The sequence below is a fragment of the Durio zibethinus genome, chromosome 21 (genome assembly GCF_047325235.1).
Source record: "Durio zibethinus cultivar Kanyao isolate XHJ-2024 chromosome 21, ASM4732523v1, whole genome shotgun sequence".
NCBI lineage: Eukaryota > Viridiplantae > Streptophyta > Magnoliopsida > Malvales > Malvaceae > Durio > Durio zibethinus.
This window is the reverse complement of record NC_143182.1, coordinates 11,980,493-12,124,671: the sequence shown is the minus strand read 5'-3', so window position 1 is coordinate 12,124,671 and position 144,179 is coordinate 11,980,493. Positions and strand designations below refer to the sequence as shown.

Genomic DNA, 144,179 nt, shown 5'->3' with positions numbered 1-144,179 from the left:
TTATTTTTCCCTTCGTTCCAGCCATGATCAACCTTAAACAAACTCATTCACGTAAGAACTCCGTGTACGTTTGCTGTCTCTTTTTTTCCTACTCCCATCCCTAGCACAAGTGGAGTGCACTTGTGAAACTGAAGATGAATATCGCAATAAGCCTCTCTCTAGTGCTCAAATATAACATGTTTACCTGTGACCGATTTAAAATTTTGTGGGAAACGTATATTTTAATTAAAATATATATAATGTTTTTAATGAATTTATCAATTTTATTAATAGAAAATATATTCAAAATAAGATTTTGAAAATAATTAAAAATTTTTAAATTTAAAAGAGTCCATAAATATCGTAATTATATATGCGAATCCGTCTCTAATGACTGCCATAAGGGCTATTCTTGTAACAAAGGATAGAATAGAACTAATTCTAAATGTAGGATAAATGGAATAAGTTGGTAACAATATAATCTTGAATAAAATCCTCTCCATCAAACATTAAAGAAGTAATTCTCAACATTTAATGTTAATTCAATCTTAACCTATCAACTAAGTATTAACTTAAATTGCATATATATGGATTAGACTTTTGAAAATTATATGTTTTACAAAACTTAAGTGCGAATATCCTTTTTAACTAAATTTACATAAAAGTTAAAAGGTTAAAAATAAATTAAAAATTAAAAAATATATTTGTACAAAAGAATCTTGGAATGAAGACAATAAATAAAAATTGATGCGTTAAAAATAGATAAAAAAAAATTTTACAAAGAAGATTATAATCTAAAAATAAAAAAATATATAAATATTAAAATTTAAACTTAAAACTGTTAACTTTTAAAAACAATTATATAAATTAAATAAATTAAAATTTTGTTTTAAAAAATATTTAATTTTAAGGGGATGCTTGATTCGTAAAATTTTAAATTCTTGAGAAATGTGTGAACCCTGATAAAGTATGAATTTCTGGTAAGAGATGATTCTTAATGGCATTGGATTGTTAGATTCTTATGTTTTGTTGGAGAAAAAAATTAAATTATTTAATCATGTAATTTAATTATAATGTTATTTATTATATAGAAAACATAACAATTTGTCAATAAAAATAATCAACAAATATTACGTTTCTATGAAACGTAGTATTCAAGTGTCCAATTATAAAAAAAAAATTATTAATCATCAATTATTAAGTTGATTTCATGAAGTAATTGATTATACACATATTTTAAAAAATTATAATAAATGATTATTGCTTTTAGTTTTTTTTGCTTTTAACTTTAAAAAAAGCCCCAATCGATTATTTTCAAAAAATTCCAATAAATAATTACTGTATTTAACTTAAAAAATGCATTATTTGAATATTTTAAATAACTTACAATAATCAATTATTATGTTTATTTTCAAAAAAACATAATAACTAAATTTATTATATGTTTTAAAAAAAATTATAATGTACAATTACTCCTTTTTGTTTCAAATAAACATAATAATTGATTATTTTAAAAATTACAAAAAACAATTACTATATTTAATTTTTTAAAATGCAGTATTTAATTATTTTAAATAAATTATAATAATCAATTATTGTATTTATTTTAAAAAAACGTAATAATTAAGCTTTTTACATATTTTAAAAAATTTATAATAAATAATTCTTATTTTTAACTTCATTAAAATGCAGTAATTGATTATACTTTGGAAATTTACATTTAAAATGCATGTAAAAAAGTTGTCATGTTCTCGCAGCACAAAGTTGGAAAAGTTGACACCGAGTCAACTTTAGGCTTACCGTGCTACCATTTTCAATGAATATGGGCTGAAAAGATGGATGAAAATAAAGATTCTTCTTTGCCAAGGAAAGCAATGACGGCGATGAGGATCTTGAAATGATTTCGTGATAATTACAAAGCAGAAACCTCTCCCACAAAGCATCAGAATCTGCAACTGATCTCAAGGCAGGGGAAACCAAGACTGATCGACATGCGTCTTGATACGAACTCAATCATATGTTAAAAAATTACATATTGTGTTCCTGTTAAAAATGCAATAAATAATAATTACCATTATATTTTAAAGTTTGCAAATGTAATATTTGAGTGATAAAATTAAAAAAAAATGCTACTCAAATATTACATTAATTTTTCAACAAACACAATATTTATGCTATTTGTTCTTAATATAATGTTTGTAAAAAAATTAAATTAAATTTTTTACATACATTGATTTTTAAAAAAATAAAATAATACAAATATATTTTTTATACAAGTCAATTTGAAACAAAAATAATTTTTTTTCCAAATTTTAAAAAATCACAGAAAAATAAATTTTTAGATACCATTAAAAATTTAAGCTTGTTCTAAAAATTAAATACCAATGAATTAAATATCAAATTCACATTTTCACAAATATAAATTTCAAAAAAATCTCAAATTTTTCTTAATCAAATTAATTCTAATTATTAAAACAACCTATTTCCCTTTTTTTTTTTCCTCAAAAATAAAATAAGGTGAGACAATAATTAAAAAAACCGTAATGTACATTAAAATTTTCATGGTATGTTGTACATGATATCGTCGATAAAACGACATAAGCTGGAATGAGAAGATCCACCCTCTACCACAGCTTTCCTACTTCTTTGGCTCATCTCTTTCACCCTCTTCCGAACATCACTATCCTGCTCCATCAACCACCTGATTCCTCTCTCTATCTTCTCCGCCTTGACAATTTCAGCCTCATCACTCCCAGAAGCCCCTTTCCTATAATCCATTTTGATCTCCACCGCTAATCCCAAATCCCTCACCAACGCAAACGCGTTTAGCTGCTGCTCCGCGTAAAGAGGCCACGTGGCGATCGGTACTCCGAACCATATACTCTCCAGCGTTGAATTCCAACCGCAGTGCGACACGAACCCTCCGGTCGCGGGGTGGCCCAAGATGGCCACTTGCGGGGCCCATCCAATGATCTTACCAATCCCAGCCGTCCGATCTACGAACCCTTTTGGCAACACCTCTGCCACGTTCTCGTAATCAGTCGGCCTTGCCATCATACCCTTTTCTGGGTCTGGGGGTTGGCGTAGGGACCATAAGAATCGCTGCCCACTCTGCTCCAGCGCGCGGGCGATCTCTTTCACCTGATCCCCATTGAAGCTCCCCATGCTCCCGAAGCAAAGGAACACCACCGACGAAGGAGGTTGTTCGTCGAGCCATTTCATGATTGTACTAGAATCCCGATGGACCCCACTTGCGCTCTCGAAATTCAATATTGGTCCCACTGGGTAGACGGGTGGAAGTCTACCGTCAGAAAGGGAGTCGACCGCATGAGATTCAAACTCCGAAAATGTATTTACCATTATACCCTTGACTTCTCTAATCCATCTGGCCAAGTCATGGCACAAAGTAAAAGTTTAAGGGCTGAACATCACAGTGGGAAAGAATTTAGTAGAAACCAAGTTGACATAGGAAGGTATGGCGAACTCAGTGTCCGAGTCTTTTAACTCCATGATGTTAACATTTTGCTCATCATAAAGAGCTTGCATAAAAAATTGGAAGCCAAGAAAAGCTGCACCCGACGTGTAAAACACATAGCTAGGAACGCCGAACTCGTTAGCCAAATCTACAAAAGGAGTAAAAAACATGTCGAGAACGAACCCGGCGAGTCGGGCCGAGTTGGAGGACTGAACTATGTTGTTGACGGCCTCTTTTACGAGAAGTCTATGTGTTTTAACTAAAGAACGCATTAACTTAGGGGGAGTAACGTCTTTGTCTGGTTCAGGTAGAGGGAGGCTAATGAATTTGATGTGGCTGGTTATATTGGCAGTAAGAGAGTCGACGTAGGCGTTGATTGTTGCGTCGTAGGATGGCTTGATGACGAGTACGGTGATGGAGAGGTTGGAATTGAGATTCACTAAAAGCTTAGTCGCTTCAACTGCAGATACCAAATGGCCCATTCCAGGCGTTGGGATGAACACCAGCTCTGCTTTCTTCATCATTCGAGCAGAAAAGAAGAGTGATCTCACAGGGCAACAGCGACGAAGAAGATGAAGATAGATAAATAAATTGTAGTCTTGGTTTTTTATTAGGCTGATGTGGTTTTGAAGGCTCAAAAAGGCTAGGGGTTTAGTGAGAAGTAAACGAGTGGGCCATGGGGTGTGATGTCATTGCATTGCTGGGGTTTTGGACGTATTCAATACCCAATCTGCTCGTGTGTGCTAGAAACAGACAAGACAGGCTTTACATGTCTGGCACTTTCCGAGTTCAGACAAACAAGTCCATGCTTATATTTCGTGAGTGCGAAAATTGTCTGGAAGTGGTTTAAAAATAAGATGGAATCATACCTGCGTAAACCTGTCCATGGCCGGACCAGGTCTAGTCGGCCATTCAAAACTTCTGTTCAGATCCGTCCGGTTCACAAGGTAAAAAAATCTCGAATTTTTATTATATTTAAATATATTTTAAAAGTAAATAAAAATAAATTTTATTTATGATATTAAATTTTGAGTCAAGTCAAATTTAGTTTAGACGTCAGATTCAGGAACAGATATAAGAGGCTATAATTGGTTCTAATTTAGGCTGTTGTCAAGGTAGAAAGTGAATCCACGGAGTAACAGAGGCGGCAGCTACTGGATCAATGTAGTTATTTGCAATGCTATCACCACTCAAAAGTTTTGTTTAGTAGGAAGAACCAAATATATATATATATACGAAGTTTAAGTAATAAAATGAAAATTTTATTATAAATTTTAGTCATTAAATTAATAAATTTTTTATTCTCACGTCTTTTCATTTTTCAAATGAAACGAAGTAGGAAGATGGCTTCATGATAAGGATTTTTATGAAATGGAAATTCCATGGTTGGAATCAGGTGACCACTGACCAAGCAAGCCAGATGCAGAGATGAAAACCAACTCCGCTCTCTTCATTTCATCTGATTATAATAGCAGACGTTGCTTTTCTGTTATCCTCTGCTTTTTTCTTTCAATAAAGGAAAAATATAACGTAACCAAGAAAAACTTTTAAGTGGGTATTTGGTTAGGAAAACGTAAGGTTTTTGTTCCAAATCTTGTTTTAGATAATATGATTTTTTTAAGTTTAAATAAAAATTTTTCTTGCCTCGGTATTTTTACATTTTTAACAGTATCAAAAAAGGAAAAGTAAAAAAGAATAAAAAAAACCATCATCTCTTATAAGTTTTTTAAGATTTATGGGAGAAAGTTTTTTTTTTAATTTTTAATTGCATAATTACATATTCTAATTATATTATATTTTTTAATCTCCTTAAATTATAAATGAAATATGATTTTTGTTATTTATTTCATTTTATAAAATAAAATTTTTTTTGTATAATAAAATAAAGTTTTTTTTATATGTTAAATAAATAAATAATTTACATGTTAAATAAATACAAAAATAATTCATAGGTTACATAAATAAATAATTTATTTATTTTAAAATAAAAGCTATAAAAATTAAAATGTAAATAATAAAATTTTTAAAATTTTTAAACAATTAAAATAAAGATGACATTTAGTAAACGTCATCATTAGGTAATAAATTATGTTTACTCAAAATAAACTTTGTCTATATCTTTTTTATATTTTTTAAACAAATATGCATTTTCTATATGGATTCTCTTTTGTTTTTTAATACTTACGTAAACATTGTCTATTAGTCTTGATGTTTATTCAATGTTGTCTATTACGATAATGGATTACGTTCACTTAAAGTAAACTTAATCTATATATTTTTAAAATTTTTTATATGAATCAGTGTTCTCAATCTAGGTTCTTCTTCTTTTTTTTTTATTTATAATGATTTTCAACTTTTTTAAGTACATTGATATATAATTCTGAACAAAAATGTTTAGGATGGCAATAAATAATATATAAATTAATATCTATTATTATTTGATTTATTTATGTTAGATTTAAATAGTAATAAGTGGATAATTGATAGATTCGGATAAAAAATTTATTATTCGTGATAGATTTTGAGTGAATATAGATAGTATTTTTTGAATATCTAATATTTGAATCCGTTTAAATTTTAATAAATAATAATTGATATTTTAAATTCATATTCAAATTTATTATTCATTTTCATATATAAAATATAAAAAATTTTATATTTGTAGAAGGTTTTGAATCTTTAAAAAAATTATTTATTATTAATTAAAAGTGAATTTGAATTTTAAATCAAATTCTTGTTTATTTTATATTTTGATAAAAAATTTAAATAAATGAATATTTTAACAGATTTAAATATTTAAATAAATAGCACTTATTTAAATAGATTTGAATTTAGATTGTAATATTAAAATTTAAATAGATATTTTAAAAAATTTAAATATTATAAATATTAAAAAATTAAAATATAAATATCTCAAAAATAGTGGATATTTACTCCGTTCTCATTCTTAGAAATGTTTAAAAGCCATATTTGGAGCAATGATTTAATAAATTGAAGGTAATAAAAAAAATAAAGTACAAAATCGAATGAAAGAAAGAGATTACCTCGTTAACAAAGAATACTTGTTGATCTTTAACATGAATTTAAAGATGTTTACTTGAGGATATATAGTTTATATCATTTTTGTTTTTTATTTAACATATAATTTTTTATTTATTTAATAATTTGACATATAAATTATTTATTCATTTAACATATAATTTTATTTTCATAATTTACGTGTCATGTATTATTCACATGACATCAAATAAAAATATAATTAAAAATAATATAATAAAAAAGTTATTAAATAATTTTACACTTTTCAATTAATTTATCGTGAAACAAACACATAAATTTAACTTTATCCAAGAATCTATCAAGTAAAATAATAAGAAGTAAAATCATTTTCTCTTAAAAAATGTTAGATTCCGATAAGCAAATTCCCTTTTTAGATTTTGGGGCAAAAAGAAGAGAAGAAAAACAAATCTCTTCTTTATGTGCTATCTCCTGTGTTCTCAGATCTTCATTTATACTTATAAGCTAGGTGAACAGAGTCCCTGAAGACTAATAACGGTACAGTAAAATGCCATGGCTCTAAACTGTGGTGTCTCTGCATAAGACAAACAATAGCTATGTCATGCTATCTCAATGCATAAACCAGAGGAATTTTGATTGTTGATGCAGGAAAGTCTTATCATTAGTGAGAAACATCCATAACAGTATAGTGATGCATTATTCTGCCATAGCTTTGGGACTTTCATATTGACTATAATTCTCACCCCAAACAAAATTTTATTGTTTCCACTGTTGGCAATGGTTGCAAAATTATTAAGCAGAGAACTTAAATCTGTTGGACTCATTGTTGCTTTTCCCAGATGTAGCCTTTAAATTAACTGAAAATGAATGATTAGACCAGACATAAAGCAGCTTTGGGAAACTTAAGAATCAAAAGGCATTGCGCTGTGTAATTGTTCTTCATCAAGATAAGAAATTGCGATTAGCTATTAATAGAGCTTATTTCTAGAGGAAATGCTCAGTGCAGCGATAACCTTATTGCATTAATTATACTTGGGAGTTTTTAACGGTCCAGATCATATGTGGACCGTTTTGGACAGATGGGTTGAGCCGATCTTATTAATTTCATTTTTATACTAATCTATATTCTAGTTATACAAAAAAAATATGCTTAAAGGTAATTTTTTATATCGAATTTGATATCAATAAATATCGATCATTTTAATTAATTTTAATTGATTTGGATTGATTTTGATAGACTAATTTGTTTTAATCGATATATGAATATGAAATATATTTTATAATTTTTAACTTATATTTTACTGTTTAATTATTTTTAACTTAATAAAATGAAACTAATGAACAAAATAACCTTTAAAAATTAAGCTTTTCTATTTTTTACTACAACTTATTTCTTCTACACTCTATTTTTATATCGAATTTGATATTAATAAATATCGATTATTTTAATTATTTTTAATTGATTTGGATTGATTTTGGTAGACTAATTTGTTTTAATCGATATATGAATATGAAATATATTTTATAATTTTTAACTTATATTTTACTGATTAACTATTTTTAACTTAATAAAATGAAACTAATGGACAAAATAACTTTTAAAAGTTAAGTTTTTCTATTTTTTACTGCAACTTATTTATTCTACACTCTATTTTTTTCAAATCAAAATTTATAAGTTTTTTTTTGCACATTGCTTTCCCTAACATATGATTTGTACTCTAACCATTTTAACAACATGCTTCTAGATCTAGTGTATAAATGTTTCTGCTATGTACATTTGTTCAAAATACTGCATCATTCTAAACAACATGATGACAAGTGTACTACAAAAGAAAGAAAAGGCAATGTCTTTTAAGTTTAAGACTAGTTTTATTTTGTGAAATAATGTACTGTCTATGTAAGAGAACCCGCATAGCTATTATCTATCTTGTTCAAGCATTATAAATGTGCTTTAGAGTTCGTTACATGGTTTCACTATCACCCAGCATAATTAATTGTATAAACAAAAGAAAAATTTTATTGTTTCATTCTAAAATCATAAAAGGTACTTCTCATACTCTGAAAATGAAGAATGCATATTCCATGTGCGGTATTGATGAGTAGAAGATTTAGTTACCTCTTGGATCTGGCATAACCATTTCCACACATCCCTTTACCGGAATCTTTTCCCTCTTCTATTTAAATAGAAAACAACGGAATTGCAGCTGATGTTCTCGGTTAAATCTTGATTTAAAGGTTAGAACTTGCTGCCTGTGCAAATCTGGACGATGGGATCCTGAGAACAGAGTAGAACTAATAAGTCCTAGAAGTGAAAGGGTGAAGTTTTATTGACAATGTGCACATTAGGTGCTACCTATGAAAGTTTTGCAACATCTCATTGAGAGATCTATAGTTATGCAGAAGGGCAAGAACATAGAGCTACTAATTTTACAGCCCTAAATAAATTACTAAATCGTTAATCCTGTTGATGTTGAAAAATTCAGATTTAAAATTTTAACTTCGACCAACATTTATGTCTTTAGACCCCAATTAATCCAAGAACTCTAAACCGTAATGCTTAATCCACTATGACCCCGTGTAGATGGGTTCATATATTGTGCATGAAAGGATAAATGAATACTTGTTTGCTGGAAGCCTTATCCAGCTCCAGCCTGCATAACAGATTGATCTTATACTGGGAAATCCACTACCTGCAAAAGGAGTTTGGCGTTTCTACGTCATCCTACATTTTCTTAATCATACCAACTTAATTGGTTCCTTCAGTAAGGGAAATTCCTCATTTACAGTCACAGGCGTCTACATGCCTAAAACTGTATTTAACTTGTTAAATATTCTCCTGCCACATACGTTGAGCTCTCCTAAGATTATTCAGTCTTCTTAATTCAACTCTATTCCCATCCAGCTCAATTATGCATAATACCTCAACCTTGAAGTCGAACAATTCAAAATTTTGAGAAGGGAAGAGGGGGGGGGGGGGTGGGGAGATTTTTATCTGCCTTTTTTTGGGGAAAACACTGTATCACTAAAACCCAAAAAAACTAACGAGTGAACCAGTATGTAACATACAAAAGAAGCACCCCGTTGCTGTTGTTCGGTGAGACGGAAAGAGTTGCATAGAAGTAAAGTAAGATGAGTATTAGAAAGAAAGTCGTCTGATTTTTACCAGCTTGGTTTTTATTTTTCCTTTTCTTCTGGGGGGGGAGGGGGGGGCGAGGGGGGTGGTTTTGGTGGGTGTCTTAAGAAGAGTTAAGTTTATCCTGTTTAAACCTAAACAATTAAGATTTCATTTTCATGATTTGACCAGCTTAAAATCTAAACCAATTCACACTCCAGTGCTCAAGTCCAACACCATGTCAAGGGATTCTGCCAGCAGAGACTGACAACCTGCACAAACAAACAGATACTAACTTGCTTCAAAAATCTTAGCCAGATATCAACAAAGCTCCAAATTTTAAATTAGACAGAAAGATCTTAAAATGTGTAAGATCCTTAAAACATACCCAAGCCACTTGCCTGTATCTAGAGCAAAATATCTTCATCTCCCATTTGTAGCCCCAAGGTGATATCATAACCCGCAAGTTACCCTCGTCACTAATCAATTCAGAAATCCCAAGGAAAAAGGAATTCTGCAAAGGATTTATAATAATCAACATCTTTCATCACCTTGCACAGTCCTTTTAACAATTCATATATCTCATCAGATTGGGGGTGTTCTTGATCATTAGAAGCAAAATAGTTTACACAACCTGCAACCTGAATCCAACTATGTCATTTCTTTCCTCTCTCTGGCAACATTTTCCCAGTTCCCTTCCTCTGCATATATATTTGAGAGCAAAACGTGACAGCCTGTCATGCAATTTCCTGTATCCATTTGAAGCAACTTCTTCGCCACAACTTGACCCAAGTCAGATTTTTGGTGAAGTTTGCAAGCAGCAAGAAGTGATCCCCAAATCTCCAAGGAATTACCCTCTTCTCCTAATTTTCCAACAAACTCATAGGCTTCAACCACCCTTCCAACCCTCCCTAGCATGTCAGCAACACACAGTAATGCTCAGTTGAGGTTTGGATGTTAAACTCTCTCTCCATTGACTTAAATAGATGAAGGCCCTCATCAACCAATCCGGTATAACCACAAGCTAACAAGACTGCAACAAAGGTACTGCCATCAGGCTGAATGCTAGATGCCTGCATTGAGCGAAACAAAGAGAGTGCCCTCTCACCCATTCCATGTTGACCATAACCCAATATCACGGTGGTGTACGTGACAGAACTTTTCTCAGGGACATTAAAAAACATGTTTTCAGCAAGTTTAAGAGCACCAGATTTGGAATACATGTCAACTAAAGCAGTGCCTACAAAGGCATTTGCATCCAACAAATTACGAACAGAAAATCCATGAAGTTGCTTACCTAAATCTATACTTCCCATTAGACTACAAGCTGGGAGAACTGATACCAGTGTCACAGCATTGGGCATTACATTTTGCCGAAGCATTTGTCTAAACACAACAATTGCTTCTTCAATCAGGCCATTCTGTGCAAGACCAGCAATCATAGCATTCCACGTGGCTTGATCTCTATTGCTAGAATTGCTTTTTTCAAAAAGTAGCTGTGAATTCCTAATCAAGCCAGATTTAGCATACATGTCTATAATGTAACTGTCCATCCCCTCAAATTGAATGCCATGCCTAAGAAGATAAGCAGGGTCTGCTTTCCAGTTTCCTGGTTTCTAAGATTTGATGCTGCTGAAAGGAGAGAAGTTACAGTCACAGTATCAACCAAAAAGCCTTGCTTCTGCATCTCATATACAAGTAACAACCCTTCCTCATCCAACCCATTTTGTACAAAAGCAGAAACCATGGTATTCCAAGAAATTACATCTCTTTCAGGCATCTTATCAAATACTTCGAATGATGTGTGGATTGAATTGCACCTGGAATACATAACAAGTAGTGCATTGGCTACGATAACTGGCAATTTGCTTAACTTCTTACTTATATAGGCATGTAGCTGCTGCGCCAAGTACAACTGCTGCAACTGCGAAACAGCACTTAATACAGAAAGAAAAGTGACATCATCAAAAACAGTTTCCGATTCCATAGCTTGAAGAAAAAGCTTAATTCCTTCAACTGGAGAATTGTTTGGAAGATACCCTCCAATCATAGTGCTCCAAATCTCTATATTTCTCTCCGAGCAACAGTAAAAAATCTTCCCAGAAAAATCAAGGCAACCAAGCTCTGCAAACACGAAAATCGCCGAATTAACAACAAACAAGTCATCAACACAGTCACTACCCAACTTGAGAAGCATCCCATAAAGAACTTCAGCATTATTATAATCCTCTAAACCGGATAAAGCTGGGAAAATATTAACAAAACTGACTGCACTAAGTCTTATCCCCGTTTTCATCATATTCCTAAACACCACAACTGCTTCCAAATATCTCTCTGTCTTTACATACTACGAAATCATAGTATTCCATGCAACCACATCTCTCTTACGCATCATATTAAATACTTTACATACCAAATGATCGCGACAAATGTGTCATTGCTGCAATGTTGTTTTTTATGAGTGGGTTTGGTAAGTACTTTAACACGAACGTAGAAGATATTTTGATTGTTAATTTTTTATTAAAATATTTGATACTTATTTAATTTAATTTTTGTGTAAATCCACCCTTATACTAGAGGGTTAAGAAACAAACATTTCATTCATTTGGATGATTTTGTCACAATTTTTAGATCAAACAGAGCAGTTGATCAAAAAGTTGAAACAGTAGCTGATGCAGTTGAATCATTTAATATTAATAAGAATGTTGACTTTGGCTATCATGAAAATGATCCCAACACTAATCATGAGGATAAAGAAGTTGAAGGTTCAACTTGTATAGCAATTCTAGCTATGACTAGGATGTTATGAGGCAAGAAGCGTTCTCAAAGCAAGATGGATTAACTTATTTGATCAAGTAAATAGGCAATATCAATGTTACATATTGTGAGGCAACAAACAAAATCAAAAGCATTTCATTTATTTTCAAGAAAGAAGCCAAAAGTAATAATATGCAAATGTCACTTTTCAATGAAATAATGCAACTAAATGGTTTCTCTCGAGATGAAATATTTTATGCTGGTGAGTATATCTCGAGGGATACTTATAAAATTTATTTATTTTTTGCACTACCACATGAATATAGAAATAATTACATAAGAAAGCAATTGTATAAACGTAATGCTTATTGACCATCATTTGACTTTTCTCTTCTATGACACAGATATATGATTTGTATTCTTAACAACAATCATAATGTTTTGTATTGTTAAGTTATATATTTTCAGTTATGGATATGGTTAACAGCTTTAATATTATAATCATAGATTGTAATGTATCATATTAATTTTGTAATTATAATTACATTGTCATTTTGTAATTACATTCTTAATGATTTGATTTGTTTCAATATTATAATTACATTGGCATTTTGTAATTAAACTTACATAAATTATAAATGAATATTTGTTGATTTGTATAAATAAAACAAATTTGGACTCATGTAAATGATACAATTTAGACTTCTTTATGTGATATTATAAATGCAATGTGTTTATTTGTATAAATAGAACAAATTTGGACTTGTGTAAATGATACAATTTAGACTTCGTTATATGATACAATGCACCACTTGTATAAATTAAACAATTTTGAATTGTATTATTGAAAAAATATGGTATCATATAAAGTATAATGAATTGGAGTTCTATACATTAATTTACAAATTTACATAAGCCAAAATATGGAAATGATTCAATGTCCCCAGTTTTCATTGTGCAAATCTGGATACGTAGTCACACCATTCATGATAGAATTCATCAATTTTCTCTTACGTGAATTGTTCCTTTTGAGTCCACTTCAAAAAAAAAAAATGAATGAATGTTAATCAATTTGCATTTCATAATTATGGTAAATAGAAATAGGTATATGTAGTTTAAAATTATATTAACCTTGTTGGTGTTCTTATAAGATCATTAATAACGATCTTTTTTATGAAATAGATGACATAATATGCACATTCTATCGTTCCTTGTTGACAAGGAAACTACAAATCATTATTGGGTAGTCAAAGTGTTTTTAAACTCTAAACAATTAAAGAAAATAATATAAATAAACTTACTGGAAATGTAAGCCATTTTAACTTTTTTTTTTGTCACAGATAGTCAATCTCTTGAAACAACACAATGAAACTTGTAAATATAAATTATACTAATAAACAAACTGTAAACATAACATAAATTATTTTACATAACAAAGATGAATATCTCTTTATTATATTAACAAGCTTGGGTGATGGTTTCGACCTTTTTTTTTTTTAGTTGAAAAGGTAAACCATAAATATTGCATACTCAATGACAACCAACTACTGCCAATAACTTTTGCAAATCATAGTATCGATTCCAATATTAGAATATAATGCTTGTAACAATTATAAAATCCGTATATTAAACATGATCAACTAATTAACAAAGTAAACAATGAACACATACGTAGGATCATAAGGTACCACAAAGTATTAGAACTTTTTTGTTATTGCAGATGCCAACGCATTTGCACGAGCATGTATAGAGCCAACACCACTATTGATATGATTTGGATAAATAAATCTATAACATCAGTCATTTCAAATATATGTACATGAGGCTACATGATAAAAAAGAAATAATTAACTTACCATTATACACGATATATGAAAATATATTCATATATATTTAAATGAATATATAAATTAACTTCATGTATGCCGATATTTTAGTAACTAAAATTTTCATCATCTTACAAAATCTAAAAATCTTATCCTACCTAATCTAAGTCATCGAAGGATAATCAAATAGTCCATCATCGAGATCGATGTTTATGACCAATCCACCTAGTAAATGCTGACACGTATAATTGGATAGTACATGCATATTAGATTTTTCAAGTAGATTTAGGATCATTTTTGGCTGAAAAACCTATTACGTATAAATATAAATTATTTTCATATAAAATCAACTCACAAAAATCAAATAATCAAATGACAAAAGTTTAGAACTTATATTACTAGAAAAGAAGATTGGTTAAAAGTTTCATCCATGAATTCATTTTCAACATTATCAGTAAATGATTGACCCATCATGTTAGTTTGCATTGCTGCCAATTGTACCTCTAATTTAGCAATTCGTTTATTTTGTTGCCTATTATGGATAAATATTCAGCAGATTTGAAGGTGCAGGGTTTAGGTTGAGTTTTAAAATAATTTGTTGGAGAAACAAAGCTCTCAATCCCCTAACACAACCAGGTCTATTTTTTAAATCGAAAGATAATGTCATCACATCTTCACCACCACCAATTTGAATTTCACTATATGTGAATCTCATAGCAATATCTTTCTAAAACATATGCAAACATAAATAAATACAACATATTAACATGCATAAATGGTAAAGTAGCAAATGACCTATAAATATGATATGAACTTACAATCTTCTTAATCATTTGTTCAATTGTTTTATCCTCATACATTTCAATTTTTGACAAACGTGTTTTTTTCCTAACATCTCGTCTTGGTATTTTGTTGCGTGAGCTGGATGTTTCCTAAAATCCTATAGATATATAAGTTGACAACTTCAAAATAAAATGAATTTCAAAATCCTAAAACCGTGTGTATAATAATTGATAAAAAATACTTACAAGTTCATACTTAACATTTAGATACCCTTTATGTGATGCTTGATGGTTATACTATTTTTAGGCACTGTATTTTCTGTTGGGCTTCTTTTATTTTTTGTAAGAAAAAAAATTAATGACAAATGAATAAACATCTCAACTTTAATAATGTATTATAAAAACAAAAGAAAATTGTTATGCATAAACTGCATTCATTTGATAGATAAGCTGAAACAAACTTTGTCCCATCACTGATAATATCTTATATATGTGACTAAGGTATAAACCAACAGTTTAACATTGTTAACATAAGGTAAAATATATTTGTTGTCAATCTGTTTTTAAAGTTTTTAAATTTTAGCCTAGTAGATTGCAAAACAACCTTATTATATTCAACTGTGACATCAAAGCATTCTTATAAAGAATAAATTAAAACATATGAATAATGGAGCGTAATTGGATTCCATAAACAATAGACATAAATGATCAATAAGTTTTAATTTGATTATTATAACTTATCACAATTGAATCTCATATATAGTCCTTTGAATCTGTTAGAATGTTTCTCCAACTGTTGTAGTTAATGGATATTGTTTCTTGGATGAGACATCTAATATGGCTAGCGATTTTTAATGCACCACTTAACACAGGTTGCCCATCCACATTGAACTCAACATGTATTTTTTTTTCGGTTGCTTCAAGTAAATTAGAACATCCCCTAATTTTTCTTTTTTTTGAAGATGATGTGTCAACTAAATATTCTTCTTTATGTTCGGTAGAGATAGACATGTGTTCTTCAAATGCTATAATATCAACTAATCTATACAAATATATATGGAATGAAATAATCTTGTCAAACAATTTTTTTTTATTATTTAGTTAAAGAAATTAAGACTATACACACCAAAAAGGAGCATAACATAAGTGTACAAAAGAAAAAGCCTATCTTGAATTTCTAATTCCTAAACCATTTTCCCTAATGTAATTAACCAATTATTATTAAATTTTTTATATTGTACGTTATTTCTTCAATATTTTTTATTTATTGAACTCTCAAGATTCGGTAATGTTCAACATATGATCAAAGTTTACATTAGCATAAAAAATCACAAGGCATTGTTCAACATTGTTCACTAAAGTAATATGAATTCAAAAGGCATGAAAAATCACAAGAGATCAAAAATTCACTAGGCAAATAAAATCACGTTAGTATAAAAAATCACAGGACATTGCTCGACATTGTTCACAAGGGCATAAAAATTTACAAGGTATAAAAAATAAAGAATACAAATTCACAAGGCAAAAAAAAAAAAAAAATCACATTAGCATAAAAAATCACAAGGCATTGTTCAGCATTGTTCACAAAAGCATAAAAAATTCACAAGGCATAAAAAATCACAAGAGAATAAAAATTCATAAGGTAAAAAAATCACATTAGCATAAAAAAATACACAGCATTGTTCACGAAAGCATAAACGCAAAAAACACAACACAAGACACCAATAATGAAAGCAAAAAAAAAGACATTTTTACCTCAATCGACGATAAGGGAACAACAGTGGTGACAACAACAACAATGGCTAGAAAACGGTAAGGATTAGAAGCCAAGAGTTTTGGGGTTTGGGGTTTATCATGTGTGGTACCAAAAATCAAAGTTAGGTTGTTTTAATGGTTCTATTGGATTTTATACATAAAGCACAAATATTGCATTTTTTGAAAGCTAAATGTAGTATTTGAGTACTATTTTTGTTTAATGTCAAATATGACTTTTTTATAATTTTTTACTCGAAGATTGCGTTTCTAGGATTTGAAACATAGTAATTATGGATTTTTTTGTGAAATTTTTTTAATACAACAACGATGTTTTTTATGAATAAAACATTGTAGTTTTTAGGATTTGAAATACAATATTTGTGGGTTTTTTTGGTTTTTTTAATATAATAACAACATTTTTCATGATCAAAATATTGTCATTTCAAGGATTTTAAACGTAGTATTTGTGGATTATTGTTTTGTGAAAATTTTTTATACAATAATGAGGTTTTTCATAAATAAAATATTGAAGTTTCTAGGATTTAAAATGCAATATTTGTGGATTATCTTTTTATGATTTTTTTAATACAACGACGATATTTTTTATTAATAAACATCATCGTTTTTAGGATTTAAAATGCAATATTTATGAATTTTTTTGTAGCATTTTTGAAATACAATGACGACATTTTTCATGAATTTTTTATTGTCTTTATATCAACAATCATATTTTTATATTTATAAACATAGTATTTGATTAAAAATTATATTTTTATTAATATTTGACTTCGTATTATTTTAATCAAATATCGTAAATATTGTTTATATTTAATAAAAATATTGTATTTATTATAAAGTGAAAGATATTACAATTAAAATATTTTATTAAATAATCTGAGTTTTTTTCATTAAAAACAGACAATTTCATATCATAAAAAATTATCTTTTCTTAAAAATTTATATTTTTTTAAAAGTTATTTTTTCTTTCAAAATTTAAGATTTTACATACCATTCCTCAAAATTACTTCTTATTATATGATAGACTTGATGTGAGACTTAACACATCTATATCGTACGACATATTGGATTACGGTCTGTTCATAAAAAAATCTGTCTTAATAGTGTTGTGAAGAGCGGCATTACGGGCTTAGAGCACTAAGGATAATATTATTGGTACATTTATGACGGGATTTTATCTTAATTTCTAGATGAGCCTTAACCATTGGAAGGAGTAGCACCAGTCGCATCTTAACCGAAAACATCTCTGGTTTTAAAACCTGTTCCTATTGGCTATTTCAAATTTCGGGCATGGAAACTTCGTGTCCTTATCCGCGTTTAATTATATTGACCTGAAGTTGTAAGATGAAATGGGGTAATAGTTTTGAAGTCAACTAGCTTGTTCATTTCATCGATCAATTCATGATTCCCCACAACTATTGTTTTACATTCAGAAGCCTTAAAATTTTGGTCTATCACTGACCTACTTTTGAAACAGTTCAGTGCTTCCAGCCCCTCCACAAACTTACGCGTGGAAGTGCAATTTGTGGCGAGGAAATTTCCCTTGCGTGTTCGCTCTGGCCAGTACGTACAAGTCTTCAGCCTTCAGCAATTGACTTAACTTTACACGAGTCAAGGCGCTGTAATTGCCACGACTTTGGCAGACATGAATGACGTTTTCTTAACAGAATTGGCTGAGGATCAGCTTCGACAACTCAGTGGTCATTAATTCCCTAGTTCAAGAATCCCAGGCCCTTTAAGATGATCATAGGACTTAAAACGAAATTTGTCTCAATTGAACGCTAATCCTGAGTTTCTTTTCGCTGGAGATGTGCTCTTCAGACTTGTAAGAAACGGATGGCTCAAACCTATAGCCGGACATGGATTCTTTAATGTCCACTAAAGTTTCATCAAGTCCGTATACCAACTAGCAGTACCCACACGATACCTTTTAAAATTGTTCAATTTTTGGTTATATAACCTTCAGTGAATCAAACAAGGAACTTCTCATTTTTAAATGGTAGACTGCTGATGTTTGACAGAAAATCTACCTATGTTATTAAAGCATTATTTTTATTGGAATCTGGTAAATTGCTTATTGACCATAACCTTTTGGAAGGCCAAAGTCCAAAATGGAATTGATTTATTGCTAAATTCTCTGGAATAAGACACTGAAATATGGCGAAATATAAGCACGAGAAATACTTTACGCCAAACTATCCAGCAAATGCTCTTCACTGGGAATTTTTGTTGTTTCCTAGGTTCGGACAAGGAGCGAAACAAAAGATATTATTGATACTGTCCGTGTGAAGCAGACAATTGTATTCATAAAGGTTCCAAAGATTCATCTTATTAAAATTTTCTACTTGAAGTCTAAGAAAAGAAAGAACAGACGTTCTGGTCTGGGGATGTTTTTGAGCACTTTGCCGTTGAGGATGAGCTGGTTTTAAGTCCAATTAAGAAAAGATCCGAGCAATATAGCAAATAAAAATGGGTCAGTCTAGTGTTTATATAGTCTACAATGAAAATAATGAAGATTTAACCATTCAGTTTTATGCCTTGCAGTTGTGACAACAAAGTTATCTGTCTTCATATTCCAAGTTGATTGCTGGAAAATTACATTCCAAGGTGACAACCTCACTTCAAGAAACTTGGGCTCGTGATATTTATGTTAAACATCCCATTTGAGTTGTTCATTTTCATTCAATTTAAATAGGAAAAGGTCACAGAAATTTTTTAGCATTTTTATCTTAAGAGAATTTATCAGAAAAAGAGAATAGGTGTTCCTCACAGACGGGTTATCCTGTGAATATGGTTAAACCCATACTTTCATTGTTTTTTAACCTGATGAATCTCCTAGCGTTATGGTAATGGAAAAAGTTCGAAGCTGTAGAGTAAAACATGGGAAATTTTTGTATTATTCTTTTGTTGGATCAAATGTGATCAATTTTCATAGTACCAATAGTTTCTGGATTTAGCGCTTTCGATAATAGGAAAATCGAAAACCACCTCCTTTAAGTAATTTCCAGGCAACTGTACACGTTCTCCATTTTTGCTATGGGATAATCGATTAGAAGCAATATTTTTCATCTCTTTTCCTTTACTCTTGTTTTTGTGTTTAGTGTTAGTGTTAGAAAAAATAAATAAGAGAATAGAAATAATGGAAAAGAATTTTGATTCTAAGGTGTGAAAAATATTTTTTTAAAGGTAACTATGTTTTTATAATATAACAAAACCTTAAATTCTCTAATTAGAAATCGTGAAAATTGATATATTAAAAGATTTATTTATAATAAATAAAAAAATATAAATTTTTATTTGAATGGTTATGATCTTTTATATAATTATGACATTCATAAATAATAATATATTTATATTCAAATAATAATAATCATTTGTTATATAATAATTATTTTTGTTCAAACATAATGATTTAAAATATGTATAAAATTAATAAAAATTTAATTTTATCTATTAATAATTAAATAGTTTTATCCAATATGGAGTACATTACATTCTAAACTACCAATAATCCTTAACTAGTTAGAAATATTAGTTCTTAATCTTTAACTTTTAATATAAATAAATATTATAAATACAAGAAAGTATTTCTCAACTTAAACCTTCAATTAACGTATATATATTAAAATTTTAATGAAGTTGGTGTCTGCAGGTTAAACCTTCACTGCTAGTGTTAGAATTGAATATATAACAAATATAATACTTATTTATTCTTTTGTCAGAAATTTATAATCTCTTTAGCACTATTATAGCCATTTACTTATTTTATTCATAAAACATTTATAAGAGAGACTTCAATTCTTCTTATTAAAACGGCACTACTTTTATGTTTATATAGATAAAGTTTTTATTATATTTTTATTTCTTAAACATTTAAATAATAAATTTCATTAAGAGTATAAAAATCATCCTCTCCACATACTAAATCACACTAGTTTTTAAAATTTGAATGGATTTTACTTGTACTTAATAGACATATGACAATAATTTATTTTTACCCATTAAACTTTGTAATCAAAGATTACTAATTCAAAGTTAGGTTCCTATTATTGGTGCCTAATAGTAAAGGTTTAAGTCATTCTACTTGTAGTACTACTAACCAAATATCTTAGAATTCAATTTTCTTTTATTGTAATTATCCCATTTAAGATTGAATGTCTAATATAACCATTTTAGGCTAATATGTCCCAACTTTTTATTTTACATATTATTTATATACTCTAGACATTATTGTCTCGTTCTTGTTCTTTTAAAAAATAGATGATATTCATTATGGCCACAACTCTATACTCATTAATATAAAATTTCAACCATTTTATTTTTATACTTTTATCTATTTTAAGACAATTATTCTTCTAGTAAAGTTAGATAAATTGAATGGATAAGCCCAACCATTTTAATCTCTTTAAGATATATAAAGATTTTTTTTTATGATTTTATTTAAGTAAGTATACTAAACTTATCAACTTGTATAATTTGCTTATAAAATTATATTAAAATCTTACAACACTGTAGTAGCAATTTTATTTCTTTTGACTTTTATCACATTTTTCATGTGCAAATATACATTCTTTTATTAAGAAATGTCTCATTTAATTATCAAGATATCATTTATGCTTAATTAAGTTATCATTTTATTTATCTTTTCACTATTTAGTGACTTTTTTTTAAGTAAGAGGCCTCCAAACTCACTCTTAATTAAAGATAATTAGCAAACATTGTATATGTTAATATTTTCTTCTCATCAAAGTTCTTAAACTTTTTTTTAAACTCAATATTAGAGTATACATTAATAAAAATGATGTCAAATATAATCACTCTCAATATTTTTAGTATACTCATTTTTTTTATAGTCTCTTTTTGAAACTTTCATATCAACTCATGGAAACCTATGAATCTATTTCATCATGGACATCATTCAACAATTTATCACGATGAGAAAAACCATGTCCATCACCCAAATGGATAAAATAGTATTCATTTTGCTATTTTATTTTTTTTATATTCACAAAAACTTTTATTTACTCATGGCTTTCGAAGTAGATATAATTTAATACTTTTACTATATCTTAAAACTAAAATCATGAGATGTAGATCATTTATACAAGCCATAATTATTATCAAATAAAATTAAACAAATATCATTTTTATGCAAAGACCACAAAGAATAACTATTTGTGTATTATTTATAAATAAATAATTTTCAAACTTATCAAAATTACTATTCATTTAAGAGTCATACCACATTCTTTATAGATAATTCATTTAGTGATCAATTTCAAGGATTAAAACTATTATAAGCGAACATCATTATCAAATCCACGCATTTAGGGTCCATGACTAGTATGCCATATATCCTTACAATTATTTATAATCTCTATTTGCATTAAAACAAACTTTATTTAAATTGTTTTAATTGCAAATCATGTTATCTTCTTCTTAGCATTCCAAAATAAAACTTTTCAAATCCATAATAAGACATTTGCAGATTTCCTTCAAATTATCAATAATTAGCAATAACCTTTAATTTTATTAATGATGTGCCTTTTCCATTTAAACTTGAAGATCACATTTTACCCAATTTGTTGGCTAAACTTTTGGTTTGAAATAATAACATAAAACTTCACAAATAAATCGTGCCAATATATTCACCCTATTAATTTCATACTATTACTAGCTACAATTTTAAAAAATCCATTCCAGTGAAACTTTTGGAATGCACAATTAATAAATTTCAAAAGCCCAAGTAATATGAAAAACAATCATGAAATTAGATTCATGCTACATAATCAAACAATGAATTAATGACATATTGACTTTGAATAACAATTAAATAAAAACTTATCTAATATCACAATATAGAATTATTTCTCTTTGTCCATAATTATTTCAAGAATTTGGATTTCACTTATGCATTTCTAAATTTCTTTCTCTTGCATCTCCATAAATATGAAATATACAAATTTTTGCATAATTGTCTTTAAATTATTAGTAAAAATAATAAATAATAATAATAAAACAATTTTAGCTTTGAAGTGTGAAAAATATTTTTTTTAAAGGTAATTATACCTCTAAAATACAACAAAATCTCAAACTCTTCAATTAAAAATAATGAAAATAATTATATTGAAAGATCTATTTATAATAAATGAACAAATGTAAACTTTTATTCAAATGATTATGATTTTTTGTGTAATCATAATCTTCATAAATAAGAATCTATATATATTTAAATAGTTATGATAATTTGTAATATAATAATTATTTTTATTTAAAAATAATTATTTAAAATATAAATAAAATTAATTCAAAAATTAATTTTATTTATCAATAATTAAATTTTTTTATTCAAATGTATCACAATTTAACTATCACTAATTAATGTGCATGAAGGAAAGGTTTTGAGTTGAAAAGTAACACGCTAAATAAAAGAGCACAAGGAAACAGGGACTAGTTCAGACTGTAGCTTCCTTGGGTACGTGAGAGTGAGAGAGAAGTAACAGAGAGGGAGAAAGGCAATAAAAATTTTGGAGTTAAACAGGACTTGGTGAGACGGAAGTTGACTTTAACGGAAAATAAAAAAGTCTATTTTTTTTAAAGGACACAAGAAAAAAAAATCCGCATGCGAAGTCTTTGTCTGCATTCAATTCGATTAAATTTCATTATACCGAGCCGAATTACCAAATATTTGTAGAAACAACTCTTTGTATAACCAACTAAAATATTTTTGGTCAGCAACAGAATTACAAAAACAATTCCATTTCAACTTAATTATGCACACCCCTACTTGACATGTTTTATACTTTCCATATCCAGTTGGGTCTAAATTGAGGAGGGGAACTAGGAAAGGAAAGCAAAAGCCATCTTCGGTTCAGCCTAATTTTGTTTGTTCAATGCATTTTAACGAAGCTTTAGGCTAAGAGCACCCCATTGGTCCACTTTCTACCTCCTAAGCAATTGGTAACGTAAAATATATTAAAAATCAGTTACTTCAATGATGTTGAAATTTGATTCGTAATTAAAAAAATTTGATTAGTTACAACTCTTTTAGAATTGTTTTTGGAGTTTAAGTGATTTTTTTTTTTGTAGTTTAGGTCAATGTAGCAAATTCATGTAGACGATAATTATTGTTACGACGGTTCCTAGATTCAAGGCCAACATTCTGAAATGGTTTTCAAAAGCCTATGCAAGCATCGAAGGTTCTATCTTGTGATGTCCAATAGTCCTTAGTACGTTGGGAAGAAGCTAATTAAGCCGCAGACGAAAAATTTCTTTTGATGAAGACAATTATCTGAAGTGATATGGAAAAGGCTACAGATTATAATTAAAGCATTTTACAAATTACAAATTATAACTTTGCATGATGGATTCGCTCTGCAGAGCTTTTTCCTTGGACAACGTAGGTGTATTTTTCTCTCCAGTTGAAGCCAAATTAGAGGGCTATGGAAATGTTGTTGGGTTAAACCGTTTTTGGGTTAAGCCCTTAACCTTTTCAAGAGCGGCCAGGGGCAATGTTAATGTATCTTTCAATTTTGAGCCATTATTGAAAGAAAAAAATTACAACTTTGATCTAAGGGTAAAGATTCGTGCTGTTTTAACATACATGTGAACACCCTGCCAAAGACGAAGTGGAAGAAGTTAGCAAGAGCACCCTGCCACGGTCAACAAATATATCCAACTATCACATGGGAGAAAATGAGTCTACCTGAAAGAGCTGGCATTAAGCCTAGGATTGATGAAGGACCACAAAAAAAGAGTAAGGATTCAGGACCAGACCATGACAGGATTGATCTTATATTGAGGGAGGCTGGTTACCAGCCCCGTCGGGAATAATGAAAACACCTGCTTAGAACTGCCGTAGGCTTAGAAACCTGCGGGCAGTTCGGTAATTTCATAGGTCAGTGAAGAAGAAAGATCCCAACGCAGTGTTCCTTAGTGAAACACTGTTGCGTATTACAGAATTGGATAAAATACAAAGAAAATGTAGAATGGGTTCTCTTTTCAGAGTAGAACCTGAGGGGATAAGTGGCGTTTAGGAATGATGTGAAGGGAGGGATATGATCTTAAGTTGCATAGCTTTTCGAAGAATCATATCGATATAGAATTCACCGATAGGGAGATCAAAAAATGGAGGATCACAGGTTTTTATGGAGAACCAAAACCCATATGAGACATCGAACATGGCAGTTAGTGAAACAACTAGCTAGTGAGTCTTCTTTACAGTGGTTATATCTTGGTGATTTTAATGAAATTCTTTGGGATGCAGAGAAGGTAGGGGGATGCATGAGGGCTGAAAGCTTAATGGATGCATTCGGTAAAACTCTAATTGAAACAGGACTTAAGATCTCGATTTTGAGGGGGTGTTGTATATTTGGGAACGAGGAATGGATGCAGAGTCAATGATATGAGAACGGCTTGATTGAGTCTTGAGGGCTATGCAGTGGATAAGTTTATTTCCTGAGTATACAGTGATGAATATGGTTAGTCCAGTCTCGAATTATAATCCAATACTTATGGACACTGCGAAGAAAACGACGCTTCCATTTTGAAGCTTCTTGAGCAAGAGACAAAGACTGTAGTTGTATATATTCAAGAATGCATGAAGGAGCGTAGGGATGGCAGTCTTAGCGAGAAACTGGAAAGCATGAGAAAATGACTTGAGTTGAGGGATAGGTCCTCGAACAGGGTGTTGCACCGTACAGTAAAGGCTTTATCAAGAATGTACGAAAATATTAAGTGCACAAGTCAAGATGCAGACACGATCATGGAAGCATGGGCCCTACAAGAAAAACTTAATGAAGTAGTACAATGAGAGGAAATTTATTAGGCCCAGCAATCACGGATTTCACTGCTTAAGGAGGGCGACAAAAATACATAAATTTTTCGTTCTTAATCTTCGGCCAGGAAAAGGATTAACGTTATCCGTGTACTTGAAGATGAGGAAGGCACACGGTTTGAGGACGAGGCCTAAATAAAAAGCCCCAGGCCAGATGGTATGCCTGCACTTTTCTACTAGAAATACTGGAGTATTATAGGTTAGGATGTCGTTAATTTGTGTTTGTCATGTCCGAACAGTGGAGGGAGTATTGCGGAGATTAATAACACGTATTGTTAGAAAAAATAAATTAAAAAAAGGAATAATAGAGAAAAGTTTTGATTTTGAGGCATAAAAAATAATTTATTAAAGATAATTATACTTTCGAAATATAATAAAATCTTAAATTTTACAATCAAAAATAATAAAAATAATTATATTAAAAAATTTATTAATAATGAATAAACAGTCATAAATTTATATTCAAATGGTTATGATATTCTGTATAATTATGATCTTTATGAATAATAATCTATTTATATTCAAATAGTTATAACTATTTGTTATATGATAATTTTTTTATTCAAATATAATTATTTAAAATATGAATAAAATTAATACAAAAATTAATTTTATTTATAAATAATTAAATCTTTTATATCTAATGTGAGATACATTACATTCTAAATCACTAACAATCTTCCACTAGTTTGAAATGTTGGTACTTAATTTTTACCTTTTACACAAATAAATATTATGAATATAAGAAGGTATCTCTTAATTTAAACCTTTAATTAGTAGATATATTTTAGAATTTAAACGAAGTTGATGGTATCTCCATATTAAACCTCAACTATTAGTGTTAAAATTGAAGATATAATACATATAATACTTATTTATTCTTCTATCAGAAATTTATAACCGTTTTTAGCACTATTATGTCATGTGCTTATCCTATTCATAAAACATTTATAAGAGAGACCTCAATTCTTCTTATTGAAGCGGCACCACTTCTATATTTATATAAGTAGAGTTTCTATTATGTTTCTATTGCTTTAGACATTTAAAACTTCATTAAGAGTATAAAAACCCATCCTCTCCAGACAATGGATCACACTAATTTCTAAAATTTGAATTAATTTTACTAGTGTTTAAAAGACACATAACAATAATTTATTTTTACCCATTAAACTTTGTAATTAGAAGTTACTAATTCAAAGTTGGATTCCCATTATTAGTGTCTAATAGTAAGGGTTTAAATCCATTCTACTTGTAGTACTACTAACCAAATATTTTGAAATTCAATTTTCTTTTATGAAATTTAGTCCCACTTAAGATTGAATCTTTAATATAATCACTTCAGGCTAATATATCTAAACTTTTCATTTTGCATATCATTTATATGTTCCAGACATTATTGTCTCATTCTTATCATTTTAAGAAATAGTTGGTTTTGGTTGTGGTTACATCTCTATATGTATTAATTCCAACCATTTTATTTTCATACTTTTATACATTTTTAATACAATTATACTTCTAATACAATTAGATTAACTCAATGAATAAACGAAATAATTTTAGTCCTTTTAAGATTTTTAAAGACCTTTTTATGATTTTAATAATTGTTTAAACTTATTAGCTTGTATAATTTGCTCATAAAATTATATTAAAATCTTACAACACTATGGTGGTAATTTTTATTTCTTTTGATTTTTATCACCCCCATTATATGCAAGTATGCATTCTTTTATTAAAAAATATCTCATTCAATTATCAAGATATCATACATACTTAATTAAGTTGTCATTTCATTTATCTTTTCACTATTTAGTGATTTTTTTTAAGTAGAAGCTATCCAAATTCACGTTTAGTGAAAGATAATTAGCTGAAATCTTAATATTTTAATAAAAATCCTAAAACTTTTATATTTTAACTCAATATAAGAGTTTACATCAATAAGTAGATTTCAAATATAATAATGCTTCCATAGTCTTCTTTTAAGACTTTTATGTCAATTCATAAATATTTATATAAATTTATTTCATTATGGATACTATTAATAATTTTTTATTACCATGAACAAAACCATTTTAATCACCAAAATAGATCAAATAGCATTCTTTTTGCTATTATAAAAGCTTTCAAATTCACAAGATTTTTGAATCACTTATGACTTCCAAAGTAAATATACTTTGAAAATTTCACTATATTACAACTTGGGCAGAAAGAGTTCCTACGTCTCTCAGTTAAGTTAGGGGTGCATTTGGAGGAGCTTTCAAATTTAGAAATGCACCCTGCATGGCAACACAGTCCACAGCACTCAAGTAAACTAGAATTTCATAAGCTGTCTATGCAATAGCTATAGACATCTTTTTCCAAAGGAACTATAGTAAGGATATTGTCCATGTACCTCCATAGATAAATTGTTGGGAGACGTTGGTGTGGTGAAGTTTCTCTGCGGTGTCTTTGAACATGATAATCTTGGAGGAGACTGTTCATAAGTAGGTAAAAATGAGCCATACCCACCGAATGTTCTTTACATTTTATAGAGGCAGAATTTTGGTAACATTTGCTCCCAACATTGTCCCCATGGTCAAGCAAAGCAAAGCATTCTTATGGGAATTTACGACACTCTATTCCCAACCCTTTTCAACTGAACTACTCTGCTTAACCTACTTCTTTTTCTAGCCACTAGTTCTATTCCTTCCGAATATTGACTCCAAAGAATCGTCCTTTGCAGAGTCAGAGGAAAATAACCTACCTCTTAATGCATTCTGATTACCTTCCACAGAAACATCACATGCCCTTGCAGTGGCTTCTATAGAGTCAGCAACATTCACTGAATTAGATATAGCTGTCTTCTAAAACTGCCAGTAAGAGGAATGCTACTATTTACAGCATCATCGTTCCGTGGACTATCCCCTATGGTCGATGCAAGCTTTTTTGGATATAAGGTCTTTATGGGAGATGAAGAAACGGATTCAACTGGTGAACCCCTTGCTTCTTCAAAGTTTGCTCTGGCTTTACGAGAACCAAAAATCATTGAAGAGCTATAAGTTGCTGCCATCAAAATTTGTCCAGTTCTAGAATCTTTTCTCGATGAATCAAGGCCATCCAAAGGTTTTTTTTAGATGAAGACTCTTCTTGAGTTTACTTGGTTGTTGGTTTCTACCAATACTTTTGACTTCTTCAATGGCACCAATAGAATCATCCATACTTTTCCTGTTTGATGTACCATCACCATCATATCTATGGGGCTGCTTTCTTCAATCTTTGAAACTCGTGACTTCTTTTCATTCCTATATCTACTCTCACTACTTTCTTCTTTCATAAAAATATCATGCCCATTTTGACTGTCCTGCCTATCCTCTAATTTCTTTTTCTTCACAGAAGCCCTTTTATCACATATTCTCATGTCTAATAACCCACCATCTGATGAGGTCTCAGTTTGATCCACAAGTTTCTTTACACTAACTGCTGATTCTTCTTTCATATCATGCTTTACATCCCCAGAATTAGAGCACTCATTATAATTCTGCACAGTTCTTCCATTTGCTTGAGTTAGCAAGCCAATGCTTGAACTAAAACCCACCCTTCTGGGGTCCAAGTTAGAACTGTAATGCTTATCAGTATTGTATATAACTTCTTTTTTGGTTTCCTTTGAACCTTCATATGCATATAGACCAGACTCCGTCTTGTTTTTCTTTTTGTTTTTTGCTTGCTTGGTTACACCACCAATTGAATGTTTTTTTTTTCTGTTCGAAAGTGGATTTATTCTTGAGATTTGATTCAACAGGGAACTGGGTCATGTCACTTAAGCTCCTATTTTTCAAATATTCCTGCTGTAATTTTATTTTAGTGTTTGACATCTGTCTCAGGCCATTGCTACCAGCCTTCTGCACTTCCTTCAGGCCATGTTTCTTCTTCCCTCTAATATGTGAGGCCTGAGAACTGAAACTAGAGTTGTTCTGATCAAGATGCTGAAGATGAGCAGAAGTAACTAATGATGTAGTTCCATTTGCATGATTTTGAGTTATTTTGATTTTCAGCAACTAGAACCTGGTATAATGCATTGAGAGCTTTTCTTGTCTCATCCTCACCAATGTCACTCCGGTTCATTCTAGGCAGCCAGTTAAGCATGCTACACAACCACTTCTCAGGGAGTTGTTCTGGTCTAGTATCAAAAGGCAAAAGTAGCCACTTGTGACAACGATCACACTGAACCCAATTTTCTTGTATAACTACAGAAGCAGTTGCTTCTGGTGCTGGTGCTACTGTCTGAGAGGCAAGTATCTTATCATTGATGTGAGGAACCATACCTGGAGCATCCACTCCCAACAGCTGGTTATCAACTGTTCTACCACTAAATGTTTCCTTCAATTTATCCAAATAGCCACTCTGCTCCGTCTCAAAATTCATTGGACCAGAATTTTTTTTATTCTAAACATGCCTCATTGACAGCTCCATTTGGTCATGTTTTTGTTCGGATTTTGTTTCCAATGCATCTCTATGATTATCTCGGACCTTATTAATATCCTTTTGCAACTTATGAATCTTTTTTTTTTTTAGAAGAAAAACCCTAACTAGAACCAGTCGCATCTTTAGGTGTTGCACCCACATCGAGTCTCAAACTTTCTTTCATCGAATCAGCAATTAGTCCAGTATTTTTGATACCTTTGGACTTCTTTTTGCCCTCAAACAATGTCTTTTCCTTCTTGGAGGGAATATTTGTTTTATTCTGTACACGAAATGTAGCTATTTGCCTAACTTTTTTATTTTTTTTGAATCTTCTTTAAGTGAAATATGAATTTTTCATAATTACTTTTAAATTATTAAAAAAATAAATAAAAGAAAAAAATTTTAGCTTTAAGGCATGAAAAACGCTTTCTTAAAAGCAATTATATCTTTAAGATACAATAAAGCCTCAAATTTTTTAATAAAAAATAATAAAAATAGTTGTATTTAAAGATTTATTTATAATAAATAAACAAACATAAATTTTTATTCAAATGGTTATGATTTTTTGTATAATTATAACTTTTATGAATAATAATTTATTTATATTCAAATAATTATAATCATTTGTTATATAATAATTATTTTTATTCAAACATAATTACTTAAAATATGAATAAAATTAATATAAAAATTAATTTTATTCATAAATAATTAAATCTTTCTATCTAATGTGAGATGCAATATATTCTAAATTATCAACATATAAATCACTCATATTCCTAAAGTGAAAAACCCAAGGAGTATTACTAGCTATAAGCCTATCAGCCTTTGTAATGTGGTGTATAAAATTATATCCATAACATTGGCTAATAGGCTTAAAAAGTTTTGCTTTACTGTGTGAGTGAAAACCAAAGTGCCTTCATGCCTAGGCGATTGATCACTGATAATGCACTCATCGCATATGAACGCCTCTACAAACTTAGGCATAAACGGTCAGGTAGAGAGGGTTTTGTAGCTATCAAACTTGATATGAGTATTGCGTATGATTCCGTGGAATGGATATTTCTTGATGCTATTATAAGGAAATTGGGTTTTCACAATTAGTGGGTGTCTCTAATAATGAAATGTGTTACTTAGGTCTCTTTCTCTATAATTGTGAATGGTGATATCGCAGACAGGTTTTATCCTGAGCGAAGCCTAAGGCAAGGCGACCTTCTATCACCATATTAATTTATTTCTGTTGTGTACCAAAGGATTTCTTACAATGCTGACGAATTACCAAAGGGAAAGGCTGATTAATTGGGGGTGTATGCCAGTAATAATGGGCCCAGAATCAACCACTTGTTTTTCACAGATGATAGCCTTCTATTTATTAAAGCTAATTAGGGCGAATGCGAACGAGTGAGGAACTTGTTACAGAGGTATGAATGTGGTTCAGGCCAACAAGTTAATCTCGAAAAGACCTTATTATTCTTCGGCAGCAATACTGGGGAGGCATGTAGGGAGGACGTAAAACAAAGGCTTACGATTCAAGTAACAAGCAGTCTAGAAAAATATTTGGGACTACCTATACTGGTGGGTAAGAACTGTTACGTCTGAAGCAATAATCACAACAATACAGAAGTAATAGACAACAATCAATGATCAAATAAGCAGAAAAAATAGAGAGAAAAAAACCACGAGCCACCAAAAAAATTTTCACTATCAAATAATAGTTATACAAAGTTCTTCTTTAGCTAAAACTAGAGCTAATCAATAACTAGAGAAACAATTAAAGAAATCTCACTAAATAAGTGACTTAACAAATACACCATGAATTTGTTCCTAGAGAGCTTCAAACCCGATCTTCACCGTTCAGAATGTAGAACTCTGAATCATAAACCGCCTGACAAGGTTCCAACTCAATCGGACTACGGATCGACTTCCGTTCAACTAACTCTCCCTTCTTCTTTTTCTCTCTCTGTTTTTCCTAACTTTTCTTCTTTCTCTGCTTGGTTTTCGATATACACTTAAAACAATCCCACCTCTTTTTTATTAAGTAGCTAGGGCTCTGTGTAAAATAAAAAAATAAGGCCCATGACCTTTACTTGGTCCAAAACCACTTACATGGGATTGAACCAATTTTTCTAACAAGAACAAGAAGAGAGCTTTCAGAAATATCAAGAACAAGATTCGGTCAAAGATAGGTGTATGGAGTAATCGAATGCTATCATATGGGGGGAAGGAAATTTTCATCAAGACAATTCTTCAAGCTATCCCATCATGTGCAGTGGGATGTTTTTTCTTCCCAAAAAGCGTATGCCAGGAGCTTAATAGTTTGATTAGTAATTATTGGTGGAGATCAAATAGGGAGGGGAAGGGATTGCATTGGTTGGAATGGAGGAAAATGTGCCGCAGCAAGGGTGTGGGAGGGATTGGGTTCAGAGAGTTTGAACTTTTTAATCGAGCCCTTCTGGCTAAACAGGCATGGAGACTGCAAATGAATAATGAGTCTTTGGCATAGAAAGTTAAAAGCGCAAAGTACTTTCCAAACAAGTCCTATTTGGAAGCTACAATTGGCCTCTGCCTGTCCTACATGTGGAAAAGCATATGGTAAGTTTAAGAAGTGTTGAAAGCTGGTGTGGTTTGGAGGGTAGGAAATAGAGGAAGATTAAATTATGGGAAGATAGATGGTTACCTGTAAATAGAACAGTAAGTTCAAGCATTGGAGTTCACAGTTTAGTGGACAGAGTTGAATTGGTGGCTGATTTGATTGATCATGGCACAGGAAGGTGGGATAAATATGTTATTCATAAAACCTTTTCTGGGAAAAAAACGGAGCTAATATGTGCTATCCCATTAAGCAGTGGCCAACATGAGGCCACTTTCACCTGGAGCCTAGAGAGAAATGGAACATTCACGGTTAGAAGTGCCTACCGTTTTCTATGTGCAGGAATGGGGGTGGTAGGAGACCAAAGGGAAGAACCATGCAGTGGAAAGGAAAAGATTTTCTGGAAAAACTTGTAGGGGACAAAAACCCCAAACAAAGTCTGGATCTTCGATTGGAAACTAAATAATGGTTTTCTACCAGTCTTCAACAACCTAAGAAGAAGACACAATGACGTTGACCCAGTATGCAGGAGATATGGGAAAGAGGACGAAACGGTTATCCATGCGATATGGGAGTGTGAGCAAGCTAAAGCAGTATAGGATTGTACCTTAATGCCAGATAAATGGAAAGCTGTGGACCAAGGAAATCAAAGAGGATAGCTGAAAAGAATAACGGGAAAGGATGATGTAGAGAGTTTGGAAATGGGATTGGTGGTTTGCTGGTCAATTTGGCATAGCAGAAATATGAAAGTCAAGTCTGGGAAAAATGTGCATCAGCAGAGGTGGCAGATTTTGTAAAAAACTACTTGGAGGAATACAAGCAAATAAATGCACAAGTAGTGGAACAAGGCCAGCTGGAAGATACTCGATGGCAAACCCCTCCCTATGGATTTGTTAAAATTAACTTTGATGGAAGTCTCAAACCGTAGAGAGCTGGAGGAGCTATTGGTGTGGTAATAAGGGACCATGCTGGTTACTGCTTTGGTGCCACTACAAAGAAGCGAGAGGATGTGCGGGATACCACAGTGGTAGAAGCTCTTACAACCTTCCAAGCTTTCAAACTAGCAATTGACAAGGGGTTTAATCAAGCAATCATTGAAGGGGATTGTTTCCTAGTGATCAATAGTACAATGATAAGAAGAGGGACCTATCTCCTATAGGAAACCTGGTAGCAGATGCCCGGGAGATTAAAGCCAGTATGGAATCATTGAAGGTGGTCCACGTACGGAGAAAGGCAAATGAAGCTGCGCATCTTTTAGCAAGAGGTGCTTTGAAACTGGAAATACCATGTGTTGGTTTGGGGAATGCCCACCGCGTATTCAAGATGTAATCGCAGCTGAATGTATTGGTCTTTCTTGAATGAAAATTTATTCTTCTTCAAAAAAAATATAAAAGGAAAGGAAAAAATTACTCATTTGGCACCATCAGTGGCTAGTCCAGTGTTATTAGAGAACACATCAATCATTTGACTTGCCCAACACTGACCGACCTCTTGACTTGAATTGTGATAAAATTACATTAGAATTCTCACCCGATAGTTTTTATGTCTACATCCTTTCTAAGAAAACTTGAATGTAGGAAACGATTACTTTATATTAATATATATTTTTATTTGAATTATATCACATTATCATATTATTAAAATTAATAAATTATTTATTATATATTATATGTGATAATTAAACAGTTAATATTTTATTTCAATTGACTTATGATATAATACGTAAAAATTTATTTTTTTTAATAATATAATTACATAAAATGATTTAAAGAAAATAAACACATATTACCATGAAATAATCATTTTATTTAATTTTTCCTATTGTTTCAACACTCTAGCTCATGACCTTTCATACATTAAAATAAGAATAGTAATAATAATTTATTATGTATAAAATAAAAAGTATATTTTTAATTCTTAAGTTAGGGATCCCATTCAAATTAACCTAAATATATTGAAAGATAAGCTAATTGTTTCTTCAAAATTTCGCAAAGTCACCAGCAAACTCTCTTTATCAATCCCAACCTCCTCAAATAATATAACCGAACCTTCGCTTTGTAGCTTTCACCACAAAGGCCTACATCATTCAGCAATCACTAAACTTTACCCAGTCACCTATACAATAATACAAGCAATGGTTTTTGGTTTTTCCCTTCGTTCCAGCCATGATCAACCTTAAACAAACTCATTCACGTAAGAACTCCGTGTACGCTTGCTGTCTCTTTTTTTCCTACTCCCATGCCTAGCACAAGTGGAGTGCACTTGTGAACCTGAAGATGAATATCGTAGTGAGCCTCTCTCTAGTGCTCAAATATAACATGTTTACCTGTGACCGATTTAAAAACTGTGGGAAATGTATATTTTAATTAAAATATATATAATGTTTTTAATGAATTTATCAATTTTATTAATAGAAAATATATTCAAAATAAGATTTTGAAAATAATTAAAATTTTTTATATTTTTTAAATTTAAAAGAGTCTATAAATATCGTAATTATATATGTGAATCCGTCTCTACTGATTGCTATAAGGGCTATTCTTGTAACAAAGGATAGAATAGAACTAATTCTAAATGTAGGATAAATGGAATAAGTTGGTATCAACATAATCTTGAATAAAATCCTCTCCATCAAACATTAAAGAAGTAATTCTCAACATTTAATGTTGATTCAATCTTAACCTATCAACTAAGTATTAACTCAAATTGCATATATATTGATTAGATTTTTTAAAATTATATGTTTTACAAAACTTAAGCTCGAATATCCTTTTAGATAAATTTACATAAAAGTTAAAAGGTTAAAAATAAATTAAAAATTAAAAAATATATTTATACAAAAGAATCTTGGAATGAAGACGGTAAATAAAAATTGATGTGTTAAAAATATATAATTTTTTTTTTTACAAATAAGATTATAATCTAAAAATAAAAAAATTATAAATATTAAAATTTAAACTTAAAATTGTTAACTTTTAAAAATAATTATATGAATTAAATAAATTAAATTTTTATTTTAAAAAATATTTAACTTTAAGGGGGCATTTGATTCGTAAAATTTTAAATTCTTGAGAAATGTGTGAACCCTGATAAAGTATGGATTTCTGGTAAGAAATGATTCTTAATGGCATAAGATTGTTAGATTCTTATGTTTTGTTGGGGAAAAAATTAAATTACTTAATCATGTATTTTAATTATAATGTTCTTTGCCATATAACAAACATAACAATTTGTCAATAAAAATAATCAACAAATATTACGTTTTAAATCATAGAAACGTAGTATTCAAGTGTCCAATTATAAAAAAAATTATTAATCATCAATTATTATGTTGATTTCATGAAGTAATTGATTATACACATATTTTAAAAAATTATAATAAATAATTACTGCTTTTAACTTTAAAAAAAACACCAATCGATTATTTTCAAAAAATTCCAATAAATAATTACTGTATTTAACTTAAAAAATGCATTATTTGAATATTTTAAATAACTTACAATAATCAATTATTGTGTTTATTTTCAAAAAAACATAATAATTAAATTTTTTATATGTTTTAAAAAAATTATAATGTACAATTACTCCTTTTTGTTTCAAATAAACATAATAATTGATTATTTTAAAAATTACAAAAAGCAATTACTATATTTAATTTTTTAAAATGTAATATTTAATTATTTTAAATAAATTATAATAATCAATTATTGTATTTATTTTAAAAAAAACGTAATAATTAAGCTTTTTACATATTTTAAAAAATTTATAATAAATAATTCCTATTTTTAACTTCATTAAAATGCAGTAATTGATTATACTTTGGAAATTTACATTTAAAATACATGTAAAAATGTTGTCATGTTCTCGCAGCACAAAGTTGGAAAAGTTGACACCGAGTCAACTTTAGGCTTACCGTGCTACCATTTTCAATGAAAATGGGCTGAAAAGAGGGATGAAAATAAAGATTCTTCTTTGCCAAGGAAAGCAATGACGGCGATGAGGATCTTGAAATGATTTCGTGATAATTACAAAGCAGAAACCTCTCCCACAAAGCATCAGAATCTGCAACTGATCTCAAGGCAGGGGAAACCAAGACTGATCGACATGGGTCTTGATACGAACTCAATCATATGTTAAAAAATTACATATTGTGTTTCTGTTAAAAATGCAATAAATAATAATTACCATTATATTTTAAAGCTTGCAAATGCAATATTTTAGTGATAAAATTAAAAAAAAATGCTACTCAAATATTACATTAATTTTTCAACAAACACAATATTTATGCTATTTGTTCTTAATATAATGTTTGTAAAAAAATTAAATTAAATTTTTTACATACATTGATTTTTTAAAAAATAAAATAATACAAATATATTTTTTATACAAGTCAATTTGAAACAAAAATAATTTTTTTTCCAAATTTAAAAAAATCACAGAAAAATGAATTTTTAGATACCATTAAAAATATAAGCTTGTTCTAAAAATTAAATACTAACGAACTAAATATGAAAATCACATTTTCACAAATATAAATTTCAAAAAAATCTCAAATTTTCCTTAATCAAATTAATTCTAATTATTAAAACAACTTATTTCCCTTTTTTTTTTTCCTCAAAAATAAAATAAGGTGAGACAATAATTAAAAAAACAGTAATGTACATTAAAATTTTCATGGTATGTTGTACATGATATCGTCGATAAAACGACATAAGCTGGAATGAGAAGATCCACCCTCTACCACAGCTTTCCTACTCCTTTGGCTCATCTCTTTCACCCTCTTCCGAACATCACTATCCTGCTCCATCAACCACCTGATTCCTCTCTCTATCTTCTCCGCCTTGACAATTTCAGCCTCATCACTCCCAGAAGCCCCTTTCCTATAATCCATTTTGATCTCCACCGCTAATCCCAAATCCCTCACCAACGCAAACGCGTTTAGCTGCTGCTCCGCGTAAAGAGGCCACGTGGCGATCGGTACTCCGAACCATATACTCTCCAGCGTTGAATTCCAACCGCAGTGCGACACGAACCCTCCGGTCGCGGGGTGGCCCAAGATGGCCATTTGCGGGGCCCATCCAATGATCTTACCAATCCCAGCCGTCCGATCTACGAACCCTTTTGGCAACACCTCTGCCACGTTCTCGTAATCAGTCGGCCTTGCCATCATACCCTTTTCTGGGTCTGGGGGTTGGCGTAGGGACCATAAGAATCGCTGCCCACTCTGCTCCAGCGCGCGGGCGATCTCTTTCACCTGATCCCCATTGAAGCTCCCCATGCTCCCGAAGCAAAGGAACACCACCGACGAAGGAGGTTGTTCGTCGAGCCATTTCATGATTGTACTAGAATCCCGATGGACCCCACTTGCGCTCTCGAAATTCAATATTGGTCCCACTGGGTAGACTGGTGGAAGTCTACCGTCAGAAAGGGAGTCGACCGCATGAGATTCAAACTCTGAAAATGTATTTACCATTATACCCTTGACTTCTCTAATCCATCTGGCCAAGTCATGGCACAAAGTAAAAGTTTCAGGGCTGAACATCACAGTGGGAAAGAATTTAGTAGAAACCAAGTTGACATAGGAAGGTATGGCGAACTCAGTGTCCGAGTCTTTTAACTCCATGATGTTAACATTTTGCTCATCATAAAGAGCTTGCATAAAAAATTGGAAGCCAAGAAAAGCTGCACCCGACGTGTAAAACACATAGCTAGGAACGCCGAACTCGTTAGCCAAATCTACAAAAGGAGTAAAAAACATGTCGAGAACGAACCCGGCGAGTCGGGGTGAGTTGGAGGACTGAACTATGTTGTTGACGGCCTCTTTTACGAGAAGTCTATGTGTTTTAACTAAAGAACGCATTAACTTAGGGGGAGTAACGTCTTTGTCTGGTTCAGGTAGAGGGAGGCTAATGAATTTGATGTGGCTGGTTATATTGGCAGTAAGAGAGTCGACGTAGGCGTTGATTGTTGCGTCGTAGGATGGCTTGATGACGAGTACGGTGATGGAGAGGTTGGAATTGAGATTCACTAAAAGCTTAGTCGCTTCAACTGCAGATACCAAATGGCCCATTCCAGGCGTTGGGATGAACACCAGCTCTGCTTTCTTCATCATTCGAGCAGAAAAGAAGAGTGATCTCACAGGGCAACAGCGACGAAGAAGATGAAGATAGATAAATAAATGGTAGTCTTGGTTTTTGATTGGGCTGATGTGGTTTTCAAGGCTCAAAAAGGCTGGGGGTTTAGTGAGAAGTAAACGAGTGGACCATGGGGTGTGATGTCATTGCATTGCTGGGGTTTTGGACGTATTCAATACCCAATCTGCTCGTGTGTGAATTTAAATTTTAAATCAAATTCTTGTTTTTTTTTATATTTTGATAAAAAATTTAAATAAATGAATATTTTAACAGATTTAAATATTTAAATGAATAGTACTTATTTAAATAGATTTGAATTTAGATTGTAATATTAAAATTTACATAGATATTTAAAAAATTCAAATATTATAAATATTATAAATATTAAAATATAAATATCTCAAAAATAGTGGATATTTTCTCCGTTCTCATTCTTAGAAATGTTTAAAAACCATATTTGGAGCAATGATTTAATAAATTGAAGGTAATAAAAACATTAAAGTACAAAATCGAATGAAAGAAAGAGATTACCTCGTTAACAAAGAATACTTGTTGATCTTTAACATGAATTTAAAGATGTTTACTTGAGGATATATAGTTTATATTATTTTTATTTTTTATTTAACATATAAATTTTTTATTTATTTAATAATTTAACATATAAATTATTTATTCATTTAACATATAATTTATTTTCATAATTTATATGTCACGTATTATTCACATGACATTAAATAAAAATATAATTAAAAACAATATAATAAAAAAAGTTATTAAATAATTTTACACTTCTCAATCAATTTATCGTGAAACAAACACATAAATTTAACTTTATCCAGAATCTATCAAGTAAAATAATGAGGAGTAAAATCATTTTCTCTTAAAAAATGTTAGATTCTGATAAGCAAATTCCCTTTTTAGATTTTGGGGCAAAAAGAAGAGAAGAAAAACAAATCTCTTCTTTATGTGCTATCTCCTGTGTTCTGCACATGTTCTCAGATCTTCATTTATACTTATAAGCTAGGTGAACAGAGTCCCTGAAGACTAATAACGTTACAGTAAAATGCCATGGCTCTAAACTGTGGTGTCTCTTCATAAGACAAACAATAGCTATGTCATCCTATCTCAATGCATAAACCAGAGGAATTTTGATTGTTGATGCAGGAAAGTCTTATCATTAGTGAGAAACATCCATAACAGTATAGTGATGCATTATTCTGCCATAGCTTTGGAACTTTCATATTGACTATAATTCTCACCCCAAACAAAATTTTATTGTTTCCACTGTTGGCAATGGTTGCAAAATTATGAAGCAGAGAACTTAAATCTGTTGGACTCATTGTTGCTTTTCCCAGATGTAGCCTTTAAATTAACTGAAAATGAATGATTAGACCAGACATAAAGCAGCTTTGGGAAACTTAGGTATCAAAAGGCATTGCGCTGTGTAATTGTTCTACATCAAGATAAGAAATTGCTATTAGCTATTAATAGAGCTTATTTCTAGAGGAAATGCTCAGTGCCCCGATAACCTTATTGCATTAATTATACTTGGGGGTTTTTAACGGTCCAGATCATATGTGGACCGTTTTGGACAGATGGGTTGAGCCGATCTGTGCTTTATAGTATACAGTCTTAAAAGATTATGAACTGGTTCATGATTCAAAATTTTTAAAATGGACTCTGTATGGATGGTCTCTGCTCCTAGCTTCAGGACCGCTTACCCAAATCATACACATCATTAATTATACCGACGCCAAGAACATCGCAGGATTTTGATTCAGTTCTAGAAAAGGCATCCTCAAATAGAGTTAAAAAAAAACCGCTTGCCAACCTATTTGAGGGCTTGGCCTGCTGTGGCACACAACGTTTCAAAATCTGCTTTGTGCAAGTGGGGATTGGATATTTCCATGTTGTCTTCAAGTTTGCATTCTGTATTACTTATTGCAAACTGTCAATTACTACAAAGAATTAAAGTGGGATAGGCCATATGCTGTGCTGCAACTCCAGATATAAACAAATCATGCAAGTAGTTAGATGATAACACTACAAGAAAAACTTTCTAAAAATTGAAAAAAAGAACCCATGTTTTCAAAATGATGTCAACTTAAAATAACAAAATTTGAAACTTAGGCTTTGATTGCAAAAGTAAAAGTAGTTGTGGCACAACTGTCAAGTTATAGTCATTGAAGAAGCCTTTGGTTAAAAAATCATATTCTTCATGTGTATTGATGCATTTTTAACAGATTTATATACAGGAAAAAGCTTTTCATGAAGTATCTCCAGAAAACACTTCACAACAAATAAAATTTGGAAAACAAGAAACAGAACAAATTTTTTTTTGCACATTGCTTTCCCTAACATATGATTTGTACTCTAACCATTTTAACAACATGCTTCTAGATCTAGTGTATAAATGTTTCTGCTATGTACATTTGTTCAAAATACTGCATCATTCTAAACAACATAATGACAAGTGTACTACAAAAGAAAGAAAAGGCAATGTCTTTTAAGTTTAGACTAGTTTTATTTTGTGAAATAATGTACTATCTATGTAAGAGAACCCGCATAGCTATTATCTATCTTGTTCAAGCATTATAAATGTGCTTTAGAGTTCGTTACATGGTTTCACTATCATCCAGCATAATTAATTGTATAAACAAAACAAAAATTTTATTGTTTCATTCTAAAATCATAAAAGGTATTTGTCATAATCTGAAAATGAAGAATGCATATTCCATGTGCGGTATTGATGAGTAAAAGATTTAGTTACCTCTTGGATCTGGCATAACCATTTCCACACATCCCTTTACCGGAATCTTTTCCCTCTTCTATTTAAATAGAAAACAACGGAATTGCAGCTGATGTTCTCGGTTAAATCTTGATTTAAAGGTTAGAACTTGTTACCTGTGCAAATCTGGACGATGGGATCCTGAGAACAGAGTAGAACTAATAAGTCCTAGAAGTGAAAGGGTGAAGTTTTATTGACAATGTGCACATTAGGTGCTACCTATGAAAGTTTTGCAACATCTCTTTGAGAGATCTATTGTTATGCAGAAGGGCAAGAACATAGAGCTACTAATTTTACAGCCCTAAATAAATTACTAAATCGTTAATCCTGTTGATGTTGAAAAATTCAGATTTAAAATTTTAACTTCGACCAACATTTATGTCTTTAGACCCCAATTAATCCAAGAACTCTAAACCGTAATGCTTAATCCACTATAACCCACTGTAGATGGGTTCATATATTGTGCATGAAAGGATAAATGAATACTTGTTTGCTGGAAGCCTTATCCAGCTCCAGCCTGCACAGCAGATTGATCTTATACTGGGAAATCCACTACCTGCAAAAGGAGTTTGGCGTTTCTACGTCATCCTACATTTTCTTCATCATACGAACTTAATTGATTCCTTCAGTAAGGGAAATTCCTCATTTACAGTCACAGGCGTCTACATGCCTAAAACTGTATTTAACTTGTTAAATATTCTCCTGCCACATACGTTGAGCTCTCCGAAGATTATTCAGTCTTCTTAATTCAACTCTATTCCCATCCAGCACAATTATGCATAATACCTCAACCTTGAAGTTGAAAAATTCAAAATTTTGAGAAGGGAAGAGGGAAGGGGGGTGGGGAGATTTTTATCTGCCTTTTTTTGGGGAAAACACTGTATCACTAAAACCCAAAAAGACTAACAAGTGAACCAGTATGTAACATATAAAGAAGCACCCGTTGCTGTTGTTCGGTGAGACGGAAAGAGTTGCATAAAAGTAAAGTAAGTGAGTATTAGAAAGAAAGTCGTCTTATTTTTACCAGCTTGGTTTTTATTTTTCCTTCTTTTCTGGGGGGGGGGGGGGGGGGGGGGGGCGGCGAGGGGGGTGGTTTTGGTGGGTGTCTTAAGAAGAGTTGAGTTTATCCTGTTATAAACCTAAACAATTAAGATTTCATTTTCATGATTTGACCAGCTTAAAATCTAAACCAACTCACACTCCAATGCTCAAGTCAAACACCATGTCAAGGGATTCTGCCAGCAGAGACTGACAACCTGCACAAACAAACAGATACTAACTTGCTTCAAAAATCTTAGCCAGATATCAACAAAGCTCCAAATTTTAAATTAGACAGAAAGATCTTAAAATATGTAAGATCCTTAAAACATACCCAAATGAAGTAGCCATACAAAAGCCAAGCCACTTGCCTGTATCTAGAGCAAAATATCTTCATCTCCCATTCGTAGCCCCAAGGTGATATCATAACCCGCAAGTCACCCTCGTCACTAATCAATTCAGAAATCCCAAGGAAACAGGAATTCTGCAAAGGATTTATAATAATCAACATCTTTCATCACCTTGCACAGTCCTTCTAACAATTCATATATCTCATCAGATTGGGGGTGTTCTTGATCATTAGAAGCAAAATAGTTTACACAACCTGCAACCTGAATCCCACTACGTCATTTCTTTCCTCAATCTGGCAACATTTTCCCAGTTCCCTTCCTCTGCATATATATTTGAGAGCAAAACGTGACAGCCTGTCATGCTATTTCCTGTATCCATTTGAAGCAACTTCTTCGCCACAACTTGACCCAAGTCAAATTTTTGGTGAAGTTTGCAAGCTGCAAGAAGTGATCCCCAAATCTCCAAGGAATTACCCTCTTCTCCTAATTTTTCAACAAACTCATAGGCTTCAACCACCCTTCCAAACTTCCCTAGCACGTCAGCAACACACAGTAATGCTTAGTTGAGGTTTGGATGTTAAACTCTCTCTCCATTGACTAAATAGATGAAGGCCCTCATCAACCAATCCGGTATAACCACAAGCTGACAAGACTGCAACAAAGGTACTGCCATCAGGCTGAATGCTAGATGCCTGCATTGAGCGAAACAAAGAGAGTGCCCTCTCACCCATTCCATGTTGACCATAACCGAATATCACGGTGGTGTACGTGACAGAACTTTTCTCAGGGACATTAAAAAACATGTTTTCAGCAAGTTTAAGAGCACCAGATTTGGAATACATGCCAACTAAAGCAGTGCCTACAAAGACATTTGCATCCAACAAATTACGAACAGAAAATCCATGAAGTTGCTTACCTAAATCTATACTTCCCATTAGACTACAAGCTGGGAGAACTGATACCAGTGTCACAGCATTGGGCATTACATTTTGCCGAAGCATTTGTCTAAACACAACAATTGCTTCTTCAATCAGGCCATTCTGTGCAAGACCAGCAATCATAACATTCCACGTGGCTTGATCTCTATTGCTAGAATTGCTTTTTTCAAAAAGAAGCTGTGAATTCCTAATCAAGCCAGATTTAGCATACATGTCTATAATGTAACTGTCCATCCCCTCAAATTGAATGCCATGCCTAAAAAGATAAGCATGGGTCTGCTTTCCAGTTTCCTGGTTTCTAAGATTTGATGCTGCTGAAAGGAGAGAAGTTACAGTCACAGTATCAACCAAAAAGCCTTGCTTCTGCATCTCATATACAAGTAACAACCCTTCCTCATCCAACCCATTTTGTACAAAAGCAGAAACCATGGTATTCCAAGAAATTACATCTCTTTCAGGCATCTTATCAAATACTTCGAATGATGTGTGGATTGAATTGCACCCGGAATAGATAACAAGTAGTGCATTGGCTACGATGACTGGCAATTTGCATAACTTCTTACTTATATAGGCATGTAGCTGCTGCGCCAAGTACAACTGCTGCAACTGCGAAACTGCACTTAATACAGAAAGAAAAGTGACATCATCAAAAACAGTTTCCGATTCCATAGCTTGAAGAAAAAGCTTAATTCCTTCAACTGGAGAATTGTTTGGAAGATACCCTCCAATCATAGTGCTCCAAATCTCTATATTTCTCTCCGAGCAACAGTCAAAAATCTTCCCAGAAAAATCAAGGCAACCAAGCTCTGCAAACATGAAAATCGCCGAATTAACAACAAACAAGTCATCAACACAGTCACTACCCAACTTGAGAAGCATCCCATAAAGAACTTCAGCATTATTATAATCCTCTAAACCGGATAAAGCTGGGAAAACATTAATAAAACTGACTGCACTAAGTCTTATCTCCGTTTTCATCATATTCCTAAACACCACAACTGCTTCCAAATATCTCTCTGTCTTTACATGCTACGAAATCATAGTATTCCATGCAACCACATCTCTCTTACGCATCATATTAAATACTTTACATACCAAATGATCGGGACAAATGTGTCATTGCTGCAATGTTGTTTTTTATGAGTGGGTTTGGTAAGTACTTTAACACAAACGTAGAAGATATTTTGATTGTTAATTTTTTATTAAAATATTTTATACTTATTTAATTTAATTTTTGTGTAGATTCACCATTATACTAGAGGGTTAAGAAACAAACATTTCATTCACTTGGATGATTTTGTCACAATTTTTAGATCCGACAAAGCAATTGATCAAAAAATTGAAATAGTAACTGATGCTTGAATCATTTAATACTAATAAAAATGTTGACTTTGGCTATCATGAGAATGATTCCAACACTAATCATGAGAATAAAGAAGTCGAAGGTTCAACTTGTATGGTAATCTAACTATGACTAGGACGTTGTGAGGCAAGAAACGTTCTAAAAGCGAGATGGATTAGATTATTTGATCAAGCAAATAGGCAATATCAATGTTACATATTGTGAGGCAACAAACGAAGTCAAAAGCATTTCATTTATTTTCAAAAAAGAAGCCAAGAGTAATAATAGGCAAATGTCATTTTTCAATGAAATAATGTAATTAGATGGTTTTTCTCGAGATAAAATATTTTATGCTGGTGAGTATATCTCGAGAGATACTTATAAAATTTATTTATTTTTCGTATTATCACATGAATATAGAAATAATTATATACGAAAACAATTGTATAAACGTAATGCTTATTGACCATCATTAACCTTTTCTCCTCTATGACACAGATATATGATTTATATTCTTAACAACAATCATAATGTTTTGTATTGTTAAGTTATATATTTTTAGTTATAGATATGGTTAACAGCTTTAATATTATAATCATAGATTGTAATGTATCATATTAGTTTTGTAATTATAATTACATTGTCATTTTGTAATTACATTCTTAATGATTTGATTTGTTTCAATATTATAATTACATTGGCATTTTGTAATTAAACTTACATAAATTATAAATGAAAATTTGTTGGTTTGTATAAATAAAACAAATTTGGACTTGTGTAAATGATACAATTTAGACTTCTTTATGTGATATTATAAATGCAATGTGTTTATTTGTATAAATAGAACAAATTTGGACTTGTGTAAATGATACAATTTAGACTTCGTTATATGATACAATGCACCACTTGTATAAATTAAACAATTTTGAATTGTATTATTGAAAAAATATGGTATCATATGAAGTACAATGAATTGGAGTTCTATACATTAATTTACAAATTTACATAAGCCAAAATATGAAAATGATTCAATGTCTTCAGTCTTCAGTGTGCAAATTTGGATACGTAGTCACACCATTCATGATAGACTTCATCAATTTTCTTTTACGTGAATTGTTCCTTTTGAGTCCACTTCAAAAAAAAAAAAAAGAATGAATGTTAATCAATTTGCATTTCATAATTATGGTAAATAGAAATAGGTATCTGTAGTTTAAAATTATATCAACCTTGTTGGTGTTCTTATAAGATCATTAATAACAATCTTTTTTATGAAATAGATGACATAATATGCACATTCTATCGTTCCTTGTTGACAAGGAAACTACAAATCATTATTGGGTAGTCAAAGTGTTTTTAAACTCTAAACAATTAAAGAAAATAATATAAATAAACTTACTGGAAATGTAAGCCATTTAACTTTTTTTTTTGTCACAAATAGTCAATCTCTTGAAACAACACAATGGAACTTGTAAATATAAATTATACTAATAAATAAACTGTAAACATAACATAAATTATTTTACATAATAAAGTTGAATATCTCTTTATTATATTAACAAGCTCGGGTGATGGCTTCGACCTTTTTCTTTTTGAGTTGAAAAGGTAAACCATAAATATTGCATACTCAATGACAACCAACTACCAATAACTTTTACAAATCATAGTATCGATTCCAATATTAGAATATAATGCTTGTAACAATTATAAAATTCGTATATCAAACATGATCAACTAGTTAACAAAGTAAACAATGAACACATACATAGGATTTTAAGGTGCCATAAAGTATTAGAACTCTTTTTTTATTGCAGATGTCAACGCATTTGCACGAGCATGTATAGAGCCAACACCATTATTGATATGATTTGGATCAATAAATCTATAACTATCAGTCATTTCAAATATATGTAAATGAGGCTACATGATAAAAAAGAAATAATTAACTTACCTTTATACATAATATATGAAAATATATTCATATATATATTTAAATGAATATATAAATTAACTTCATGTTCACCGATATTTTAGTAACTAAAATTTTCATCATCTCACAAAATTTAAAAATCTTCTCCTACCTAATCCAAGTCATCGAGGGATAATCAAATAGTCCATCATCGATATCGATGTTTATGACCAATCCACCTAGTAAATGTTGACACGCATAATTGGATAATACATGCATATTAGATTTTGCAAGTGGATTTAGGATCATCTTTGGCTGAAAAACCTATTACGTATAAATATAAATTATTTTCATATAAATCAACTCACAAAAATCAAATAATCAAATGACAAAAGTTTAGAACTTGTATTATTAAAAAAGAAGATTGGTTAAAAGCATCATGCATGAATTCATTTTCAACATTATCAGTAAATGATTGACTCATCATGTTAGTTTGCATTGTTGTCAATTGTACCTCTAATTTAGCAATTCGTTTATTTTGTTGCTTATTATGGATAAATATTCAACAGACTTGAAGGTGCAAGGTTTAGGTTGAATTTTAAAATAATTTATTGAAGAAACAAAGCTCCCAATCCCCTAACACAATCAGGTCTGTTTTTTAAATCGAAAGATAATGTCATCACATCTTCACCACCCCCAATTTGAATTTCACTAGAAGTGAATCTCATAGCAATATCTTCCTAAAACATATGCAAACATAAATAAATACAACATATTAACATGCATAAATGGTAAAGTAGCAAATGAAATATAAATATGATATGAACTTACAATCTTCTTAATTATTTGTTCAATTGTTTCATCCTCATACATTTCAAATTTTGACAAACGTGTTTTTTTCCTAACATCCCGTCTTGGTATTTTGTTGCATGACCTGGATGTTTCCTAAAATCCTATAGATATATAAGTTGAAAACTTCAAAATAAAATAAATTTCAAAATCCTAAAACCATGTGTATAATAATTGGTAAAAAATACTTACAAGTTCATACTTAACATTTGCATACCCTTTATGTGATGCTTGATGGTTATACTATTTTTAGGCACTGTATTTTCTATTAGGCTTCTTTTATTGCAAAAAATAAAATTAATGACAAATGAATAAACATCTCAACTTTAATAATGTATTATAAAAACAAAAAAAAAAAATTACTATGTATACGCTGCATTCATTTGATAGATAAGCTGAAACAAACTTTGTCCACTTTGCATCACTGATAATATCTTAATATGTGGCTAAGGTATAAACCAACAGTTTAACATTGTCAACATAAGGTAAAATATATTTGTTGTTAATTTATTTTTAAAGTCTTTAAAGTTTAGCCCAGTAGATTGCAAAACAACCTTTTTATATTCAATTGTGACATCAAAGCATTCTTATAAAGAATAAATTAAAACATGTGAACAATGGAGCGTAATTGGATTCCATAAACAATAGACATAAATGATCAATACGTTTCAATTTGATTATTATAACTTATCACAATTGAATCTCATATACAGTCTTTTGAATCTATTAGAACGTTTCTCCAACTGTTGTAATTAATGGATATTGTTTGTTGGATGAGACATCTAATATGGCTAGCCATTTTCGATGCACCACTTAACATAGGTTGCCTATCCACATTGAACTCAACATATTTTTTTTTCGGTTGCTTCAAGTAAATTAGAGCATCCCCTAATTTTTTTTTTTGAAAATGATGTGTCAACTAAATGTTCTTCTTCATGTTCGGTAGAGATAGACAATTATTCTTCAAATGCTATAATATCAACTAATCTATACAAATATATATGGAATGAAATAATCTTGTCAAACAATTTTTTTTTTTATTATTTAGTTAAAGAAATTAAGACTATACACACCAAAAAGGAGCATAACATAAGCGTACAAAAGAAAAAGCTTATCTTGAATTTCTAATTTCTAAACCATTTTTCCTAATGTAATTAACCAATTATTATTAAATTTTTTATATTGTACGTTATTTCTTCAATATTTTTTATTTATTGAACTCCCAAGATTCGACAATGTTCAACATATGATCAAACTTTTACATTAGCATAAAAAATCACAACGCATTGTTCGACATTGTTCACTAAAGTAATATGAATTCAAAAGGCATGAAAAATCACAAGAGATCAAAAATTCACTAGGCAAATAAAATCATGTTAGTATAAAAAATCACAAGACATTGCTGGACATTGTTCACAAGGGCATAAAAATTTACAAGGTATAAAAAATAGAGAATAAAATTCACAAGGCAAAAAAAAAAAAAAATCACATTAGCAAAACAAATCACAAGGCATTGTTCAGCATTGTTCACAAAAGCATAAAAAATTCACAAGGCATAAAAAATCACAAGAGAATAAAAATTCATAAGGTACAAAAATCACATTAGCATAAAAAAATACACAACATTGTTCACAAAAGCATAAACACAAAAAACATAACAACACAAGACACCAATAATGAAAGCAAAAAAAAAAAAAAAAGACATTTTTACCTCAATCGACGATAACGGAACAACAGTGGTGACAACAACAACAATGGCTAGAAAACGGCAACAATTAGAAGCCAATGGTTTTGGGGTTTGGGGTTTATCATGTGTGGTACCAAAAATCAAAGTTAGGCTGTTTTAATGGTTCTATTCGATTTTATACATAAAACACAAATATTGCATTTCTTGAAAGCTAAATGTAGTATTTAAGTACTATTTTTGTTTAATGTCAAATATGACTTTTTTATAATTTCCTTCTCGAAAATTGCATTTCTAGGATTTGAAACATAGTAATTACGGATTTTTTTGTGAAATATTTTTAATACAACAACGATGTTTTTCATGGATAAAACGTTGTAGTTTTTAGGATTTGAAATGCAATATTTGTGGGTTTTTTTTTTGGTTTTTTTAATATAATGACAATATTTTTTATGATCAAAATGTCGTCATTCCAAGGATTTGAAACTTAATATTTATGGATTATTGTTTTGTGAAAATTTTTTATACAACAATGAGGTTTTTCATAAATAAAATGTTGAAGTTTCTAGCATTAAAAATGCAATATTTGTGGATTATCTTTTTATGATTTTTTTAATACAACAACGGCATTTTTCATTAATAAACATCATTGTTTTTAGGATTTAAAATATAATATTTATGAATTTTTTTGTAGTATTTTTTAAATACAATGACGATAATTTTCATGAATTTTTTATTGTCTTTATATCAACAATCATATTTTTATATTTATAAAACATAGTATTTGATTAAAAATTATATTTTTTGTCAATATTTGACTTCATATTATTTTAATCAAATATCATAAATACTGTTTATATTTAATAAAAACATTGTATTTATTATAAAGTGAAAGATATTACAATAAAAATATTTTATTAAATAACCTGAGTTTTTTTCAATAAAAACAGAAATCTAACATTTCATATTATAAAAATTTATCTTTTCTTAAAAATTCATATTTTTTTAAAAATTATTATTTTTTCAACATTAAGATTTTACGTACTATTCCTCAAAATTACTTCTTATTATATGATAGACTTGATGTGAGACTTAACACACCTATACCGTACGACGTATTGGATTACGGCCTGTTCATAAAAAAAACTGTCTTAATAGTGTTGTGAAGAGCGAGATTACGGGCTTAGAGCACCAAGGATAATATTATTGGTACATTTATGACGGGATTTTATCCTAATTTCTACATGAGCCATAACCATTGGAAGGAGTAGCACCAGTCGCATCTTAACCGAAAACATCTCTGGTTTTAAAACCTGTTCCTATTGGCTATTTCAAATTTCGGGCATGGAAACTTCGTATCCTCATCCGCGTTTAATTATATTGACCTGAAATTGTAAGATGAATAGTTTTGAAGTCAACTAGCTTGTTGATTTCATTGATGAATTCATGATTCCCCACAACCATTGTTTTACATTCAGAAGCCTTAAAATTTGGGTCTATCGCTGACCTACTTTTGAAACAGTTCAGTGCTTCCAGCCCCTCCACAAACTTACGCGTGGAAGTGCAATTTGTGGCGAGGAAATTTCTGCCTGTTCGCTCTGGCTAGTACGTACAAGTCGTCAGCCTTCAGCAATTGACTTAGCTTTGCACAAGTCAAGTCCCTGTAATTGCCACGACTTTGGCAGACATGAATGACGTTTTCTTATCAGAATTGGCTGAGGATCAGCTTCGACAACTCAGTGGTCATTAATTCCCTAGTTCAAGAATCCTAGGCCCTTTAAGATGATCATAGGACTTAAAACGAAATTTGTCTCGATTGAACGCTAATCCTGAGTTTCTTTTCGCTAGAGATGTGCTCTTCAGACTTGTAAGAAACGGATGGCTCAAACCTATAGCCGGACATGGATTCTTTAATGTTCACTAGAGTTTCATCAAGTCCGTATACCAACTAGCAGTACCCACACCATACCTTTTAAAATTGTTCAATTTTTGGTTATATAACCTTCAGTGAATCAAACAAGGAACTTCTCATTTTTAAATGGTAGGTTGCTGATGTTTGACAGAAAATGTACCTATGTTATTAAAGCATTATTTTTATTGGAATCTGGTAAATTGCTTATTGACCATAACCTTTTGGAAGGCCAAAGTCCAAAATGGAATTGATTTATTGCTAAATTCTCTGGAATAAGACACTGAAATATGGTGAAATATAAGCACGAAAATACTTTACGCCAAACTATCCAGCAAATGCTCTTCACTGTTGGGAATTTTTGTTGTTTCCGAGGTTCGGACAAGGAGCGAAACAAAAGATATTATTGATACTGTCCGTGTAAAGCAGACAATTGCATTCATAAAGGTTCCAAAGATTCAGCTTATTAAAATTTTCTACTTGAAGTCTAAGAAAAGAAAGAATAGACGTTCTGGTCTGGGGATGTTTTTGAGCACTTTGCCGTTGAGGATGAGCTGGTTTTAAGTCCAATTAAGAAAAGATCCGAGCAATATAGCAAATAAAAATGGGTCAGTCTACTGTTTATATAGTTTACAATGAAATTAATGATGATTTAACCATTCAGTTTTATGCCTTGCAGTTGTGACAACAAAGTTATCTGTCTTCATATTCCAAGTTGATTGCTGGAAAATTACATTCCAAGGTGACAACCTCACTTCAAGAAACTTGGGCTCGTGATATTTATTTTAAACATCCCATTTGAGGTGTTCACTTTCATTCAATTTAAATAGGAGAAGGTCACAGAAATTTTTTAGCATTTTTATCTTAAGAGAATTTATCAAAAAAAGATAATAGGTGTTCCTCACAGACGGGTTATCCTGTGAATATGGTTAAACCCATACTTTCATTGTTTTTTAACCTGATGAATCTCCTGGCGTTATGGTAATGGAAAAAGTTCGAAGCTGTAGAGTAAAACATGGGAAATTTTTGTATTATTCTTTTGTTGGATCAAATGTGATCAATTTTCATAGTACCAATCGTTTCTGGATTTAGCGCTTTCGATACTAGGAAAATCGAAAACCACCTGCTTTAAGTAATTTCCAGGCAACTGTACACGTTCTCCGTTTTTCTTTAGGATAATCGATTAGAAGCAATATTTTTCATCTCTTTTCCTTTACTCTTGTTTTTGTGTTTAGTGTTAGTGTTAGAAAAAATAAATAAGAGAATAGAAATAATATAAAAGAATTTTGATTCTAAGGTGTGAAAAATATTTTTTTAAAGGTAATTATGTTTTTATAATACAACAAAATCACAAACTCATTAGAAATCGTGAAAATTGATATATTAAAATATTTATTTATAATAAATAAAAAGATATAAATTTTTATTTGAATGGTTATGATCTTTTGTATAATTATGACATTCATAAATAATAATATATTTATATTCAAATATTAATAATCATTTGTTATATAATAATTATTTTTGTTCAAACATAATGATTTAAAATATGTATAAAATTAATAAAAAATTAATTTTATTTATTAATAATTAAATCGTTTTATCCAATATGGGATACATTACATTCTAAACTACCAATAATCCTTAACTAGTTTGAAATATTGGTGCTTAATCTTTGACTTTTAATACAAATAAATATTATAAATACAAGAAAGTATCTCTCAATTTAAACCTTCAATTAACGTATATATACTAAAATTTTAATGAAGTTGGTGCCTGTAGATTAAACCTTCACTGCTAGTGTTAGAATTGAAAATATAACAAATATAATACTTATTTATTCTTTTGTCAGAGAGTTATAATCTCTTTAGCACTATTATAGCCATTTACTTATTTTATTCATAAACATTTATAAGAGAGACTCCAATTCTTCTTATTAAAACAACACCACTTTTATGTTTATATAGGTAAAGTTTTCATTATATTTTTATTTCTTAGACATTTAAATAATAAATTTCATTAAGAGTATAAAAACTCATCCTTTCCACATACTAGATCACATTAGTTTTTAAAATTTGAATGGATTTTACTTGTACTTAATAGACATATGACAATAATTTATTTTTACCCATTAAACTTTGTAATCAGAGATTACTAATTCATAGTTGGGTTCCCATTATTGGTGTCTAATAGTAAAGGTTTAAGTCCATTCTACTTGTAGTACTACTAACCAAATATCTTAAAATTTAATTTTCTTTTATTGTAATTACCCCATTTAAGATTGAATATATAATATAATCATTTTAGGCTAATATGTCTCAACTTTTCATTTTGCATATTATTTATATACTTTAGACATTACTGCCTCGTTCTTGTTCTTTTAAAAAATAGATGATATTCATTATGGCCACGACTCTATACTTATTAATACAAAATTTCAACCATTTTATTTTTATACTTTTATCTATTTTAAGACAATTATTCTTCTAGTAAAATTAGATAAATTGAATGGATAAACCCAACCATTTTACTCTCTTTAAGATATATAAAGATTTTTTTTTTATGATTTTACTTTAGTAAGTGTACTAAACTTATCAACTTGTATAATTTGCTTATAAAATTATACTAAAATCTTACAACACTATAGTAGCAATTTTATTTCTTTTGACTTTTATCACCATGCAAATATACATTCTTTTATTAAGGAATGTCTCATTAAATTATCAAGATATCATTTATGCTTAATTAAGTTGTCATTTTATTTATCTTTTCACTATTTAGTGATTTTTTTTTAAGTAAGAGGCCTCCAAACTCACTCTTAATAAAATATAATTAGCAAACATTGTATATTTTAATATTTTCTTCTCATCAAAGTTCTAAAACTTTTTTTAAAACTCAATATTAGAGAATACATTAATAAAAATGATGTCAAATATAATCACTCTCAATATTTTTTAGTATACTCATTTTTTCTATAGTCTCTTTTTTAAACTTTCATATCAACTCATGGAAACCTATGAATCTATTTCATCATGGACATCATTCACCAATTTATCACCATGAGAAAAACCATGTCCATCACCCAAATGGGTAAAATAGTATTCATTTTGCCATTTAATTTTTTTTATATTCACAAAAACTTTTAATTACTCATGGCTTTTGAAGTAGATATAATTTAATACTTTTACTATATCTTAAAACTAAAATCATGAGATGTAGATCATTTATACAAGCCATAATTATTATCAAATAAAATTAAACAAATATCACTTTTATGCAAAGACCACAAAGAATAACTTTTTATGTATTATTTATAAATAAATAATTTTCAAACTTATCAAAATTACTATTCATTTAAGAGTCATACCACATTCTTTATTGATAATTCATTTAGTGATCAATTTCAAGGATTAAAACTATTATAAGCGAACATCATTATCAAATCCACGCATTTAGGGTCCATGACTAGTATGCCATATATCTTTACAATTATTTATAATCTCTATTTGCATTAAAACAAACTTTATTTAAATTGTTTTAATTGTAAATCATGTTATCTTTTTCTTGGCATTCCAAAATAAAACTTTTCAAATCCATAAACATGGCTAATAAGACATTTGTAGATTTCCTTCAAATTATCAATAATTAGCAATAACCTTTAATTTTATTAATGATGTGCCTTTTCCATTTAAACTTGAATATCACATTTTACCCAATTTGTTGGCTAAACTTTTGGTTTGAAATAATAACATAAAACTTCACAAATAAATCAAGCCAATATATTCACCCTATTAATTTCATATTACTACTAGCTACAATTTTAAAAAATCCATTCCAGTGAAACTTTTGGAATGCGCAATTAATAAATTTCAAAAGCCCAAGTAATATGAAAAACAATCATGAAATTAGATTCATGCTACATAATCAAACAATGAATTAATGACATATTGACTTTGAATAACAATTAAATAAAAACTTATCTAATATCACAATATAGAATTATTTCTCTTTGTCCATAATTTTTTCAAGAATTTGGATTTCACTTATGCATTTCTAAATTTCTTTCTCTTGCATCTCCATAAATATGAAATATAAAAATTTTTGCATAATTGTCTTTAAATTATTAGAAAAAATAAATAAATAATAATAATAAAACAATTTTAGCTTTGAAGTGTGAAAAATACTTTCTTAAAGGTAATTATACCTTTAAAATATAATAAAATCTCCAACTCTTCAATTAAAAATAATAAAAATAATTATATTGAAAGATCTGTTTATAATAAATAAACAAACGTAAACTTTTATTCAAATGATTATGACTTTTTGTATAATAATAATAATCTTCATAAATAATAATCTATATATATTTAAATAGTTATGATAATTTGTAATATAATAATTATTTTTATTCAAAAATAATTATTTAAAATATAAATAAAATTAATTTAAAAATTAATTTTATTTATCAATAATTAAATTTTTTTACCCAAATGTATCACATTTTAACTATCACAAATTAATGTGCATGAAGGAAAGGTTTTGAGTTGAAAAGTAACACGCTAAATAAAAGAGCACAAGGAAAGAGGGACTAGTTCAGACTGTAGCTTCCTTGGGGACGTGAGAGTGAGAGAGAAGTAACAGGGAGAGAGAAAGGCAATAAAAGTTTTGGAGTTAAACAGGATTTAGTGAGACGGAAGTTGACTTTAACGGAAAATAAAAAAGTCTATTTTTTTTAAAGGACACAAGAAAAAAAAATCCGCATGTGAAGTCTTTGTCTGCATTCAATTCGATTAAATTTCATTACACTGAGCCGAATTACCAAATATTTGTAGAAACAACTCTTTGGATAACCAACTAAAATATTTTTGGTCAGCAACATAATTACAAAAACAATTCGATTTCAACTTAATTATGCACACCCCTACTTGACATGTTTTATACTCTCCATATCCAATTGGGTCTAAATTGAGGACGGGAACTAGGAAAGGAAAGCCAAAGCCATCTTTGGTTCAGCCTAATTTTGTTTGTTCAATGCATTTTAACGAAGCTTTGGGCTAAGAGCACCCCATTGGTCCACTTTCTACCTCCTAAGCAATTGGTAACATAAAATATATTAAAAACCAGTTACTTTAATGATATTGAAATTTGATTTGTAATTAAAAAAAAATTGATTAGTTACAACTCTTTTAGAATTAAGTTTTTTGAGTTTAAGTGAAAAAATTTTTTTTTTTTTTTTGTAGTTTAGGTCAATGTAGCAAATTCATGTAGACGATAATTATTGTTATCACGGTTCCTAGATTCAAGGCCAACATTCTGAAATGGTTTTCAAAAGCCTATGCAAGCATCGAAGGATCTATCTTGTGATGTCCAATAGCCCTTCACATTAAGTACGTTGGGAAGAAGCTAATTAAGCCGCAGACGAAAATTTTCTTTTGACGAAGACAATTATCTGACGTGATACGAAAAAGGCTACAAATTATAATTAAAGCATTTTACAAATTACAAATTATAACTTGCGTGATGGATTCGCTCTGCAGAGCTTTTTCCTTGGACAACGTAGGTGTATTTTTCTCTCCAGTTGAACCCAAATTAGAGGGCTATGAAAATGTTGTTGGGTTAAACCTTTTTTGGGTTAAGCCCTTAAACCTTTTCAAGAGCGGCCAGGGGCAATGTTAATGTATCTTTCAATTTTGAGCCATTATTGAAAGAAAAAAAAATTACTACTTTGATCTAAGGGTAAAGAGTCGTGCTGCTTTAACATGCACATGAATTTTAGTCTTGGGGCCTACAAGGTTTTTCTCCCTTGCATTGTTCAAAGATGAAGTGCAAGAAGTTAGCAAGAGCACCCTGCCACGGTCAACAAATATATCCAACTATCACAGAAGAGAAAATGAGGCTACCTGAAAGAGCTGGCATTAAACCTAGGATTGATGAAGGACCATAGAAAAAAAGTAAGGATTCAAGACCAGACCATGACAGGATTGATCTTATATTGACGGAGGCTGGTTACCAGCCCCACCGAGAATAATGAAAACACCTGCTTGGAACTGCCGTAGGCTTAGAAACCCACGAGCAGTTCGAGAATTTCACAGGTCAGTGAAGAAGAAAGATCCTAACGTAGTGTTCCTTAGTGAAACACTGTTGCGTATTACAGAATTGGATAAAATACAAAGAAAATGTAGAATGGGTTCTCTTTTTAGAGTAGAACCTGAGGGGATAAGTGGCATTTAGGAATGATGTGAAGGGAGGGATATGATCTTAAGTTGCATAGCTTTTTGAAGAATCATATCGATATGGAATTCATGATAGGGAGAACAAAAAATGGAGGATCATAGGTTTTTATGGAGAACCAAAACCCATATGAGACACCGAACATGGCAGTTAGTGAAACAACTAGCTAGTGAGTCTTCTTTACAGTGGTTATGTCTTGGTGATTTTAATTAAATTCTTTAGGACGCAGAGAAGGTAGGGGGATGCATGAGGGTTGAAAGCTTAATGGATGCATTTGGTAAAACTCTGATTGAAACAAGACTTAAAGATCTCGATTTTGAGGGGGTGTTGTATATTTGGGAACGAGGAATGGATATAGAGTCGATGATATGAGAACAGCTTGATTGAGTCTTGAGGGCTATGTAGTGGATAAGTTTATTTCCTGAGTATACAGTGATGAATATGGTAAGTCCAGTCTCGAATTATAATCCAATACTTATGGACACTGCGAAGAAAACGACGCTTCCATTTTGAAACTTCATGAGCAAGAGACAAAGACTGTAATTGTATATATTCAAGAATGCATGGAGGAGTGTAGGGATGGTAGCCTTAGCGAGAAACTGGAAAGCATGAGGAAACGACTTGAGATGAGGGATAGGTCCTCCAACAGGGTGTTGCACCGTACAGTAAAGGTTTTATCAAGAATGTACGAAAATATTAAGTGCAAAAATCAAGATGCAGACACGATCATGGAAGCATGGGCCCTACAAGAAAAACTTAATTAAGTAGTAGAATGAGAGGAATTTTATTAGGCCCAGCAGTCGAAGATTTCACTGCTTAAGGAGGGCGACAAAAATACATAAATTTTTCGTTCTTAATCTTCGGCCAGGAAAAGGATTAACATTATCCGTGGACTTGAAGATGAGGAAGGCACACGATGTGAGGACGAGGCCTAAATAAAAAGCCCCGGGCCAGATGGTATGGCTGCATTTTTCTACTAAAAATACTGGAGTATTGTAGGTTAGGATGTCGTTAATTGGTGTTTGTCATGTCCGAATGGTGGAGGGAGTATCGTGGAGATTAATAACACGTTGTTAGAAAAAATAAATAAAAGAAGAGGAATAAAAAAAAATTTTGATTTTGAGGCATGAAGAATATTTTATTAAAGATAATTATATTTTTATGATACAATAAAATCTCAAAATTTTCAATCAGAAATAATGAAAATAATTATACTGAAAAATTTATTAATAATAAATGAACAAACATAAATTTTTATTCAAATAGTTATGATTTTCTGCATAATTATGACATTTATGAATAATAATCTATTTATATTCAAATAGTTATTACTATTTGTCACATGATGATTTTTCTATTCAAATATAATTATTTAAAATATGAATAAAATTAATACAAAAATTAATTTTATTCATAAATAATTAAGTCTTTCTATCCAATATAAGATGCATCACATTCTAAACTATCAACAATCTCCCACTAATTTAGAATGTTGGTGCTTAATTTTTACCTTTCACACAAATAAATATTATGAATACAAGAAGGTATCTCTTGATTTAAACCTTCAATTAGTGTATATATCTTAGAATTTTTAACGAAGTTGATGTTATTTACAGATTAAACCTCAGCTCCTAGTGTTAGAATTGAAGATATAACACATATAATACTTATTTATTCTTCTATCAGAGATTTATAACAGCTTTTAGCGCTATTATGCCATGTGCTTATCCTATTCATAAATATTTATAAGAGAGATCTCAATTCTTCTTATTGAAGCGACGCCATTTCTATGTTTATATAAGTAGAGTTTCTATTATGTCTCTATTGCTTTAGATATTTAAAACTCCATTAAGAGTATAAAAATACATCATCCCCACACAATGGATCACACTACTTTTTAAAATTTGAATGAATTTTACTAGTGTTTAAGAGATACATAACAATAATTTATTTTTACTCATTAAACTTTGTAATTAGAAGTTACTAATTCAAAATTGGATTTCCATTATTGGTGTCTAATAGTAAGGATTTAAATCCATTTTACTAGTAGTACTACTAACCAAATATTTTGGAATTTAATTTCTTTTATGGAAATTACTCCCACTTAAGATTGAATTTATAATATAATCACTTCAGGCTAATATATCTAAACTTTTTATTTTGCATATCATTTATATGCTCAAGACATTGTTGCCTCATTCTTATCATTTTAAGAAATAGTTGATTTTGGTTGTGGCCATATCTCTATATTTATTAATTTTAACCATTTTTTTCATACTTTTATACGTTGTTAATACAATTATACTTTTAGTACAATTAGATTAATTCAATGAATAAATGAAACAATTTTAGTCCTTTTAAGATTTTTAAGGACCTTTTTATGACTTTAATAAGTGTTTAAACTTATTAGCTTGTATAATTTGCTCATAAAATTATATTAAAATCTTATAACACTATGATGGGAATTTTTATTTCTTTTGATTTTTATCACCCCCATTATATGCAAGTATGCATTTTTTATTAAAAAATATCTCATTCAATTATCAAGATATCATATATATTTAATCAAATTGTCATTTCATTTATCTTTTCATTAGTGATTTTTTTAAGTAGGAGGCCTCCAAAGCCACGTTTAGTGAAAGATAACTAGTTGATATCTTAATATTTTAATAAAAATTCTAAAACTTTTATATCTTAACTTAACATAAGAGTTTACATCAATAAGTAGATTTCAAATATAATAATGCTTCCATAGTCTTCTTTTAAGATTTTTATGTCAATTCATAAATATTTATATAAATTTATTTCATTATGGTCACTATTAATAATTTTTTATTACCATGAACAAAACCTTTTTAATCACCTAAATAGATCAAATAGCATTCTTTTTATTATTATAAAAGCGTTCAAATTCACAAGATTTTTAAATCACTCATGACTTCCAAAATAAATATACTTTAAAAATTTCACTATATTACCGCTTGGACAGAAATAGTTCCCAGGTCTCCCAATTAGGGGTGCATTTGGAGGAGCTTTCAAATTTGGAGATGCACCCTGTATGGTAACACAGTCCACAGCACTCAAGTAAACTAGAATTTCATAAGCTGTCTATGCAATAACTATAGATATCTTTTTTCAAAGAAACTATAGTAAGGATATTGTCCATATATTTCCATAGATAAATTGTTGGGAGACCTTGGTGTGGTGAAGTTTCTCTGCAGTGTCTTTGAACATGATAATCTTGGAGGAGACTGTTCATAAGTTGGTAAAAATGAGCCATACCCACCGAATGTTCTTTACATTTTAAAGAGGCAGAATTTTGGTAACATTTTCTCCCAACATTGTCCCCATCGTCAAGCAAAGCAAAGCATTCTTATGGGAATTTACGACACTCTATTCCCAATCCTTTTCAACTGAACTACTCTGCTTAACCTACTTCTTTTTCTAGCCACTAGTTTTATTCCTTTCGAATATTGACTCCAAAGAATCATCCTTTGCAGAGTCAGAGGAAAATAACCTACCTCTTAATGCATTCTGATTACCTTTCACAGAAACATCACATGTCCTTGCAGTGGCTTCTATAGAGTCAGCAACATTCACTGAATTAGATATAGCTGTCTTCTAAAACTGCCACTTAGAGAAATGTTACTATTTACAGCATCATCCCTCCGTGGACTATCCCCTATGGTCGGTGCAAGCTTTTTTGGATATGAGGTCTTTATGGGAGATGAAAAAATGGATTCAACTGGTGAACCCCTTGCTTCTTCAAAGTTTGCTCTGGCTTTACGAGAACCAAAAATCATTGAAGAGCTAGAAGTTGCTGCCATCAAATTTTGTCCAGTTTTCGATGAATCAAGGCTGTCCAAAGTATTTTTTTTAGATGAGGACTCTTCTTTAGTTTACTCGGTTGTTGGTTCCTACCAATACTTTTGACTTCTTCAATGACACCAATAGAATCATCCATACTTTTTTTGCTTGATGTACCATCACCGTCATTTCTATGGGGCTGCTTTTATTCAATCTTTGAAACTCGTGACTTCTTTTCATTCCTATATCTACTCTCACTACTTTCTTCTTTCATAAAAATATCATGCCCATTTTGACTGTCCTACCTGTTGAGATTTATCTTGAATCTCAAAATCTCACATCGAAAGTTAAGTAAGTTTGAATTTGTCTTGTATCTCACATCGAGAGTTTAGTAAAGGTATAAAGGGTTTCACCCCTATAAATAAGATGTTTTAGTTTTAGTTTAGTAACCCCAGAGAGTTAGACACCAAGAGAATAGCTAAGTGAGTAGGCTATTAAAGGGTGTAATTGGGTTTTGGGTTAAGTTTTGAGTAAGGAGTTTTAGGAGACTTTTCTCATTCTAAAAGTCTCACAGTTGTAAAGATTTATTTGTTAGTGGATTAGGTTTGGAGTAGGTCATTTTGAGTTGGGCCAAACCAAATATATTTGTGTGTTCTTATTCTTGATTTGAGCTTGCTATTTTGTGTGTGGTTGCTGCGCGTGTGTGTTATTTTTTCTCAACAAGTGGTATCAGAGCGAGGTTCGAGGTTTAAGGTTCGTGGGTCCAAGAGATCGTGAAGCAGTGTTTGAAGATGTCTGAAGAAAGTATGTCTGGTATGTCTATGCCTAAGTTTAAGATTTCATTATTTGATGGAAAGAGTAATTTTATGTTATGGCAAAGTACGATTCAAAATCTATTAGTACAACAAGGGTTGGATCAGGCATTAGAGAGTAGTAAGCCTGAGGGAATGTCTGATGCTAATTGGAATATGATTCAGAAGAAGGCTGTTAGTACTATTAGATTGGCGTTAGCTCCAGAAGTAAAGTACAGTGTGTTGACTGAGAGTACTCCAAAGAGTTTGTGAGATAAACTTGAAGGTATTTATGCTTCGAAGTCGTTGACTAATAGATTATGTTTGAAGATGGATCTGTATTCTCTGAAGATGGAAGAAGGTATGAGTCTTCATAATCACCTGAATGAGTTTAATAGATTGATTTCTCAATTGCTAGCGATTTCTGTTGATGAGTTAAAAGATGAAGAGAAGGCTTTAATTTTGCTGTCATCTTTGCCCAAGTCTTATAGGCCTTTAGTTCAGACTATGTTGGTGGGCAGGTCTACTTTGAAGTTAGATGATGTGACTGCCCTGTTACGTGAGAATGAAAGGTTTATAAGAGCTCAGAACTCATCACCTGAAGGGAGTACACTAGCTGTAGAGGGTTTTGATTGAGGGAGGACTCAAAAGAGGATTGATGGATCGAGATGGAGATCCAAGTCAAGAGACAGAGATTACAGTGATATAAAATGTTATTATTGTGGTGAGAAGGGACATATCCAAGTGCGCTGCAGGAAGCTGAGAAGGGATATGACTGCTTTTAAAAGGGCGAATGATGAGAAGAAATCAGATGAAAAAAAAAGTGATACTGCTGCTGTCGTGTCTGATGATGATGATTTTGTTTTGACAACTTGTGTGGATGAGACCCAGACTTTAAAAAGTGATAAAGGTTGGGTTTTAGATTCAGCTGCTACAGTTCATGTTTGCAATGATAGGAGTTGTTTTGTGGAGTTGAATGAGAATGAAAAGTATGGGGATATTATGGTTGCTAACAAAGAAAAGGTGCAGATTCAAGGCATTGGGAGTGTTCGCCTTAGATCTCACAATGGTGTTATTAGGACACTTCGTCATGTAAGGTATGTACCAAATTGTCACTACAATTTGATTGCTTTGGGTGAGTTAGTTTCTCGGGGGTACACATTTTATGGTAGTAATGATTGGTTAAAAGTGTACAAGAATGGTAGTGTGATTCTACAAGAGAATAGGGTCAATCACTTGTACATGTTTGATGGAGGCTCAGTTGCTGGAATGCCTGTGATGAAAGAAAAGAAGAAAGATAAGCATGTTAGCTTTGCAGATACTGTTGAAGTGTTTAGAGATTCAAGTCAAGGGAGGATTTGTTGGGATTTACCTTGAATCTCAGAATCCCACATCGAAAGTTAAGTAAGTTTGAATTTGTCTTGTATCCCATATCGAGAGTTTAGTAAAGGTATAAAGGGTTTCACTCCTATAAATAAGATGTTTTGGTTTTAGTTTAGTAACCCCAGAGAGTTAGACACCAAGAGAATAGCTAAGTGAGTAGGCTATTAAAGGGTGTAATTGGGTTTTGGGTTAAGTTTTGAGTAAGGAGTTTTAGGAGACTTTTCTCATTCTAAAAGTCTCACAGTTGTAAAGATTTATTTGTTAGTGGATTATGTTTGGAGTAGGCCATTTTGAGTTGGGCCAAACCAAATATATTTGTGTGTTCTTATTCTTGATTTGAGCTTGCTATTTTGTGTGTGATTGCTGCGCGTAGGTGTTGTTTTTTCCCAACACTACTTATCCTCTAAATTCTTTTTCTTCACAGAAGCCCCTTTTATCACATATTCTCATGTCTAATAACCCACCATCTGATGAGGTCTCAGTTTGATCCACAAGTTTCTTTACACTAACTGCTGATTCTTCTTTCATATCATTTTTTACATCCCCAGAATTAGAGCACTCATTATAATTCTGCACAGTTCTTCCATTTGCTTGAGTTAGCAAGCCAATGCTTGAACTAAAACTCACCCTTCTGGGGTCCAAGTTAGAACTGTAATGCTTATCAGTAGTGTATATAACTTCTGTTTTGGTTTTCTTTGAACCTTCATATGCATATAGACCAGACTCCGTCTTGTTTTTTATTTTTTTTTTTGCTTCCTTGGTTACACCACCAATTGAATGGTTTTTTTTTTCTGTTCGAAGGTGGATTTATTCTTGAGATTTGATTCAACAGGGAACTGGGTCATGCTGTAATTTTATTTTAGTGTTTGACATCTGTCTCAGGCCATTGCTACCAACCTTCAGCACTTCCTTCAGGCCATGTTTCTTCTTCCTCTAATATGTGAGGCCTGAGAACTGAAACTAGAGTTGTTCTGATCAAGATGCTGAAGATGAGCAGAAGTAACTAATGATGTAGTTCCATTTGCATGATTTTGAGTTATTTTGATTTTCAGCAACTAGAACCTGGTATAATGCATTGAGAGCTTTTCTTGTCTCATCCTCACCAATGTCACTCCGGTTCATTCTAGGCAGCCAGTTAAGCATGCTACACAACCACTTCTCAGGGAGTTGTTCTGGTCTAGTATCAAAAGGCAAAAGTAGCCACTTGTGACAACGATCACACTGAACCCAATTTTCTTGTATAACTAAAGAAGCAGTTGCTTCTGGTGCTGGTGCTACTGTCTGAGAGGCAAGTATCTTATCATTGATGTGAGAAACCATACCTGGAGCATCCACTCCCAACAGCTGGTTATCAACTGTTCTACCACTAAATGTTTCCTTCAATTTATCCAACTAGCCACTCTGCTCCGTCTCAAAATTCATTGGACCATAATTTTTTTTATTCTAAACATGCCTCATTGACAGCTCCATTTGGTCATGTTTTTGTTCGGATTTTGTTTCCAATGCATCTCTATGATTATCTCGGACCTTATTAATATCCTTTTGCAACTTATGAATCTTTTTTTTTTTTAGAACAAAACCCTAACTAGAACCAGTCGTATCTTTAGGTGTTTCACCCACATCGAGTCTCAAACTTTCTTTCATCGAATCAGCAATTAGTCCAGTATTTTTGATACCTTTGGACTTCTTTTTGCCCTCAAACAATGTCTTTTCCTTCTTGGAGGGAATATTTGTTTTATTTTGTACACTAAATGTAGCTATTTGCCTAACTTTTTTTTTTTTTTTAATCTTCTTTAAGTGAAATATGAATTTTTCATAATTATTTTTAAATTATTAAAAAAATAAATAAAAGAAGAAGAATAATGGAAAAAAATTTTAACTTTAAGGCATGAAAAACACTTTTTTAGAGGTAATTATATTTTTAAGTACAATAAAACTTCAAATTCTCCGATTAAAAATAGTAAAAATTATTATATTAAAATATTTATTTATAATAAATAAACAGACATAAATTTTTATTAAAATATTTATGATTTTTTGTATAATTATGATCTTTATAAATAATAATTTATTTATATTCAAATAATTATAACTATTTGTCATATGATAATTATTTTTGTTCAAACATAATTACTTAAAATATAAATAAAATTAATACAAAAATTAATTTTATTCATAAATAATTAAATCTTTTATATCTATTGTGAAATGCATCGTATTCTAATTAACAACACATAAATCACTGTTATTCCTAAAGTGAAAAACCCAAGGACTATTACTAGCTATAAGCCTATCAGCCTTTGTAATGTGGTCTATAAAATTATAGCAAAAACATTGGCTAATAGGCTTAAAAAGTTTTGCTTTAATGTGTAAGTGAAAACCAAAGTGCCTTCATGCCTAGGCGATTGATCACTGATAATGCACTCATCGCATATGAACTCCTCTACAAACTTAGGCATAAACGGTCAGGTAGGGAGGGTTTTGTAGCTATTAAACTTGATATGAGTAATGCGTATGATTCCGTGGCATGGATATTTCTTGATGCTATTATCAGGAAATTGGGTTTTCACGATTAGTGGGTGTCTCTAATAATGAAATGTGTTACTTAGGTCTCTTTCTCTATAATTGTGAATGGCGATATCACAGACAGGTTTTATCCTGAGCGAAGCCTAAGGCAAGGCGATCGCCTATCACCATATTTATTTCTGTTGTTTACCAAAGGATTTCTTGAAATGCTGACGAATTACCAAAGGCAAAGGCTGATTAATGGGGGTGTATGCCAGTAATAATGGGCCCAGAATCAACCACTTGTTTTTCACGGATGATAGCCTTTTATTTATTAAAGCTAATTAGGGCGAAGGCGAACGAGTGAGGAACTTGTTACAGAGGTATGAATGTGGTTCAGGCCAACAAGTTAATCTCGAAAAGACCTTATTATTCTTCGGCAGCAATACTGGGGAGGCATGTAGGGAGGACGTAAAACAAAGGCTTACGATTCAAGTAACAAGCAGTCTAGAAAAATATTTGGGACTACCAACACTGGTGGGAAGAACAAGAAGAGAGCTTTCAGAAATATCAAGAACAAGATTCGGTCAAAGATAGGTGTATGAAGAAATCGAATGCTATCATATGGGGGGAAGGAAATTTTCATCAAGGCAATTCTCCAAGCTATTCCATCATGTGCAATGGGATGTTTTTTCTTCCCAAAAAGCGTATGCCAGGAGCTTAATAGTTTGATTAGTAATTATTGGTGGAGATCAAATAGGGAGGGGAAGGGATTGCATTGGTTGGAATGGAGGAAAATGTGCCGCAGCAAGGGTGTGGGAGGGATTGGGTTCAGAGAATTTGAACTTTTTAATCGAGCCCTTCTGGCTAAACAGGCATGGAGACTGCAAATGAATAATGAGTCGTTGGCATACAAAGTCATAAGCGCAAAGTACTTTCCAAACAAGTCCTATTTGGAAGCTACAATTGGCCTCTGCCCGTCCTACATGTGGAAAAGCATACGGTGAGTTAAGAAGTGTTGAAAGCTGGTGTGGTTTGGAGGGTAGGAAATAGAGGAAGATTGAAATATGGGAAGATAGATGGTTACCTATAAATAGAACAGTAAGTTCAAGCATTGAAGTTCACAGTTTAGTGGACAGAGTTGAATTGGTGGCTGATTTGATTGATCATGGCACAGGAAGGTGGGATAAATATGTTATTCATAGAACCTTTTCTGGGAAAAAAACGGAGCTAATATGTGCTATCCCATTAAGCAGTGGCCAACATGAGGCCACTTTCACCTGGAGCCTAGAGCGAAATGGAACATTCACGGTTAGAAGTGCCTACCGTTTTCTATGTGCAGGAATGGGGGTGGTAGGAGAGCAAAGGGAAGAACCATGCAGTGGAAAGGAAAAGATTTTCTGGAAAAAATTGTAGGGGACAAAAACCCCAAACAAAGTCTGGATCTTCGATTGGAAACCAGTCTTCAACAACCTAAGAAGAAGACACAATGACTTTGACCCAGTATGCAGGAGATATGGGAAAGAGGATGAAACGGTTATCCATGCGATATGGGAGTGTGAGCAAGCTAAAGCAGTATAGGATTGTACCTTAATGCCAGATAAATGGAAAGCTGTCGACCAAGGAAATCAAAGAGGATGGCTAAAAAGAATAACGGGAAAGGATGATGTAGAGAGTTTGGAAATGGGATTGGTGGTTTGCTGGTCAATTTGGCATAGCAGGAATATGAAAGTCAAGTCTGGGAAAAATGTGCATCAGCAGAGGCGGCAGATTTTGTAAAAAACTACTTGGAGGAATACAAGCAAATAAATGCACAAGTAGTGGAACAAGGCCAGCTGGAAGATACTCGATGGCAACCCCCTTCCTATGGATTTGTTAAAATTAACTTTGATGGAAGTCTCAAACCGTAGAGAGCTGGAGGAGCTATTGGTGTGGTAATAAGGGACCATGCTGGTTACTGCTTTGGTGCCACTACAAAGAAGCGAGAGGATGTGCAGGATACCACAGTGGTAGAAGCTCTTACAACCTTCCAAGCTTTCAAACTAGCAATTGACAAGGGTTTAATCAAGCAATCATTGAAGGGGATTGTTTACTAGTGATCAATAGTACAATGATAAGAAGAGGGACCTATCTCCTATAGGAAACCTGGTAGCAGATGCCTTGGAGATTAAAGCGAGTACGGAATCAGTGAAGGTGGTCCACGTACGGAGAAAGGCAAATGAAGCTGCGCACCTTTTAGCAAGAGGTGCTTTGAAACTGGAAATACCATGTGTTGGTTTGGGGAATGCCCACCGCGTATTCATGATGTAATCGCAGCTGAATGTATTGGTCTTTCTTGAATGAAAATTTATTCTTCTTTAAAAAAAAATAGAAGGAAAGGAAAAAATTACTCATTTGGCACCATCAGCGGCTAGTTCAGTGTTATTAGAGAACACATCAATCATTTGACTTGCCCAACACTGACCGAGCCTCTTGACTTGAATTGTGATAAAATCACATTAGAATTCTCACCCGATAGTTTTTATGTCTACATCCTTTCTAAGAAAAATTGAATGTAGGAAACGATTACTTTATATTAATATATCTTTTTATTTGAATTATATCACATTATCATATTATTAAAATTAATTAATCATTTATTATATATTATATGTGATAATTAAAAAGTTAATATTTTATTTCAATTGACTTATGATATAATACGTAAAAATTTATTTTCTTTTAATAATATAATTGCATAAAATGATTTAAAGAAAATAAACACATATTAACATGAAATAATCATTTTATTTAATTTTTCCTATTGTTTCAACACTCTAGCTCATGACCTTTCATACATTAAAATAAGAATAGTAATAATAATTTATTATGTATATAATAAAAAGTATATTTTTAATTCTTAAGTTAGGGATCCCATTCAAATTAACCTAAATATATTGAAAGATAAGCTCATTGTTTCTTCAAAATTTCGCAAAGTCACCAGCAAACTCTCTTTATCAATCCCAACCTCCTCAAATAATATAACAGAACCTTCGCTTTGTAGCTTTTACCACAAAGGCCTACATCATTCAGCAATCACTAAACTTTACCCAGTCACCTATACAATAATCCAAGCAATGGTTTTTGGTTTTTCCCTTCGTTCCAGCCATGATCAACCTTAAACAAACTCATTCACGTAAGAACTCCGTGTACGTTTGCTGTCTCGTTTTTTCCTACTCCCATCCCTAGCACAAGTGGAGTGCACTTGTGAAACTGAAGATGAATATCGCAATAAGCCTCTCTCTAGTGCTCAAGTATAACATGTTTACCTGTGACCGATTTAAAATTTTGTGGGAAATTTATATTTTAATTAAAATATATATAATGTTTTTAATGAATTTATCAATTTTATTAATAGAAAATATATTCAAAATAAGATTTTGAAAATAATTAAAATTTTTTATACTTTTTAAATTTAAAAGAGTCCATAAATATCGTAATTATATATGTGAATCCGTCTCTAATGACTGCCATAAGGGCTATTCTTGTAACAAAGGATAGAATAGAACTAATTCTAAATGTAGGATAAATGGAATAAGTTGGTATCAACATAATCTTGAATAAAATCCTCTCCATCAAACATTAAAGAAGTAATTCTCAACATTTAATGTTAATTCAATCTTAACCTATCAACTTAGTATTAACTCAAATTGCATATATATTAATTAGATTTTTGAAAATTATATGTTTTACAAAACTTATGCGCGAATATCCTTTTTAGATAAATTTACATAAAAGTTAAAAGGTTAAAAATAAATTAAAAATTAAAAAATATATTTATACAAAAGAATCTTGAAAGGAAGACAGTAAATAAAAATTGATGTGTTAAAAATAGATAAAAAAATTTTTTACAAAGAAGATTATAATCTAAAAATAAAAAAAATTATAAATATTAAAATTTAAACTTAAAACTGTTAACTTTTAAAAATAATTATATAATTAAATAAATTAAAATTTTATTTAAAAAAAGATTTAATTTTAAGGGGCATTTGATTCGTAAAATTTTAAATTCTTGAGATATGTGCGAACCCTGATAAAGTATGAATTTCTGGTAAGAGATGATTCTTAATGACATAGGATTGTTAGATTCTTATGTTTTGTTGGGGAAAAAATTAAAATGCTTAATCATGTATTTTAATTATAATGTTTTTTACTATATAACAAACATAACAATTTATCAATAAAAATAATCAACAAATATTACGTTTCAAATCATAGAAACGTAGTATTCATGTGTCCGATTATAAAAAAAACTATTAATCATCAATTATTATGTTGATTTCACGAAGTAATTGATTATACACATATTTTAAAAAATTATAATAAATAATTACTGCTTTTAACTTAAAAAAAAAGCACCAATAGATTATTTTCAAAAAATTTCAATAAATAATTACTGTATTTAACTTAAAAAATGCATTATTTGAATATTTTAAATAACTTACAATAATCAATTATTGTGTTTATTTAAAAAAAAACATAATAATTAAATTTTTTATATGTTTTAAAAAAAATTATAATGTACAATTACTCCTTTTTGTTTCAAATAAACATAATAATTGCTTATTTTAAAAATTACAAAAAGCAATTACTATATTTAATTTTTTAAAATGTAATATTTAATTATTTTAAATAAATTATAATAATCAATTATTGTATTTATTTTTAAAAAACGTAATAATTAAGCTTTTTACATATTTTAAAAAAATTATAATAAATAATTCTTATTTTTAACTTCATTAAAATGCAGTAGTTGATTATACTTTGGAAATTTACATTTAAAATACATGTAAAATAGTTGTCATGTTCTCGCAGCACAAAGTTGGAAAAGTTGACACAGAGTCAACTTTAGGCTTACCATGCTACCATTTTCAATGAAAATGGGCTGAAAAGAGGGATGAAAAGAAAGATTCTTCTTTGCCAAGGAAAGCAATGACGGCGATGAGGATCTTGAAATGGTTTCGTGATAATTATAAAGCAGAAACCTCTCCCACAAAGCATCAGAGTCTGCAACTGATCTCAAGGCAAGGGAAACCAAGACTGATCGACATGCGTCTGGACACGAACTCAATTCTATGTTAAAAAATTACATATTGTGTTTCTGTTAAAAATGCAATAAATAATAATTATCATTATATTTTAAAGCTTGCAAATGCAATATTTGAGTGATAAAATTAAAAAAAAAAAATGCTACTCAAATATTACATTAATTTTTCAACAACCACAATATTTATACTATTTGTTCTCAATATAATGTTTGTAAAAAAAATTAAATTAAATTTTTTACATACATTGATTTTTTAAAAAATAAAATAGTATAAATATATTTTTTATACAAGTCAATTTGAAACAAAAATAATTTTTTTTCAAATTTTAAAAAATCACAGAAAAATAAATTTTTAGATGCCATTAAAAATTTAAGTTTGTTCTAAAAATTAAATACTAACGAACTAAATATGAAAATCACATTTTCACAAATATAAATTTAAAAAAAATCTTAAATTTTCCTTAATCAAATTAATTTTAATTATTAAAACAACCTATTTCCCTTTTTTTTTTCCTCAAAAATAAAATAAGGTGAGCCAATAATTAGAAAAACAGTAATGTACATTAAAATTTTCATGGCATGTTGTACATGACATCGTCGATAAAACGACATAAGCTGGAATGAGAAGATCCACCCTCTACCACAGCTTTCCTACTCCTTTGGCTCATCTCTTTAACCCTCTTCCGAACATCACTATCCTGCTCCATCAACCACCTGATTCCTCTCTCTATCTTCTCCGCCTTGACAATTTCAGCCTCATCACTCCCAGAAGCCCCTTTCCTATAATCCATTTTGATCTCCACCGCTAATCCCAAATCCCTCACCAATGCAAACGCGTTTAGCTGCTGCTCCGCGTAAAGAGGCCACGTGGCCATCGGTACTCCGAACCATATACTCTCCAGCGTTGAATTCCAACCGCAGTGCGACACGAACCCTCCGGTCGCGGGGTGGCCCAAGATGGCCACTTGCGGGGCCCATCCAATGATCTTACCAATCCCAGCCGTCCGATCTACGAACCCTTCTGGCAACACCTCTGCCACGTTCTCGTAATCAGTCAGCCTTGCCATCATACCCTTTTCTGGGTCTGGGGGTTGGCGTAGGGACCATAAGAATCGCTGCCCACTCTGCTCCAGCGCGCGGGCGATCTCTTTCACCTGATCCCCACTGAAGCTCCCCCTGCTCCCGAAGCAAAGGAACACCACCGACGAAGGAGGTTGTTCGTCGAGCCATTTCATGATTGTACTAGAATCCCGATGGACCCCACTTGCGCTCTCGAGATTCAATATTGGTCCCACCGGGTAAACGGGTGGAAGTCTACCGTCAGAAAGGGAGTCGACCGCATGAGATTCAAACTCCGAAAATGTATTTACCATTATACCCTTGACTTCTCTAATCCATCTGGCCAAGTCATGGCACAAAGTAAAAGTTTCAGGCGCGAACATCACAGTGGGAAAGAATTTAGTAGAAACCGAGTTGACATAGGAAGGTATGGCGAACTCAGTGTCCGAGTCTTTTAACTCCATGATGTTAACATTTTGCTCATCATAAAGAGCTTGCATAAAAAATTGGAAACTTAAGGTTTTTGTTCCAAATCTTGTTTTAGATAATATGATTTTTTTAAGTTTAAATAAAAATTTTTCTTGCCTCGGTATTTTTACATTTTTAACAGTATCAAAAAAGGAAAAGTAAAAAAGAATAAAAAAACCATCCTCTCTTATGAGTTTTTTAAGATTTATGGGAGAAAGTAATTTTTTTTTAATTTTTAATTGCATAATTACATATTCTAATTATATTATATTTTTTTAATCTCCTTAAATTATAAATGAAATATGATTTTTGTTATTTATTTCATTTTATAAAATAAAAATTTTTTTGTATAATAAAATAAAGTTATTTTTATATGTTAAATAAATAAATAATTTACATGTTAAATAAATACAAAAATAATTCATAGGTTACATAAATAAATAATTTATTTATTTTAAAATAAAAACTATAAAAATTAAAATGTAAATAATAAAATTTTTAAAATTTTTAAAAAATTAAAATAATGATATAGATGACATTTAGTAAACGTCATCATTAGGTAATAAATTATGTTTACTCAAAATAAACTTTGTCTATATCATTTTTATTTTTTGTAAACAAATATGTATTTTCTATATGGATTCTCTTTTGTTTTTTAATACTCAAGTAAACATTGTCTATTACGATAATAGATTACGTTCACTTAAAGTAAACTTAATCTATATATTTTTTAAATTTTTTATATGAATCAGTGTTCTCAATCTAGGTTTTTATTTATTTATTTATTTATAATGATTTTCAACTTTTTTAAGCACAATGATATATAATTCTGAACAAAAATGTTTAGGATGGCAATAAATAATGTATAAATTAATATCTATCATTATTTGATTTATTTATGTCAAATTTAAATAGTAATAAGTGGATAATTGATAGATTTGGATAAAAAATTTATTATTTGTGATAGATTTTGAGTGAATATAGATAGTATTCTTTGAAAATCTAATATTGGAATCCATTTAAATTTTAATAAATAATAATGGATATTTGAATTCATATTCAAATTTATTATTCATTTACATATAAAAAATATAAAAAATTTTATATTTGTAGAAGTTTTGAATCTTTAAAAAATTTTATTTATTATTAATTAAAAGTGAATTTAAATTTTAAATCAAATTCTTGTTTTTTTTATATTTTGATAAAAAATTTAAATAAATAAATATTTTAACAAATTTGAATATTTAAATAAATAGTACTTATTTAAATAGATTTGAATTTAGATTGTAATATTAAAATTTAAATAGATATTTTAAAAAATTTAAATATTATAAATATTAAAATATAAATATCTCAAAAATAGTGGATATTTTCTCCGTTCTCATTCTTAGAAATGTTTAAAAACCATATTTGGAGCAATGATTTAATAAATTGAAGGTAATAAAAACATTAAAGTACAAAATCGAATGAAAGAAAGAGATTACCTCGTTAACAAAGAATACTTGTTGATCTTTAACATGAATTTAAAGATGTTTACTTGAGGATATATAGTTTATATCATTTTTATTTTTATTTAACATATAAATTTTTTATTTATTTAATAATTTAACATATAAATTATTTATTCATTTAACATATAATTTATTTTCATAATTTATATGTCACGTATTATTCACATGACATTAAATAAAAATATAATTAAAAACAATATAATAAAAAAAGTTATTAAATAATTTTACACTTTTCAATCAATTTATCGTGAAACAAACACATAAATTTAACTTTATCCAGAATCTATCAAGTAAAATAATGAGGAGTAAAATCATTTTCTCTTAAAAAATGTTAGATTCTGATAAGCAAATTCCCTTTTTAGATTTTGGGGCAAAAAGAAGAGAAGAAAAACAAATCTCTTCTTTATGTGCTATCTCCTGTGTTCTGCACATGTTCTCAGATCTTCATTTATACTTATAAGCTAGGTGAACAGAGTCCCTGAAGACTAATAACGGTACAGTAAAATGCCATGGCTCTAAACTGTGGTGTCTCTGCATAAGACAAACAATAGCTATGTCATGCTATCTCAATGCATAAACCAGAGGAATTTTGATTGTTGGTGCAGGAAAGTCTTATCATTAGTGAGAAACATCCATAACAGTATAGTGATGCATTATTCTGCCATAGCTTTGGAACTTTCATATTGACTATAATTCTCACCCCAAACAAAATTTTATTGTTTCCACTGTTGGCAATGGTTGCAAAATTATCAAGCAGAGAACTTAAATCTGTTGGACTCATTGTTGCTTTTCCCAGATGTAGCCTTTAAATTAACTGAAAATGAATGATTAGACCAGACATAAAGCAGCTTTGGGAAACTTAAGAATCAAAAGGCATCGCGCTGTGTAATTGTTCTACATCAAGATAAGAAATTGCTATTAGCTATTAATAGAGCTTATTTCTAGAGGAAATGCTCAGTGCCCCGATAACCTTATTGCATTAATTATACTTGGGGGTTTTTAACGGTCCAGATCATATGTGGACCGTTTTGGACAGATGGGTTGAGCCGATCTGTGCTTTATAGTATACAGTCTTAAAAGATTATGAACTGGTTCATGATTCAAAATTTTTAAAATGGACTCTGTATGGATGGTCTCTGCTCCTAGCTTCAGGACCGCTTACCCAAATCATACACATCATTAATTATACCGACGCCAAGAACATCGCAGGATTTTGATTCAGTTCTAGAAAAGGCATCCTCAAATAGAGTTAAAAAAATACCTCTTGCCAACCTATTTGAGGGCTTGGCCTGCTGTGGCCTGTGACCACTTAAGAGAGATTGAGCCTTGCTATGAAATATCTACAACATGCTAGATAGTCTATGTCACTTCAATTTGTGCAACATAATTTAATTTTAATCATGTAAGAAATTGCACGTTTGAAACTCAATATCAACATTACTCCAAAATAAATTCTTCTGGATTCTTAATTCACTACAAAGGTAATTGTCTTGGATGAACTTTCCAAAAGATTTGCAGAGTAAAACAATAAGGAAAGAGAAGAAAAATATCTACAACCAGCCACTGAGACAATGACTCATCTCCAAAATTGAGCCAGATCATAATGCTAAATGCTCCAAAAAAAAAAAAAAAAAAAAAAGGATCCCATGCCACACAACGTTTCAAAATCTGCTTTGTGCAAGTGGGGATTGGATATTTCCATGTTGTCTTCAAGTTTGCATTCTGTATTACTTATTGCAAACTGTCAATTACTACAAAGAATTAAAGTGGGATAGGCCATATGCTGTGCTGCAACTCCAGATATAAACAAATCATGTAAGTATTTAGATGATAACACTACAAGAAAAACTTTCTAAAAATTGAAAAAAAGAACCCATGTTTTCAAAATGATGTCAACTTAAAATAACAAAATTTGAAACTCAGGCTTTGATTGCAAAAGTAAAAGTAGTTGTGGCACAACTGTCAAGTTATAGTCATTGAAGAAGCCTTTGGTTAAAAAATCATATTCTTCATGTGTATTGATGCATTTTTAACAGATTTATATACAGGAAAAAGCTTTTCATGAAGTATCTCCAGAAAACACTTCACAACAAATAAAATTTGGAAAACAAGAAACAGAATAAATTTTTTTTTGCACATTGCTTTCCCTAACATATGATTTGTACTCTAACCATTTTAACAACATGCTTCTAGATCTAGTGTATAAATGTTTCTGCTATGTACATTTGTTCAAAATACTGCATCATTCTAAACAACATGATGACAAGTGTACTACAAAAGAAAGAAAAGGCAATGTCTTTTAAGTTTAGACTAGTTTTATTTTGTGAAATAATGTACTATCTATGTAAGAGAACCCGCATAGCTATTATCTATCTTGTTCAAGCATTATAAATGTGCTTTAGAGTTCGTTACATGGTTTCACTATCATCCAGCATAATTAATTGTATAAACAAAACAAAAATTTTATTGTTTCATTCTAAAATCATAAAAGGTATTTGTCATAATCTGAAAATGAAGAATGCATATTCCATGTGCGGTATTGATGAGTAAAAGATTTAGTTACCTCTTGGATCTGGCATAACCATTTCCACACATCTCCTTACCGGAATCTTTTCCGTCTTCTATTTAAATAGAAAACAACGGAATTGCAGCTGATGTTCTCGGTTAAATCTTGATTTAAAGGTTAGAACTTGTTACCTGTGCAAATCTGGACGATGGGATCCTGAGAACAGAGTAGAACTAATAAGTCCTAGAAGTGAAAGGGTGAAGTTTTATTGACAATGTGCACATTAGGTGCTACCTATGAAAGTTTGGCAACATCTCTTTGAGAGATCTATTGTTATGCAGAAGGGCAAGAACATAGAGCTACTAATTTTACAGCCCTAAATAAATTACTAAATCGTTAATCCTGTTGATGTTGAAAAATTCAGATTTAAAATTTTAACTTCGACCAACATTTATGTCTTTAGACCCCAATTAATCCAAGAACTCTAAACCGTAATGCTTAATCCACTATAACCCAGTGTAGATGGGTTCATATATTGTGCATGAAAGGATAAATGAATACTTGTTTGCTGGAAGCCTTATCCAGCTCCAGCCTGCACAGCAGATTGATCTTATAATGGGAAATCCACTACCTGCAAAAGGAGTTTGGCGTTTCTACGTCATCCTACATTTTCTTCATCATACGAACTTAATTGATTCCTTCAGTAAGGGAAATTCCTCATTTACAGTCACAGGCGTCTACATGCCTAAAACTGTATTTAACTTGTTAAATATTCTCCTGCCACATACGTTGAGCTCTCCGAAGATTATTCAGTCTTCTTAATTCAACTCTATTCCCATCCAGCACAATTATGCATAATACCTCAACCTTGAAGTTGAAAAATTCAAAATTTTGAGAAGGGAAGAGAGGGGGGGTGGGAGATTTTTATCTGCCTTTTTTTGGGGAAAACACTGTATCACTAAAACCCAAAAAAACTAACAAGTGAACCAGTATGTAACATATAAAGAAGCACCCCGTTGCTGTTGTTCGGTGAGACGGAAAGAGTTGCATAAAAGTGAAGTAAGTGAGTATTAGAAAGAAAGTCGTCTTATTTTTACCAGCTTGGTTTTTATTTTTCCTTCTTTTCTGGGGGGGTGGGGGGGGGGGGGGGTGGGCGGCGAGGGGGGTGGTTTTGGTGGGTGTTTTAAGAAGAGTTGAGTTTATCCTGTTATAAACCTAAACAATTAAGATTTCATTTTCATGATTTGACCAGCTTAAAATCTAAACCAACTCACACTCCAATGCTCAAGTCAAACACCATGTCAAGGGATTCTGCCAGCAGAGACTGACAACCTGCACAAACAAGCAGATACTAACTTGCTTCAAAAATCTTAGCCAGATATCAACAAAGCTCCAAATTTTAAATTAGACAGAAAGATCTTAAAATATGTAAGATCCTTAAAACATACCCAAATGAAGTAGCCATACAAAAGCCAAGCCACTTGCCTGTATCTAGAGCAAAATATCTTCATCTCCCATTCGTAGCCCCAAGGTGATATCATAACCCGCAAGTCACCCTCGTCACTAATCAATTCAGAAATCCCAAGGAAACAGGAATTCTGCAAAGGATTTATAATAATCAACATCTTTCATCACCTTGCACAGTCCTTCTAACAATTCATATATCTCATCAGATTGGGGGTGTTCTTGATCATTAGAAGCAAAATAGTTTACGCAACCTGCAACCTGAATCCAACTACGTCATTTCTTTCCTCAATCTGGCAACATTTTCCCAGTTCCCTTCCTCTGCATATATATTTGAGAGCAAAACGTGACAGCCTGTCATGCTATTTCCTGTATCCATTTGAAGCAACTTCTTCGCCACAACTTGACCCAAGTCAAATTTTTGGTGAAGTTTGCAAGCTGCAAGAAGTGATCCCCAAATCTCCAAGGAAATTACCCTCTTCTCCTAATTTTTCAACAAACTCATAGGCTTCAACCACCCTTCCAAACTTCCCTAGCACGTCAGCAACACACAGTAATGCTTAGTTGAGGTTTGGATGTTAAACTCTCTCTCCATTGACTAAATAGATGAAGGCCCTCATCAACCAATCCGGTATAACCACAAGCTGACAAGACTGCAACAAAGGTACTGCCATCAGGCTGAATGCTAGATGCCTGCATTGAGCGAAACAAAGAGAGTGCCCTCTCACCCATTCCATGTTGACCATAACCGAATATCACGGTGGTGTACGTGACAGAACTTTTCTCAGGGACATTAAAAAACATGTTTTCAGCAAGTTTAAGAGCACCAGATTTGGAATACATGTCAACTAAAGCAGTGCCTACAAAGACATTTGCATCCAACAAATTACGAACAGAAAATCCATGAAGTTGCTTACCTAAATCTATACTTCCCATTAGACTACAAGCTGGGAGAACTGATACCAGTGTCACAGCATTGGGCATTACATTTTGCCGAAGCATTTGTCTAAACACAACAATTGCTTCTTCAATCAGGCCATTCTGTGCAAGACCAGCAATCATAACATTCCACGTGGCTTGATCTCTATTGCTAGAATTGCTTTTTTCAAAAAGAAGCTGTGAATTCCTAATCAAGCCAGATTTAGCATACATGTCTATAATGTAACTGTCCATCCCCTCAAATTGAATGCCATGCCTAAAAAGATAAGCATGGGTCTGCTTTCCAGTTTCCTGGTTTCTAAGATTTGATGCTGCTGAAAGGAGAGAAGTTACAGTCACAGTATCAACCAAAAAGCCTTGCTTCTGCATCTCATATACAAGTAACAACCCTTCCTCATCCAACCCATTTTGTACAAAAGCAGAAACCATGGTATTCCAAGAAATTACATCTCTTTCAGGCATCTTATCAAATACTTCGAATTATGTGTGGATTGAATTGCACCTGAAATAGGTAACAAGTAGTGCATTGGCTACGATGACTGGCAATTTGCATAACTTCTTACTTATATAGGCATGTAGCTGCTGCGCCAAGTACAACTGCTGCAACTGCGAAACTGCACTTAATACAGAAAGAAAAGTGACATCATCAAAAAACAGTTTCCGATTCCATAGCTTGAAGAAAAAGCTTAATTCCTTCAACTGGAGAATTGTTTGGAAGATACCCTCCAATCATAGTGCTCCAAATCTCTATATTTCTCTCCGAGCAACAGTCAAAAATCTTCCCAGAAAAATCAAGGCAACCAAGCTCTGCAAACATGAAAATCGCCGAATTAACAACAAACAAGTCATCAACACAGTCACTACCCAACTTGAGAAGCATCCCATAAAGAACTTCAGCATTATTATAATCCTCTAAACCGGATAAAGCTGGGAAAACATTAATAAAACTGACTGCACTAAGTCTTATCTCCGTTTTCATCATATTCCTAAACACCACAACTGCTTCCAAATATCTCTCTGTCTTTACATGCTACGAAATCATAGTATTCCATGCAACCACATCTCTCTTACGCATCATATTAAATACTTTACATACCAAATGATCGGGACAAATGTGTGTCATTGCTGCAATGTTGTTTTTTATGAGTGGGTTTGGTAAGTACTTTAACACGAACGTAGAAGATATTTTGATTGTTAATTTTTTATTAAAATATTTTACACTTATTTAATTTAATTTTTGTGTAGATTCACCATTATACTAGATGGTTAAGAAACAAATATTTCATTCATTTGGATGATTTTGTAACAATTTTTAGATCAGACAAAGCAATTGATCAAAAAATTGAAATAGTAACTGATGCTTGAATCATTTAATACTAATAAAAATGTTGACTTTGGCTATCATGAGAATGATTCCAACACTAATCATGAGAATAAAGAAGTCGAAGGTTCAACTTGTATGGTAATCTAACTATGACTAGGACGTTGTGAGGCAAGAAGCGTTCTAAAAGCGAGATGGATTAGATTATTTGATCAAGCAAATAGGCAATATCAATGCTACATATTGTGAGGCAACAAACGAAATCAAAAGCATTTCATTTATTTTCAAAAAAGAAGCCAAGAGTAATAATGGGCAAATGTCACTTTTCAATGAAATAATGTAATTAGATGGTTTCTCTCGAGATGAAATATTTTATGCTGGTGAGTATATTTCGAGAGATACTTATAAAATTTATTTATTTTTCGTATTATCACATGAATATAAAAATAATTATATACGAAAGCAATTGTATAAACGTAATGCTTATTGACCATCATTTAACTTTTCTCCTCTATGACACAGATATATGATTTATATTCTTAACAACAATCATAATGTTTTGTATTGTTAAGTTATATATTTTCAGTTATGGATATGGTTAACAGCTTTAATATTATAATCATAGATTGTAATGTATCATATTAGTTTTGTAATTATAATTACATTGTCATTTTGTAATTACATTCTTAATGATTTGATTTGTTTCAATATTATAATTACATTGGCATTTTGTAATTAAACTTACATAAATTATAAATGAAAATTTGTTGGTTTGTATAAATAAAACAAATTTGGACTTGTATAAATGATACAATTTAGACTTCTTTATGTGATATTATAAATGAAATGTGTTTATTTGTATAAATAGAACAAATTTGGACTTGTGTAAATGATACAATTTAGACTTCGTTATATGATACAGTGCACCACTTGTATAAATTAAACAATTTTGAATTGTATTATTGAAAAAATATGGTATCATATGAAGTACAATGAATTGGAGTTCTATATATTAATTTACAAATTTACATAAGCCAAAATATGGAAATGATTCAATGTCCTCAGTCTTTAGTGTGCAAATTTGGATATGTAGTCACACCATTCATAATAGATTTCATCAATTTTCTCTTACGTGAATTGTTCCTTTTGAGTCCACTTCAAAAAAAAAATGAATGAATGTTAATCAATTTGCATTTCATAATTATGGTAAATAGAAATAGGTATCTGTAGTTTAAAATTATATCAACCTTGTTGGTGTTCTTATAAGATCATTAATAACGATCTTTTTTATGAAATAGATGACATAATATACACATTCTATCGTTCCTTGTTGACAAGGAAACTACAAATCATTATTGGGTAGTCAAAGTGTTTTTAAACTCTAAACAATTAAAGAAAATAATATAAATAAACTTACTGGAAATGTAAGCCATTTAACATTTTTTTTTGTCACAAATAGTCAATCTCTTGAAACAACACAATGGAACTTGTAAATATAAATTATACTAATAAATAAATTGTAAACATAACATAAATTATTTTACATAATAAAGATGAATATCTCTTTATTATATTAACAAGCTCGGGTGATGGCTTCGACCTTTTTCTTTTTGAGTTGAAAAGGTAAACCATAAATATTGCATACTCAATGACAACAACTACCAATAACTTTTACAAATCATAGTATCGATTCCAATATTAGAATATAATGCTTGTAACAATTATAAAATTCGTATATCAAACATGATCAACTAATTAACAAAGTAAACAATGAACACATACATAGGATTTTAAGGTGCCATAAAGTATTAGAACTCTTTTTTTATTGCAAATGTCAACGCATTTACGCGAGCATGTATAGAGCCAACACCATTATTGATATGATTTGAATCAATAAATCTATAACTATCAGTCATTTCAAATATATGTAAATGAGGCTACATGATAAAAAAGAAATAATTAACTTACCTTTATACATAATATATGAAAATATATTCATATATATATTTAAATGAATATATAAATTAACTTCATGTTCACCGATATTTTAGTAACTAAAATTTTCATCATCTCACAAAATTTAAAAATCTTCTCCTACCTAATCCAAGTCATCGAGGGATAATCAAATAGTCCATCATCGATATCGATGTTTATGACCAATCCACCTAGTAAATGTTGACACGCATAATTGGATAATACATGCATATTAGATTTTGCAAGTGGATTTAGGATCATCTTTGACTGAAAAACCTATTACGTATAAATATAAATTATTTTCATATAAAATCAACTCACAAAAATCAAATAATCAAATGACAAAAGTTTAGAACTTGTATTACTAAAAAAGAAGATTGGTTAAAAGCTTCATGCATGAATTCATTTTCAACATTATCAGTAAATGATTGACCCATTATGTTAGTTTGCATTGCTGTCAATTGTACCTCTAATTTAGCAATTCGTTTATTTTGTTGCTTATTATGGATAAATATTCAACAGACTTGAAGGTGCAAGGTTTAGGTTGAATTTTAAAATAATTTATTGAAGAAACAAAGTTCCCAATCCCCTAACACAATCAGGTCTATTTTTTAAATCGAAAGATAATGTCATCACATCTTCACCACCACCAATTTGAATTTCACTAGATGTGAATCTCATAGCAATATCTTCCTAAAACATATGCAAACATAAATAAATACAACATATTAACATGCATAAATGGTAAAGTAGCAAATGAAATATAAATATGATATGAACTTACAATCTTCTTAATTATTTGTTCAATTGTTTCATCCTTATACATTTCAAATTTTGACAAACGTGTTTTTTTCCTAACATCCCGTCTTGGTATTTTGTTGCATGACCTGGATGTTTCCTAAAATCCTATAGATATATAAGTTGAAAACTTCAAAATAAAATAAATTTCAAAATCCTAAAACCATGTGTATAATAATTGGTAAAAAAGACTTACAAGTTCATACTTAACATTTGTATACCCTTTATGTGATGCTTGATGGTTATACTATTTTTAGGCACTGTATTTTCTGTTGGGCTTCTTTTATTTTTTGCAAAAAACAAAATTAAGGACAAATGAATAAACATCTCAACTTTAATAATGTATTATAAAAACAAAAAAAAATTATTATGCATACGCTGCATTCATTTGATAGATAAGCTGAAACAAACTTTGTCCACTTTGCATCACTGATAATATCTTAATATGTGGCTAAGGTATAAACCAACAGTTTAACATTGTCAACATAAGGTAAAATATATTTGTTGTTAATTTATTTTTAAAGTCTTTAAATTTTAGCCCAGTAGATTGCAAAACAACCTTTTTATATTCAATTGTGATATCAAAGCATTCTTATAAAGAATAAATTAAAACATGTGAACAATGGAGCGTAATTGGATTCCATAAACAATAGACATAAATGATCAATAAGTTTCAATTTGATTATTATAACTTATCACAATTGAATCTCATATACAGTCTTTTGAATCTATTAGAACGTTTCTCCAACTATTGTAGTTAATGGATATTGTTTGTTGGATGAGACATCTAATATGGCTAGCCATTTTCGATGCACCACTTAACACAGGTTGCCTATCCACATTGAACTCAACATATTTTTTTTTCGGTTGCTTCAAGTAAATTAGAGCATCCCCTAATTTTTTTTTTTTTTGAAAATGATGTGTCAACTAAATGTTCTTCTTCATGTTCGGTAGAGATAGACAATTATTCTTCAAATGCTATAATATCAACTAATCTATACAAATATATATGGAATGAAATAATCTTGTCAAACAATTTTTTTTTATTATTTAGTTAAAGAAATTAAGACTATACACACCAAAAAGGAGCATAACATAAGTGTACAAAAGAAAAAGCCTATCTTGAATTTCTAATTTCTAAACCATTTTTCCTAATGTAATTAACCAATTATTATTAAATTTTTTATATTGTACGTTATTTCTTCAATATTTTTTATTTATTGAACTCCCAAGATTCGGCAATGTTCAACATATGATCAAACTTTTACATTAGCATAAAAAATCACAAGGCATTGTTCGACATTGTTCACTAAAGTAATATGAATTCAAAAGGCATGAAAAATCACAAGAGATCAAAAATTCACTAGGCAAATAAAATCATGTTAGTATAAAAAATCACAAGACATTGCTCGACATTGTTCACAAGGGCATAAAAATTTACAAGGTATAAAAAATAGAGAATAAAATTCACAAGGCAAAAAAAAAATCACATTAGCAAAAAAAATCACAAAGCATTGTTCAGCATTGTTCACAAAAGCATAAAAAATTCACAAGGCATAAAAAATCACAAGAGAATAAAACTTCATAAGGTACAAAAATCACATTAGCATAAAAAAATACACAACATTGTTCACAAAAGCATAAACGCAAAAAACATAACAACACAAGACACCAATAATGAAAGCCAAAAAAAAAAGAAGACATTTTTACCTCAATCGATGATAACGGAACAACAGTGGTGACAACAACAACAATGGCTAGAAAACGGCAAGGATTATAAGCCAAGGGTTTTGGGGTTTATCATGTGTGGTACCAAAAATCAAAGTTAGGTTGTTTTAATGGTTCTATTGGATTTTATACATAAAACACAAATATTGCATTTCTTGAAAGCTAAATGTAGTATTTAAGTACTATTTTTGTTTAATGTCAAATATGACTTTTTTATAATTTCCTTCTCGAAGATTGCATTTCTAGGATTTGAAACATAGTAATTACGGATTTTTTTGTGAAATATTTTTAATACAACAACGATGTTTTTCATGGATAAAACGTTGTAGTTTTTAGGATTTGAAATGCAATATTTATGGGTTTTTTTTTGTTTTTTTAATATAATGACAATATTTTTCATGATCAAAATATCGTCATTCCAAGGATTTGAAACTTAATATTTATGGATTATTGTTTTGTGAAAATTTTTTATACAACAATGAGGTTTTTCATAAATAAAATGTTGAAGTTTCTAGCATTTAAAATGCAATATTTGTGGATTATCTTTTTATGATTTTTTTAATACAACAACGACATTTTTCATTAATAAACATCATTGTTTTTAGGATTTAAAATGTAATATTTATGAATTTTTTTGTAGTATTTTTTAAATACAATGACGATAATTTTCATGAATTTTTTATTGTCTTTATATCAACAATCATATTTTTATATTTATAAAACATAGTATTTGATTAAAAATTATATTTTTTGTCAATATTTGACTTCATATTATTTTAATCAAATATCATAAATACTGTTTATATTTAATAAAAACATTGTATTTATTATAAAGTGAAAGACATTACAATAAAAATATTTTATTAAATAACCTGAGTTTTTTTCAATAAAAACAGAAATCTAACATTTCATATTATAAAAATTTATCTTTTCTTAAAAATTCATATTTTTTTAAAAATTATTTTTTTTTCAACATTTAAGATTTTACGTACTATTCCTCAAAATTACTTCTTATTATACGATAGACTTGATGTGAGACTTAACACACCTATACCGTACGACGTATTGGATTACGGCCTGTTCATAAAAAAACTGTCTTAATAGTGTTGTGAAGAGCGAGATTACGGGCTTAGAGCACCAAGGATAATATTATTGGTACATTTATGACGGGATTTTATCCTAATTTCTACATGAGCCTTAACCATTGGAAGGAGTAGCACCAGTTGCATCTTAACCGAAAACATCTCTGGTTTTAAAACCTGTTCCTGTTGGCTATTTCAAATTTCGGGCATGGAAAGTTCGTATCCTCATCCGCGTTTAATTATATTGACCTGAAATTGTAAGATGAAATGGGGCAGTAGTTTTGAAGTCAACTAGCTTGTTCATTTCATTGATGAATTCATGATTCCCCACAACCATTGTTTTACATTCAGAAGCCTTAAAATTTGGGTCTATCGCTGACCTACTTTTGAAACAGTTCAGTGCTTCCAGCCCCTCCACAAACTTACGCGTGGAAGTGCAATTTGTGGCGAGGAAATTTCTGCCTGTTCGCTCTGGCTAGTACGTACAAGTCGTCAGCCTTCAGAAATTGACTTAGCTTTGCACAAGTCAAGTCCCTGTAATTGCCACGACTTTGGCAGACATGAATGACGTTTTCTTATCAGAATTGGCTGAGGATCAGCTTCGACAACTCAGTGGTCATTAATTCCCTAGTTCAAGAATCCTAGGCCCTTTAAGATGATCATAGGACTTAAAACGAAATTTGTCTCGATTGAACGCTAATCCTGAGTTTCTTTTCGCTAGAGATGTGCTCTTCAGACTTGTAAGAAACGGATGGCTCAAACCTATAGCCGGACATGGATTCTTTAATGTTCACTAGAGTTTCATCAAGTCCGTATACCAACTAGCAGTACCCACACCATGCCTTTTAAAATTGTTCAATTTTTGGTTATATAACCTTCAGTGAATCAAACAAGGAACTTCTCATTTTTAAATGGTAGGTTGCTGATGTTTGACAGAAAATGTACCTATGTTATTAAAGCATTATTTTTATTGGAATCTGGTAAATTGCTTATTGACCGTAACCTTTTTGAAGGCCAAAGTCCAAAATGGAATTGATTTATTGCTAAATTCTCTGGAATAAGACACTGAAATATGGCGAAATATAAGCACGAGAAATACTTTACGCCAAACTATCCAGCAAATGCTCTTCACTGTTGGGAATTTTTGTTGTTTCCTAGGTTCGGACAATAAGCGAAACAAAAGATATTATTGATACTGTCCGTGCAAGGCAGACAATTGTATTCATAAAGGTTCCAACGATTCAGCTTATTAAAATTTTCTACTTGAAGTCTAAGAAAAGAAAGAACAGACGTTCTGGTCTGGGGATGTTTTTGAGCACTTTGCCGTTGAGGATGAGCTGGTTTTAAGTCCAATTAAGAAAAGATCCGAGCAATATAGCAAATAAAAATGGGTCAGTCTAGTGTTTCTATAGTTTACAATGAAAATAATGATGATTTAACCATTCAGTTTTATGCCTTGCAGTTGTGACAACAAAGTTATCTGTCTTCATATTCCAAGTTGATTGCTGGAAAATTACATTCCAAGGTGACAACCTCACTTCAAGAAACTTGGGCTCGTGATATTTATGTTAAACATCCCATTTGAGGTGTTCATTTTCATTCAATTTAAATAGGAGAAGGTCACAGAAATTTTTCAGCATTTTTATCTTAAGAGAATTTATCAAAAAAAGAGAATAGGTGTTCCTCACAGACGGGTTATCCTGTGAATATGGTTAAACCCATACTTTCATTGTTTTTTAACCTGATGAATCTCCTAGCGTTATGGTAATGGAAAAAGTTCGAAGCTGTAGAGTAAAACATGGGAAATTTTTGTATTATTCTTTTGTTGCATCAAATGTGATCAATTTTCATAGTACCAATCGTTTCTGGATTTAGCGCTTTCGATACAAGGAAAATCGAAAATCACCTGCTTTAAGTAATTTCCAGGCAACTGTACACGTTCTCCATTTTTGCTATAGGATAATCGATTAGAAGCAATATTTTTCATCTCTTTTCCTTTCTCTTGTTTTTGTGTTTAGTGTTAGTGTTAGAAAAAATAAATAAGAGAATAGAAATAATAAAAAAGAATTTTGATTTTAAGGTGTGAAAAATATTTTTTAAGGGTAATTATGCTTTTATAATATAACAAAACTACAAACTCTCTAAGTAAAAATCGTGAAAATTGATATATTAAAAGATTTATTTATAATAAATAAAAAGATATAAATTTTTATTTGAATGGTTATGATCTTTTGTATAATTATGACATTCATAAATAATAATATATTTATATTCAAATAATAATAATCATTTGTTATATAATAATTATTTTTGTTCAAACATAATCATTTAAAATATGTATAAAATTAATAAAAAAATTAATTTTATTTATTAAAAATTAACTCGTTTTATCCAATATGGGGTACATTACATTTTAAACTATCAATAATCCTTAACTAGTTTGGAATGTTGGTGCTTAATCTTTAACTTTTAATACAAATAAATATTATAAATACAAAAAAATATCTCTTAATTTAAACCTTCAATTAACATATATATATTAAAATTTTAGTGAAGTTGGTGCCTACAGATTAAACCTTCACTGCTAGTGTTAGAATTGAAGATATAACACATATAATACTTATTTATTTTTTTGTTAGAGATTTATAACCTCTTTAGCACTATTATAGCCATGTACTTATTTTATTTATAAATATTTATAAGAGAGACTCAAATTCTTCTTATTAAAACAACACCACTTTTATGTTTATATAGGTAAAGTTTTCATTATATATTTATTTCTTAGACATTTAAATAATAAATTTCCTTAAGAGTATAAAAACTCATCATCTCCGCATACTAGATCACACTAGTTTTTAAAATTTGAATGAATTTTACTTGTACTTAAGAGACATATGATAATAATTTATTTTTACCCATTAAATTTTGTAATCAGAGATTACTAATTCAAAGTTGGGTTCCTATTATTGGTGTCTAATAGTAAATGTTTAAGTCCATTCTACTTGTAGTACTACTAATTAAATATCTTATAATTCAATTTTTTTTAATTGTAATTATCCCATTTAAGATTGAATATCTAATATAATCATTTTAGGCTAATATGTTCCAACTTTTCATTTTGCATATTATTTATATACTCTAGACATTACTGTCTCATTCTTGTTCTTTTTAAAAATAGATGATATTCACTATGGCCACGACTCTATACTCATTAATATAAAATTTCAACCAATTTATTTTTATACTTTTATCTATTTTAAGACAATTATTCTTCTAGTAAGATTAGATAAATTGAATGGATAAGCCAAACCATTTTAATCTCTTTAAGATATATAAAGATTTTTTTTTTTTATGATTTTACTTTAGTAAGTGTACTAAACTTATCAACTTGTATAATTTGCTTATAAAATTATACTAAAATCTTACAACACTATAGTAGCAATTTTATTTCTTTTGACTTTTATCACCTTTTTCATGTGCAAATATACATTTTTTTTATTAAGGAATGTCTCATTAAATTATCAAGATATCATTTATGCTTAATTAAGTTGTCATTTTATTTATCTTTTCACTATTTAGTGATTTTTTTTTAAAAATAATATGCCTCCAAACTCACTCTTAATGAAAGATAATTAGCAAACATTGTATATCTTAATATTTTCTTCTTATCAAAGTTCTAAAACTTTTTTTAAAACTCAATATTAGAGTATACATTAATAAAAATAATGTCAAATATAATCACTCTCAATTTTTTTTACTATACTCATTTTTTCTATAGTCTCTTTTTGAAACTTTCATATCAACTCATGGAAACTTATGAATCTATTTCATCATGGACATCATTCACCAATTTATCACCATGAGAAAAACCATGCCCATCACCCAAATGGGTAAAATAGTATTCATTTTGCTATTTTATTATTTTTTTTATATCTACAAAAACTTTTAATTACTCATGGCTTTCAAAGTAGATATAATTTAATACTTTTACTATATCAAAACTAAAATCATGAGATGTAGATCATTTATACAAGCCATAATTGTTATCAAATAAAATTAAACAAATATCACTTTTATGCAAAGACCACAAAGAATAACTATTTGTGTATTATTTATAAATAAATAATTTTCAAACTTATCAAAATTACTATTCATTTAAGAGTCATACCACATTCTTTATAGATAATTCATTTAGTGATCAATTTCAAGGATTAAAACTATTATAAGCGAACATCATTCTCAAATCCACGCATTAAGGGTCCGTGACTAGTATGCCATATATCCTTACAATTATTTATAATCTCTATTTGCATTAAAACAAACTTTATTTAAATTGTTTTAATTGCAAATCATGTTATCTTCTTCTTGGCATTCCAAAATAAAACTTTTCAAATCCATAAACATGGCTAATAAGACATTTGTAGATTTCCTTCAAATTATCAATAATTAGCAATAACCTTTAATTTTATTAATGATATGCCTTTTCCATTTAAACTTGAATATCACATTTTACCCAATTTGTTGGCTAAACTTTCGGTTTGAAATAATAACATAAAACTTCACGAATAAATCGCGCCAATAAATTCACCATATTAATTTCATACTACTAGTAGCTACAATTTTAAAAATTCCATTCCAATGAAACTTTTGGAATGCGCAATTAATAAATTTCAAAAGCCCAAGTAATATGAAAAACAATCATGAAATTGGATTCATGCTACATAATCAAACAGTGAATTAATGACATATTGACTTTGAATAACAATTAAATAAAAACTTATCTAATATCACAATATAGAATTATTTCTCTTTGTCCATAATTATTTCAAGAATTTGGATTTCACTTATGCATTTCTAAATTTCTTTCTCTTGCATCTCCATAAATATGAAATATAAAAAATTTTGCATAATTATCTTTAAATTATTAAATAATTAAATAAATAAATAAATAAATAAAAAATTTTAGCTTTAAAGTGTGAAAAATACTTTCTTAAAAGTAATTATACCTCTAAAATACAATAAAATCTCAAACTCTTCAATTAAAAATAATGAAAATAATTATATTGAAAGATCTATTTATAATAAATGAACAAAAATAAACTTTTATTCAAATGATTATGACTTTTTGTATAATTATAATCTTCATAAATAATAATCTATATATATTTAAATAGTTATGATAATTTGTAATATAATAATTATTTTTATTCAAAAATAATTATTTAAAATATAAATAAAATTAATTCAAAAATTAATTTTATTTATCAATAATTAAATTTTTTATCCAAATGTATCACATTTTAACTATCACAAATTAACGTGCATGAAGGAAAGGTTTTGAGTTGAAAAGTAACACGCTAAATAAAAGAGCACAAGGAAAGAGGGACTAGTTCAGACTGTAGCTTCCTTGGGGACGTGAGAGTGAGAGAGAAGTAACAGAGAGGGAGAAAGGCAATAAAAATTTTAGAGTTAAACAGGATTTGGTGAGACGAAAGTTGACTTCAACGGAAAATAAAAAAGTCTATTTTTTTAAAAGGACACGAGAAAAAAAAATCCGCATGCTAAGTCTTTGTCTCCATTCAATTTGATTAAATTTCATTATACCGAGCCGAATTACCAAATATTTGTAGAAACAACTCTTTGGATAACCAACTAAAATATTTTTGGTCAGCAAGAGAATTACAAAAACAATTCCATTTCAACTTAATTATGCACACCCCTACTTGACATGTTTTATACTCTCAATATCCAATTGGGTCTAAATTGAGGAGGGAAACTAGGAAAGGAAAGCAAAAGCCATCTTCGGTTCAGCCTAATTTTGTTTGTTCAATGCATTTTAACGAAGCTTTGGGCTAAGAGCACCCCATTGGTCCACTTTCTACCTCCTAAGCAATTGGTAACGTAAAATATATTAAAAACCAGCTACTTCAATGATATTGAAATTTGATTCGTAATTAAAAAAAATTGATTAGTTACAACTCTTTTTAGAACTGTTTTTGGAGTTTAAGTGATTTTTTTTTTTTGTAGTTTAGGTCAATGTAGCAAATTCCTGTAGACGATAATTATTGTTACGACGGTTCCTAGATTCAAGGCCAACATTTTGAAATGGTTTTCAAAAGCCTATGCAAGCATCGAAGGTTCTATCTTGTGATGTCCAATAGCCTTTAGTACGTTGGGAAGAAGCTAATTAAGCCGCAGACGAAAATTTTTCTTTTGATGAAGACAATTATCTGAAGTGATATGGAAAAGGCTACAGATTATAATTAAAGCATTTTACAAATTACAAATTATAACTTGCGTGATGGATTCGCTCTGCAGAGCTTTTTCCTTGGACAACGTAGGTGTATTTTTCTCTCCAGTTGAAGCCAAATTAGAGGGCTATGGAAATGTTGTTGGGTTAAACCTTTTTTGGGTTAAGCCTTTAACCTTTTCAAGAGCGGCCAGGGGCAATGTTAATGTATCTTTTAATTTTGAGCCATTATTGAAAGAAAAAAATTACAACTTTGATCTAAGGGTAAAGAGTCGTGCTGTTTTAACATGCATGTGAACACCCTGCCAAAGACGAAGTGGAAGAAGTTAGCAAGAGCACCCTGCCACGGTCAACAAATATATCCAACTATCACAGGAGAGAAAATGAGTCTACCTGAAAGAGCTGGCATTAAGCCTAGGATTGATGAAGGACCACAGAAAAAAAGTAAGAATTCAAGACCAGACCATGACAGGATTGATCTTATATTGACGGAGGCTGGTTACCAGCCCCGCCGGGAATAATGAAAACACCTGCTTGGAACTGCCGTAGGCTTAGAAACCCGCGGGCAGTTCGAGAATTTCACAGGTCAGTGAAGAAGAAAGATCCCAACGCAGTGTTCCTTAGTGAAACACTGTTGCGTATTACAGAATTGGATATAATGCAAAGAAAATGTAGAATGGGTTCTCTTTTTGGAGTAGAACCTGAGGGGATAAGTGGCGTTTAGGAGTGATGTGAAGGGAGGGATATGATCTTAAGTTGCATAGCTTTTCGAAGAATCATATCGATATGGAATTCACTTATAAGGAGAATAAAAAATGGAGGATCACAGGTTTTTATGGAGAACCAAAACCCATATGAGACACCGAACATGGCAGTTAGTGAAACAACTAGCTAGTGAGTCTTTTTTACAGTGGTTATGTCTTGGTGATTTTAATGAAATTCTTTGGGATGCAGAGAAGGTAGGGGGATGCATGAGGGCTGAAAGCTTAATGGATGCATTCGGTAAAACTCTGATTGAAACAGGACTTAAAGATCTCGATTTTGAGGGGGTGTTGTATATTTGGGAACTTGGAATGGATGCAGAGTCAATGATATGAGAACGGCTTGATTGAGTCTTGAGGGCTATGCAGTGGTCAAGTTTATTTCTTGAGTATACGGTGATGAATATGGTGAGTCCAGTCTCGCATTATAATCCAATACTTATGGACACTGCGAAGATACGCTTCCATTTTGAAGCTTCTTGAGCAAGAGATAAAGACTGTAGTTGTATATATTCAAGAATGCATGGAGAAGTGTAGGGATGGTAGTCTTAGCGAGAAACTGGAAAGCATGAGGAAACGACTTGAGATGAGGCATAGGTCCTCGAACAGGGTGTTGCACCGTACAATAAAGGCTTTATCAAGAATCTACGAAAATATTAAGTGCAAAAATCAAGATGCAGACACGATCATGGAAGCATGGGCCCTACAAGAAAAACTTAATGAAGTAGTAGAATGAGAGGAAATTTATTAGGCCCAGCAGTCGAGGATTTCACTGCTTAAGGAGGGCGACAAAAATACATAAAATTTTCGTTCTTAATCTTCGGCCAGGAAAAGGATTAACGTTATCCGTGGACTTGAAGATGAGGAAGGCACACGGTTTGAGGACGAGGCCTAAATAAGAAGCCCCAGGCTAGATGGTATGCCTGCACTTTTCTACTAGAAATACTGGAGTGTTGTAGGTTAGGATGTCGTTAATTTGTGTCTGTCGTGTCCGAACGGTGGAGGGAGTATTGCGGAGATTAATAACACATTATTAAAAAAAATAAATAAAAAGAGAGGAATAATAAAAAATTTTTTTGATTTTGAGGCATAAAAAATATTTTATTAAAGATAATTATGCTTTCGAAATATAATAAAATCTTAAATTTTGCAATAAAAAATAATAAAAATGATTATATTAAAAGATTTATTAATAATAAATAAACAAACATAAATTTTTATTCCAATGATTATGACATTCTGTATAATTATGATTTTTATGAATAATAATTTATTTATATTCAAATAGTTATGACTATTTGTCATATGATAATTTTTTTATTCAAATATAATAATTTAAAATATGAATAAAATTAATACAAAAATTAATTTTATTTATAAATAATTAAATCTTTCTATCTAATGTGAGATGCATTACATTCTAAATTACTAACAATCTCTCACTAGTTTAGAATGTTGGTGCTTAATTTTTACTTTTCACACAAATAAATATTATGAATATAAGAAGGTATCTCTTAATTTAAACCTTCAATTAGTGGATATATCTTAGAATTTTAACGAAGTTGATGGTATCAGTAGATTAACCTCAACTCCTAGTGTTAGAATTAAAAATAAAACACATATAATACTTATTTATTCTTCTATAAAAAATTTATAACCGTTTTTAGCATTATTATGTCATGTGCTTATCCTATTCATAAAATATTTATAAGAGAGACCTCAATTCTTCTTATTGAAGCGGCACCACTTTTATGTTTATATAAGTAGAGTTTTTATTATGTCTCCATTGCTTTAGATATTTAAAACTCCATTAAGAGTATAAAAACTCATCATCTCTACATAATAGATCACACTAGTTTTTAAAATTTGAATAGATTTTACTAGTCTTTAAAAGACATATAACAATAATTTATTTTTACCCATTAAACTTTGTAATTAGAAGTTACTAATTCAAAGTTGGATTCTCATTATTGGTTTCTAATAGTAAGGGTTTAAATCCATTCTACTTGTAGTACTATTAACCAAATATTTTGGAATTCAATTTTTTTTTTTGAAAATTACTCCCACTTAAGATTAAATCTCTAATATGATCACTTCAGGCTAATATATCTAAACTTTTCATTTTGTATATCATTTATATGCTCTAGTCATTGTTGTCTCATTCTTATCATTTTAAGAAATAGTTAGTTTTGGTTGTGGCTACATCTTTATATTTATTAATTCCAACCATTTTATTTTCATACTTTTATACATTTTTAATATAATTATACTTCTAATACAATTAGATTAACTCAATGAATAAACGAAACAATTTTAGTCCTTTTAAGATTTTTAAAGACCTTTTTTATGACTTTAATAAGTGTTTAAACTTATTAGCTTGTATAATTTGCTCATAAAATTATATTAAAATCTTACAACACTATGGTGATAATTTTTGTTTCTTTTGATTTTTATCACCCCCATTATATGCAAGTATGCATTCTTTTATTAAAGAATATCTCATTCAATTATCAAGATATCATACATACTTAATCAAATTACCATTTCATTTATCTTTTCACTATTTAGTGATTTTTTTTAAGTAGGAGCCCTTCAAATTCACGTTTAGTGAAAGATAACTAGCTGATATCTTAATATTTTAATAAAAATTCTAAAACTTTTATATTTTAACTAAATATAAGAGTTTACATCAATAAACAGATTTCAAATATAATAATGCTTCCATAGTCTTCTTTTAAGACTTTTATGTCAATTCATAAATATTTATATAAATTTATTTCATTATGGATACAATTAATAATTTTTTATTACCATGAACAAAACCATTTTAATCACCAAAATAGATCAAATAGCATTCTTTTTGCTATTATAAAAGCTTTCAAATTCACAAGATCTTTTAATCACTTATGGCTTCCAAAGTAAATATACTTTAAAAATTTTATTATATTACGGCTTGGGCAGAAAGAGTTTCCAGGTCTTTCAGTTAGGGGTGCATTTGGAGGAGCTTTCAAATTTAGAGATGCACCATGCATGGTAACACAATCCACAGCACTCAAGTAAACTAGAATTTCATAACCTGTCTATGCAATAGCTATAGACATCTTTTTCCAAAAGAACTATTGTAATACCCCAGCCTAAATAACAATTGGGCTAGGTTAATACTAAAGCCCATCAGTTTATTAAGACATTATTTAATAAATAAAAAAAGACTGAAGTATTAGATGAAAAAAAAACCTAACTATCATGAAATAGAAAGAAAATAGAGTTCTTCTTTCTCATCTTTCTTAGGGTTAGAGAATATAAAAAATCAAGTTGAAGATTCACAATCAGAGGTTACAATCAAGTTAATCCCTTAAAAGTGAGTACATGCCCTTTTTTTATTTGAAAAGAAATATCAAGTTGATTGCTATTATTTGGAGTTGAAGTTTTGAGAACAAAACCAAGAAAAATCATGAAATCTTTCATTAATCTTCATGATCTATTTGGGTAAATTACTGGACTTTGTTTATTTCATGTTTTTAAGATTTATTGATGATTATTGAATGGAATTTGAAGGCTAAAAGTAAGGATTTTAGTTTTTAAAGATTGAAGGAGAAATTCTATTTTTGGATGAGATGTTGTAATATGTAATAATGAATTAGAATAGAATTTTGTATTAATGGATAGATTATTGCTATGATTATTATATATCATTGGAAAGCATGTTGAATCTAGTTTGTAATGAAAGAAACGAAAGTCAAATCCGAGTTTTTTATGAAGAGTTGTCTAATTTTAACTTAAGGATATACAGGCTGTAAAACAACAGCATCAGGGTTGAATTACGAAATTCTTCTTAATTTGTATACAAGGATTTACATATTAAGCCATATATGTTTGGAAAGCTTATTGAGTTTACTTTTCAATGAAGCAAGCAGAATTGAATTTGGAGTTTCCTGTGAATAAATATATAATTTTTATTAGAAGATATACAGACTGTTTGGCAGCAGTATATGAGTAAATTTCAAAAATTGTTATAATTAATCTACAAGGAATTACGATGTGTGCCATATAAGGTTAGAAAGCTTATCAAGTCTAATTTTTAACGCATTAAAGAGATCATAATTACGATTTGGATACATTGAGTTATGACTATTTTAATGAAAAGAAGTTAGCTACTAGTATTAATTAGTTAAATTAACCCTTGGTGTAACTTAGTTGATTTTTGTATAAATGGTCTCAAAAAGGGTTGATTAAATTCTGATATGTTGAAATGATCTTGGATAGGCCATTAATTATTTTGGAGAAAAAATTAATTTGTGAAATCGAATAGAGGTAAGAAGAATCTCACACACTTTGCTTGTTTTCAAATCTATGTATATATGTATGTTTATAAATGAATGAATATTGTATTTCATTATTTTTGATGTATGAAAATAGGATCAAAAATATAATTATTTTTTATTTTTCTATATAAATGATGGATCATGCTTATGAATGAAATGAAAAAATGATTTATGTTTAAAAAACGATTTTGTGATGACTACGTTTTTACATCCTTGAAAAGTGAGATCATCGACACCAGAACTAGTTCTATGACCCTAGCTAACAGGTAATAGTAGTTAGCAAAGACATGATCATATGACCTTGGCTAACGGGTAATAGTAGTTAGCATAAGGCCTTCGCTAACGGGTTATAATAGTTAGCAATGATCATGATGATGAAATTATCGATACGATCAATGTCACGGGTTATAGCAGTGATCGTAGCTAATGATAAACCAATGATAATGATGATTTATGATGATGATGATTTACGATGATTTTTAATGGTTGATCTATGATTTGGTTTGATTATGATATTTGAATGATAACATATTTTACAATGATTTATGAAGTGTCATATTTTGACATTGATTTATGAATTTATGAAATATTTGACAAAATGATGATCTTGAAATATTTTGATATTATGATTTGATGAATGTTTTAAATGATCTATATGATGTATAAAAAAATGATGCTTGATCTGGTAAGGTGTGTGTGAGCTTATACTTACTGAGCTGTGGTTTGCTCATTCTCTTTTTACTTTTTCTTTCTAGATGACGAAATGATAAGTTTGGTTAGTCTTGTGTGAAGTTAAAAGATGAAATGGGTAAGATTACTTAATCATCGGAGAATATGTTGGCCGATAAGATTTTAAGAGACAGTTTTGTATTTTATATGGTTTATTTTTGGATACATAAAGATGTATCATCAGTTGGATTAAAGATATGAATTTTACTTCGTAGATTATTTTATTGAAGAATTTTAGAATGATTAAGAAAGAAGGTTTCGTATTACTTTGGAGTTTTCTTCAAAGTAATACGATCGTGTTGCGTCTTGGTCTCGGAGCGTGACAAAAGTGGTATCAAAGCTTAAGTTACGATCTTTGAAGAATTTTAAGAGGTAGATTATGATTTGTAGATTGTGTTAAGATTTTCTTTAAAAGCTTAAGTTATGTTTCTTGGAGATTTTCTAAGAGTTCAGGTTATGATCCTTAAACTATGTGAGATGTTAAAGAGCTTATAATATGATTTTAAAGATTTTTTAAGAACTATGATTATAATCTTTGGAGATTTTTAAGAAGTTAATTTATGATAAATAGATTAACGGTGATTTTCAAAGAATATAGTTTATGATCCTTAGATTGAAAGAGATATTTATGAGTATAATTACAATCTATATATTATGTGAAGATTTTTAAGAATTAGATGATGACTTTTGAATAATGTGATAATTTTTTAAGGATATAACTTTGATCCATAGACTATAGTGGTGAGTACAAATAAATGATTCGATGAATTTTGGAATAGTTAAAGTTTCAATGAATTTTGAAGTATCAATGATTCAATAGATTCTTTGTGTAATTATTTATGGGTTATAATGTTTGAGAATTTATCTTAATGGATTTAGTCCAAAATGTGATAATTGTGGTAAATAGCTATATATACGTAAAGAAAGATGTTCACTTGATTTGGTTCTACATTTTTATTAAGAAAGTATTTAAGGTTTGATCATGCGAGTTGAATGTTTATTTAGTTAATTTAAAGTTTGATCATTAAATTCCTATTTGAGGTGTACTGATATTTTTAATGGCTAAAGTGATTAATTTGTGGTTATAGTTTTTAATTGAAGTATATTATTAGATTCCTTCGAATTTTATATTTATGGAGAACATGGCCTATTATGGTATAGGGTTGCGTACTTAGCAAGGAATTAAAATTGTGGTTATCTAGATGATTTAATAAAGAAGTTGATTTTAAAGGAGTAATCAATTTACAAAAAAATATACATGTTTTGGTTAAGAATGATTGTTTGAAATCTTACAAGTGCAAATGATTGTTTGAATTTTACAAGGGCAAAAGATTGGTTGAAATCTTATAAGTGATGATTTTGTGTGTACTTGGTGATGTTGAGCATCTATTCAATTTTAAAGAAGTTTGATAGAACTTTTGAAATAATGTGATACATTTGGCTATTGTTCATAATTATACTTTTGGTGTGAATTCAAGTGCTTGGAGTTCTTATTGGTTTAAACTTTATAAATGAATTTTTTTTTTATGGATTATGATGCATAGTTTTTAACTTTGACGTGAAGATGATAGCAATATATTTGGTAAAAAGAGAATTTGAGACATTATGATATTTGTGGGGATTATGAAGAATCAATTGTTATATGATAATTGGTATATTAGAAAGAACAATATTCGAAATTGGAGACAACTTAGGTAACCAAAGATTTATGTTTAAATTTATATGGTATAAATTTATGGATATGATCTATTGCATTCATGTCATATGTATTCTAGTGGTTAATTGATAGAAAATTTTATGTTGTTGGTGAAAAAGAAAAAAAAAATTTAAAGTTCTATGTGATATCTTTTTGGTGACAAAATGATTTGTTGATATTGTTATTCAAGGTTGTTATAGTTATGAACACTTGGTGTAAAGCATATTACAGGGAATTTTGCGGACACATGCTTTTCTTGTTACAAAACAATGTTATGAAAGTTAATTTGTTTGAATTTTATTGGAAAGAAATATCTGAGTGCGCAGTGGAAGCCTGATTTGATTTTAAGTTCTAAATTGTTGTGCTATTATTAGTTGAGAAAGTGATGAATCTTTAATAAATAAGGACTAATGGATTTTGGACAAGAATATTTTATGTTCCCTTCATTTTTGAGGCTTTATTGTTGATTGACATTCTTTTAAGAAATGCTTATATCATGACTTGAAGAGAAATATTTTATAACGATAGTCATAATATAAACATTCAATGATTCGTTATTTTGAGGTTTTGTATGAAAGTAAATCTAAGTCTTAGACTTATTGGCATAAGGACAAAGAAGAAAAACTTTTATTTATTAAATTTATGAAACAAATGGATGACAAATTTTGGTTGATTAAGTAATAATTTAAAGTAAGCACGAGAATTATACCAGAATTTGAAGATATGATCTATTGCTTAAAGTGGTCAATCATTTGTACTCATTACGAGGATTATAAAGTAAGAAAGGTTAAGTTTGCATTGTAAAGACATTTGAAGTTCTTGAAAAAGTGAAAAAAAAAGTTTAAAATAAAGAAAATTATCACATCTGATGTTTAATGTGTATGATGAATCTATGTTAACAGAATATCTTAGTAGACGCTATGTGATTAGATATGAGTATTTAGAAATTCAAGATGATATGAGTTTTCACATATTGAAAATTTTTTTTTTCGAATGGTTGATTAGAAAAAACAAGTTTTGAGGCAAGATGATTATTTTTTTTCAAAGTTTAATGAAACAATCATACGGTAAGAGATATGATTTCAAAATTAGAGGAATGAGATGTGGATGTAAATCAAGTTTCGAGGATGAAACTTCTTATAAGGAGGGAAGAATGTAATACCCCAGCCCAAATAATACTAAAGCCTATAAGTTTATTAAGACATTATTTAGTAAATGAAAAAGGACTAAAGTAATAGATGAAAGAAAACCTAACTATCGTGAAATAGAAAAAAAATAGAGTTTTTCTTCCTCATCTTCCTTAGGGTTAGAGAATATGAAAAATCAAGTTGAAGATTCACAATCAGAGGCTACAATCAAGTTAATCCTTTAAAGGTGAGTACATGCCCTCTTTTTATTTGAAAAGAAATATCGAGTTGATTGCTATTATTTGGAGTTGAAGTTTTGAGAGCAAAACCAAGAAAAATTAAGAAATCTTTCATTAATCTTCATGATCTATTTGGGTAAATTACTGGGTTTTGTTTATTTCATGTTTTTAAGATTTATTGATAATTATTGAATGGAATTTGAAGGCTGAAAGTAAGGATTTTAGTTTTTAAAGATTAAAGAAGAAATTTTATTTTTAGATGAGATGTTGTGATCTATAATAATAAATTAAAATAAAATTTTATATTAATGGATGGATTATTGCTATGATTATTATATATCATTGGAAAGCATGTTGAATCTAGTTTCTAATGAAATAAACGAAAGTCAAATCCGAGTTTTTTTATGAAGAGTTGTCTAATTTTAACTTAAGGATATACAGGCTGTAAAATAGCAGCATCATGGTTGAATTACAAAATTCTTCTTAATTTGTATACAAGGATTTACAGATTAAGCCATATATGTTTAGAAAGCTTATTGAGTCTACTTTCCAATGAAATAAGCGGAATTGAATTTGGAGTTTTCTATGAATAAATATATAATTTTTATTAGAAGATATACAGGCTGTTTGGCAGCGGTATATGACGTGGATTTCAAAAATTATTATAATTAATATACAAAGAATTACGAGGTGTGCCATATATGGTTAAAAAGCTTATCAAGTGTAGTTTCTAACGCATTAAAGAGATCATGATTCCGATTTGGATATATTGAGATATGACTGTTTTAATGAAAAGAGGTCAGGCTGACAGTATTAATTAGTTAAGTTAACCATTTGTGTAACTTAGTTGATTTTTGTATAAATGGTTTCAAAAAGGGTTGATTAAATTCTAATATGTTGAAATGATCTTGGATAGGCCATTAATTATTTTGGGGAAAAAACTAAGTGGTGTAATCAAATGGAGGTAAGAAGAATCTTACACACTTTGCTTGTTTTCAAATCTATGTATATATGTATGTTTATAAATGAATAAATATTGTATTTCATTATTTTCGATGTATGAAAATAGGATCAAGCATATGATTATTTTTGTTTCTCTATACAAAATAATGGATCATGCTTATGAATGAAATGAGAAAATGATTTATGTTTAAAGAACGATTTTGTGATGACTACGTTTTTACATCCTTGAGAAGTGTGATCATCGACACCAGAATTAGTTTTACGATCCTGGCTAACGTGTAATAGTAGTTAGCAAAGACATGATCATATGACCCTGGCTAACGGGTAATAGTAATTAGCATAAGGCCCTCGCTAGTGGATTATAATAGTTAGCAATGATCATGATGATGAAATTGTCGATACGGCCAATGTCACGGGTTATAGCAGTGATTGTAGCTAATGATAAACCAATGATAATGATGATTTATGATGATGATGATTTACGATGATTTTTAATGGTTGATCCATGATTTGATTTGATTATGATATTTGAATGATAGCATATTTTGCAATGATTTATAAAGTGTTATATTTTGACATTGATTTATGAATTTATGAAATATTTGACAAAACGATGATCTTGAAATGTTTTGATATTATGATTTGATGAATGTTATAAATGATCTATATGATGTGTAAGAAAACGATGCTTAATTTGGTAAGGTGTGTGTGAGCCTATACTTACTAAGCTGTAATTTGCTCATTCTCTTTTTACTTTTTCTTTACAGATGACTAAGTGATAAGTTTGATTAATCTTGTGTGAAGTTAAAAGATGAAATGGGTAAGATTACTTAATCGTCGGAGAATATGTTGGCCAATGAGATTTTAAGAGACAGTTTTGTATTTTATATGATTTGTATTTAGATATGTAAAGATGTATCATCAGTTGGATTAAAAATATGAATTTTACTTAATAAATTATTTTCTTGAAGAATTTTAGAATAATTAAAAAAGAAGGCTTTGTACTACTTTAAGATTTTTTTTTAGATAATACGATCGTGTTGCATCTTAGTCTCGGGATGTGACAACCATAGTAAGGATATTGTCCATGTACCTCCGTAGATAAATTGTTAGTAGACCTTGGTGTGGTGAAGTTTCTCTGCGGTGTCTTTGAACATGATAATCTTGGAGGAGACTGTTCATAAGTAGGTAAAAATGAGCCATACCCACCGAATGTTCTTTACATTTTATAGAGGCAGAATTTGGTAACATTTGCTCCCAACATTGTCCCCATGGTCAAGCAAAGCAAAGCATTCTTATGGGCATTTACGACACTCTATTCCCAACCCTTTTTAACTGAACTACTCTTTTTCTAGCCACTAGTTCTATTCCTTCCGAATATTGACTCCAAAGAATCATCCTTTGCAGAGTCAGAGGAAAATAACCTACCTCTTAATGCATTCTGATTTCCTTCCACAGAAACATCACATGCCCTTGCAGTGGCTTCTATAGAGTCAGCAACATTCACTGAATTAGATATAGCTGTCTTCTAAAACTGCCAGTTAGAGGAATGCTACTATTTACAGCATCATCCTTCCGTGGACTATCCCCTATGGTCGATGCAAGCTTTTTTGGATATAAGGTCTTTATGGGAGATGAAGAAACGGATTCAACTGGTGAACCCCTTGCTTCTTCAAAGTTTGCTCTGGCTTTACGAGAACCAAAAATCGTTGAAGAGCTATAAGTTGCGGCCATCAAAATTTGTCCAGTTCTAGAATCTTTTCTCGATGAATCAAGGCCATCCAAAGTTTTTTTTTTAAGATGAAGACTCTTCTTGAGTTTACTTGGTTGTTGGTTTCTACCAATACTTTTGACTTCTTCAATGCCACCAATAGAATCATCCATACTTTTCCTGTTTGATGTACCATCACCATCTTATCTATGGGGCTGCTTTCTTCAATCTTTGAAACTCGTGACTTCTTTTCATTCCTATATCTACTCTCACTACTTTCTTCTTTCCCAAAAATATCATGACCATTTTGACTGTCCTGCCTATCCTCTAATTTCTTTTTCTTCACAGAAGCCCTTTTATCACATATTCTCATGTCTAATAACCCACCATCTGATGAGGTCTCAGTTTGATCCACAAGTTTCTTTACAATAACTGCTGATTCTTCTTTCATATCATGCTTTACATCCCCAGAATTAGAGCACTCATTATAATTCGGCACAGTTCTTCCATTTGCTTGAGTTTGCAAGCCAATGCTTGAACTAAAACCCACCCTTCTGGGGTCCAAGTTAGAACTGTAATGCTTATCAGTAGTGTATATAACTTCTTTTTTGGTTTTCTTTGAACCTTCACATGCATATAGACGACACTCTGTCTTGTTTTTCTTTTTTTTTTTTTTTTGCTTGCTTGGTTACACCACCAATTGAATGTTTTTTTTTTTTCTGTTCGAAAGTGGATTTATTCTTGAGATTTGATTCAACAGGGAACTGGGTCATGTCACTTAAGCTCCTATTTTTCAAATATTCCTGCTGTAATTTTATTTTAGTGTTTGACATCTGTCTCAGGCCATTGCTACCAGCCTTCTGCACTTCCTTCAGGCCATGTTTCTTCTTCCCTCTAATATGTGAGACCTGAGAACTGAAACTAGAGTTGTTCTGATCAAGATGCTGAAGATGAGCAGAAGTAACTAATGATGTAGCTCCATTTGCATGATTTTGAGTTATTTTGATTTTCAGCAACTAGAACCTGGTATAATGCATTGAGAGCTTTTCTTGTCTCATCCTCATCAATGTCACTCCGGTTCATTCTAGGCAGCCAGTTAAGCATGCTACACAACCACTTCTCAGGGAGTTGTTCTGGTCTAGTATCAAAAGGCAAAAGTAGCCACTTGTGACAACGATCACACTGAACCCAATTTTCTTGTATAACTAAAGAAGCAGTTGCTTCTGGTGCTGGTGCTACTGTCTGAGAGGCAAGTATCTTATCATTGATGTGAGGAACCATACCTGGAGCATCCACTCCCAACAGCTGGTTATCAACTGTTCTACCACTAAATGTTTCCTTCAATTTATCCAAATAGCCACTCTGCTCCGTCTCAAAATTCATTGGACCAGAATTTTTTTTATTCTAAACATGCCTCATTGACAGCTCCATTTGGTCATGTTTTTGTTCGGATTTTGTTTCCAATGCATCTCTATGATTATCTCGGACCTTATTAATATCCTTTTGCAACTTATGAATCTTATTTTTTTTTTAGAAGAAAAACCCTAACTAGAACCAGTCGTATCTTTAGGTGTTGCACCCACATCGAGTCTCAAACTTTCTTTCATCGAATCAGCAATTAGTCCAGTATTTTTGATACCTTTGGACTTCTTTTTGCCCTCAAACAGTGTCTTTTCCTTCTTGGAGGGAATATTTGTTTTATTCTGTACACGAAACGTTGCTATTTGCCTAACTTTTTTATTTTTTTTGAATCTTCTTTAAGTGAAATATGAATTTTTCATAATTACTTTTAAATTATTAAAAAAATAAATAAAAGAAAAAAAATAATGAAAAAAAATTTTAACTTTAAGGCATGAAGAACATTTTTTAAAAGCAATTATATCTTTAGGATATAATAAAGTCTCAAATTAATTGTATTGAAAGATTTATTTATAATAAATAAATAAATATAAATTTTTATTCAGATGATTATGACTTTTTGTATAATTATGATCTTTATAAATAATAATTTATTTATATTCAAATAATTATAATCATTTGTTATATGATAATTATTTTTGTTCAAACATAATTACTTAAAATATGAATAAAATTAATATTAAAATTAATTTTATTTATAAATAATTTAATCTTTCTATCTAATGTGAGATGCACAATATTCTAAATTATCAACATATAAATCACTCTTATTCCTAAAGTGAAAAACCCGAGTATTACTAGCTATAAGCCTATCAGCCTTTGTAATGTGGTGTATAAAATTATAGCCAAAACATTGGCTAATAAGCTTAAAAAGTTTTGCTTTACTGTGTGAGTGAAAACCAAAGTGCCTTCATGCCTAGGCGATTGATCACTGATAATGCACTCATCGCATATGAACGCCTCTACAAACTTATGCATAAACGGTCAGGTACAGAGGGTTTTGTAGCTATCAAACTTGATATGAGTAATGCGTATGATTCCATGGAATGGATATTTCTTGATGCTATTATAAGGAAATTGGGTTTTCACAATTAGTGGGTGTCTCTAATAATGAAATGTGTTTACTTAGGTCTCTTTCTCTATAATTGTGAATGGTGATATCGCAGACAGGTTTTATCCTGAGCGAAGCCTAAGGCAAGGCGACCCTCTATCACCATATTAATTTATTTCTGTTGTGTACCAAAGGATTTCTTGCAATGCTGACGAATTACCAAAGGGAAAGGCTGATTAATGGGGGTGTATGCCAGTAATAATGGGCCCAGAATCAACCACTTGTTTTTCACAGACGATAGCCTTCTATTTATTAAAGCTAATTAGGGCGAATGCGAACGAGTGAGGAACTTGTTACAGAGGTATGAATGTGGTTCAGGCCAACAAGTTAATCTCGAAAAGACCTTATTATTCTTCGGCAGCAATACTGGGGAGGCATGTAGGGAGGACGTAAAACAAAGGCTTACGATTCAAGTAACAAGCAGTCTAGAAAAATATTTGGGACTACCTACACTGGTGGGTAAGAACAAGAAGAGAGCTTTCAGAAATATCAAGAACAAGATTCGGTCAAAGATAGGTGTATGGAGTAATCGAATGCTATCATATGGGGGGAAGGAAATTTTCATCAAGGCAATTCTTCAAGCTATCCCATCATGTGCAGTGGGATGTTTTTTCTTCCCAAAAAGCGTATGCCAGGAGCTTAATAGTTTGATTAGTAATTATTGGTGGAGATCAAATAGGGAGGGGAAGGGATTGCATTGGTTGGAATGGAGGAAAATGTGCCGCAGCAAGGGTGTGGGAGGGATTGGGTTCAGAGAGTTTGAACTTTTTAATCGAGCCCTTCTGGCTAAACAGGCATGGAGACTGCAAATGAATAATGAGTCGTTGGCATACAAAGTCATAAGCGCAAAGTACTTTCCAAACAAGTCCTATTTGGAAGCTACAATTGGCCTCTGCCCGTCCTACATGTGGACACGCATATGGTAAGTTTAAGAAGTGTTGAAAGCTGGTGTGGTTTGGAGGGTAGGAAATAGAGGAAGATTAAATTACGAGAAGATAGATGGTTACCTATAAATAGAACAGTAAGTTCAAGCGTTGGAGTTCACAGTTTAGTGGACAGAGTTGAATTGGTGGCTGATTTGATTGATCATGGCACAGGAAGGTGGGATAAATATGTTATTCATAAAACCTTTTCTGGGAAAAAAAAAGAGCTAATATGTGCTATCCCATTAAGCAGTGGCCAACATGAGGCCACTTTCACCTGGAGCCTAGAGGGAAATGGAACATTCACGGTTAGAAGTGCCTACCGTTTTCTATGTGCAGGAATGGGGGTGGTAGGAAACCAAAGGGAAGAACCATGCAGTGGAAAGGAAAAGATTTTCTGGAAAAAATTGTAGGGGACAAAAACCCCAAACGAAGTCTGGATCTTCGATTGGAAACTAAATAATGGTTTTCTACCAGTCTTCAACAACCTAAGAAGAAGACACAATGACGTTGACCCAGTATGCAGGAGATATGGGAAAGAGGATGAAACGGTTATCCATGCGATATGGGACTGTGAGCAAGCTAAAGCAGTATAGGATTGTACCTTAATGCCAGATAAATGGAAAGCTGTGGACCAAGGAAATCAAAGAGGATGGCTGAAAAGAATAACGGGAAAGGATGATGTAGAGAGTTTGGAAATGGGATTGGTGGTTTGCTGGTCAATTTGGCATAGCAGGAATATGAAAGTCAAGTCTGGGAAAAATGTGCATCAGCAGAGGCGGCAGATTTTGTAAAAAACTACTTGGAGGAATACAAGCAAATAAATGCACAAGTAGAGGAACAAGGCCAGCTGGAAGATACTCGATGGCAACCCCCTCCCTATGGATTTGTTAAAATTAACTTTGATGGAAGTCTCAATCCGTAGAGAGCTGGAGGAGCTATTGGTGTGGTAATAAGGGACCATGCTGGTTACTGCTTTGGTGTCATTACAAAGAAGCGAGAGGATGTGCGGGATACCACAGTGGTAGAAGCTCTCACAACCTTCCAAGCTTTCAAACTAGCAATTGACAAGGGGTTTAATCAAGCAATCATTGAAGGGGATTGTTTACTAGTGATCAATAGTACAATGATAAGAAGAGGGACCTATCTCCTATAGGAAACCTGGTAGCAGATGGCCTGGAGATTAAAGCGAGTATGGAATCAGTGAAGGTGGTCCACGTACGGAGAAAGGCAAATGAAGCTGCGCATCTTTTAGCAAGAGGTGCTTTGAAACTGGAAATACCATGTGTTGGTTTGGGGAATGCCCACCGCGTATTCATGATGTAATCGCAGCTGAATGTATTGGTCTTTCTTGAATGAAAATTTATTCTTCTTTAAAAAAAAAATAAAAGGAAAGGAAAAAATTACTCATTTGGCACCATCAGCGGCTAGTCCAGTGTTATTAGAGAACACATCAATCATATGACTTGCCCAACCCTGACCGAGCCTCTTGACTTGAATTGTGATAAAATTACATTAGAATTCTCACCCGATAGTTTTTATGTCTACATCCTTTCTAAGAAAACTTGGATGTAGGAAACGATTGCTATATTAATATATATTTTTATTTGAATTATATCACATTATCATATTATTAAAATTAATAAATCATTTATTATATATTATATGTGATAATTAAACAGTTAATATTTTATTTCAATTGACTTATGATATAATACGTACAAATTTATTTTCTTTTAATAATATAATTACATAAAATGATTTAAAGAAAATAAACACATATTAACATGAAATAATCATTTTATTTAATTTTTCCTATTGTTTCAACACTCTAGCTCATGACCTTTCATACATTAAAATAAGAATAGTAATAATAATTTATTATGTATATAATAAAAAGTATATTTTTAATTCTTAAGTTAGGGATCCCATTCAAATTAACCTAAATATATTGAAAGATAAGCTCATTGTTTCTTCAAAATTTCGCAAAGTCACCAGCAAACTCTCTTTATCAATCCCAACCTCCTCAAATAATATAACCGAACCTTCGCTTTGTAGCTTTTACCACAAAGGCCTACATCATTCAGCAATCACTAAACTTTACCCAGTCACCTATACAATAATACAAGCAATGGTTTTTGGTTTTTCCCTTCGTTCCAGCCATGATCAACCTTAAACAAACTCATTCACGTAAGAACTCCGTGTACGTTTGCTGTCTCTTTTTTTCCTACTCCCATCCCTAGCACAAGTGGAGTGCACTTGTGAACCTGAAGATGAATATCGCAATAAGCCTCTCTCTAGTGCTCAAATATAACATGTTTACCTGTGACCGATTTAAAATTTTGTGGGAAATGTATATTTTAATTAAAATATATATAATGTTTTTAATGAATTTATCAATTTTATTAATAGAAAATATATTCAAAATAAGATTTTGAAAATAATTAAATTTTTTATATTTTTTAAATTTAAAAGAATCCATAAATATCGTAATTATATATGTGAATCCGTCTCTAATGACTGCCATAAAGGCTATTCTTGTAACAAAGGATAGAATAGAACTAATTCTAAATGTAGGGTAAATGGAATAAGTTGCTATCAACACAATCTTGAATAAAATCCTCTCCATCAAACATTAAAGAAGTAATTCTCAACATTTAATGTTAATTCAATCTTAACCTATCAACTAAGTATTAACTCAAATTGCATATATATTGATTAGATTTTTGAAAATTATATGTTTTACAAAACTTATGCGCGAATATCCTTTTTAGATAAATTTACATAAAAGTTAAAAGGTTAAAAATAAATTAAAAATTAAAAAATATATTTATACAAAAGAATCTTGGAAGGAAGACGGTAAATAAAAATTGATGTATTAAAAATAGATAAAAAAAATTTTTACAAAAAAGATTATAATCTAAAAATAAAAAAAAATTATAAATATTAAAATTTAAACTTAAAACTGTTAACTTTTAAAAATAATTATATAATTAAATAAATTAAAATTTTATTTTAAAAAATATTTAATTTTAAGGGGGCATTTGATTCGTAAAATTTTAAATTCTTTAGATATGTGCGAACCCTGATAAAGTATGGATTTCTGGTAAGAGATGATTCTTAATGACATAGGATTGTTAGATTCTTATGTTTTGTTGGGGAAAAAATTAAAATGCTTAATCATGTATTTTAATTATAATGTTTTTTACTATATAACAAACATAACAATTTATCAATAAAAATAATCAACAAATATTACGTTTCAAATCATAGAAACGTAGTATTCATGTGTCCGATTATAAAAAAAATTATTAATCATTAATTATTATGTTGATTTCATGAAGTAATTGATTATACACATATTTTAAAAAATTATAATAAATAATTACTGCTTTTAACTTAAGAAAAGCACCAATCGATTATTTTCAAAAAATTCCAATAAATAATTACTGTATTTAACTTTAAAAAATGCATTATTTGAATATTTTAAATAACTTACAATAATCAATTATTGTGTTTATTTTTAAAAAAACATAATAATTAAATTTTTTATATGTTTTAAAAAAAATTATAATGTACAATTACTCCTTTTTGTTTCAAATAAACATAATAATTGATTATTTTAAAAATTACAAAAAACAATTACTATATTTAATTTTTTAAAATGCAGTATTTAATTATTTTAAATAAATTATAATAATCAATTATTGTATTTATTTTAAAAAAACGTAATAATTAAGCTTTTTACATATTTTAAAAAATTTATAATAAATAATTCTTATTTTTAACTTCATTAAAATGCAGTAATTGATTATACTTTGGAAATTTACATTTAAAATACATGTAAAAAAGTTGTCATGTTCTCGCAGCACAAAGTTGAAAAATTTGACACCGAGTCAACTTTAGGCTTACCGTGCTACCATTTTCAATGAAAATGGGCTGAAAAGAGGGATGAAAATAAAGATTCTTCTTTGCCAAGGAAAGCAATGACGGCGATGAGGATCTTGAAATGATTTCGTGATAATTACAAAGCAGAAACCTCTCCCACAAAGCATCAGAATCTGCAACTGATCTCAAGGCAGGGGAAACCAAGACTGATCGACATGGGTCTTGATACGAACTCAATCATATGTTAAAAAATTACATATTGTGTTTCTGTTAAAAATGCAATAAATAATAATTACCATTATATTTTAAAGCTTGCAAATGCAATATTTGAGTGATAAAATAAAAAAAAATGCTACTCAAATATTACATTAATTTTTTAACAAACACAATATTTATGCTATTTGTTCTTAATATAATGTTTGTAAAAAAATTAAATTAAATTTTTTACATACATTGATTTTTTAAAAAATAAAATAATACAAATATATTTTTTATACAAGTCAATTTGAAACAAAAATAATTTTTTTTCCAAATTTTAAAAAATCACAGAAAAATGAATTTTTAGATACCATTAAAAATTTAAGCTTGTTCTAAAAATTAAATACCAATGAATTAAATATGAAAATCACATTTTCACAAATATAAATTTCAAAAAAATCTCAAATTTTCCTTAATCAAATTAATTCTAATTATTAAAACAACCTATTTCCCTTTTTTTTTTTTTCCTCAAAAATAAAATAAGGTGAGACAATAATTAAAAAAACAGTAATGTACATTAAAATTTTCATGGTATGTTGTACATGATATCGTCGATAAAACGACATAAGCTGGAATGAGAAGATCCACCCTCTACCACAGCTTTCCTACTCCTTTGGCTCATCTCTTTCACCCTCTTCCGAACATCACTATCCTGCTCCATCAACCACCTGATTCCTCTCTCTATCTTCTCCGCCTTGACAATTTCAGCCTCATCACTCCCAGAAGCCCCTTTCCTATAATCCATTTTGATCTCCACCGCTAATCCCAAATCCCTCACCAATGCAAACGCGTTTAGCTGCTGCTCCGCGTAAAGAGGCCACGTGGCGATCGGTACTCCGAACCATATACTCTCCAGCGTTGAATTCCAACCGCAGTGCGACACGAACCCTCCAGTCGCGGGGTGGCCCAAGATGGCCACTTGCGGGGCCCATCCAATGATCTTACCAATCCCAGCCGTCCGATCTACGAACCCTTCTGGCAACACCTCTGCCACGTTCTCGTAATCAGTCGGCCTTGCCATCATGCCCTTTTCTGGGTCTGGGGGTTGGCGTAGGGACCATAAGAATCGCTGCCCACTCTGCTCCAGCGCGCGGGCGATCTCTTTCACCTGATCCCCATTGAAGCTCCCCATGCTCCCGAAGCAAAGGAACACCACCGACGAAGGAGGTTGTTCGTCGAGCCATTTCATGATTGTACTAGAATCCCGATGGACCCCACTTGCGCTCTCGAAATTCAATATTGGTCCCACTGGGTAGACTGGTGGAAGTCTACCGTCAGAAAGGGAGTCGACCGCATGAGATTCAAACTCCGAAAATGTATTTACCATTATACCCTTGACTTCTCTAATCCATCTGGCCAAGTCATGGCACAAAGTAAAAGTTTCAGGGCTGAACATCACAGTGGGAAAGAATTTAGTAGAAACCAAGTTGACATAGGAAGGTATGGCGAACTCAGTGTCCGAGTCTTTTAACTCCATGATGTTAACATTTTGCTCATCATAAAGAGCTTGCATAAAAAATTGGAAGCCAAGAAAAGCTGCACCCGACGTGTAAAACACATAGCTAGGAACGCCGAACTCGTTAGCCAAATCTACAAAAGGAGTAAAAAACATGTCGAGAACGAACCCGGCGATTCGGGGCGAGTTGGAGGACTGAACTATGTTGTTGACGGCCTCTTTTACGAGAAGTCTATGTGTTTTAACTAAAGAACGCATTAACTTAGGGGGAGTAACGTCTTTGTCTGGTTCAGGTAGAGGGAGGCTAATGAATTTGATGCGGCTGGTTATATTGGCAGTAAGAGAGTCGACGTAGGCGTTGATTGTTGCGTCGTAGGATGGCTTGATGACGAGTACGGTAATGGAGAGGTTGGAATTGAGATTCACTAAAAGCTTAGTCGCTTCAACTGCAGATACCAAATGGCCCATTCCAGGCGTTGGGATGAACACCAGCTCTGCTTTCTTCATCATTCGAGCAGAAAAGAAGAGTGATCTCACAGGGCAACAGCGACGAAGAAGATGAAGAAATGGTAGTCTTGGTTTTTGATTAGGCTGATGTGGTTTTCAAGGCTCAAAAAGACTGGGGGTTTAGTGAGAAGTAAACGAGTGGACCATGGGGTGTGATGTCATTGCATTGCTGGGGTTTTGGACGTATTCAATACCCAATCTGCTCGTGTGTGCTAGAAACAGACAAGTCAGGCTTTACATGTCTGGCACTTTCAGAGTTCAGACAAACAAGTCCATGCTTATATTTCGTGAGTGCGAAAATTGTCTGGAAGTGGTTTAAAATTAAGATGGAATCATACCTGCGTAAACCTGTCCATGGCTGGACCAGGTCTAGTCGGCCATTCAAAACTTCTGAACTCAAGGTAAAAAAATCTCGAATTTTTATTATATTTAAATATATTTTTAAAGTAAATAAAAATAAATTTTATTTATGATATTAAATTTTGAGTCAAGTCAAATTTAGTTTAGACGTCAGATTCAGGAACAGATATAAGAGGCTATAATTGGTTCTAATTTAGGCTGTTGTCAAGGTAGAAAGTGAATCCACGGAGTAACAGAGGCGGCAGCTACTGAGTCAATGTAGTTATTTGCAATGCTATCACCACTCAAAAGTTTTGTTTAGTAGGAAGAACCAAATATATATATATATATATGAAGTTTAAGTAATAAAATGAAAATTTTATTATAAATTTTAGTCATTAAATTAATAAATTTTTTATTCTCACGTCTTTTCATTTTTCAAATGAAACGAAGCAGGAAGATGGCTTCATGATAAGGATTTTTATGAAATGGAAATTCCATGGTTGGTATCAGGTGACCACTGACCAAGCAAGCCAGATGCAGAGATGAAAACCAACTCTGCTCTCTTCATTTCATCTGATTATAATAGCAGACGTTGCTTTCCTGTTATCCTCTGCTTTTTTCTTTCAATAAAGGAAAAATATAACGTAACCAAGAAAAACTTTAAGTGGGTATTTGGTTAGGGAAACTTAAGGTTTTTGTTCCAAATCTTGTTTTAGATAATATGATTTTTTTAAGTTTAAATAAAATTTTTTCTTGCCTCGGTATTTTTACATTTTTAACAGTATCAAAAAAGGAAAAGTAAAAAAGAATAAAAAAACCATCCTCTCTTATGAGTTTTTTAAGATTTATGGGAGAAAGTAATTTTTTTTTAATTTTTAATTGCATAATTACATATTCTAATTATATTATATTTTTTTAATCTCCTTAAATTATAAATGAAATATGATTTTTGTTATTTATTTCATTTTATAAAATAAAATTTTTTTTGTATAATAAAATAAAGTTATTTTTATATGTTAAATAAATAAATAATTTACATGTTAAATAAATACAAAAATAATTCATAGGTTACATAAATAAATAATTTATTTATTTTAAAATAAAAACTATAAAAATTAAAAGGTAAATAATAAAATTTTTAAAATTTTTAAACAATTAAAATAATGATATAGATGACATTTAGTAAACGTCATCATTAGGTAATAAATTATGTTTACTCAAAATAAACTTTGTCTATATCATTTTTATTTTTTGTAAACAAATATGTATTTTCTATATGGATTCTCTTTTGTTTTTTAATACTCAAGTAAACATTGTCTATTAGTCTCGATGTTTACTTCAATGTTGTCTATTACGATAATAGATTACGTTCACTTAAAGTAAACTTAATCTATATATTTTTTAAATTTTTTATATGAATCAGTGTTCTCAATCTAGGTTCTTCTTTTTTTTTTTTATTTATAATGATTTTCAACTTTTTAAAGTACATTAATATATAATTCTGAACAAAAATGTTTAGGATGGCAATAGATAATATATAAATTAATATCTATTATTATTTGATTTATTTATGTCAGATTTAAATAGTAATAAGTGAATAATTGATAAATTCGAATAAAAAATTTATTATTCGTGATAGATTTTGAGTGAATATAGATAATATTATTTGAATATCTAATATTCAAATTCGTTTAAATTTTAATAAATAATGATAAATATTTGAATTCATATTCAAATTTATTATTCATTTACATATATAAAATATAAAAAAATTTTATATTTGTAGAAGGTTTTGAATCTTAAAAAAAATTATTTATTTTTAATTAAAAGTGAATTTAAATTTTAAATCAAATTCTTGTTTATTTTATATTTTGATAAAAAATTTAAATAAATGAATATTTTAACAGATTTAAATATTTAAATAAATAACACTTATTTAAATAGATTTGAATTTAGATTGTAATATTAAAATTTAAATAGATATTTTAAAAAATTTAAATATTATAAATATTAAAAAATTAAAATATAAATATCTCAAAAATAGTGGATATTTACTCCGTTCTCATTCTTAGAAATGTTTAAAAGCCATATTTGGAGCAATGATTTAATAAATTGAAGGTAATAAAAAAAATAAAGTACAAAATCGAATGAAAGAAAGAGATTACCTCGTTAACAAAGAATACTTGTTGATCTTTAACATGAATTTAAAGATGTTTACTTGAGGATATATAGTTTATATCATTTTTGTTTTTTATTTAACGTATAATTTTTTATTTATTTAATAACTTAACATATAAATTATTTATTCATTTAACATATAATTTTATTTTCATAAATTACGTGTCATGTATTATTCATGTGACATTAAATAAAAATATAATTAAAAACAATATAATAAAAAAGTTATTAAATAATTTTATACTTCTCAATCAATTTATCGTGAAACAAACACATAAATTTAACTTTATTCAGAATCTATCAAGTAAAATAATAAGAAGTAAAATCATTTTCTCTTAAAAAATGTTAGATTCCGATAAGCAAATTCCCTTTTTAGATTTTGGGGCAAAAAGAAGAGAAGAAAAACAAATCTCTTCTTTATGTGCTATCTCCTGTGTTCTCAGATCTTCATTTATACTTATAAGCTAGGTGAACAGAGTCCCTGAAGACTAATAACGGTACAGTAAAATGCCATGGCTCTAAACTGTGGTGTCTCTGCATAAGACAAACAATAGCTATGTCATGCTATCTCAATGCATAAACCAGAGGAATTTTGATTGTTGGTGCAGGAAAGTCTTATCATTAGTGAGAAACATCCATAACAGTATAGTGATGCATTATTCTGCCATAGCTTTGGAACTTTCATATTGACTATAATTCTCACCCCAAACAAAATTTTATTGTTTCCACTGTTGGCAATGGTTGCAAAATTATCAAGCAGAGAACTTAAATCTGTTGGACTCATTGTTGCTTTTCCCAGATGTAGCCTTTAAATTAACTGAAAATGAATGATTAGACCAGACATAAAGCAGCTTTGGGAAACTTAAGAATCAAAAGCCATTGCGCTGTGTAATTGTTCTACATCAAGATAAGAAATTACTATTAGCTATTAATAGAGCTTATTTCTAGAGCAAATGCTCAGTGCAGCGATAACTTTATTTCTAAAGGCCATTACATTAATTATACTTGGGGGTTTTTAACGGTCCAGATCATCTATAGACCGTTTTGGACCGATGGGTTTGAACCAATCTTATTAATTTCATTTTGATATTAATCGTACTAATAAGTGCACTTTAGTTGTATAAAAAATATATATATATTTAAAAGTGATTTTTTATACTAAATTTGATATAAAAAAATACTTATTATTTTAGTTGATTTTAGTTGACTTACGATTAGTTTCTGTGAATTAATTTGTTTTGGTTGGTATATGAATACGAATATGTTTTATAATTTTTAATTTTTAATTTATATTTTATTATTTAATTATTTTTAACTCAATAAAATAAAACCAATGAACAAAATAACCTTTAAAAGTTAAGCTTTTTTATTTTTTACTACAACTTATTTCTTCTACACTCTATTTTTTCAAACTAAAATTCATAAATATTTTAATTTCTTTTAAAAAAAATATTTGTACTCCTTCTCTAAAGTTTAACCATCCACCAAAGTTAATTTTTTTTTTCATCTATTGGTTTTTATCTTAAAAAATTTTTACACAAAAAAATTCATTTAAATATCATATGATCAAATTAATTATTTAAAAATATCATGATAAATTGATAATATTATTTCTTATACTCTTAAATTTATTTATTTGTTTTCTGAATATATTGTATATTTATAATGCAAATATTATTAATAATATTATGTACAAGTCTATGTATATTTATAAATATATTTGTATTAAATCAAAAATTTTAAAATAATATAATAAAATAATTGATACTAACATTATAATTCTTAAAAAAAAATCAAAATATTATCCCGTACAATATGAACAACTTTGATTTGAACCGATTGTAGGGTAGTATGGACGTCTATGGTCCAAATATTTTATGACCAATACCATTAGGGTGGTTCTCAATCCTAGATACTTGTCTAAATATTTATCCATTCATCTCAAATCCAAAGATCAAACATAAGATTGAATTATTGGACTGTATAAATAATTAGATATATATAATTTTTAAAAGTATATAGAAATAAAAATTAATTTTAAAATATATTTTATAAATGAATAAAAATTCAGTTACATTAATATATATTTTACGTATTTTACTTTTTATTAAAATGATTAAAAATAAATACTATGATTTAATATTGATCCAAACATCATGAAAGTGTATAACACGTATTTTGACCAACATCAATACCCAACATCATCATAATGTTTGAAAAAAAAAAGGGGAAGGTTATTAACATAATAATTTCATTTAGCCGAAAGTTTGAAACTTTACTAATCCACGTGTTGTCTTCTTGATAACATAAAAGGAATGTCATCAACTTGCCTCACACCCTCACCTGTCATTAGTTGGCCATCTGCGCCAATATCCCCAGTCAGAAGTGGGTGTATGTGATCTGAATTTTTTTAATATTTAATTGTAATATGCATTATACGTGGAATCATGAATTTGGACTATGTGGTTGTAATTTTTCTTAATTATATTAAAAAAATTATTTTCTAAATACATATTTTAAAAAATAAATTTAAGACTGATCCTTAGCTGCATCGAACCAACTTTGCTTGATAGTATACAGTCTTAAAAGATTATGAACTGGTTCATGATTCAAAATTTTTAAAATGGACTCTATATGGATGGTCTCTGGTCCTAGCTTCAGGACCGCTTACCCAAATCATACGCCAAGAACATTGCAGGATTTTGATTCAGTTCTAGAAAAGGCATCATCAAATAGAGTTAAAAAAATACCCCTTGCCAACCTTTTTGAGGGCTTGGTCTGCTGTGGCCACTTGAGAGAGATTGAGCCTTGCTATGAAATATCCACAACATGCCAGATAGTCTGTCACTTCACTTCGTGCAACTTAGGGCAACATAATTTAATTTTAATCATGCCAGAAATTGCACGTTTGAAACTCAATATCAATATTGCTTCAAAATAAATTCTTCTGGATTCTTAATTCACTACAAAGGTAATTGTCTTGGATGAACTTTCCAAGAGATTTGCAGAATAAAACATAAGGAAAGAGAAGAAAAATATCTATAACCAGTCACTGAGACACTGACTCATTTCTAAATTTGAGCCAGATCATAAATGCTAAATGCTCAAAAAAAAAAAAAAAAAAAAAAGATCCCATGGCACAAAGCTTCAAAATCTGCATTCTACAAGTGAGGATTGGATATTTCCATGTTGTCTTCAAGTTTGCATTCTGTACTACTTATTGCAAACTGTCTATTACTACAAAGAATTAAAGTGGGATAGGCCACATATTGTGCTGCAAGTCCAGATATAAACAAATCATGTAAGTATTTAGATGACGACACTACAGCAAAAACTTTCTAAAAATTGAAAAAAGGAACCCATGTTTTCAAAATGATGTCAACTTAAAATAACAAAAATTGAAACTTAGGCTTTGATTGCAAAAGTAAAAGTAGTTGTGGCACAACTGTCAAGTTATAGTCATTGAAGAAGCCTTTGGTTAAAAAATCATATCCATGTGTGCTGATGCATTTTTAGCAGATTTATATAGAGAAAAAAGCTTTCACGAAGTATCTCCAGAAAACATTTCACAACTAATAAAATTTGGAAAACAAGAAACAGAACAAGTTTTTTTTGCACATTGCTTTCCCGAACATATGATTTGTACTCTAACCATGTTAACAACATGCTTCTAAATCTAGTGTATAAATGTTTCTGCTATGTACATTTGTTCAAAATACTGCATCATACTAAACAACATGATGACAAGAGTACTACAAAAGAAAGAAAGGGCAATGTCTTTTAAGTTTAGACTAGTTTTGTTTTGTGAAATAATGTACTACCTATGTAAGAGAACCCACATAGCTATTATCTATCTTGTTCAAGCATTATAAATGTGCTTTGGAGTTCGTTACATGGTTTCACTATCATCCAGCATAATTAATTGTACAAACAAAACAAAAATTTTATTGTTTCATTCTAAAATCATAAAAAATATTTATCATACTCTGAAAATGAAGAATGCATATTCCATGTGCGGTATTGATGAGTAAAAGATTTAGTTTCCTCTTGGATCTGGCATAACCATTTCCACACATCCCTTTACCGGAAGCTTTTCCCTCTTCCATTTAAATAGAAAACAATGGAATGGCAGCTGATGTTCTTGGTTAAATCTTGATTTAAAGGTTAGAACTTGCTACCTGTGCAAATCTGGACGATGGGATCCCGAGAACAGAGTACAACTAATAAGTCCCAGAAGTGAAAGGGTGAAGTTTTATTGACAATGTGCACATTAGGTGCTACCTATGAAAGTTTTGCAACATCTCAATGAGAGATCTATAGTTATGCAAAAGGGCAAGAACATAAAGCTACTAATTTTACAGCCCTAAATAAATTACTAAATCATTAATCCTGTTGATGTTGAAAAATTCAGATTTAAAATTTTAACTTCGACCAACATTTGTCTTTAGACTACAATTAATCCAAGAACTCTAAACCGTAATGCTTAATCCACTATGACCCAGTGTAGACAGGTTCATATATTGTGCATGAAAGGATAAATGAATACTTGCTTGCTGGCAGCCTCATCCAGCTCCAGCCTGCATAACGGATTGTTCTTATACTGGGAAATCCACTACCTGCAAAAGGAGTTTGGTCTTTCTACGTCATCCTATATTTTCTTAACCATACCAACTTAATTGATTCCTTCAGTAAGGGAAATTCCTCATTTACAGTCACAGGTGTCCACATGCCTAAAACTGTATTTACCTTGTTAAATATTCTCCTGCCACATACCTTGAGCTCTCCTAAGATTATTCAGTCTTTTTAATTCAACTCTATTCCCATCCAGCACAATTATGCATAACACCCCAACCTTGAAGTTGAACAATTCAAAATTTTGAGAAGGGAAAGGAGGGGGGGGGGGGGTGTGGGAAGATTTTTATCTGCCTTTTTTGGGGGAAAACACTATATCACTAAAACCCAAAAAAAACTAACAAGTGAACCAGTGTGTAACATATAAAAGAAGCACCCCATTGCTGTTGTTCAGTGAGACGGAAAGAGTTGCATAAAAGTTAAGTAAGATAAGTATTAGAAAGAAAGTCGTCTTCTTTTTACCAGCTAGGTTTTCATTTTTCCTTTTTTTTTTTTTGGAGGGGGAGGGGGGGAGGGGTGGTTTTGGTGGGTGTCTTAAGAAGAGTGAAGTTTATCCTGTTATAAACCTAAGCAATTAAGATTTCATTTTCATGATTTGACCAGCTTAAAATCTAAACCAACTCACCCTCCAATGCTCAAGTCAAACACCATGTCAAGGGATTCTGCCAGCAGAGACTGACAACCTGCACAAACAAACAGATACTAACTTGCTCCCAAAATCTTAGCCAGATATCAACAAAGCTCCAAATTTTAAATTGGACAGAAAGATCTTAAAATATGTAAGATCCTTAAAACATACCCAAATGAAGTAGCCATACAAAAGCCAAGCCACTTGCCTGTATCTAGAGCAAAATATCTTCATCTCCCATTTGTAGCCCCAAGGTGATATCATAACCCACAAGATACCCTCTTCACTAATCAATTCAGAAATCCCAAGGAAACAGGAATTCTGCAAAGGATTTATAATAATCAACATCTTTCATCACCTTGCATGGTCCTTCTAACAATTCATATATCCCATCAGACTGGGGGTGTTCTTGATCATTAGAAGCAAAATAGTTTACACAACCTGCAACCTGAATCCAACTACGTCCAATATCCTTTCTCATACCCTTTTCCTTCATTTCTTTCCTCACTCTGTCAACATTTTCCCAGTTCCCTTCCTCTGCATATATATTTGAGAGCAAAACGTGATAGCCTGTCATGCTATTTCCTGTATCCATTTGAAGCAACTTCTTGGCCACAACTTGACCAAGTCAAATTTTTGGTGAAGTCTGCAAGCTGCAAGAAGTGATCCCCAAATCTCCGAGGAATTACCCTCTTCTCCTAATTTTTCAACAAACTCATAGGCTTCAACCACCCTTCCATCCTTCCCAAGCATGTCAGCAACACAACAGTACTGCTCAGTTGAGGGTTGGATGTTAAACTCTCTCTCCATTGACTTAAATAGATAAAGGCCCTCATCAACCAATCCTGTATAACCACAAGCTGACAAGACTGCAACAAAGGTAATGCCATCAGGCTGAATGCTAGATGCCTGCATTGAGCGAAACAAAGAGAACACCCTCTCACCCATCCCATGTTGAGCATAACCCAATATCTTGGTGGTGTACGTGACAGAACTTTTCTCAGGGACATTAAAAAACATGTTTTCAGCAAGTTTAAGAGCACCAGATTTGGAATACATGTCAACTAAAGCAGTGCCTACAAAGACATTTGCATCCAACAAATTACGAACAGAAAATCCAAGAAGTTGCTTACCTAAATCTATACTTCCCATTAGACTACAAGCCGGGAGAACTGATGCCAGTGTCACAGCATTGGGCATTACATTTTGCTGAAGCATTTGTCTAAACACAACAATTGCTTCTTCAATCTGCCCGTTCTGTGCAAGACCAGCAATCATAGCATTCCACGTGGCTTGATCTCTATTGCTAGAATTTCTTTTTCAAAAAGTAGCTGTGAATTCCTAATCAAGCCAGATTTAGCATACATGTCTACAATATAACTGTCCATCTCCTCAAATTGAATGCCATGCCTAAGAAGAAAAGCATGGGTCTGCTTTCCAATTTCCTGGTTTCTAAGATTTAATGCTGCTGAAAGGAGAGCAGTTACAGTCACAGTATCAACCCAAAAGCCTTGCTTCTGCATCTCATATACAAGAAACAACCCTTCATCATCCAACCCATTTTGTACAAAAGCAGAAACCATGGTATTCCAAGAAATTACATCTCTTTCAGGCATCTTGTCAAATACTTCGAATGATGTGTGGATTGAATTGCACCTGGAATACATAACAAGTAGTGCATTGGCTACAATAACTGGCAATTTGCATAACTTCTTACTTATATAGGCATGTAGCTGCTGCGCCAAGTACAACTGCTGCAACTACGAAACTGCACTTAATGCAGAGAGAAAAGTGACATCATCAAAAACAGTTCCGATTCCATAGCTTGAAGAAAAAGCCTAATTCCTTCAACTGGAGAATTGTTTTGAAGATACCCACCAATCTCCAAATCTCTATATTTCTCTCCGAGCAACAGTCAAAAATCTTCCTAGCAAAATCAAGGCAACCAAGCTCTGCAAACATGAAAATCGCCGAACCAACAACAAACAAGTCATCAACACATTCACTTCCCAACTTGAGAAGCATCCCATAAAGAACTTCAGCATTGTTATAATCCTCTAAACCGGATAAAGCTGGGAAAATATTAACAAAACTAACTGCACTAAGTCTTATCCCCGTTTTCATCATATTCCTAAGCACCACAACTGCTTCCAAATATCTCTCTGTCTTTACATACCACGAAATCATAGTATTCCATGCAACCAAATCTCTCTTACGCATCATATTAAATACTTTACATACCAAATCATGTCTCAAATAATCAAAGCCTTTACTATGGACACCCATTTCCTTATTATCCACAGAACTCATACAAGTAGCATAAAAATTCAACAAAGCATTATATACAATCCTACTGGGGTTGGTTAATCCCCTAATAAAATGGCAATGAACGGCTTGACCTACACGTAGATTGCGCAATAGAGCTCAAGCTTTGAGAACAGAGGAGTAAGTATAAGAATCGCATTTGATGTGAGGGGCGGAACTCTTCATGTGGGAATAGAATAAAAGGGCATCTTGTGGCATGTTATTGCAAATGCAATCAATGATGATGGTGTTCCAAAGAACTGTTTTTGGTTGGGGAATTGTGTCAAAAAGTTGGCGGCCGAGATGAGATTGACCTTTTCGGCATACTTGACTGAGGCGGGAACGAATTGTGGGAGTTTTGAGAGTTGGGTTAGCGGGTGAGGAGGAGACGATGGTTGGTGAAGGATGGGAAGGGTTATTGTTGCTGGCGATGGTGGAAGGTGGGGAGAGTGGGAGAGGGAGAGCAGAGGAGGCCATGGGTGATAAGATAGTTTCTTTCTTGTGTTTCTCTCTTGCTTTGGATATACTGTTTAGGTGGTTGGTAGTTAAGCCTCGATCTATATATCTCGTCTTGTTTCCACTTTCATCTTGTAAATTTCTTCTCTACTGTTTCTTTATTGATATTTTGCGTTGTTGTATACAAATTCAACTCTGTTTTTATATCCAAATGAGGCTTTTTCCGATACATATCATATGTACTAGAAATAGTCACCCCCAGTTCACCCCGTTCTACTGGGTTAAACTATTTTTTTGTCAAAATTATTTTATTATTATATTATCAAAATTTTTATTATTTTAAATATATTTATAATTATTTTCTAAAATAAAAATAAATAAAATATTATAAAAGTATTAAAATTAATATATAATATTTCATATATGGTTGTTCTAGTTTTTTTTACTATATTTTGAGTTTTGTATTTTTATTAATCATTTAATCAAATATATGATTTTGAATTTATTGTACTTTATAAACATTTTTTTTAAATGTAAAAAAAATAATTTTTGATTATGTCTTTTTATATTTATATTTATCATATCATTTTTTTTTATTTTATTATGGTCTTTTAATATGTAGTTAAGTTATATGAAATTAATTTATATATAATTTAATAAGAATATTATAATAATTTTAAAAATATTACATGTCAAATTTTCATAAACTAATGATAAAGGTATTTTAGTAATTTAATACATAATAATTTTATACTATGTTAAAATTTAATATGTAATTTAATAAGGATATTATAGTCAATTTTAAACAAAAAACTACATATCAAATTTTTATGAAACAATGACAAAAATATTTTAGTAATTTAATATGTAGCTGATTTTATATTATGTTAAAATTTAACATGTAATTTAATAGGAATATTATAATAATTTTTAAATAAAATGCCACATGTCAAATTTCTATAAAGTAATGCTAAAAATATTTTAATAAAAGATATTTTTATAATTTTATTAAGGATGACACAAAATGCCACATTCTAGCTTTTTATAAAGCAATCCCAAAAGCATCTATAAGTATATATAAAATCTATCCACTTTAATATTTTATCATTGATAAATCAACAATTGGATTAAAAATGATTGATGGATTAATTTAAGAAAATGGTTGCTTTCTTTTAATGTTTTATTCTTTCTTCTCAGCTTTTATTCTTCCTCTCATTCTCTTTCTTTGGATCACTCTTTCTCTACTTCTCTTTTTTTAGTTCTTATAGGTATATTTTTTTTCTTTGTTGCTCACATTTTTCTTTTTCATTTTTTTAACTCTATTTGTTCTTTTCTTCTCATGTTTTGTTTTTCATTTTTTAGGTTTTTTTTTTGGGTCAATGGTGAATTCCAAATTGTTAAAACCGTAATTTTAGTTGTTTTTAAGTTTTGTTTTGTCTTGTTTTGTTTTGTTTTTTTTTTTTAATTTTTCATGCATTGTTTATATTGTTATTTTTATATCTTGTGAGTTTTATTTTTTGTGTTTTGATTTTTTTTTCATGTATGTTGGTTTATTCTATTAAGTGGTGTTTTTATTTATTTTGGATTAGTAATTAGAGGTGATTTTTTGTTGGAAGGTTAATTTTTTTTCTTGTTTTTTCTTCATTTTTATGGCTTTTTTTTATGAACATTTTTTCTATGTTTTAATTATTAATTTGAGTTATTTTGACATTGTTTATTTTGTGCATGCATGTTGTTCATTTTATTGTTTCATACATTATACAAATTGTTACTTTTGTAGTTTGTAGGTTTTGGTTGTATTTGGATTGGGTTTTTTTTTTTTTTCATGCATGGAGTTTTTTTTTTTTTTTTTTTTTTTTTAAGTTTTGAATTGGGTTTTCACCACAACCAATATAGTTTTTAAGAAAACATTAGCATTTTTTAGAGAAGATTTAGATATGTCAGCAACTAAATTACTTTATTATTATATCTATTTATGCAAATTAGTAGAAGATTTCTAGGTTTGGTGGGTGAAGAATCCAATATAGGTACTATCGTTGGGGTAAAGTTTTTTGTTAGGTTCATTGCTTTGAGCCCTGTTAGTGTTGCTACCTATTCTGTGGATATTGCTAAAAGTCGAAGGCAAATAAAGGTTTTTCTCTTTCAAAATCTAATTTATGATTCTTAATATTTTTACGTGTTTGTTGACTTCTGTGTATGATATATGTATCACTTAAGTAGCAGTTACTTTTACATGTTTGGTATTTTTTTATGTAATTGATAGTATTGTTGTTATTATTATTTAAGTTTGAAATTTGCATTTGTAATTGTAGTTTTTTTCTCATTCTATTTATGTTTTTATGTTTTATAAGGAAGAAAAAATGTAATATCCCAACCCAAATGACAATTTGGTTAGACTATTACTAAAGCTCATTAGTTTATTAAGAGATTAATTAGTAAAAAAAAAAAGATTGAAGGATTATATGAAAGAAAACCTAACTATTGTGAAACAGAAAAGAAATAAGAATTCTTCTTCCTCATCTTTTTTAGAGTTAAAGAACATGAAAAATCAAGTTAGGGATTTAAAATTAAAGGCTACAATCGAATTAATCTCCTAATGGTGAGTATATGTCCTCTTTTTATTTAAGAAAAAAATATCATATTGATTCCTATTATATGGAGTTAAAGTTTTGAGAGAAAAATCAAGAAAAATTATGAAATCTTTCATTAATCTTCATGATCTATTTGGGTAAATTACTAGGCTTTATTTATTTCATTTTTTTAAGATTTATTGATGATTATTAAATGGAGTTTAAAGGTTGAAAGTGGAGATTTGAGTTTTTAAAGATTAAAAGAAAAATTATGTTCATCTTGAAGTTTTTTTTTCTGAATTGTTGATATGTACATTAGAGTTAAGGTTTGATCTTTTTTTTTCTTTACTTTTGTTTTAACATTTAAATTAATGTTGTTTTATAGTTTGTTTTTGTTGTGTTAAGGTATTATTATTGTGTTTATTATTTGTTTGATTTTGATTCTACTTTTTTGTGATGACTTAACGTAAAACAGAGTTGTATTAATATAATAATATCACAAAGAAGTTTAATTAGTTTTTATATTAGTAATATTGTGTTTGATCAAGTTAATGATATTAATTTACTTGGTTCTATTATGATTCAACCTTTTGGTAATAATTTTGTGGTGAATTTTAATATGGTTAATCATAATATAAATCATGTTAAATTGTATTCAGTTGTACTATCATTTATAAATTTTTCTTTAAAAGTTAATATATTGAATTAATGTATTTACATGTTTCATGATTATCTTTAAATTTAAACTACATGTGGATTGAAATAACACAAAAATTATCTATTAATATGAGGTCAGAGTTAGCATAATTAGAATTTGCAAAGTGAGATGAGTGTTTTGGAAAATGAGTTTTTTTTTTTTTTTTGTTTCTATGTTTGATTTTTTCAATTTTTAAGTTTTTTTTATCTAATTGAATAAATTCAACTATTTGAATGTAATTCAATTATTCTAATACTTTTCATAAATAGAAACATAATTTCATACCAGATAAAGCTATAGTAAGCACAATTTTTCTCAATGATTTCATACCACATATTGTTTCTATTTTGTATATGTTGTACAAATTTTTTTTATGATTTTTGGGTTTTGATTTTTGTTTGGATTTTTTTTTTTACATGCATGGTCTTTTTTTTGAAAAGTTTTTTTTTTTTTTTGTTTAGGGTGAATAATTAGGAGTAGTTTTATGGTTAATTGTTTTTCTTTTATATATGTTCTTTTATGGATTTTAACCTATTGTTACAATAGTGATGGGCATTACTTTTACTAGTTGTGGTATTATGTTTGTTATTGTAGTGGTGAATGTTAGGTTTATTACTAGTGGTTGTGGGTTTATTTTATAATTTGTTTTTTTTTCTTTTAAAATGATTCAAGTGGTTGATACTAACAAAATAATGTTTTTAAAAACAAAAATAAAATAATATGTATTCATAAACAAAATAGAACACAGTTGTATAAATTGTGATGAATATTCATTTCTTAATGAGATGCTTGATTTATAATTTTGTGTAAGTTTTGTTTATAAGCGATTCATCTTATTTGCTCAATTTGTGGTTTTGGGGTTCTATAGTATTTTGCATGATTTATTTTGTTGTTGATTTAGTCTTTTTGGTGTATGTTTTAATAGTATTGATCATTTTCAATGATTTTGATAATGTATAAAAATATTGAAAATCATATATTTTGATGTTTTTTGTGGTGTTAAAGGTTTCATATTGATAAAATTACTTTGATTTGAGCTTCAACTAAATGTAAGGTTCCTTGATTATAGCATAATGAACATATTGACACTTCAAAGCGATATTTGGGGATTAGAAAAGATTGATAATAGGTCATTCACGATATAGATTGATCATTGTAATGATAGTGTTGATATATTTTCAAAAAGAAAATAAATGGTGTATGGAAATCATATCTATGTTAATTGCTCGAAAGTTAAAAAAATTCTCAAATTAAGCAATTTAAAAAGTCACAAATTTATTTTTTTAGTGTTCCATGTTTTTATGCAATCTTTTTAAAATGTGTCTTCTTCTGATAAAAGAATATCTATCTCATTTAAACTATTGTTCTCTATTATCTGTAAACTTTTAAAGAGTCAATGATAAATAATTTCAAATTATTTTTATTCTTTAACCACTAATTTGATTATGCTATTCAGTCAACAACCTGTGAATGTTTTGTATCCTTAAGGCAAATTTACTATTTTCTTTCTATTTGCAACAAATCAAATCATAATGTTCTAAAGTTTTTTCTTTTTATTATGGTTTTACTGTTATAAATCTAGTGTGGTTCTAAGTTGCATTGATTATAGTCATGTCTAACGATGTAATTTTTTTCCTTTATTTTTTTTTTTTCAGTATGTAAACTTTTTGTGGTTATTGTATTATTTACTTACCTTTATCCATTTATTTGTTCTTTTTTTTTATAAGAATACTTTTGTGTAATGAGTTAGCGTAAAACAGAGTTGCATTAATTCTTTTGATAATATGACTTTTATTATTGTAGTTAATTTTGAAATAAGTTTCTGTTGGATATGAAAAAAGATTGTGTGTTTTATTTATGATTATGTTTTTTATGACTTTTTTATTAGATTGTATTGAATGGTAACGTGAATAGTACATCTTATTAAAAAAATATATGATAGTTTTTGAATAATTGTTAACAATTTTTTAAACAATAAAGTTAAAAGTTGGTGTAAAACAGTGTTGTACAAACTATTTTGATAGTATGATTTCTATTATTTTAGTTAATCTATAAGTAGACTTTTGTTTTATATCAAAGAAGATTCTATGCTGTAATTGATTTAGTAAATTTGTGTAATTAGCTATATTGTTTTTTGTTTAATGCTATTTATCTGTTATAATGTATATTTGATTATTGCATGTATTAAAGTATGCCATTCATTTTTACTGTGAATGGTTTTTTTCTTTTGTAGAATTGTTATACTTGTTGTTTTTTTTTTTACTTTCTTTATTTCTAGAACTATTAATCTTCAAGTGATTTTGGAATTACTACTGTAAAGACTGGAATTAAGGTTTAATCCTTTTTTTGTTTTACTTTTTGAGTTTATGTTATTTTTATTTTATTTTTGTTGAGTTTGTTTGGTTTTGTTTCTATTTTTATCTATTGAGTAGATGTAAATAAAGTTGTACAACTTGTTTTGATAATTAGTTTACTAAAACTACACAGTTGTGTTAATGTTGATGTTGTTGTAATTGTTGAATGAATGTTCATGTTTGATTATTAAAAAAGGTTTATTTGTGGTTTGTATTTTCATTAAGTTTTATGTAATTAGGTTAGATGGTGAGTCATAACAAGCTTAGAGAAAATAGACTTGCAAGATTAGAAAGGATATAAGTTGATGAGTCTAATTTTTATGAAGTTTCTATTTTTGTTGATCTTAGGAGTTACGCAACTATGATAGGCTTAAAAAGTTAAATATACTTCATTCTTGTAGAATTAAATGATAAAGAAGTTTAATTAGTTCTTATACAAGTGATGTTATGTTTAGTGACGCTAATAATATTGTTTCTTAGACTATCGATGTTGTTTCTAATCAAATGAATAATAGTGATAATATAATTAATTCTGTTGTAGTTCAATCTTTTGATAATGACACTCATTTGTGTTTGAGCCTAAGTAGGCCCATTGGTGTCTAGGCCCAAGTAAACCCATTGGTGTCTAGTAGGCTCATTAGTATTCGGACCCAACTAGGCCCATTTGTGTCCAGGCCCTAATAGGTTCATTAGTGTCTGGACCCAATTAAGCCCATTTGTGCCCGGGCTCGATTTGACCTATTGACGTATGGACCCAATTAGATCCATTGGTGTCTGGACCCAATTAGGCCCATCCTTGCCTAAGCCCAATTAGACAATTTTTTTAAAAGTTGTTATTAGTACATTATGTTATCATTATCATTATTTTATATTATATTATGTTATATTATTATTATTTATTATTATTATTCATTTTTTTGTTCCTTTCTTTTTCTGTTTCAATCCACACGTGAATGAAAAGAGGATCAAAATCCCTTGGTCAAAATTCAATCAATGAATGCTGAAATTCTGAACCAAAAATCTCGTTGGAGAATGCAATCATAGGGTTTAAGTTTGGGATTGATTCTATTCGTTTTCTAAAATTATTCCTAGGACTGCCTATAAATTGGATCGATCCTACAGAGAACAACACACAGAATTTTGGAGAGAAAATTATTAAAAAATATAGGAAATTTTGGGCAAAAAGGGTTCTGACAATTTAATTTTGGGATTCTGGGGTTCAATATGAAATTGTGGGTTTGATTCTAGGTTTTTGGGTTAGAATTAAGGTTCAAGACGATTCTGGGAGGTTTTGGGAGTAATCCAGGCAAAATTTAGAAAAATCTTGGGAAAATTTGAAGAAATTTGGGTTTTTCTGGGTTTTTGGGAAGAAAATGAATTTTTCGATGAGTTTTTCGGTGACTATTTGAAATTTCCAATGAGATTTTAATAAGATTTCTAGAATCTGGCATGTTTTTCATAAATCGATGGGTTTTTCAGTTTTCGATTGAATTTTTCGACAACATCCCTAAAAACCAATGAAATTCTTAGTTTTCGATTGAATTTGTCGATAGATTTTTTAGAGAAAAGTCAGAGAGAAATCGGCTAGAGAGAGAGGAGAAGAGGCTTTTGAGCAGAAAGGCATTAGACCTGATTTATATACTGCCTCTACATGACGTCATTTTGGTTAAGCCAAGATCCACGTGTAGACCCAACTACCTGCTTGTTGACCCGTACTTTGACTCGACCTAATCGTAAGTTTTTTATTTTATTTTATTTTTAACCGATTTTATGTTATTTTTTATATATTATTTTTCTCGTTATATTATTTAAAAAATAAAATAAAAATAATATTATTTCCACCATTTTGTTTCTAAAAATAAAAAATATATATTCTTATAAAAAATCTTTTCAAATAAATAATACTAACAATAATAAATCCCCTTAATAAAAGATAAAACATATATTTTTATATAAAACAATAATAATTTGATCCTCTAAACTATTAGAAGATTGCTTTGAAGTAAACCCTACCAAACTATTGGGAGGCTGTATTAATTTTTTTGAATAAAAATAAATTAATAAATCTGACGATGGAGCCTCTTTAGAATGAGACACTAGTCTTTATGAATACTCATGAGGTGAAAAAATTATATTAAATTGCTTACCAAACTTTGGGATAATTTTAAGATATATTTTCGATATTAAATTATTCGGTAAATCATAAAAATGATCAAGACTTGGATAATTTGATATCAAACTGGTACCATCCTTTGGATAGGTGTTATAGGGGTGTTATAATATTTTTCATGCGTAACCGACTCTCAAACCTAACATTTATTTTCATAGATTAGAATATATTTCAAGTGACCAATCACACTAACCAAAAAAGATTGGTGGTGACTCCTTTTAATCTATGCTTAGCGGTAGATCCACGGATCTATATGATATGAACTCACATTTATGAGAGAGTCACATTTGAACAGTGTAAATGAGGTGCAAACCTGATGTTCTATGGAATCCATAAGAGCTTTTGTTGAAATATCCTTAGGGCAAGAACACTATGTAATCTATAAATATGTTTATGAATGTGCACAAAAAAAAAAAAAAATAAAAGAAGACAAAGAGATTTAGTTAGTCATTTCAATAAAACATAGAATAAACATCACATAGCAAGTAAGATAACAACATGACCTTGAATTTTGAGTTATCTATAAAGGGCAGGAGGACAAGGCTTTATCTATGGTCAGGCTCTTAAGGTTGACTATATGCAGTTTGGGTTAATTCTATAAGGTTTTCAAATTATTCCCTACATCATGGTCCATTATAGACTGTAGGGCACCCCAATCCTCATCCATCATAAACTATAAGCAGAAAGGGTTCAATCTGAATAGAAGTGTTTCGTAAACCTATGTGGAGACATGAAATCTCAGGAGGGCATAGTTACTTCACTCCCTTCTAAGGGTAGAGCTCGGGTGGAGCGCTTATGTTATGCACATACAAATGAATGATAGGTATATATATATATATATAAAATAAATAATTAAGCAAATATGAACAAATAAATAAGCAAGTATACACAAGAAAAAGAAATAATAAAGTAGATATAAACAATGAAAGGAATGATTCCAAATTTATTAAACAAGGCTTGGATAATAAGAAGTCATTTACTAGCTTAACTCTCAATATCCCTAGATGAGTCACCAAACTATCATAACGTATAGATCTATAGACCTGTCGCTAGACATAGATTAGAAGGAATTGCTACCAATTTTTTTTAGTTAGGTGCGATTGGTCATTTGAAATATATTTTGATCTGTAAAAAAAATATTAGGTTCGGGAGTCGGTTACGTATGTGAAAGGTTATAACACCCCCACAATATCTATTCAAAGGATGGTACCAGTTTGATCTTAAATTATCCAAGCCTTGATCATTTTTATGATTTACCAAATAATTTAATTTGAAAATATATCTTAAAATTATCCTAATAGTTTGATAGCAATTTAAGATAATTTTATCACATCTTGAGTATTTATAGAGACTAATGTCTCATTTTGAAGAGGCTCCGTCGTCGAATTTATTAATTTATTTTATTCAAAAAAATTATTATAACCTCTCAATAGTTTGGTAGGGCTTATTTCAAAGTAATCCTCAAATAGTTTAGAGGATAAAATTATTGTTGTTTATTTAAATATATATTTTTTATCTTTTGTTGAGGGGATTTTTTTATTTTTTTATTTAAAAAGAATTTTTATAAGAACATATATTTTTTATTTTCATAAACAAAATGGTAGAAATAGTATTATTTATTATTTTATTTTATTTTTTAAAAGAATAAAGCAAGAAAAATAATATATAAAAATATAAAATAAAATGGGTTAAAAACAAAATCAAATCAAATCAAATCAAAAAATAAAAATAAAATTAAAAAAAAAACCTGCGATCGGGTCGGGTTAAAGCACGAGTCAACATGTGGCTCATCAGGTCTACACGCGGATCTTGGCTTAACTAAAATGATGTCGTGTAGAGGCTGTAAACTCCCATTTGTGTCTGAGCCCAAGTAGGCCTATTGGTGTCTAGTAGGTTCATTGGTGTCTAGTAGGCTCATTGGTGTCTGAACCCAATTAGGACCATTTGTATTCAGGCCCAAGTAGGCCCATTAGTGTTTAGGCCCAATTAGGCCCATTGGTGTCTAGTAGGCTTATTGGTGTCTGGACCCAACTAGGCCCATTTGTATCCGGGCTCGATTCGATCCATTGACATCCGGACCTAATTAGATCCATTGGTGTCTAAGCCCAATTAGGCTTATCTTTGCCTAAGCCTAATTAAATAGTTTTTTTTAAGTTGTTTTTAGTACATTATGTTATCATTATCATTATTATTATATTATATTATGTTATATTATTATTATTATTATTACTAGTTTTTCTTTTTTCTTTCCTTTTTTTTTTATTTCAATCCACATGTGAATGAAAAGAGGATCAGAATCCTTTAGTTAAAATTTAATCAACGAATGCTGAAATTTTGGACCAAAAATCTCATTGGACAAAATGTAATCCCAGGATTCAAGTCTAGGATTAATTATGTCTGTTTCCTAAAATTATTCCTAAGATTGCCTATAACTTATATTGATCCTACAAAGAACAACACACAGAAATTTGAAGAGAAAATTATTGAAAAATCTAGGAAATTTTAGACAAAAAGGGTTCTGATAGTTTAATTTTGGGATTTTAGGGTTCGATTTTAAATTGTGGGTTTGATTTTAGGTTTCTAGGTTAGAATTAGGGTTCATGATGATTCTGGAAGATTTTGGGAGTAATCTGGGCAAATTTTGGAGAAATCTGGGGAAAGTTTGAAGAAATCTAGGTTTTTTTGGGTTTTTGGGAAAAACATGAATTTTTCGATGAGTTTTTTGGTAATTGTTTGAAGTTTTCGATGAAATTCTGGCAAGAATTTCAGAATCTGACACGTTTTTTAAAAATTGATGGGTTTTCTAATTTTTTATTGAATTTTTAGGCGACATCACTAGAAATCGGTGAGATTTTTAGTTTTTGGTTGAATTTGTTGGTGGGTTTTTTAGAGAGAAAGCAGAGAGAAATTGGCTAGAAAGAGAGAAGGGAAAAGGCTTCTGAGTAGAAAGGTGTTGGACCTGATTTATATATCGCCTCTACACGATGTCATTTTGGTTAAGCCAGGATCCGTGCGTGGACCCGACGACCCACGTGTCGACCCGATCTGATCGTAGGTTTTCTCTTTTTCATTTTCATTTCATTTTTTGATTTGATTTTATTTTTAACCCATTTTATTTTTTTATATATTATTTTTTGGCTTTATTCTTTAAAAAATAAAATTAAAAAATAATATTATTTCTACCATTTTGTTTCTGAAAATAAAAAATATATATTCTTATAAAAAAATATTTTTAAATAAAAAAATAAAAAAATCCCTTCAATAAAAGATAAAAAATATATATTTTAAAATAAACAATAATAATTTTATCTTCTAAACTTTTAGAGGATTGCTATGAAGTAAGCTTTACCAAACTATTAGGAAGCTATACTAATTTTTTTGAATAAAAATAAATTAATAAATTCGATGATGGAATTTTTTCAGAATGTGACACTAGTCTCTATGAATGCTCTTGATATGAGAAAATTATTTTAAATTATCCCAATTAAGATACATTTTCAATATTAAATTATTTGGTAAATCATAAAAATATTAATGCTTGAATAATTTGATATCAAACTGGTACCATCCTTTGAATGGGCATTGCGAGAGTGCTACAACCTTCCTCATGCGTAATCGACTCCCGAACCTAACATTTGTTTTTACTGATCAAAATATATTTTAGGTGGCCAATCACACCTAACCAAAAAAGATGCTTTGGTTTTGCCTCTGCCTACTGGAATATGAATTGCAGAATTGGAGGGTCATCCAAATGCCTATTGTTTTCAATTTTTCTTCAATGTAATCACATCTCTTAATTGCTTATGCCCAAAAGCCTTGGGATGAAGTCTTATATTTGGGCCTTTCATTGATAAAACAAAATGTATAGTATATTATTTAATTATTACTACAATGACAAACATTTTAACAATCTTAATGCTAACATTTATACACTTATCAACTTGGCATAAATTACAATTATTCATTTAAATATTTGAATACCATATTACATGTAAATTGTTTACCCATAATTAAATTTTCATTTCTCAAAAACATAAGAATTTAAATTTGTTTTAACCTTTATAAAACAAAATACATGTTCACTCTACAAAATAAAATTTCATTCCTTATTCAAAACAAAAGTATTTAAATTTGTTTTAACCTTTACAAAACAAAATAAACAAACCCAAGTTTTATACAGCACCAACCCACTCTTTAACAATTTTAAACCATTTTTAAGAAACCTAAGCCTAAACTTACACACAACTAGAGTCTTGGGCTTAAACAAAAAAATCATTGACTCAACTTTTCTCAACTCATTAACAAAAAGCTTAAAAACTTTTAACTATGTTCAAAACTCTCAAAGTATCTTTTTAACCCCTCACTCTCTCTGAAAAAAAAAAATCTGAAACTCTTGAAAATCAAAATGCCCAATGGACAACAACTAGAATTTTCAGCTTTCCTCATATGAATGAATATGCCAAAGTTCTTACAAGTCATCGTTTGAAACTCTTTCTCCAAAGATTGTTTAGTAAGTTTTTACTAAATTTTAAAATTCTTTCAAAAAAAGTTAATGCATATATAAATTCTTAAATTTATATGTTATTTAGAATCAAAAAATATAAATTTCATAATATTTTAAATATTTCTCACAATTAATTCTTTAAAAAAATTATTTACATATAAAAAATAAACATGCAAACACAAAAACTATCAATTACAAAATTGTCTTCAAAAGATTTTTAACAATCGAAAAATATGTGGAAAATCTACCTATAAACACAGTTATGTTATGAATGAATGTTATGTAATTCCATAGAAAAATAAGAGAATTTCAAAATTTTTAACATATTTTCTTTTTGATATAATTTTTTAAGGAATTAAGTACTGCAAACATTGTAAAAAAATTCATAAATAAAAAATTTTTTTAATTATTTATTCTAAAAATTCTTTGCTAATAATAAAAATTAATTTCATTATTCTACATCTCATTTAGTACATGCATGTCCAATTTAATTTATATATACAAATGTTACACATGCACTTTTTCTTTTTATAAAAATTACTTTATTTATCTCAATGCAAATGCAATAGAATATTAACTATGTATAGGACAACTTTGAATACTAATCTTTTATTTTGTTTAGCAAAAAACTAAAAAGAAGGGAAATGTTTACAACAAGTTTTCTAATTGATGCCTTTAATTTAGTCACTAAGAAAGTAGTAAAATTATACTGTCTATTATATGAAAGCAAGAAACTACTTCGAATAAAATTCATAAATTTATTAATGCCTTTCTTTTTTTAGTAGAACATACTATGATGACCATTAAAAAAATTAAGTTATAAGCTTTCACCATACTTTTATTACTAACATAATAAAATTGAATAAAACTTTCAGTGTCTACCAAGAGCATTTGTTAATAGCTACATGACAGATATTCAAATACCAAAAGTTATACATCTTAGAGGTTTATTGCCAAAAATATTTAAAATGGATTTGGTTCGAGTGAACAAAAAAGTCGATTTTTAGAATGGTTGGAAAAATCTCATGATTGTCCATAATATAGAATTTATGGACTTCTCAATGTTCAAATACTACCATGATATCACATCTTATGTTTATCTTTATGCTAGAAACACTACTTTAATGACAAATGTTGTTCTTCAAAAGAGAAAAGGTAACAACTTATTTTCAAATGCTAAACTATGTTAAAAATAACAAATTAACTTAATATAGCTTTTTTCAACAAATGAACATGCAAAAAGTCAGCAATAACATTTTTTTGAAGTTATTTAAATAGAAGGTTCAAGTTCAAACACGGATTCAAACAATGAGCTCCATTTTTTTAATGCACCATGAGTACAACAAATGTCTTAACATCATACATTCTGAAAAAAAAGAACTATGTTTTATACCACTTTAATTACAAAACATACCTTTCTCCACTTACTTAAAACAACATAACTATAATTTTAACATTCATTTTTCATTTTGTTTAGTCTATTTATACACACTAACTTCTTGTATATACCAATCAAATATACATGTTTTACAAATAAAATGATGTTGAATACAATCAATTACACAATTAATTTGTTGTCTAAAACTTGACAATATTACTATATTGATATTCATATTACACCAACTTCATTATTACTCTTCATATTCATATTACACCAAGAGTTACATCAACTTCATTATTATAGTATTAATATTCATGTTTAAACAAAGTAACATTAATATCTTATTTTCACTTTAGTTTATAATTTGAACAATATTAGTTGTACTCATGATTAATTCAATTTGTGTTATTTATATAGTATTTTCCTGCAATATTCACCAAACTATTCATTTCAGCTCACCCAGCAAATGTATTCCTTTTAATCCAAAAACAATAAAAAGATTCCTCTGTTCAAAATATTTGCACCAATATGAATCACCAAGGAAAAAAATGGCATGTTCATTATATTTACAATGAAAAAAAGAAATGTTTCTCAAATGGTTGCGACATTTTGCAACTAACAATAAGCTCAGCCCCAGAGATCAATGCATTTTTCACATAATTACACCAAATAAATTTAATATTTTCATTTATCGTACTGCATAAGTAGACAACTATGTGAATGTTATCAATTTCATTTTGTCAAATAGCTATTAATATCTCTATTTTGCAAAAAGTCACTTTTATGTTGATTCTTTTATGCAAAACATCTTTTTTTTTTCTTTTTATCTGATAGCTACTATTGTTTATATTTTGCTAAAAGACATTTTAGTTACCATTTCTATATATAGAGATTGTTTTTATAGCTTTAACTATGTTATTAATTATTTTTACAATTTTTAAAGTTTCAACCAAACTAATACTCATCCACTTCCTCTATAGTCAAAGAAAACAATAACACTTTAACATAAAAAGTATAGTATATTGATCATATTATATGAAATTCATTTATCCAGTAGTTTATTTTTTGAGCATATATTGATTGAAACTTGAAATGCTATCTACTGTTACTATTTCCAACTTCAATCTCCATCATGGTGAATATCAGCCTAAAATATTTGCAAAACACCTATGTTAACTACTGTTAAATGGCTTGAATTCATTTTATTAAACTCTTCAGGTTGTAACATTGTTAGACAAAAAGCTAAAATTTTTGCAAAACACTTATATTAACTATTATTTTCAACTTTAATTTATTTTGTTAATCTCTTCAGGTTGCAACATTATTGGACACAAGCTAATATTTTTGTGTCTATAGCTTTTTTCTAACATAAAAATCCTTGCTTTATCCTTAAAATAGTCATATTCTTGATTTAGAAAAGAATTTCATTTTAGCATATATTTTTTGATAATTTTTGTTTAAGTTTAATGAAACATTTCATTTCAGCTTTTTTTTTTTTTTTTTTTTGTCTTTTCAACACATTTTTAATATTTGAAATTCTAAATGTATAAATTTTATTTTGATCTTACACTCAAAAAAATTGTTAACATTTTTTAATTCTACATATTCCTAGCTATTGTTTTTCACTTGACTTTAAAACCATAAAATTAAACAAAGTGCAAAACAATAAATTTCTCATAAACCTGACTACATACATTAGCCTATATATCCTTAATTCCAAATATAAAATCATAATATTAAAAAAAGCTCAAAATAATAAATGCCAAACACTAGGCAACAATTACAAATCTAACAAATTAGTATTTATAATCAATTGAATATGCATTTTAATCATCATTTAAATTCCTTATAAAAAAAATTTAATAATCATTTTACAAACTTCTTAAAACCCATATCCAATCAATGTTTCAAACCAAAACAATATGCTTGCAAAATAAAAATTAAGCTTACAAATCCAAAACTATAATTCCAAACACCAATATACCTACAAATCCAAATTTATGCCTACTAACCCAAAACCAAATTATAGTAACTACAAACCCAAAACTATACTTACAAACCCAAAATTTTACTAAAAATTATTGTTATTTGACTTTTCAACAAACCAAAATGTCATCACTTTCAATCCAAAAATATCAAACGTTTCAAACTTCTCTCTTAAACTTATCTGAAACCTATTAAAACTCTATCAAAATCTAAACGTCAAACTCAATTTCTATCAAATACCCATTATCTACAGAAGAAAAAATGGCTAACAGCAACTATTTTCATGGTTAATACAGTGCAAATCTAGATGAAGTTTCACAATTCACCATTGTTTTACATCATCAAGATATCATTCAAGATCTTACGGTGAAAATCTTTCAAACCTAACTTGATTTTTATTTTATTCATCTAATTCCTTCAAAATATATGCACAATTTTTGCATAATAATAATGACAGTAATTTATGTGTGGTTCTTCTATTTTTCCCATTTCGTATTACATGTAACTAAAAACTTTAATCAACCAAATTTAGGGTTTTGTTTTATTTCTATATCTAAAAAAAAACCTGAATTCAATCTTATATAGATCTCTTTGGATCTACTCATATTCTGTAAAAATTTTTACAATACAGTTTAAGTTTTAACTTGTGAAACTTTGTTTTCTTTCTCTAAAATTTTTCCAATTTAATTTTTATTAAAATTGTTCTGTCTCTTCTTACCATGTTTTCACTCATCTAAAACTATGGTTTTTTCAACTTTACTCTTTATATCCCATTTAATTGGTGCAAATTAACTTTTATTAAAGTTGTTTCATCTCTTCTTTCTATAGAATTCATTGAGATTATTTAAATTATATATTGCTTTTAATTTGGTTACTAAACAATTAAAATGAAGACAAAAAATTAACTGCTTAAGTAAAGTATATCTTATAAACACTACTAACACTAAATCATTCTAAATAATTTTAATTATTTACAAGATATAATTTAAATGAATAGCTGTTGGAATGCAAATACCAAGTTCCTATGATAAATAGTATTTGTATTTTAACAAAAAACACATAAAGCCTAAATTCAAGTTCACTTTCTGTTGTTTTCTTATTGTTATTTTAACTTGGTAATTATTTAGTTGTCTTTGGTTCAAATGTTTCTATAATTTTTCAATTGAATTGATAATTTTTTTTGTTTTGTTTATGTAAAAAGATTTTTAACATAAAAAATGTTTATCAAAATGTCTCATGATTTTATCTATCTTGGCTCTGATTATTGCATACTTCTTACTATAGCTGTTGCTGCCACCATTAAGTGCATTTTCCATGATTTGTCATATTTATACATAATTATTTCTTATGCACTTCTGTATTTTCATGTATTTCACTTTGTTCAAATTGTAAAGGTAATTAAAGTACACACAAATTTTAAATAGACTTAACTTTTTAAATACCATTTATCATTACAAATAATTTTAATCATTTGATTTAGTATTGTTTTATCTATTATTATTCTGTTATAATAAATACATCTTTAATACAATCACAAACCAACAGTTTCACTATGCTTTATTATCACAGTTACTTTCATAAAGTTTTAGTTAATAGCACTTATCAGCTATTCTAACTTCAACACTTGTGCAAATTAACAGTTTTCTCCTAAATTCATTCAAAATGAAATTGAAAAAAAACTAATGACAAACTATGCTTTCAAAATGGATGGAAGGAATTTGGTGAAGAACATAATTTTGAAAATGATAACATTTTAAACTTTCAAATACAACAACAACATAAATTTCAAAGCTTTTCTACTTGTTAAACCAACTGACCTACAAGAAACACAAGGTAAGATTTTCATTTAACATTTATTACATTTATTTCTTATGCACTTAAACTATGCTTATTATTTTTCTACTATTTCAATTAAAAAAATTCAAAAAATTGAACAACTTTTAATTCTGATTACCATGCAAAAAATGAAAATGATGCTTACTGTGATAATCTTATGTTTCACTATTTGATGACCAACATAATGTTAGAATAAATTATTCATAAACTACTACCATGAATTACTATATTGTTTCACTTGTGAATAAAATTGAATAAACTATGCATTCAAAATACCTACTAACAATTTTTTATCATGTTTTATATATAAAATATTCCAACTTATTTTCACAAGTATCTCCCATATCAATATACTTTAATCATCCTACTGATTTTTGAAAAGAACAAATCCTGGAGTATTCATTATAATGCCTAAGACAAAGCATTTACATAAGGATAGAGCAAATTCGTCACTGATAATCACTTGAAAGTTAGTGATTATTACCTCTTTGGCATGATCAAAACCAACACTGTCAAAGTTGTCTTCTATCCTAATTATGAATAATCCTTTTCATTACTATGCTGTAGACTTTAATTTAGCTTCTATCTTATATTCAGAATCTAAATAATACTTTTTCATAATTAAGTTATAAACTATACTATTATTAGTTTAAAAATTTTAATTACGCCGCAGGAATCCCATTTAGTTAATATAATTTTGGTGGGGTTTACTTTAAATGTATTTTCCACATGTCACCCTTAGTTTTCTTTTCTTCTTTTTCCTTTTTGTTCCCATTTTCTCTTTTTTTTTTTCTTTCTTCCTTTTTTATTTTTTCAAATTTATTTTTTCTTTTCTTCCTTTTATATTTAGTAAATAATTTTTTATATCTTGTTGAAATTTTGTGTGATCCATTTAATATTATTCATTAGAAAAATTTTTTTTATCCCTTTTTTTTAAATTAGATAATTTTGTACGAAAAACATCAATGGAGGTATGATGATTCAATCGAATTTTTTTGCCTTTTTTTGTTTTTATTTTTAAATCTATACATTAAGTTTTATAAGAAAAATAAGCGAATGAAAATGTTCATATGCCACCCTCATTTGGTTTCCTTTTCTTTTTTCTTTTTATTTTTTATTTTTTAGTTTTTTTATTTTTTAATTAGGTAAATTTTGTAAGAAAAAAATTGATGGAGGTAGGAATAATAAAATAATCCATTTTTGACAAGTTTTGATCAATCCTGATTCAATTAGGTGATTTTTTAAAATCGAGAATGGGTAGGGGCAATGTAGTTTTTTGTCCTTTTAAAAATTGTGATAAGGTCAAAGGCAAATTTAAGATGCTCAATCCTATGGTATATACAAAAATATATATTATTATTTGTTTAATTTTATATTTATATATGTATTATATTAATAAATTTATTATTTAATGCATTAATTTAATAAAAGTATTGTATTTATATAAGATTAATTTAAATAAAAAATAATATTTTGATAAACATTATATTAAATTAAAATTATTGAATCAATTTTAGGTCGAGTTGTATCAAATGTATGCTGCTTATATATGTATTAGGTTGAATTCATGTAAAAATATAATAACTTGATATCAAGTTAAATTTAAAGTTTGATAGGATTATTAAAAAAATCAAGTCGATGTTGAAACAGGTTTAAACACGTTTTGACTCTATCTATTACCATCTCTAAATAGAGATGCCCATATGACACTCCAATTTGACTTTTTTTTTCTTTAGCCATTTGCCCTTTTTATTTTTATTTTTATTTTTTTATTAGATCATATATATGTTAGATCAGGATTAGATATAAAAAATAATTATCCAATTTTGAGTTAGATTTGGGATGAACAAAAATCTTCTACAAGTTTTTTTTTTTTTAATATACACTATGGTTGCATTGATATTGCTCAAAATTTTTTTATCATGCAAAAGTTTATCTTTTTTTTTTTTTTAATTTTATAGTTGGTTATATCACAATTATTAGTTAAAGTCATTTCTTTAGGAGCAAATCATATATGTACAAAGTTTCAGAATAATTGTATTTGGGTAATAAGAAAAAAAAAAAAAAGATAAAACGTATTTTTTTAATAATAATATCAAAATATAACATAAAAATATTTAAATATTTAAATTTTTTATTAACGTGTAATAGTCATTTAGATGGTATATAAATCAATTAAATTAAAATGTTTCGTATATACATTCAAAATGAATGAATTGAAAAAGAGATCAAATGTATTGGAGAACTTTCGGTAATTTAGATGAAAACAGAACCGTTAGAATGGGTAACCTCTCATAATACTTTTTAAGTTTTAAATTATAGAATTAAAAATTTATTGATAAATATGTTATTTAACTTTAACATTAAACTTCTTTAGCTTTAAAGGATGGTATATGGATGTTAAATAATCATCTAAATAATAAATTATTTAATAAATTTATAATTTAATTATTATATTAAAAAATTTTAAAATTTAAATAACACATTAAATATTTCTTTATAATTTATGAATAATTTATGACATTTTTTTATCATGAGGAACGTGGTTCTCAGTTCATGAATATCTTATTTTTGGGTTAATTTTATATTTTTAACAGTATTAAAA

The 144,179-nt window shown here is 29.8% G+C and overlaps 5 protein-coding genes and 6 pseudogenes across 6 annotated transcripts; all 11 read right to left on the bottom strand.

The window, feature by feature from the left end:
• Positions 1-2,525: 2,525 nt before the first annotated feature.
• Positions 2,526-3,339, bottom strand: LOC149512902 (UDP-glycosyltransferase 71A15-like). Its single transcript, XM_089749691.1, has one exon. The coding sequence runs from the start codon at positions 3,337-3,339 to the stop codon at positions 2,539-2,541; it is 801 nt and encodes a 266-aa protein (XP_089605817.1). The 3' UTR covers positions 2,526-2,538.
• A 54-nt stretch (positions 3,340-3,393) lies between these two features.
• On the bottom strand, positions 3,394-3,978 carry LOC149512901 (glucosyltransferase-like protein). The gene has a single exon (XM_089749693.1). It carries the CDS (start codon positions 3,976-3,978, stop codon positions 3,394-3,396), a length of 585 nt encoding a protein of 194 aa, XP_089605819.1.
• Positions 3,979-9,990: 6,012 nt separating this feature from the next.
• Positions 9,991-12,022, bottom strand: LOC149512900 (pentatricopeptide repeat-containing protein At3g22150, chloroplastic pseudogene; annotated as a pseudogene).
• Positions 12,023-27,700: 15,678 nt separating this feature from the next.
• Positions 27,701-29,956, bottom strand: LOC149512899 (uncharacterized; annotated as a pseudogene).
• Positions 29,957-37,227: 7,271 nt separating this feature from the next.
• LOC111306248 (anthocyanidin 3-O-glucosyltransferase 2-like) lies at positions 37,228-38,919 on the bottom strand. The gene has a single exon (XM_089749692.1). The coding sequence runs from the start codon at positions 38,695-38,697 to the stop codon at positions 37,258-37,260; it is 1,440 nt and encodes a 479-aa protein (XP_089605818.1). The 5' UTR covers positions 38,698-38,919; the 3' UTR covers positions 37,228-37,257.
• Positions 38,920-42,712: 3,793 nt separating this feature from the next.
• LOC149512898 (pentatricopeptide repeat-containing protein At3g22150, chloroplastic pseudogene) lies at positions 42,713-60,988 on the bottom strand (annotated as a pseudogene).
• A 362-nt stretch (positions 60,989-61,350) lies between these two features.
• LOC149512895 (uncharacterized) lies at positions 61,351-106,610 on the bottom strand (annotated as a pseudogene).
• On the bottom strand, positions 71,869-72,909 carry LOC149512897 (anthocyanidin 3-O-glucosyltransferase 6-like). The gene has a single exon (XM_089750559.1). The coding sequence runs from the start codon at positions 72,883-72,885 to the stop codon at positions 71,899-71,901; it is 987 nt and encodes a 328-aa protein (XP_089606685.1). The 5' UTR covers positions 72,886-72,909; the 3' UTR covers positions 71,869-71,898.
• On the bottom strand, positions 78,275-80,396 carry LOC149512896 (pentatricopeptide repeat-containing protein At3g22150, chloroplastic pseudogene; annotated as a pseudogene).
• Positions 106,611-112,069: 5,459 nt separating the features above from the next.
• LOC111305643 (anthocyanidin 3-O-glucosyltransferase 2-like) lies at positions 112,070-113,607 on the bottom strand. Its single transcript, XM_022903350.2, has one exon. It carries the CDS (start codon positions 113,537-113,539, stop codon positions 112,100-112,102), a length of 1,440 nt encoding a protein of 479 aa, XP_022759085.2. The 5' UTR covers positions 113,540-113,607; the 3' UTR covers positions 112,070-112,099.
• Positions 113,608-118,983: 5,376 nt separating this feature from the next.
• On the bottom strand, positions 118,984-124,312 carry LOC111305642 (pentatricopeptide repeat-containing protein At3g22150, chloroplastic pseudogene; annotated as a pseudogene). Its single transcript, XR_016331478.1, has 3 exons — positions 121,488-124,312; positions 121,314-121,371; positions 118,984-119,330 (listed from the first exon to the last, which is right to left on the bottom strand). The product of XR_016331478.1 is annotated as a pentatricopeptide repeat-containing protein At3g22150, chloroplastic pseudogene (transcript).
• Between the last annotated feature and the right edge of the window lie 19,867 nt (positions 124,313-144,179).

Coding starts and splice junctions, on each gene's coding strand:
- LOC149512897 (XM_089750559.1), bottom strand. CDS start 72,885: ATGCAAGCTCTTTATGATGAGCAAAATGTTAACATCATGGAGTTAAAA.
- LOC149512901 (XM_089749693.1), bottom strand. CDS start 3,978: ATGATGAAGAAAGCAGAGCTGGTGTTCATCCCAACGCCTGGAATGGGC.
- LOC111305643 (XM_022903350.2), bottom strand. CDS start 113,539: ATGATGAAGAAAGCAGAGCTGGTGTTCATCCCAACGCCTGGAATGGGC.
- LOC111306248 (XM_089749692.1), bottom strand. CDS start 38,697: ATGATGAAGAAAGCAGAGCTGGTGTTCATCCCAACGCCTGGAATGGGC.
- LOC149512902 (XM_089749691.1), bottom strand. CDS start 3,339: ATGGTAAATACATTTTCGGAGTTTGAATCTCATGCGGTCGACTCCCTT.